Source organism: Pan troglodytes, chromosome 9 (genome assembly GCF_028858775.2).
Source record: "Pan troglodytes isolate AG18354 chromosome 9, NHGRI_mPanTro3-v2.0_pri, whole genome shotgun sequence".
In the NCBI taxonomy this organism is placed as follows: domain Eukaryota; kingdom Metazoa; phylum Chordata; class Mammalia; order Primates; family Hominidae; genus Pan; species Pan troglodytes.
The window spans coordinates 104,398,837-104,543,015 of NC_072407.2; the positions used below are offsets into that span (position 1 = coordinate 104,398,837).

The 144,179-nt window shown below is 40.4% G+C and overlaps 2 protein-coding genes and 1 long non-coding RNA gene across 13 annotated transcripts; 2 read left to right on the forward strand and 1 right to left on the reverse strand.

Moving 5' to 3' along the window:
• Positions 1 to 3,460: 3,460 nt before the first annotated feature.
• On the forward strand, positions 3,461 to 29,216 carry BIRC2 (baculoviral IAP repeat containing 2). 11 transcript variants are annotated; one of them, XM_063784454.1, is made up of 11 exons: positions 3,823 to 3,962; positions 5,190 to 5,356; positions 6,468 to 7,339; positions 7,434 to 7,533; positions 19,522 to 19,600; positions 20,294 to 20,342; positions 24,901 to 25,143; positions 26,030 to 26,101; positions 28,040 to 28,294; positions 28,401 to 28,442; positions 28,534 to 29,216. In XM_063784454.1, the coding sequence occupies exons 3-11, from the start codon at positions 6,508 to 6,510 to the stop codon at positions 28,725 to 28,727; spliced, it is 1,866 nt and encodes a 621-aa protein (XP_063640524.1). In that variant the 5' UTR covers positions 3,823 to 3,962; positions 5,190 to 5,356; positions 6,468 to 6,507; the 3' UTR covers positions 28,728 to 29,216. The 11 variants fall into 11 exon arrangements, with proteins under 11 accessions (XP_001152603.1, XP_001152534.1, XP_016777362.1 ...); XM_063784457.1 differs by having other exon boundaries at positions 6,591 to 7,339; XM_016921873.3 differs by having other exon boundaries at positions 3,803 to 3,962; positions 5,190 to 7,339.
• Positions 29,217 to 46,920: 17,704 nt separating this feature from the next.
• TMEM123 (transmembrane protein 123) lies at positions 46,921 to 103,684 on the reverse strand. The gene is given in 5 exon segments (NM_001243958.2): positions 46,921 to 49,484; positions 52,141 to 52,294; positions 52,514 to 52,804; positions 99,424 to 99,480; positions 103,148 to 103,684. Coding segments are annotated over 5 exon segments (627 nt in total). The 5' UTR covers positions 103,248 to 103,684; the 3' UTR covers positions 46,921 to 49,459.
• A 30,328-nt stretch (positions 103,685 to 134,012) lies between these two features.
• Positions 134,013 to 136,763, forward strand: LOC107967355 (uncharacterized). Its single transcript, XR_010147656.1, has 2 exons — positions 134,013 to 134,385; positions 136,584 to 136,763. It is a non-coding gene; the product is annotated as an uncharacterized LOC107967355 (long non-coding RNA).
• Positions 136,764 to 144,179: the final 7,416 nt, after the last annotated feature.

The following is a 144,179-nucleotide window of genomic DNA, read 5'->3' on the forward strand; positions in this document are numbered from 1 at the left end:
AATTGTTGGCCTACCTCAGTCTTAATAAGAATCCTGTCAGTTTAGTGAGGATCCCGCCACTCTGGGTATCTGATCAAGTTCCTCATTCTCCACTTCTGAAGTATAAGCCCTTAGCCTGCCTTCAGCAAGAATCCTACCACCCTTGATGTCTCCTTTTAGTACTTTTCTATCCACTGACCCTCCTTACTCTACCTGTTGGTTATAAATACCCCAGCTGTCCTTGCTGTATTCCCAGTTGAGCCCAATCTTGCTTCCCTATTACAATGTTTTGATTGCACAGTCCTGAATAAAGTCTTCCTTACCATTTTAACAAACGTCAGAATTTTTTTTTCTTTAACAATACCTCACAACCAATCCTAACATTCTTTTATACTCACCTAACTTAAAAAAATAAATAAAACATTACATATACAATTGATGCATAGGAAAAGTTTTTCAATCCCATTCATAATATAGCAATAAAAAATGGTAACTGAACTGAAATACTATATATTATTTAACAGGTTGGCAACAATCCAAATGTCTGACAACTTACTCCACTGATAAAGCTGTGGGAAAAACAGGCACTCACATACATTGCTGATTGGATTGCAAAATGCCAACATACTCATGGATGGGTATGTGGCCATATTAGGCAAATTTATGTATGGATTTACCATTTGAACTAACTTCTGGGAATATATCCTAAAATAAGATGTGTTCCCATGATTATTCATTACAGCACTATTTGTAATAGCAAAAGGCTGGAAACCACCCAGATGTCCATCCATAGGGAAGTAGCTGAATATATTATGGTACTAATTTTATCTATGGCTGGGGAGCTTATTCAGGCTGGCTCCTTAGTCTTTGACACAGCCCTAAAAGTTTTTGGCTGCTTTCTGAATTACATTGTTCAAGTTGAATATATTATGGCACATCTACACAATGGAGTACTATATAGAAATGAGGAATAGCTCTATATGTTAGTATTATACAATCTCTAGAATTTATTATAAAGTGAAAAAAGGTGGAGAAAAGTGTGCTACTACTGTTTATCTAAGAAAAGGGTAGGTATAAACATGCATAATTAAATTTTTAAAATGAAAAAATGAATCATAAAAAGTGTTTAAGTCATTACTTATAGGGCAAGAAGGAAAAAGTAGAGGGGAGACCAAGGATTTTCAAAATAAAGGGAGTTACAGATGTGTAATCAAAGAGGTTAAATAAAACCTTGACTTCCTGAATTTGAATTGGAAGTATCAATGAGTTCATAATACATTTGATTTAAAAGACAAAAACCAAACCAAAACAAACCCATGCTAACCAGCTCTGTCCATTGAACAGGTATAGAAACAATCAAACTCATTAACAACACGACAAACATTTTTTGTTTGTTTGTTTGTTGTTCCTTGCAGCGCCAGCTTAAAGGAGACAAACATTCAGATTATGCTCTTTAAATATCATTTCCCACTAAAGGATCCAGGGCACTTAGGAGTAATGGCTTATTATGGGTATGGAGTAAGAAATACACAAAATGAGCCTGGAAAGCAAAGACTACTAGGAAAGTATCAAAAAGACTCAGGAGCCAACCTGAGTAAACTCTCACCGGCCTAAAATAAACAACTTGAGCACTAATAATGGTAATAGCTACAATGGATTACAACTCACCAAACTTCTTTAAATCCCTGGATTCATAATGATGGCTGTTTACTTTTGAGGGTTTTTAAAAAAAATCCGGCAGAGATTTTTAAATAGTATATGGTAGTGATCTAATTTTATTTTCCATTAGAATAACCATTCATTCAGCATTACTTATTAATTAATCATTTTCTCATTAATACATAATGCCAGTATATCAAATTCCCAAATACATAGATATGGGTCTCTTCTTGGGGCTCTGTATCTCCTTCCTTTAATTGTCCATCTTAGGGCGTTTAATAATACAAGACTGTCTCAATTACTATGGCTTTATTGTAACTCATTACCTGGTAGGACAAGACCTTCCAATCTTACTTTTCTTCTTCAAAATTGTTTTAAATACTGTAAATATTTTTTTCTACATAAATGTGAAAAACGTTAGAATGGCAACTGCAGCAGACATACATAGCTTATTTTTTTAATATTAACAGCAACTTTATACTAGCAAAATGAAAAAAAATTAACTGAATAAACAGGTAACTGAATTAACTAGCTGTAACACTAGACTACAAAGTTATACAAGATTAAAAGTTATGAGGTACTATTTATTATATGTAAATATTACAAATATTTTTTGTTAAAAATATCTAAGGCTTTTGAGTTTTTGAAATGCAAGCTTTCCCCTATACTTAAGTATATTCATTATCTTACTGTTTTGGTCAGGACAAGAACTGAAAAAGAGAAATAATCTTGAGTTCAGAATGAACAATTCTTGCTATATATATTTTCCCACATGTGTTGGGAATGTTCTGTAACCTTCCGAGAAATAGTGACTTGAACTAAATACTAAACTACTACCAAGCCCCAGGTGCATTTTTGGAAGTTTTTAGTCATTGGGAGCCATGGCATTTCTTTTCTCTGTATTACAAACTGTTACACTCACTTTCTTTGACTATTAACATTGGAACAGTAGACCTCCTGTTCTGTGACTGACTGGCAGGCAGAAATGACACAGACAGGAAATGGGAAATGGTTCAGGGTCTTGGAATTCCCCCGGCTCCCTAATTAAGTGGCTTGCTATTTGGAAGTTTTTAAAATATTTGCCCCTTGGAGTTCCCCAGAGAGAAGCAAGCATCGGATTCAATGGGCAAAGAGCGTCAACTTCAAAAGTCGTTCGTTGGCTGTCATACCACAAACATTTACTGCACGATACTGTGTCTATGGCACTATTGGGGGAGTATGGCGGGGGGATACAAAAGGTCCATGACTAGCAAAAGCCAAGGGTTTTTATTTACAAATTTTCTATTACCTAAGCATTAAAAAAAATTGGGCTCCTCTGTGGTTTATGTAGAATTATATGTGCATGTACACCAATACACAGGCAGACGTATATATTTCATTTTATTGAAACATTCAGAAAATACTGGGAGTGAAGCCTGACTTGCAATACAGTTCTCTTTGCTGGCAATGAGCATCTGAAATAATGACACTTTTTTCTTTAGTGCATATGAACTGTTTGTCTCCAGAACAGAAAACCAAAAGTTTAAAAACAAGATACTCCCGTTGACATCAAGTATTCAGAATTATTCATCTGATGCTTCCTAGTTTCCAACGTTTCGCTTTTTTCGATTTGCACAGGCAGCAGTTGAACGCTGATGCTACACAAACGGTTACAATTGTTTACTTAAGCAAAAAATGCCACCAGACTGACTCCATCCTCAAAATGCAGTCATCTCGACGCAGGGAGGCATCACACTTGGGGAGCCTTGCCAGGGGCCAGATCATAACCCTGAGGTGACACAGGGTAGGACGCGCAAAACCACCGGCGCCAGGGCGTTTCCGCAGGGTTTCCCAAAAGTCAAACGCAGCGGCTCACGGTTTGCCACGTCCCCCAGGAGAATGGTAGGCACAGAGAGGAAATGTGGAGGGGGCACAAACCGCAAGGTGAAGAAAACGAACAAACACCGAGTTGATACGGATAGTCCCCGTTCCCCTGAGGGCCGACCCCGTGACTCCCGATGAGCGTCCAGTTGCGCCGGGCGTCCCTGGGCCTCCCAGCGTCTTTCCCGGAGGTTCATCGCCCCACGGCGGAAAGCGCTCTCGGTTCCGCTTTCCGGCCCCAGCCTCCCGGGCGCCCTCGCGCGGCGGCTAACGCTGGTCCTCGGCCGGGCGCGCTGACGTCATCGTGCGTCGGAGTGAGCCCGGATGGGGCGGCGGGCTTCGGGAGCGCCCGGGCTGATCCGAGCCGAGCGGGCCGTATCTCCTTGTCGGCTCCGCTGATTCCCGGCTCTGAGGAGGCCTCTAGGCAGCCGCGCAGCTTCCGTGTTTGCTGCGCCCGCACTGCGGTGAGTGCTGCTCCTTCCGGGCTCGGGCGGCGCGGGTCGGGTGGGGACGCGAGGGCCCGCGGGGGCCCACTTCCCTGATGTGGCGGCCGAACGAGGAAGGACGGGGCCTGAGGCCCTTCGGCCAAGGGTCGAGGGTCGCCGGGGGCTCTCTGCTTTCTACTCTCGCCAAGGTTTTATTGGATTCGGAAGCCCCAACTTCGAGACTTGCAGTCAAAGCGATTTTTAAAATGACTTGTTTTCAAGCCTCCTCTGGCCGCCGCCCACTCTTCTGGCCCTTGGACTTTGACCAAGATGTTCTCTCGCAGTTTTTGCAAGGTTTTAAACTTAGCCCTCGGCGTTCTTTTAATGTAATACATTGAAACGAAGATATTTCGGTGGCGGCGATATTTCATATTTCATAGTTGCCACTGCGCTCTGTCATTCCAGTAGTCGTCTGTTGTGTATTGTGAGAAGCAACTCTGGGAAATTATTGGGTAAATCCCATAGTTTCTATTCTTTTCCCTTCCATCCTATCCCCTGCCCAGCTGCAATTTGCGTAAAGAGAAAGCAGCAGTGCGGTGCACGTAGATAAAAATCTTTCATTTAAAGATAGGATATAAGACTGGGTGTAATTAAAGCAATCATGCCAGTGGTCGTAGTGCCGGAGCCACTGTTTCACAGGCCACTGTGTTAGGTTTTGTTTTCGAGTTGCTTTCTGTGGTCGTTGCTTTGAAATTGTAAGGGAATGGCAGAGTTTAAGAGTTTATATTAATGAACTCGTGGTGCATTTTACTGCAGTTTTCCTAGTCGTGGAGAGACTTGATATTACAAACTAACGTTGCTGTCTTAATTCCTGCTGTACTGCTGCTGACAGGGTGTAGTGGAGTGTATGTCTCTGTCTTTTTAACCAATGTGCCTTTGCCTCCAGCAGAGTGCCAGAGTTACCTTTAGGCCAGAAAAGGGGAGGAGAGCAAGGACAAAATGTTTCCTGTGTGAAAATTTCCATCTGTCTCTAAAGTTATGCGTTTTAAAGACACGTATAGTTAGTGCTATGGGGAGTATGTTGCATTTACTTATTTTAATTAATAGCTTTTTCATTTAGAAAGTTGTGACAAATTGCTGGAATTAAGATGTATTATCTAAAGTGTGAATTAGTCTTAGACTTTACTGAATAAATTGAGGAGTATGTAAGTTCTATTTGGCATGCAAATACAGTTTTCTAAAATACTTTTTGTTTTTTCTTTTCAGATTTACAACCCTGAAGAATCTCCCTATCCCTATTTTGTCCCCCTGCAGTAATAAATCCCATTATGGAGATCTCGAAACTTTATAAAGGGATATAGTTTGAATTCTATGGAGTGTAATTTTGTGTATGAATTATATTTTTAAAACATTGAAGAGTTTTCAGAAAGAAGGCTAGTAGAGTTGATTACTGATACTTTATGCTAAGCAGTACTTTTTTGGTAGTACAATATTTTGTTAGGCGTTTCTGATAACACTAGAAAGGACAAGTTTTATCTTGTGATAAATTGATTAATGTTTACAACATGACTGATAATTATAGCTGAATAGTCCTTAAATGATGAACAGGTTATTTAGTTTTTAAATGCAGTGTAAAAAGTGTGCTGTGGAAATTTTATGGCTAACTAAGTTTATGGAGAAAATACCTTCAGTTGATCAAGAATAATAGTGGTATACAAAGTTAGGAAGAAAGTCAACATGATGCTGCAGGAAATGGAAACAAATACAAATGATATTTAACAAAGATAGAGTTTACAGTTTGTGAACTTTAAGCCAAATTCATTTGACATCAAGCACTATAGCAGGCACAGGTTCAACAAAGCTTGTGGGTATTGACTTCCCCAAAAGTTGTCAGCTGAAGTAATTTAGCCCACTTAAGTAAATACTATGATGATCAGCTGTGTGAACTTAGCCTTTAAATAGTGTGACATATGAAGGTTTTAATTACTTTTGTTTATTGGAATAAAATGAGATTTTTTGGGTTGTCATGTTAAAGTGCTTATAGGGAAAGAAGCCTGCATATAATTTTTTACCTTGTGGCATAATCAGTAATTGGTCTGTTATTCAGGCTTCATAGCTTGTAACCAAATATAAATAAAAGGCATAATTTCGGTATTCTATAGTTGCTTAGAATTTTGTTAATATAAATCTCTGTGAAAAATCAAGGAGTTTTAACATTTTCAGAAGTGCATCCACCTTTCAGGGCTTTAAGTTAGTATTACTCAAGATTATGAACAAATAGCACTTAGGTTACCTAAAAGAGTTACTACAACCCCAAAGAGTTGTGTTATAAGTAGTATCTTGGTAATTCAGAGAGATACTCATCCTACCTGAATATAAACTGAGATAAATCCAGTAAAGAAAGTGTAGTAAATTCTACATAAGAGTCTATCATTGATTTCTTTTTGTGGTAAAAATCTTAGTTCATGTGAAGAAATTTCATGTGAATGTTTTAGCTATCAAACAGTACTGTCACCTACTCATGCACAAAACTGCCTCCCAAAGACTTTTCCCAGGTCCCTCGTATCAAAACATTAAGAGTATAATGGAAGATAGCACGATCTTGTCAGATTGGACAAACAGCAACAAACAAAAAATGAAGTATGACTTTTCCTGTGAACTCTACAGAATGTCTACATATTCAACTTTCCCCGCCGGGGTTCCTGTCTCAGAAAGGAGTCTTGCTCGTGCTGGTTTTTATTATACTGGTGTGAATGACAAGGTCAAATGCTTCTGTTGTGGCCTGATGCTGGATAACTGGAAACTAGGAGACAGTCCTATTCAAAAGCATAAACAGCTGTATCCTAGCTGTAGCTTTATTCAGAATCTGGTTTCAGCTAGTCTGGGATCCACCTCTAAGAATACGTCTCCAATGAGAAACAGTTTTGCACATTCATTATCTCCCACCTTGGAACATAGTAGCTTGTTCAGTGGTTCTTACTCCAGCCTTTCTCCAAACCCTCTTAATTCTAGAGCAGTTGAAGACATCTCTTCATCGAGGACTAACCCCTACAGTTATGCAATGAGTACTGAAGAAGCCAGATTTCTTACCTACCATATGTGGCCATTAACTTTTTTGTCACCATCAGAATTGGCAAGAGCTGGTTTTTATTATATAGGACCTGGAGATAGGGTAGCCTGCTTTGCCTGTGGTGGGAAGCTCAGTAACTGGGAACCAAAGGATGATGCTATGTCAGAACACCGGAGGCATTTTCCCAACTGTCCATTTTTGGAAAATTCTCTAGAAACTCTGAGGTTTAGCATTTCAAATCTGAGCATGCAGACACATGCAGCTCGAATGAGAACATTTATGTACTGGCCATCTAGTGTTCCAGTTCAGCCTGAGCAGCTTGCAAGTGCTGGTTTTTATTATGTGGGTAAGAAGCAAATAACTATACATTTTATCATTTTATTTTAATTTACATATTAGAACATACGTGTTTTCAATATTTAGTCTTTTTTTTCCTGAAGGTCGCAATGATGATGTCAAATGCTTTTGTTGTGATGGTGGCTTGAGGTGTTGGGAATCTGGAGATGATCCATGGGTAGAACATGCCAAGTGGTTTCCAAGGTAATTGTTTTGAAAAAGGTATTTGTACAAAAAACTCTGTGCTTAAAAGAAGTAGGCATGCCTACATGATTTTGTTTACCTTTAAATTATAACAAAGCCTCTTTTATGCCATTGGGGAATTATCCTTCTAAAAGATCACATTTTAACTTTAATTATTTTGTTGAAAAATATTCTGCAGTCTTCTGTGTACTTTTGTAAGTCAGTTACAAGTATGACCGTACATTTTATTTATTTCCCATCTTCTTTTAAAGAGTACTTAAGGATTACAAAGACATATAAAATAGATTAAAAAGACGTTAGAAAAAGGTAAGAACAGGAAAACAAGAAGGGACATAGAATGGATGCAGGAATAAGTCAAATGTAAAAGTCCATGTATTAAGAGCATATCTTAGATGGGCGTGGTGGCTCACACCTGTAATCCCAGCACTTTGGGAGGCCGAGATAGGTGGATCACCTGAGGTCAGGAGTTTGAGACCAGCCTGACCAACATGGTGAAACCCCGTATGTACTAAAAATACAAAAACTAGCTGGGCGTGGTGGCGCGTGGCCGTAGTCCCAGCTTCTTGGGAGGCTGAGACAGGAGAATCGCTTGAGCTCAGGAGGCAGAGGCTGCAGTGAGCCAGGATTGTGCCACTGCACTCCAGCCTGGGTAACAGAGCAAGACTCTGTCTCAAAAAAAAAAAAGAAAAAAAAAAAAAAGAAAAAAGCATATCTGACTGCCCATTTTAATTGTAATTGTAAATTATTTTTTCTGTACAATTTTTTTTTTATCTGTCATTTACCTCCTTTTAGCCACTTTGTCTCTAGCAGTGTCTTTTTTTATTATAGCCTAGAAATAATTTAGGGGCAGTGTTATTAGTAGAAATAGAATTAAATTGTCTTTGTAATTGAGTAGCTATGTGAACTTGGACGTTGTTTGTAAAATGAGGAGGGGTTGGCCTAGATGATTTTTTAAAATAGTGATAAAATAGGCATAACATTTACCATCTTAACCATTTTTTAAGTGTATAGTTCTGTGTCATTAAGTACATTCTTAACCGTTCTGCGATTATACCACTATCCATCTCCAGAACCTTTGCATCTTCCCAAACTGAAACTGTCTACCCATCAAGTACTAATTCACCATTATCCCATTCCCCAACATCCTGGCAACCACCATTCTCTTTCTCTTTTTTTTTTTTTTGTTTTTTTTGAGACGGAGTCTCACTCTGTCACCCAGGCTGGAGAGCAGTGGCGCGATCTCGGCTCACTGTAAGCTCCACCTCCCGGGTTCACGCCATTCTCCTGCCTCAGCCTCCCGAGTAGCTGGGACTACAGGCGCCCGCTGCCACGCCCGGCTAATTTTTTGTACTTTTTAGTAGAGACGGGATTTCACCATGTTAGACAGGATGGTCTCGATCTCCTGACCTCGTGATCCACCCACCTCAGCCTCCCAAAGTGCTGGGATTACAGGCGTGAGCCACCGCGTCCAGCCCTTGTTTGTTTTTTTGAGGTGGAGTCTCACTCTCTCATCCAGGCTGGAGTGCAGTGACACGATCTTGGCTCACTGCAACCTCCACCTCCCAGGTTCAAGCGATTCTCCTGCCTCAGCCTCCTGAGTAGCTGGGATTATAGGTGCCTGCCACCATGCCTGGTTAATTTTTTTGTGTTTTTAGTAGAGACAGGGTTTTTAGTAGAGACAGGGTTTCACCATGTTGGCCAGGCTGGTCTTGAACTCCTGAGCTCAAGTGATCTGCTCACCTTTGCCTCCGAAAGTGCTGGGATTACAGGCATGAGCCACTGCCCCCTGCCGCACCATTCTATTTCTGTCTCTATGAATTTGACTACTCTAGGCATCATATATAAGTGGAATCATACATCACAAATTATGTTTTTACCTGTGAGTGTCTTTCACAATAATGAAGAATCTCTTGAACCCCTTCAGGAAATTTAAAAAGTTTTCGTCATTTTGTATGATATATGATGAAAAAGAAACTTGAAGTAACAAATACTTTATTATGGATCAGTACATTGTTAAAAGTTGTATTTTAAAGTTATATCATTAATATTCATAATATATCAAGATAAATTTTGACTTTTTTACACTGAAAAATGACTAAATTATTAATTATGTTTAAAATTAAAAAGCATGTTTTATCAGACTTTTAAATGACTTAATTATGCTGGGCTCTATGGGATTATATACATTAATTTGAAATTTAATTCATGTTGTGGTATCAAAGACAAAAACAGCTTCCAAATTCCAGTGTTGGAACTGCTACATTTTGTACCTTATAAAACAAAATCAAAATCTTTATTTTTGTAACTTGTGTTTTGTTTTAAATGATTAAGGGAGAAGATGTAGGGGCGTGTTTTGTAAATGCTTCTCTGAAAACAACACATTTCTTTTTTCCTTTTTTTTATTTTTTGAGACAGTGTCTCATTCCATCACCTATCACTGCTGGAGTGCAGTGGCAAGATGGCAGTTCACTGCAACCTCCACCTCCTGGGTTCAAGCCTCAGCCCCCCGAGTAGCTGGAATTATAGGCACACGCCACCACACTCAGTAGTTTTTGTATTTTTAGTAGAGACGCAGTTTCGCTATGTTGGCCAGTCTAGTCTCAAACTTCTGACCTCAAGTGATCTGCCTGCCTTGGCCTCCCAAAGTGCTGGGCTTACAGGCATGAGCCACTGAGCCCAGCCCACATTTCAACTGGGAATAATCTTTAATCTCAGTAAATCCATCACCTTATGTAGTAACTTTCTTTTTTTTTTTTTTTTTTTTTTTGGTGAGAACTCTTAAAAGATGCTCTTTCGCAAATTTCAGGTATAAGGTCCAGTATTATTAGCTATAGTCACCATGTGCTGTACATTAGATCCTCAGAAAGTTTGTGTTCTTTAACCAACATCTTCCCATTTCACCTACCCCCTTATCCCTGGCAACCAGCATTCTACTCTCTGTTTCTGTGAGTTTGGATACCATACAGTATAGTTGTCCCTTGGTATGCTTGGAGGACTGGTTCTAGGACCCCCACGTATACCAAAATTTGCACATACTGAAGTCCAGAAGTTGACTCTGCAGAACCTGTGCATCCAAAATTCAGCCCTCCAAATATGTGGGTTTCACATCTGCAAATGTGATCTGCATTTGGTTGAGAAAAATCTGGGTGTAAATGGACACGTGCAGTTCAAACCTGTGTTGTTCAAGGGCCAGTTGTATTTGTCTTTCTCTGGCATATTTCACTTGGCATAATGCCTTCCAGATTCATTCATGTTGCAGATGGTAGGATTTTATTTTATTTTATTTATTTTGAGATGGAGTCTCACTCTGTCGTCCAGGTTGGAGTGCAGTGGCACCATCTAGGCTCACTGCAATCTCCACCTCCTGGCTTCAAGCGATTCTCCTGCCTCAGCCTCTTGAGTAGCTGACATTATAGGCACCTGCCATCATGCCCGGCTAATTACTCTGTTTTTGTAGAGGCGGGGTTTCACCATGTTGGCCAGGCTGGTCTCAAACTCCTGATCTCAAGTGATCCACCCGGAGTGGATGGGATTATAGGCGTGAACCACCACGCCCGGCCAGGCTCATCCCCCATTCATCCCTTAGTAGACACTTAAGTTGTTTCCATATAGCTGCTTGAACATGGGAGTAGAGATATCTCTGAGATACTGATTTCATTTCTTTCAGATATGTACACAGAAGTGGGATTGCTAGATCATATGCTAATTCTATTTTTAGTTTTTTGAGCAACCTCTATACTGTTTTCCATAATGACAGTAGTAAATTACCAACAATGGTCAAGGGTTCCCTTTTCTTCACATCTTTGCCAACTTTTGTTATTTCTTGTCTCCGATGATAATAAGGCATCATTACAGGTGGGAGGTGATATTTCATTTTGGTTTTAATTTGCATTTCCCTGATGATCAGTGACATTGAACACCTTTTCATGTACCTGTTGGCCATTTGTATATCTTTGGGAAAATTTCTGTTCAGGTCCTTTGCCCGTTTTCTAACCTGAATTATTTGGGTTTTTTTGTTTGTTTGTTTTTGTTTTTTTGCTATTGAGTTGTATAAGTTCCTTAAATATTTTAGATATTAACTCCTTATCAAATGTATAATTTGCAAATATTTTCTCCCATTCTGTAGGTTGCCTTTTTATTTTCTCGATTGTTTCCTTTGCTGAGCAGAAGCTTTTTAGCTTGTTGTAGTCGCAGTTTATTTTTGTTTTGGTTGCCTGTGCTTTTGGTGTCATACCCAAAACATTATTGCCAAGACCAGTGCCAAGGAGCTTTTTAGCCTACGTTTTCTTTAAGGAATTTTATGGTTTCTGGATTTATGTTTAGTCTTTAATCCATTTCTAGTTAATTTTTGTAGGTGGTATAAGATAGAGGTCTGGTTTTATTGTTTTACATAAAAACGGTGTTGGATATCCAGTTTTCCCAACACCGTTTGTTAAAGAGACTTATCATTTCAACATTGTGTGTTCTTTGTGCCCTTGTCAAAGATTAATTGATTGTATATGTGGCTTTATTTCTGGGCTCTCTGTTCTGTTGGTGTATGTCTTTGTTTTTATGCTAGTATCATATTGTTTTGATTACTGTAGCTTTGTAATATAGCTTGAAATTAGGAAGTATGATGCCTCCAGTTGTTTTTTTTGTTTGTTTTTTCTCAAGATTGCTTAGGCTATTCTGGGCCTTAAGTTCCGTACAAATTTTATGATTGGTTTTTCTATTTCTGTGATAAAAAAGTCATTGGAATTTTGGTAGGGATTATATTGAATCTGTAGAATGTTATGGGTAGTATGAACATTTTAACAATATTCTTATAATTTAAGAACACGAGATTGTTTAAAAATTTATTTCTGTCATTTTCAGTTTCCTTTATCAGTGTCATATGTTTTTCATTGTGTTTCTCTTTTACCTCCTTGGTTAAATTTATTCCTAAGTATTTTATTGTTTTGGTGCTGTTGTACATGGGATTACTTTCTTGAGTTCTCTTTCAGATAGTTCATTGTTAGTACTGACTTTTGTAAGTTGGTTTTGTATCTTACAACTTCTGGATGGTTTATTAGTTTTAACTGTTTTTGGTGGCATCTTTAGGGTTTTCTATATATATAAGATTATGTCATCTGCAAACAGAGAGTTTGACTTTTTCCAGTCTGATTTGGATGCCTTTTTCTTTTTCTTGCTTAATTGCTCTGGCTAACCCTTCCAGTATTATATTGAATAGACGTGGCAAGAGTAAGCACCCTTGTCTGGTTCCTCATGTTAGTGGAAAAGCTGAAAGCTTTTTTTTTTTTTTTTTTTTTGAGATGGAGTTTTGCTCTGTTGCCCAGGCTAGAATGCAGTGGCGCAATCTGAGCTCACTGCAACCTCCACCTCCCAGGTTCAAGTGATTCTCCTGCCCCAGCCTCCCGAGTAGCTGGGATTACAGGTGCGTGCCACTGCACCCAGCTAATTTTTGTAATTTCTTAGTAGAGATGGCGTTTCACCATGTTGGCCAGGCTGGTCTCCAACTCCTGACCTCGTGATCCACCGGCCTCAGCCTCCCAAATTGCTGGGATTAGAGGCGTGAGCCACTGCACCTGGCCAGCTTTCAGGTTTTCATTATCGAGTATGATGTTAACTGTGCACTTGCCATTTATGGTCCTTATGTTGAGGTATATTCCTTCTATAGCTAAATTGGTGAGAATTTTTATCCTGAAAGGGTGTTGAATTTTGTCAAATGCTTTTTCTGTGTCTGTTGAGATGTTTATATTATTATTATTATTATTAATTTTTTTTTTGTTTTGTTTTTGAGATGGAGTGTTGCTCTGTCACCCAGGCTGGAGTGCAGTGATGCAATCTCAGTTCACTGCAACCTCTGCCTCCTGGGTTCAAGTGATTCTCCTGCCTCAGCCTCCCGAGTAGGTGGGACTACAGGTGCATGCCACCACACCCAGCTAATTTTTGTATTTTTAGTAGAGATGGGGTTTCACCAGGCTGGTCTCAAACTCCTGACCTCAGGTGATCCACCCACCTTGGCCTCGCAAACTGCTGGGATTACAGGCGTGAGCCACTGCACCTGGCTGGTTATATGATTTTTATCCTTCATTTTGTCAATGTGTGGTATCACGTTTATTGATTTGCATATGTCATACCATCCTTGCATCTCAGGGATAAATCTCACTTGATATATGATTCTTCTAGTATGCTGCTGAATTCGGTTTGCTAGTATTTGTTGAGGATTTTTGCATCTGTGCTCATCAGGGCTATTGGCATGTAATTTTCTTTTCTTGTATTGTCCTGGTCTGGCTTTGGTATCAGAGTAATGCTTGGCTTCATAAAATGAGTTTGGAAGTATTCCTCCCTCTTCCCTCCCTCTTCTTCCTCCTCCTCCCTTTTCTTTCTTCTTCCTCCTTCTTTCCTCCTCCTCCTCCTCTTCCTTCTTCTCCTCCTCTTCCTTTCTTCTTCTTTCTTCTTCTTGATAGAACTCTGCTATGAGATCATCTGTTCCTGGGCCTTTTCTTTGTCAGAAGAGTTATGACTACTGATTCAATCTCCTTACTAGTTATAAGTCTTTTCAGATCTTCTATTTCTTCCTTATTTTAGTTTTGGTAAATTACAAGTTTCTAGGAATGCATCCATTTCTTCTAGGTTATACAGTTTTTTGGTGAATAATTGTTCATGTCTCTTATGAGTCTTATGAGTCTTATGAGTCTCTTATGGTCATTTGCGTTTCTGTGTTATCAATGGTAACATCTCTTGGTTTTGATTTTATTTATTTTCGTCTTCCTTTTTACTAGTCAAACTAAAGCTTTGTTGATTTTACTTATCTTTTCAAAATCCAGCTCTTAGTTTTAGTGATCTTTTCTATTGTTTTTGTAGTCTCTATTTCATGAGATTTTGTTATTTCCTTCTGCTAACTTTTTCTAGTTCCTTTAGATGTAAAATTACGGTGTTTATTTAAGATTTTTTTTAAATATAGGCGATTATTGCTATAAACTTTCCTTTTAGAACTGCATTTGTTCTATACATTTTGCTATGTCGCATTTCAATTTTAATATTTCTTGAGATTTTTTAAAATTTTCTTTTTGATTTCTTCTTTGACCCATTGATTATTCAGGAGTATTTTGTTCAATTTCCACATAGTTGTCAGCTTTCCAACTTTCATTCTGTTATTGATTTCTGGTTATATACCATTGTGGTCTGAAAAGATACTTGATAGGATTTCAGTCTTCCTCAGTTTGTTGAGTCTTGTTTTGTGACCTGCTGCATGATCTACCCTGGATAATTTTTCTTGTGTGCTTAAGAAGAATGTGTATTATCTGCTGTTTGATGGAATGTTCTGTATAAAGGTTGAGTATCCCTAATCCAAAAATCCAAAATCCAAAATGTTCCAAAATTGAAAACTTTTTGAGTACCAACGTGATGCTCAAAGGAAATGCTCTTTGGAACATTTTTGGTTTTGCATTTTTGGATTAGGGATGCTCAGCTGGTAAACATAAGGCAGGTATTCCCAAATCTAAAAAATGTAAAATTCAAAACACTTCTAGTCCCAAGCATTTCAGATAAGGAATATTCAACCTGTATGTTAGGTCCATTAGATCCAATGTATAGTTGAAGTCCAATATTTCCTTACTGATTTTCTGTCTGGATGACCCATCCATTATTGAAAGTAGGATTTTTGAAGTCTTCTACTATTATTGTGTTACTATCTATTAATGTCTTCAGATCTGTTAATATTTTCTCTATTTATTTAGGTGGTCTGATGTTGGGTACATATATATATTTACAGATACTATATCCTCTTGTGGAATTGGCCCCTTTCTCATTATATAATTACTTTCTCTGACTCTTTTTACAATTTTTGATGTAAAGTCTGCCCTATCTGATAAAACTTTAGCTTCCTCTGCTCTCTTTTGGTTTCCATTTGCATGGAATATCTTTTTTCCTATACCCATGCATGTGCTTAAAGGTGAATTGAGTCTCTTGTAGACAACCTGTAGCTGAATCTTGTTTTCTTTATCCATTCAGCTGCTCTTTATCTTTTGATAGGAGAATTTGGCCCATTTACATTCAAGGTAACTATTGATGGGTAAAGACTTCTGTCATTTTGTAATTGTTTTCTGATTGTTTGGCAGATTATTTGTTTCTTCCTCTCTTGCTGTCTTCCCTTGTGTTTAGATGATTTTCTGTGGTGGTATGCTTTGATTCCTTTATATCTTTTGTGCATCTACTATTGGTTTCTACTTTGTGGCTATCATGAGGTTTACATAGAACATCTTATAGTTATAGTAGTCTGTTTCAAGCACTAACAACTTAATTTCAATTGCATTAAAAAACTGTACTGTTACTCAGACCCTCCTGCACATATTTTATGTTTTTGATGTCATTATTTGCATTTTATATTGTGTATTCATGAAAAAATTATTGAAGCTATAGTTATTTTTAATACTTTTTTTAAAAACCTGTATTTTAGAATTAAGTAATTTACACATGACCATTACAAATTTAGAATATTCTTAATTTGATTATATATTTATCTTACCAGTGAGTTTCATACTTTCATATGTTTCCATGTTGCTAATTAGTGTCCTTTCATTTCAGCTTGGAGAACTCTTCAGCATTTCTTGTAAGGCACGTCCAGTGGTGATAAACTCCCTCAGCTTTTGTTTGTCTGGGACTGTTTATATCTCTTTCATTTCTGAAGGACAGCTTTGCTGGGATACATATGCTTGTCTGGTAGTTTTGTCTTTCAGCACTTTGAATATATCATCCAACTCTCTCCTGGCCTACAAGGTTTTTGCAGAGAAATCCACTTGTGGTCTTATAGGGATTCCCTTGTAGAAGATGAGTTTCTTTTCTGTTACAGTTTTAAAATTCTCTTTCATCTTCTATTTTTGCCAGTTCATTATAATGTGTGTCAGTGAAGTCTTCTTTGGGTTGAATCTTTATGGGGTCCTATGAACTTCCTGTACCTGGATATCTTTCCCTAGATTTATGAAGTTTTCAGCATTTTTTTTTTTTAATTTTTCTGTCCTTTCTCTCTTTTCCTTCTTGAATTCTCGGGTTTGTTTTTCATTTTCTTGGGTTTTTTTTTTGATGGTGTCTTGTTCTGTCACCCAGGCTGGAGTGCAGTGGCATGATCTCAGCTCACTGCAACCTCCACCTCCCAGGTTCAAGTGATTCTCCTGCCTCAGCCTCCCACATAGCTGGGACTACAGGTGTGCACCACCATGCCCAGCTAATTTTTGTATTTTTAGTAGAGACGGGGTTTTGCCATGTTGGCCAGGCTGGTCTTGAACCCCTGACTTCATGTGATCCACCCGCCTCAACCTCCCAAAGTGCTGGATTACAGGTGTGAGCCATCGTGCCTGGCCTTGAATTCTTAAAATGCAAATATTGTTTTGCTTGATGGTGTCCTATAATTCAGGTAGGCTTTCTCCACTATTCTTTTTTTTTTCTTTTTTTCTCCTCTGACTAGATAATTTCACATGATCTGCCTTTGAGTTCACAGGTTCTTCTGCTTGATCAGGTCTGCTATTGATGCTCTCTATTGCATTTTTTGTTGTTATGTTCTTCAGCTCCCGAATTTGTTTCTTTTTATTATTCCTATCTCTGTGTTGAATTTCTCATTTGTTTGTGTATATTTTTTTATTTCATTATCTGTGTTCTTTTGTAGCTCACTGAGTTTGCTTGAAACAATTATTTTGAATTCTTTATCTGTTAGTTCATAGATCTCCATTTCTTTGTGGGTGATTACTGGAAAATTACTGTGTTTCTTTGGTAATGTCACGTTTCTTTTTTTTTTTTCTTTCTGTTTCTTGTGGCCTTGTGTTATCTGTGTATTTGATGGACGAATTACTTGTAGACATTACAGATTAGTGTGTTTTTTTTGTTTGTTTTTTTGTTTTTTTTTTTGTGGGCAAAGATCTTTGCCTGTGGGTGAGGGTGAGGGTGAGGGCGCCAGCCAGTAGGTGTGGTGGTTCTGGCTCTGTGGAAGGCCCAGCATTGTGAACTCCATGCAGCTCCATTAGCCCAGATCATTGTCAGTGAGGATTGCAGGGGTCCTCAACATCCAAGGCTGCAGGTATCCATACCAGCAGCAAGGCTTTTTTTGGTCTATAGTGGCAGAGGCTGCTGGGGACCTCTTCATCACTTTTTCTCCCATGGGAGACATTGTGGCCAAGGGGATTCTTCGTGGCACAGGTTCTGGCTTTGGGCTTGTTGTGTTGGTGGAGGTGGCAGCACTGATGTCTCTGATGGCGTGGACACCTGTGGAGCAGCTACAGAGCCAAGGTTTGGAGTGCAAGTGTCTGCAGAAAGACAGCGGGTCTGGGGTTCAGGATGTTGACTAGCCTGCAGCAGTGGTGCTTCTAGTGCCTCAGATGTGGGTGCACATAGAGCAGCCTTTGAGTTGGGTGCGGAGTGCAGGTGTGCAGAGCAGCCAGAGAGCTGGGATCTGGAGAGTGTGTGATTAGAGCAGCCACAGAGCAAAGGTCTTACATGAAGGTACATGTGAAGCAGCTGTGGCTCTGGGGTCTGGGGCATATGTGGGGGTTAGGGGCTGCACTGTCTGGGCAGTGCAAGAGCTGCTTTTTTTCAGGGTGAGGAGTGCAGTAGTGTCTCCCTCTCCAGGGGGTTCACAGCAGCAATGGGTGCTGGTTACCTTAATGGTGAAAGCTGTCAGTGTCCTCTGCAAAGTAGGCTACTGGGGTCGGCATCAATGAACACTATAGGGTCCTTCACTGTGAAACCTGCAGGAAGTCTGTGGCTATCTTGAGGGTTATTGGAGGTCTCCAGGGACCTGCTCTGGGGAGGAGCCTAGCAGTCTTTGCCACTGAGGACTGTAATGGCACTCACCACATGACTGATACAGGTAGCCCTCACCCCTTGTTCTTAGCCATCTCCAGATGTCTCTGCTAAGCAGATCTCCCAGCAGTCCTTTCTGTGTGGTTATTCTCTTTTTTTTTTTTTTTTTTTTTTCACTTTATTGCTGTAGGCTGATTGGGCTAGTGAGTTCTTCCAGAGCTGTATTTGTGTATAGCTGTCTCTTTGTTGTTTTTTGTGGGTGGAAGAAGGCTGATGTCTCCTAGTCTGCTGTCTTGCTGATGTCACTCTTGCAAACTTTCAGTCTGCGGCTTTTCATTTCTTTAACGTTGTCTTTTGAAGAGCAGATGTTTTCAATTTTGATGATGTCAATTTATCAATTTTATCTTTTGTGGAATATGTTTTTGGTCTTTTGTCTAATAATTCTTTACCCAATGTAAAGACAAATAAAGACAAGGCTTTTTCCTAGAAGTTTTATTGTTTTTGGTTTTATATTTAGGTATATGATCCATTTTTACTATTTTTGCATATAATATGGGCATAGGTCAGTGTTCCTTTTTTTTAACATATGAATATTCTGTTGTATAGTATCATTTATTGAAGAAACAAAAGGAATAGAATAGATATAGATGGTATGTGAACTTCTTGGAACATCTTTGAGAAGCCCTATCAGTTTAAAAACAAATATTTGAGAAACACTGTCATATTATATATAGATAAAAATATTTGATTCCATATTTTTTGGAGGGAAGGTAGTGGATTCTGGCTCAAATGTAATGGAAGAGTGAACATTGAAGAAAAATGAGCAGTTATTGTATTGTGAAAGATCACATTTTAGGAATACTGAGTTAATAGTATCTGAAACTGTTAAGTAGTTCACTTTAAGCACAAAATAGATTGTGTATAATAGTGTTCTTCAGGAGTCAACTTGTTCCCCTTTGTAGGTGCAAACGCTTTTCTTTTTGTTGTTGTGTTAATGGATTGAATTAGAAAATACCGTGATATATAACACACAGAAAGATGTATATTGTTTTATGATAATTTTGTTCCTGTTAGATATGTATGTGTTCTGGGTTGTGAAGTAAAATGTTTTTACTATGGAGTACAATGAAAGATTTGAAAGCCATTTTCCTAGAATGATCAGGTTATATTTGATATGAAACAATTTTTAAAAATAATTTTCCTCATATGTTTTAGGTGTGAGTTCTTGATACGAATGAAAGGCCAAGAGTTTGTTGATGAGATTCAAGGTAGATATCCTCATCTTCTTGAACAGGTAAATACATTTTTAAAATTAACAACATTGAATTCTGCTTTATAATAACAAAAATATTATTAGGTTGGTATAAAAGTGATCATGATTTTTGCCATTGAAAGTCATGGCCAAAACCGTGATCACTTTTGTACCAACCTATATTAGAAGTTATGCTTATTTCTCTTTTATTAATTGTAGGTACATACTTTCATCCATGTTAATGACATCTTTGGTTTTTACTTTTGTAACCAACTTGATTTTTGAGGGCTTTTTAAAAAAGATTGTTTTTTTGTTTTTACTATTTTGAAAAATCATTTATGCTGCCACTGTACAAATTTGTGATGGGATTGGAGAAGGATCTTTAGTGTCTCTTTGCTGTTTTCCAGAAAAACAAACAAAAAATAACTTGTTAGGAGCTGAGACCCTTTGAGAGTAACCCAGTTAAAATCTTATTTTCCAAATGAAATGAGAAACCACTGATACATTTTTCTACTTTCCTGAAACTAGAGAAATACTTGATTTCTAATTTGGGATGACATGAAATTTAAGGAAATCTATGTGATTAGGGTAAAAGAAAGCAAAGCAAAGGTCCTAAATCACTCAGTTCTCAAAAGAACATATACATTTACTTAAAGTAAGCTTATTTTAGTGTTGTTCTTTTCAGATTGTTGGGGATATCTGCTTTTACCTATTAACTTTTCTCTTGTTTCATAGCTGTTGTCAACTTCAGATACCACTGGAGAAGAAAATGCTGACCCACCAAGTATGTATGAGATAATTTTAAGTATAGAGTGTAAATTTTTATAAGAATTTTAGGAATAGGCTGGGTGCAGTGGCTCATGCCTGTAATCCCAACACTTTGAGAGGCCGAGGTTGACAGATCACCTGAGGTCAGGAGTTCGAGACCAGCCTGGCCAACATAGTAAAACTCCATCTACTAAAAATACAAAAATTAGCCGGGTGTGATGTGCCTGTAGTCTCAGCTACTCGGGAGGCTGAGGCAGGAGAATTGCTTGAACCCAGGAGGTGGAGGTTGCAGTGAACTGAGATTATGCCATTGCACTCCATCCTGGGCAACAGAGCGAAACTCTGTCTCCAAAAAAAAAGGTAGGAATGAAAGTATGTATTTTTTAAAAGAGTTTCTGAAGCCATAGGGAAAAATACTGGGAAGTCAGCTAATAAATATATATATATAGAGAGAGAGAGAGAGAGAGTGTGTGTAATGACACTGTGGAGAACCCTAAAAGTGTACTAGTTTTTGTTCTAGTGCTATACTTATCACTTTTAGTGCTGACCTTCCAACTGGAGAAATGAGACATAAGCAAAAGAAAAACAAAAAATAGTTCAAAGCAATGCCAAATAAGCAGTGCAAATGATAAACCCTCCAGAAAAGAAAAGTTTGCTGTGAGTTAGCATGATTTGGAAAACGTCAATTCACATATGATTCAAGAATTGGACTAGATGTTAGGTATTTAAGTCAGGTATGTTGTATTTCAGTGCAAGCGCAGGAAATAGTACAGCTTTTGATTAGAGCTTAATGTTAGCCACATCTGTCAGTTTATGTAATATACATATGTTATTGTGTCTAAAATGGCTAAGGTAGTAATCCCCTGTTTTATGTGCCAATCACATCTACAAAGGGCCATTCTGTTTGTGGCACAGCATTTTAAGAAAGATTGGCAGATTTGTTAACTGGACCAGAGAAAGGTGACCAAGATGTATGAGTCTTAGAAACCATGGCTCAGGAGGATTGGATGAAGGATTTGGTAGTATTTGACTGGAAAATAGGAAGGAGAGTACTGGAAAATAGGAAGGAGAGTACCTGGGTACATGACAACTATCTCCCGTGTAATGGACCTAGAAAAGATAGATAGCAGTGTGGGCTGTTCTTAAAATTTATAACCACTGCTCTTAAGTAGGCTGCCCTGCAGTTCTACCATAGGTCCTAATAAAATCACTTTGTCAATCTTTAAAATGACTGTTTCTTGTTTTCTGTCTTGATAATTTTGTAACACTCTCTTCCCACCTTACTGTCAGTTTATAACCTTGCTTCCCTAAGAAAATAGAATCCAAAAGAGAGCTGCTTTATTGCCTCACCAGCAAAACCACTAGGCTACATAATTTATCCCTGTACTTTTCTTTCTGTTTGTTCATAAAAGATGAATTGTCCTTGCCCTTTTCTAAGGCCATTACTTCTACTTGTCCTCTGTATTCCATCCCCTACTGTCAACTTACGAAGGTTACTTTGGCAGTGACATACCCTTTCTCTCGAGTCTTCAATTTTTCCACCTCTCCTGAATCACTCATGTTAGCATATAAACATAATGTACTTTTGCTAATCCTAGGAAAATTTCCATGAATGAATGTCCCCATTCAGCTATTACCTTATTACTCTGCTTCCCTTTACAACAAAATACCTAGGAAGATTTATCTATGCTTAACTCTGTTTTACTTCCTCACCTTTCATTCTTTCACTTGTTCTGCTAGAAACTGTTCTTGTCATGGTAACCAGGGACTGCCGTGTTAGCAAATCCACTACTTGACCTGTTAATTAGCATTTGATAATCACTGGGTGCTTTGTCTTTGTTTTTTCTTTTTTTGAAACAAGGTCTCACTTTGTCACCCAGGCTGTAGTGTGGTTAGGTGCCATCATGGCTCACTGCAGCCTTAACTTCCCTGGCTCAGGTGATTCTCTCACCTCAGCCTCCCGAGTAGCTGGGACTACAGGCATGCACCATCACATTCAGCTAAGTGTGTGTGTATGTGTGTGTGTGTGTGTGTGTGTTTGTAGATACAGGGTTTCACCATGTTGCCCAGGCTGGTCTCAAACTCTTGAGCTTAAGCAATCTGCCTGCCTCGGCCTCCCATAGTGCTGGGATTACAGGCATGAGCCACTGCATTTGGCCTCATCTTTCTTAAGACACATTTTTTGCTTGACTTATCAGACCCCATACTCTTGGTTTTCTATTTCCCTGGTTGGTCCCGAACAATTTCCTTTGTTGGCTGCTCCTTTTTCAAACTTCAAAATGTTGGAGTACCCCTCATAGCTCAGCTTAAATTTATTTCTCCATTTCCTGAGCCCCAAGCTGGAATGTCCAGCTAACTGTTTAAATCTCTACTTGGCTGTAACAGACATTGTAGAGTTAATATGACCAAACCAGAAATTTTCTTCCCCATTCTTCATCCCTCAGATTTGTTCCTTCTTTGGTCTTCCCCATCTCAGTTAATGGTACTCATTTCCCAGCATTAAAAGTTGGCTCAAGTTAGGCATCATCTCTGATTCCTCTCCTTCCTTTAGTTTGTATATTTAATCTATCAGAAGTCTTTTCATTTCTGTCTTCATAACATATGCCAAATCTGACTACATCTCACCATCTCCACCACGGTTTTTTTTTTTTTTTTGAGTTGGAGTCTTGCTCTGTCGCCCAGGCTGGAGTGCAGTGGCACGATTTTGGCTCACTGGAAGCTCCACCTGCCGGGTTCACGCCATTCTCTTGCCTCAGCCTCCCAGGTAGCTGGGACTACAGGCGCCCACCACCACACCCGGCTAATTTTTTGTATTTTTTTTTAGTAGAGATGGGGTTTCACTGGATTAGCCAGGATGGTCTCGATCTCCTCACCTCATGATCCGCCCGCCTTGGCTCCCAAAGTGCTGGGATTACAGGCGTGAGCCACCACGCCCGACCCTCCACCACTATTAACCTAATCCAAACTACCGTCATCTGTGTCTAACATCCTAACAAGTTTTCCTGATTCTGGTTTACCCCATTAAAGTACATCTCCACCGAGCTGCCAGAGTCATCTTATGAAAACACAAGTCAAGTTTTATCAGTTGCATGCTTGAAACACTCCTATAATATTCTACCAAACTTAGAATAAAATATAAACTCTTAGGAAGCCTCTGCTTATCTGGGCATTGTCCTCCTTTTTTTACCTTCTACCACCTTCTTTCTGTTTCTTGATCATGTCAAGCTTTTCCCTCAATTTAAGGTTTTTACACTTGCTATTCTCTTTGCTTAGAAGACTTCTTTGAGTTATTTCCATAGCTCACTCCTTTTTCCCCCCAGTATTAATAATTTTACATGTAATAGATGTATACATTCTTCATAAGGGAAAGAAAACTAAATGCTGTAGGCAATGCCAAATTCCCCTCTGATGCTTACATACAGTTCTGTTTCTAACTTCTAATACCCAGAGCTCAGTAGCATGGGCTAGGTATATACCAGTTTAGTTTGTTTGTATATTTTTAAATTTTTTCACAGTAGTGCAGCGTATATTGCATTTTATTTATCCATTCCCTATTGAGAGCTATTCCTGTTATTTTCTGTTTTTTTTTCCTGCTGTAAATATTGCTGTAATGATCCTCTAATGTGTCTCTTATCTTGAACGTTAAGTATTTCCTCAAGGCATGTGCTTAAAAATGAAATAGAGCTCATTCCTTGTTATTTAAATCTTTGTTCTGGTGCCATTTCTTCGGACACGGATTCCACGCGTGTTTGAAGAAGAGGGGACATTGTTGACATTGTATATTTATTATAAGTTTCCAGAAGATGGCAGTAGTGTCTTGAAGAATTATGTCTTTTTGTATTTTTTCATAAAAGTATCATATGGGCTAGCATTGACTCTTAGCAGAAAATGCTTCCCTGACTACCCTATCTAAAATGACTTCCTGCTTCCTGGTTTCTTTTAATGACCTTACACTACTTTTTTCTTCAGAGCATCTGTCACTGTCTAAAATCATATTGCCTTAATTACTTCTGAAGCCATACTTTTTGACTACATCTTCTGGGTGAACTGATCTTCTATTTTACTATACTTCCCATTTTTGTTTATGTTATTCTCTCTACCTCAGCAATCCACTTGTCTAGACCCTGTCCATCCTTCAAGTCCAAACTCTAATGCGCCACTTTTCCATGAAGTCTTTGTGATTTCCCCCCACTTTCCTGGCTGGAGAAGATTATTTCTCACTTCTAAGTTCGTATAGCATATTGGTTTCCAGAAATGACTATACATCAGAATCATTTGGGAAATATTCAAAAGATACAGATTCCTAATTCTTATCCTTAGAGAATCTTTCATTAAGTAGGTCTAGGATGTAGCCAGAGAGGTGGGTTTTGTAAAAAGTATCGCATATTAATTGTATTCTCATTTGACCATTATGAAGTTCAAACTTTTATTGGAGTTATAGGTAATCGATGCATATAGCTCATCTCCTTTACCAGAATATGAGAGTAAAGGATGAATAAAGATTGTGCCATGATACTTTTTTCCATAGGTTTATGTTTGTGGAATTTAATATTAGCATGTTTCTTTTCAAATAGTTATTCATTTTGGACCTGGAGAAAGTTCTTCAGAAGATGCTGTCATGATGAATACACCTGTGGTTAAATCTGCCTTGGAAATGGGCTTTAATAGAGACCTGGTGAAACAAACAGTTCAAAGTAAAATCCTGACAACTGGAGAGAACTATAAAACAGTTAATGATATTGTGTCAGCACTTCTTAATGCTGAAGATGAAAAAAGAGAAGAGGAGAAGGAAAAACAAGCTGAAGAAATGGCATCAGGTATTTGGGGATGTTAGTCACCTGCATTATTTCTCAGTGGAGCTCTTAGGACTGTCTCACATGTTACAGGACAACATGCTTGTTTCACATCCACTAACTGCTGGTAGCAGTCCTCCAGTCATTTCGAAACCATCCCTCCTTTTCTACCCCTTTCAATTGCTTCTAGTTGAGAACCATTGACTGCAGCTTTTTTCTATACATTTATTTTCGGATGAGGTTCTCTGATTTATGCCAATCAGAGAATTTTAGCATAATAAGCTCTTTCTTGAGCTGTATTCCATTTCTTTCTCATACATAACAAATTTAAATTGTTTTGAAAAAGCAAGATGTTAAAGTTGGATGCAGGTCGTTTTTCAACCTGTTTTTTTTTTTAAGTTTCTGCAAATCATATTTTTAATAGGATACTTTACTCCCTAATCCTTGCTAAGTGATCCTCATACACAAAATAGAACTTACAATGAAATTCTGGGGCTTGATGAGAACCACCTGCCCAATCCAAGGATAACAGGAAAAGTGATTTTTGTATTCGTCCAGATAGTATTAAGTCTCAGCCTCTCAAAACAAGTATTTTGAGTAATCATTTATTCCTTCAATAAATATTTATTGAGCATGAGCACCAGTGCCAAATACTGTGCCTAATTACAGTGGTTGCTGTCAAGGAGTATATACACTAGCTGGCGAGACTAGTGTGCAAAAGACAGGGTTAAAGGGCCAGCAGAGAGGCGAAGGTTGCATATGTATTGGAGTATTGGGTTGGAAGATGTTTTCTTTTTAAGCTTGTAAGTAAAGACAGGAATAACTTAAGAGTACCTTATTGCATGACCATGTAGCAAAATATTTAAAGTCTAGATTTCTACATTGAAACAGATTTGTGTTTAAATTCTAGCTCCAGGCTGGGCGCGGTGGCACATGCCTGTAATCCCAGCACTTTGGGAGGCCAAGACGGGCGGATCACAAGGTCAGGAAATTGAGACCATCCTGGCTAACACGATGAAACCCCGTCTTGACTAAAAATACAAAAAATTAGCCGGGCGTGGTGGCGGATGCCTGTAGTCCCAGCTATTCGGGAGGCTGAGGCAGGAGAATGGCGTGAACCCGGGAGGCAGAGCTTGCAGTGAGCCGAGATCGTGCCCCTGCACTTCAGCCTGGGTGACAGAGCCAGACTCCATCTCAAAAAAAAAAAAAAAAAAAAAAAATTCCAGTTCTATCAGTTACTAGCTTGGCTATTTATTCAACCAGACATCGGCTTTCTCATCTGTAAAATGGGGATAATGATAGTATGACTCCCATAGGGTTGCTGTAGGAATTAAATGAGATATTGCAAATAAAACACTTTAACACAGCTCCTAGCACGTCAATTTTTTTTTTTTTTTAAGCATTAGGTAGATTGACTTGGGAAGTGGGAGGGACTTGGTGAAAGAAAGGGCCTAAGAAAAGTCAATTTAAGGATTGTTAAGTAGTAATGAAATCCAGCTAAGGTTATATGAAATCACTGTCACCTTAGATTTATGACTTTCTCATACTTTGTATGGGTTGGAAAATAGTATTGAATTACAGATTTGGCAGTGTTAATAGGGGAAAGGCCAAGTAAGGAATACGGAAGATGAGTTAAGGGTGCTAATATAGAGAACTTCATTGAAATACCTGACTGCTACCTAAATTAGAATAGGAGGTTTGAAGCAAAGCCAGGAGATAGCTCTTGTGCAAGTAGAATTGGGAATGACATGGAGATCTTGAAAAGGTGAAGAACAAATTTGTTAGCAGTGAGAGGAATTATTTAGGTAGAAGAAAAAGTTGTCACAGAATGGAATTTTATAGTTTTGAGATTAATAGAGCAGTTCACTTCTAGAGAGATGTAAAAGGGGAAAGAAGATAGACTTCTGTTTTTATAATTTATTTCTCATTAAACTGGTACTTTGTAGAGATGTACTTTTTAAATTTTTTTGAAAGTCTGAAAATAGACAATTAAATTTTATAATGATTCAGATCCCAAAAGAAGGAACTACCATATTCCATAAATATAAATTAACTATGGAGTTTTATGTGATGCGATATTAAAGGAAAAACATTGGCTTTTTAAAAAAAGGTCAGGCTTGATTCTTAGGTAGTTTTTTTTAATAGCTATAAACATAGACATTTATAAAATAATAATGGTAGTTAACTATGTACCACATATTGTGCCAGATGCTTTACATGTATTATTCAATCCTTACAACTTTGAGGAAGGTACCGTTATGTATATTTTACAGATGAGGAAACTGAGGTGTATGGGGAAGGATAAGGACACATAGCTAGTGAGTGGGCCTAGCCAACACTGGAACCTAGGTCTGTTTTGACTTGGCAACTCAAACCCTACAATACTACAATACCACGTCTTAAGTATGGGGTGTTGAAAAGAACACTGGTCTAGGATGCCTGGTTCTGCAGCTTATTCTTTCTTGTGATCTTAGGCCACTCATTCTTTTCTGAGTCTTTTTTCTCCCTATGTAAAAATGAGAGGCAGTAATACTCGCCTTGTTTAATTGACAGGATCACTGTATCAAATGAGACAAATTACTATGAAAGTGCTTACAAAAGTAAAATGATATAATGGAAATATAAGAGTAGTATTATATATGGTGGGGGGAATTTTTACTGTCTTCTACAAATCTCTTGCAACAAAATAAAGTAAAAGCGGAGTTCTAGGACATGTAAATATATAGACTTAAAAATTAAACAGAGACTTCCTCTGGAAGTTTTCCAAACAGCAGACTTACAAATGCAAACAAGTTACTTTGTTCTTTTTTGAACTTTATTTAGTGCCTAAATTGTTTGTAGGGTTGGTTATTAGTGACTATATGAGTATAGTTAAAGGAGTTTAAAATCTAATGGATTTCTTTTTCTTTTTTTAATGAAGATGATTTGTCATTAATTCGGAAGAACAGAATGGCTCTCTTTCAACAATTGACGTGTGTGCTTCCTATCCTGGATAATCTTTTAAAGGCCAATGTAATTAATAAACAGGAACATGATATTATTAAACAAAAAACACAGATACCTTTACAAGCGAGAGAACTGATTGATACCATTTTGGTTAAAGGAAATTCTGCGGCCAACATCTTCAAAAACTGTCTAAAAGAAATTGACTCTACATTGTATAAGAACTTATTTGGTGAGTTTGTTGGGAAAATTATTTTAGAAATTCTTAGGACTGGCCAGATGCGGTGGCTCAGTTTTGTATTTAGTAGAGTGATGGTTTTTATGTTTTCTTTCCTCAGTGGATAAGAATATGAAGTATATTCCAACAGAAGATGTTTCAGGTAAAACAAAGATTTAAAACCAACATGAACTATTACCCTTTTTTTTTAATGAAGTGGAAACAATTTCACTAAAGTTATTTTTTGTTATTAGGTCTGTCACTGGAAGAACAATTGAGGAGGTTGCAAGAAGAACGAACTTGTAAAGTGTGTATGGACAAAGAAGTTTCTGTTGTATTTATTCCTTGTGGTCATCTGGTAGTATGCCAGGAATGTGCCCCTTCTCTAAGAAAATGCCCTATTTGCAGGGGTATAATCAAGGGTACTGTTCGTACATTTCTCTCTTAAAGAAAAATAGTCTATATTTTAACCTGCATAAAAAGGTCTTTAAAATATTGTTGAACACTTGAAGCCATCTAAAGTAAAAAGGGAATTATGAGTTTTTCAATTAGTAACATTCATATTCTAGTCTGCTTTGGTACTAATAATCTTGTTTCTGAAAAGATGGTATCATATATTTAATCTTAATCTGTTTATTTACAAGGGAAGATTTATGTTTGGTGAACTATATTAGTATGTATGTGTGGACCTAAGGGAGTAGTGTCACTGCTTGTTATGCATCATTTCAGGAGTTACTGGATTTGTTGTTCTTTCAGAAAGCTTTGAATACTAAATTATAGTGTAGAAAAGAACTGGAAACCAGGAACTCTGGAGTTCATCAGAGTTATGGTGCCGAATTGTCTTTGGTGCTTTTCACTTGTGTTTTAAAATAAGGATTTTTCTCTTATTTCTCCCTCTAGTTTGTGAGAAACATCTCAATAAAGTGCTTTAAAAAGATTGTGTTACCAGAATATTTTTTCTTTCCTGATTTAAAAAGTAATTTTCATGTGTCTTCCTTGTACTCAAATGCCAGCTATTAAGTAAAAAATTGCATTCATGAGAAATTATTAAATGTTGTTAAAATAATGTTATCTGTGAAATTTCTTTAGATGACAGTCTCTTGTTGCTTTGTATGTTATAGATACAATGTTGGATGAAAAATGAATCCAACATTAATTTCAGAAAACTCTTAAATTAGATAAATAGGCATTATTTTCAGACAGTAGTGTAATTGCTTTGTTGCATAGGTGTTGATGGGGTGAGGAGGCATACAGGCAATGAATGGTTAGTACCTCCTTTCTGGGTCCAGTCATATTTGACCTTTCTTAGATCTCACTCTGTGGCAGACTTCTGAAGCCAGGTAGATAAGGAAGTCTAATAGTAAAAACTCTCCATTTTTCTTCTCACCTCACAACTCTTTTGGATTCCTTTAGAGAACACATGGGAAGAGTGAGTAAGAATTTCTGTGTCCCCCAGTCTCTTCTCTTGCCTTTGTTTCCATCCTGATATGCTGATACATGTATGTAAGTCCAAATGCATATACCTAGGTTCAAGACCTCATGAGAGAAACTCTCTCCGGCCATTATGGAGGGAATATAAAGAGGGAATTCTTTCCCCCCGTCAAATTCAGTAGACTCAGAACAATGTTAAAATGTTAACTTTTCTCTGCTTCTCATCCTGGACTTGTGATTGCTAAAGGGATAATTAGCTCCCTCAAGGAATCAAATTAGAAGTCCTTTAGTCAGAACAGCCCAATATGTCTTAAGTCATAAAACTAATCCGCCTTGTTGTCACAGGATACTATTACATCTTTTTAAAAGCTATTCTCTTTTTTCTTATTTTGCTTATAATAGCTACTCTATCAAGGATCCCATTTGCCAGATACAGTGCTAAATGCGTTAAACAATTGAGATGTGCTGTAGTTTCAGTTGTGTTCCCCGCAAATTTGTATGTTGAAGTCCTAATTGCCAGTACCGCAGAATGTACCTGTATTTGGAAATAGGGCTGTTAAAAGAGGCAAATAAGGTAAAATGAGATGATATAGTTGACTGCTAATCAACATGATTGGTGTTCTCTAAGAAGAGGGGATTAGGATACAGATGCACAGAGGAGTGACTATGTGAAGACACCCGAGGAAGAGGCCTCAGAAGAATCCAAACCTGCCAACACCTTGATCTTGGACTTCTAGCTTCCAGAACTGTAAGAAAATAAATTTCTGTTGTTTAAGCCACCCAGTCATTGGTAGTTTGTTGTGGCAGCCTTAGCCAAGTAATACAAACTGCCGTTAATAGATACTTTAAAGCACATCGGCTCTGATCCTTTCAGCAATTTTGCAAAGTAAGATTTGAACACAGATCTGCCTGGCTCCTTAGCTTGTGCTTTTTTAACAAACTGTCCTAATAAGCTATACTTACATTTTTAAAAGTTAACATGGGCTGCCATCTAGTATAACTGTAGCAACTTATGATTTTCATCTATTTATAAAAGGGTTATCTTATTTGGCTTTATTCAGCTAGTCAGTTTAAAGACTTCTGTGTTTTTCACATTCAGTAAAAATAATGCAAAAAATATAACTAAACATAGTGTAATTTATACTTTATCTGCTTGCAAAATTCTCACATGGACCTGGATTTGAGATTAGGGTTTTAGTCTCTTATCTTTTTTGCCCTCTTAATGATGATAATCAGTGTTCCCAGCAGGTGCTCATTATGTTGAGCAGACAGATGAATGTCAGATGCTTTGTTAGGTTTTTTATTGCCTTCCATAATCCTTAAAACCGTAGGAAACATGTTATCTCCTTTTTATAATACAAATGTGGAAATTGAGGCCCAGTGAAACCATGTAATTTGCTAGAGATAACAAGTGGTAGAGTGTGAATTGTATACAGTCCAGGTGGAAGTGGCTCCAGAACATTTACATTTTTTTTTTTAAATCTCTTGCTAAACCATACTTCGGTTTTTGTTTGTTTGTTTTTGAGATGGAGTCTCATTCTTGTTGCCCAGGCTGGAGTGCAATGATACAATCTCACCTCACTGCAACCTCCGCCTCCTGGGTACAAGTGATTCTCCTGCCTCAGCCTCCTGAGTAGCTGGGATTATAGGCACCCGTCACCACGCCTGGCTAATATTTTTAGTAGAGACGGGGTTTCACCATGTTGGCCAGACTGGTCTCAAACCCCTGACCTCAGGTGATCCACCCACCTCTGCCTCCCAAAGTGCTGGGATTACAGGTGTGAGCCACCGCATCCAGCCCATACTTTAGTTTTCTACATTCTTAACTTGTGTTTGGATCTCTTTCTTCCCTGTCTTAACCTAAATGGGAGGAATTGTATGATTATTAGTTAGGCTTCTCCTTTGTTTCCCACATCTTTTCTTAAAAGAGCTCAAGTACCAGAGCTGAATAGTTTGCTCTTCTCAACACTAGCAACCTAAGAGACTCATTGCTTGTTGACTGCCATTCCATAAGTCAAAGGACAACGAATGGTCAGCTTTAAAGACACACCTAAATTTTTTCTAGAGGTGTAACATTTCAATGAGTATCCCCTACTATATGTAAAAGAAACCTATCAGTAGATAGCAGTTCTTTCAACCCTTTTGGGTGCTCTGAAAAAATTAAAAGTAGAACTGAGATGCTGGCGGGACACAGTGGCTCACGCCTGTAATCCCAACACTTCGGGAGGTCGAGGCAGGCTGATCACTTGAGGTCAGGAGTTCAAGACCAGCCTGGCCAATGTGGTGAAACCCCATCTCTACTAAAAATACAAAAATTAGCCGGGCGTGGTGGCGGGCGCCTGTAATCCCAGCTACTCCGGAGGCTGAAGCAGGAGAATTGTTTGAACGTGGGAGGCAACAACAAAACAGAAGTAAGATGCTATTTGCTATTTTCACTGTGCTGACATTTGCAATGATTGGTGCAGACACAATGGTGGTCAGTGGACCAGCATTTAAGAACCACTGGTGTGTGGTAAAACCATTAGACTGATTAAAAGAACAAAAAATGAATCTAAGAAGCATTGTATTAAGGGAGAATACTTAGTCTTATCTGTTAGGTTTTCTTCAACATAGAAGGAACTCTTTTTTCCCTTGCGCTTATCATCTTGGTGCTTTTGGGAGAGAAGCATGGATATGCCCAGTAGCTCAATCCCTTCTTTCTTCTTTCTCTTTGGGAGGCAGCTTGTCTGAAGAGAGCATACTCTGTCCTTCTGTGATGTTGGCGTCACAGGGGCCTGTCTTAGTTGTTGAGTGTTGCCAGTGACTGGTAAAGTTTGTTTCCTTCTAGCATTCATATTAGGAAATCTACACGAAAGCATCATCCTTTAGATCTTTTATCAATGATAAACATGATGTTTTCATTGTCACGTGATGACTCCTTTTATTGGTTCTAAACTTGCCTAAAAGGGATGTTATTTATTGAGCCCCACAAGTCCATAATAGATTCTTTTGCCTACTTGGTCCATTGGGATATGCGTGATTATTCAGGGGAAGAAGATTTAGATAGCTTAGTAGAAATGGAAAGACTATGGTAATAATTGATTATTGTGTTAGGTCCTGTTATCTTTCTGGTATGGTGTCCAGATAGGCTTTAACCATCGAGTCCTTGGAGCTTTTAAGCCTTAGCAGCTCTGATAATGAAGGGTAATAGGTAAAGAGCCCTGAATTTCAAATCCAAAGACTTTGCCTCTAAGTCTAATTCTGCCGTTTAATGAGGTCTTCGGCAAGCCCTTTACAACTGTTTCTGGTCCTCAGCTTTTCTGTGAGGGTGAATTTCTGTCCTGCTTATTCCTCACAGGGCTGTAGTAGGGTCTAATGTAGAGCTGCACATGACTTCTGTGTTCTTCATTAGTGGGCTCTGCTAAAGACAGTGTCATAGGTCTGATTCCCAAGTAGCAAGCATCCTGTTTCATATCAGACCTGGATAGACTGAGTCATAGCATTGTGTTCCAATCAGTTTTTTTTTGTTTTGTTTTAAGGCAAGGTAAATACTTTAGAATAGATATTTGTTGTAAAAGTTTCAAACAATCAGTATATAAGGTAAAATGTTTGAATCCCCTTTAATTTCTCCCCACTAGTACTTTCAGTCCCCTCCCTGGTAGTAATCACTGTTAAATTTGGCATGTATTCAGTGTGTGGGGGTGTGTATATACACACATGCCTACGTACATATGGTTATAGAAATGTTCTTAAGGTTACTTTTTCACTCAGTAGTAGGTCTTGAATATCTTTATTTTTCCATGACAGTAAGCAAATACCGAATTATTTTTCTGTCAATATAGAAGTCATAATTTCAGCTTCAAAGCTACATGGACACTAAGATATTTTCTCTGTCCTATTTGATAATATAAAATCTCTTTATAGTATTTCTGACAAGTACATGTACAACCTCTGTTTCAGACAGAATTCATTACTTCTTAAAGAAAAGTATCCATTTTTGAGGCTATTTTGGTTGTTAGAGTAGTTCGTAGTATAGCACAATTCAGGATATTGGAAAATATTTTACACACACAGGTGAAAAAACAGGATCAGGTCTAGAGATTAGTGATAGGTTTGGCAAAGTAAAGGCACAGAGGTGCAAAAGAGCAAGCATTGTCAGAGAACAGGGAGTTGTCCTATGAATTAAAGCATACTACTCTTGTTTTACTGAGGCTTGGAGATATTTTAATCCAAAGTAGGAAATAAGTACCATAAGAGAGGTTCAGATAAAGTGCTATGGGGACTGTTTTAAAAAGAATTTCAGATGAAATAGCATCTCAATTGGGTATTGATTAAATAGGGTTAAAATATGCAAAGTTGGAGAATGGAGTTATAGGGAAGTATTTTCCAGGAAGAGGGAAAAACGAAGAAAGACAAAAATGCCTGAATCATTTTTGCAAAAAGTAGTTGTAGGGTCGATGAAGGTGAATAATGGGAAACAAGGTTGGGAAGATAGGATGGGGACCACGCTTAAGAGGACTACAAATTGTGGGTTTTGCTATCTAGACTTCTTTAGGTAAAGAAGAGCTGTAGGTTTTTAAGCAGAGGAGTTATATGATTTTAGGTATTATTCACAAAGAACAATGTAGTGGCAGAATTGGATTTCCATATAAAAGGGGTTTGGGAAGGCAAGTTGTTTAGGCTTGAAGCCACATTCATAAAGCACCATTAGTATTTTGTTGAAGATTTTTGCATCTGTATTTGTAACGGATATTGGTTTCTAGTTTTTTGTGGTATGTTTGTCTAGATTTGGTATCAGGGTAATACTGGTCTCATAGAATGAGTTAGGAAGTGTTCCTTATCAGCTGATTTTTTTCCTTTTATATACCCTTGGGTGCAGAGAACTGGAGGTTCCTGGAAATTCCATTCCTGATCCCACAGCAGAGCAACAGGATAGAACAACATGTCCTGAGAGACCTTTTGATACATGCCTTCCTCTCAACTTTTTGAAGCAGCAGCACTAGCAGCAGAGAGCAAGGAATAGAAGAAAAATAGAAAACGAACAGGTTTGAAGCATGGTAAAAGTTCTGTGTAAAAGAGGTGGCACTTTACCTGGTTCTTAAAAAAATTTTTTTAAAGTGATTATGATTAATGTTTTAATAGAAAGGGGAAAAGTCTTTGAGTAGCTGGGAGGTGATAAATCTAGATGTTTTTGCACAGAAAGGCCATCTTTTCCTGAGATGAGAAGGAAGAGGGTTAGGATGTGAAACAGGAAAAGTTCCCTTGTCCCCCTTGCAGAGCATGCGATGACGGTGACTCGCTTCTTCAGTGCCCCGCTGCTCAAACCTCTAGGGGAGCATACCAATGGGCAGGCTGTGGGGCTCTGACCCTATGGCAGTGTCTAGGGGTGAATTTTTACAGCTGAAGCCCCAGTGGGCATGTGTTACAGGGTGCTCTTTTAGTTTAGCTGTCCGTAGGTGGCTCGTGTTAGCTCAGACCCCTGCCTTATCTCAAGGACAGAGGGCTTTCTGTATCCCAAGGTTCTTGCCTTGGTGTACCAGAAGAACTGAATCACACATGGGCTTGGAGAATGAGTGCAAGCTTTTGAGTGGAAGTAACTCTCAGCAGATGAGGGAGCCAGAAGGGAGATGGTTTTCCCCTGGAGTCTGGCCGCTCGGCGGTCCGGGCTCTCCTTCAACTGCCCCAGCCAAACTCTCTGCCTCATTCCGCTGGTTGATGGCCTGCTGGTGTGCTGGCGTGCTCCCCTCAATGTCCTCTTGACGTCCAGCTGCTTGTGTGTTCCTCTGCTCATGTGCCCCCTCTCGACATCCAGCTGCCTGTTTGTCTGCCTGTGGCGGGATTGATAAGGAATCAGAGAGACCGATGGGGTTGAGGAGGATATTCATTATTTAGGTGCACTGGCCTAGTCGGATTAACATCCAAAGGACTGAGCCCTGAACAAAGAGTTAAGTTACCTTTTAAGCATTTCTTGGGGTGGGGGGAGATCTCTTCAGGGGGAAGCATATTACAGAAGCGAGAAACAAAGACAGTTATTTAATTAATTGAGACATACATTACATCATTTATTACTTTTCAAGGAAAAACATGTTTTATGACTTGAGTTTATCTGTCTATTGACCTTGCAGCTGCACAGCCAGAGAAACAGGGTCTTCACAATGCCTGGGAAAGGAGGAGAGATAAGGCTCACTAGCCACAGAAAAACAGGCTGTCAATTTTTAAAGGACTCCAGCTCTTTCTCTTTGTCTTTCTCGGGGGAACTGGGTTTTCTTACATACAACTGAGTTTCTGCTTACACATTCCTTAATTTCTTTTAATTCCTGTTCCATGCCTGCTAGGGTCTCAGGGTTTTTATAGGCACAGGATGGGGCCGTGGCAGGCCAGGGTGGTCTTGGGAAATGCAACATTTGGGGAGGAAAACAAAAATGCCTGTCCTCACCTAGGTCCGTGGGGTTGGAACCCTAGCCAGGGACTGCGCCCTCCTCTACCCAGCACTTCCCTTCCCCACTTCCATATCATTTGAAGGGACCAAGCCCTTCCCTTTCCAGCACTTCCCTGGCCCCCTTCCGTATCAGATGGATGGGTAAAGCTGCAGGAAAAGAGAAGGAAGCTGAGTTCTTTCTGTTCACAATAGAAATCTTCCAGGTCTTAATCTTAGATTTCCAACTCGTCTTCCTCTTTTTTGTGAGGTTGTCAGCTGCTTATATCAGGAGATGTCTGTTAAATTGGGTTCTAACCTCTACTACAAGCCCACTAATCTGTATGATCACACAATAGCAGAGGAGGCATAAAATGTTTGTATTTATCAAATGTTTCATTTTAGTATGCATTATTTCTTCGGAAGTTGTTGGTTTCTCTGCACTCTCATACACAACATTTGCAAGGATCAAAAATAAACATTTATTTGAAGCATTTTCAGAGGATATAATGAAAACTGGTTTTGGCTGTAAACATTTAATGAAAATGTAGATTGTATATACCATATATTGATTCCTTGCATAGAACAGAAATTTAGTTTTCCTATGAAATTAAATGCAATGAACCCATATGCAAAAGAAGCTTGATTCTGCTTTATAAAGTTCTAAATCAGGCAATACTAATCTATGGTGTTAAAAGTCAGTTGTTATCTAACAACTAGGGAAGAATGGTTGGGAATACCAGGGGCACTTCTGGAGTGCTGGTAATGTTCTAGTCTTTGACCTAAGCGGGAGTTAGATAGGTTTGTTCACTTTGTGATAATTAATTGTGCTATGTACTTTAAAAAAAAAAAAACTTTTAAAGTCGACAAAACTTTATTACATATTGTATAATATGTTTTGACATATGTATACCCTGTGGAATGGCTAAATGAAGAAAATTAACATATGCATTACCTCATTTTCTTTTGTGGTCAGAATACTTAAAATCTACTCTCAACAGTTTTCAAGTCTACATCATATTGTTGTTAACTATAGTCAGCATGATATTCAGTAGATCTCTTGAATGTAATCTTCCTGTCTAACTGAAACTTTATATCCTTTGACGAACTCCCAGTCCCCAGAGCCTCTGGTAACCACCATTATAGTCTCTGCTTCTATGAGTTCAACTTTTTTAGATTCCCATATTATAAGTGAGATCATGCAGTATTTGTCTTTCTGTGCCTGGCTTATTTCACTTAACATAATGCCCTCCAGGTTCATCCATGTTATCACAAATGACAGGGTTTCATTCTTTTCTAAGGCTAAATAGTATTACATAGTGTATGTATACCACATTTTCTTTATATATTCATGAACATGGGAGTAGAGATATCTCTTCAACATGCTGATTTCAGATCTTTTAGGTAAATACCCGTAAGTGGGACTGCTGAGTAATATGGTAGTTCTATTTTTAATTTTTTGAGGAATCTCCATACTATAGTGTTGTTCCATAGTGAGTAGGTATATGTAAACTGATCCCCAAAAGCTGAGGAGCTGTGAGGCCAAAGAAAGAGGCTGACAAATCCAGTTTCTCAGAAAGAAAATAGGAACTTACAAATAGAAGCCATGTCTCCAGTGACTGTAAGATGGTGGATCCCTGTACTGTTATCACCTAGACCCAGGGCTTTTCTATCATAAGGAATTTGCCTAAAGGCAAGATTTATGGTAAGTATGTGTTTATGAGAGCATCAAGATTGTTTTGACCTAAGGACAGGATTTACAGAAAGTATGTGAAAGTGGAAACCTTAGAGGCATTCCCGGAACTGGGGTTAATCAGAAGTCAACATGGCGGATTAGTATACAATATGGAGTTGTTTTAACCACCACAAGTTTCCCATAATGCCTGTACTAATTTACGTTCTCACCAACAGCATACAAGGGTTCCCTTTTGCCTGCGTATGCACCAACACTTGATATCTTTCGTCTGTTTGATGATAACCTTTTTTTTTTTTTTTTTTTTTTTTTTTTTTTTATGAGACAGAGTCTTGCTCTGTCACCCAGGCTGGTGTGCAGTGGCATGATGTCGGTTAACTGCAACCTCCACCTCCCAGGTTCAAGCGATTCTCGTGCCTCAGCCTCCCAAGTAGCTGGGATTACAGGTGTGCACCACCACACCCAGCTAATTTTTTTGTATTTTTTTAGTAGAGACAGGGTTTTGCCATGTTGTCCAGGCTGGTCTGGAACTCCTGAGCTCAGACAATCCACTCACCTCGGCCTCCCAAAGTGCTAGGATTACAGGCATGAGCCACCACACCTGGCTGATGATAGCCATTTTTAACAGTTGTGAGATATCATGATTTTAATTTGCATTTCCCTGATGATTCGTGATTTGCATATTTTCATGTATCTGTTGACCGTTTGTATGTCCTCTTTTGAAAAATGTCTATTCAGATCCTTTGCCTATATTTTTAATGGGTTGTTTTCTTACTGTTGCTTCAGATACTTATATATTTTTAAATATTAACCCCTCATCACATGTATGGTTTACATATATTATTTCCCATTCTGTAAGTTGTCTCATTACTCTGTTGATTGAGGTGATAGGTTAGGTTGTTTGTATCAGATTTTTCTTCTTTTTTCGACATAGGCATTTATTGCTGTAAACTTTCCTTTTGGATCTGCTTTTGCTGCATACTGTAATTTTTGGTATGTTGGGTTTCCACTTTTGTTTGTCTCAAGACATTTTTAAATATCCCCTTTAATTCTTTGACCCATTGGCTATTCAGGTGCATCTGTTTAATTTCCATATCTTTCTGAATTTTCTAGAATTCCTTTTAGGTTTCTATTTACATAACATTGTGGTTTGAAAGGTACTTGATGTTATTTCAGTCTTTTAAATTTATAAAGACTTGTTTTGTGGTCAAATATATGATCTCTCCTGCAGTATGTTCTGTGTGTGCTTGAGAAGAATTTGTATCCTGCTGCTGTTAGTTGGAATGTTCTGTATATGTCTTTTAGCGCCATTTGGTTTGATGTACGTAGTTCAAGTTTAATATATCCTTACTGATATTCTGTCTGGATGGTAAGTCCATTGTTGAAAGTGGGGTATTAACGTCCTCTTCAGCTGTGTTGCTATTTCTTCCTTCAGATCAGAAAGGAACGCGTTTTTCCTTTCTTTACATACAGTTTGACCCTTGAACGATACGGGTTTGAACTGCGTGGGTCTGCTTATATACAGATTTTTGCAGTAAATACAATTGGCCCCCTGTATCAGAAGGTTTCACATCTGCAACCAAACCTACATAAAGAATATGGTATTCGTAGGATGTAAAATCTGTATCTGCAGAGTTCTGCAGGGCCAATTATGGGACTTGAATATGTATGTCTTCTGGTATCTGCCAGGGGCCTGGAACCCGTCCTTCAAGATACTGAGGTATGACTGTATTTAGGAGGTCTGACATTGGGAGCATATGTATTTACAATTGTTACATCCTCTTGCAAATTCACCCCTTTGTCATATACTTACCTTGTCTCTTTTTGCAGTTTTTGAATTAAAGTCTATCCTATTTGATAAAACTATAGTGTCTTCTGCACTCTTGGTTTCTGTTTTCATGGAATATCTTTTTTCCATCCCTTCTCTTTCAAACCATGTGTGTCCTTGTAGGCAGCATGTAGTTGGGTCTTGTTTTCCTTTACCCATTCAGCTGCTCTGTCTTTTCATATGAGAATGTGTTCATCTATTTTGTGTTGCTATGAAGGAATACCTAAGACTGAGTAATTTATACAGGAAAGAGATTTAATTGGCTCACAGTTCTGCAGGCTGTACAGGAAGCATGGTGCTGGCATCTACTCAGCTTCTGGTGAGGGCCTCATGGAGCTTTTACTCTTGGCAGAAGGTGAAGTCAAATGTCACATGGTGAGAGGAAGCAAGAGAGGGGGGAAGTCCCACACTCTTTTAAATAACCAGATCTCTCGTGAACTCAGAACACGAACTCACTTGTCGCCAAGGGGATAATGCTAAGCCATCCATGAGGAATCCACCTCTGTGACTCAGACACCTCCCGTCAGGCCCTACCTTCAATAACAGAGGTCACATTTCAACATGACATTTGGAGGGAACAAATACACAAACCATATCAGAGAATTTAACCCATTTACATTCAAGATTATTATTGATAAATAAGGACTCATTACTGCAATTTTGTTAATTGTTTTCTAGTTGTTTGGCAGACCCTCTGTTTCTTCCTCTCTTGCTGTCTTCCTTTGTGATTAGATGATTTTCTCTAGTGGCAAGCTTTCATTCCTTACTGTTTACTTTTTGTGCATCTACTCTTGGCTTTTAGTTTGTGGTTACCGTGAGGCTTATATAAAACATCTTATAACAGGATATTTCAGACTAATAATTTTCATTGCATTAAAAAAAACTGTATACTTTTACTCCATGCTCCCCATTTTGTTTTTGATGTCACAATTTATATTTTTATATCATATATCCATTAACAAATTATTATAGCTATTATTATTTTTTAAAGTTGTGCCTTTTTTTTTTCTTTTTTTTGAGACGGAGTCTCGCTCAGTCGCCCAGGCTGGAGTTCAGTGGCGCAATCTCAGCTCACTGCAGCCTCCACCTCCCGGGTTCAAGCGATTCTCCCTGACTCAGCCTCCTGAGTAGCTGGGATTACAGGTGCCCGCCACCACACCCGGCTAATTTTTGTATTTTTAGTAGAGATGGGGTTTCGCGATGTTGACCAGGCTGGTCTCGAACTCCTGACCTCAGGTGATCTGCCTGCCTTGGCCTCCCAGAGTGCTGGGATTACAGGCGTGAGCCACCATGCCTGGCCTAAAGTTGTGTCTTTTAGCATTCATACTAATTGATATAAGTTGATTTGCAAACCACCATTATGGTATTAGAGTATTCTGGAGTTGACTGTGTACTTACTTTTTAACCAGTGAATTTCATATTCATGTTTTCCTGTTAATAATTAGCATCCTTTTCTTTCAGCTGGAAGAATTCCCTTAACATTTCTTATAAGGCAGGTTTCGCGGAGATGAACCCCCGCAGCTTTTGTCTGAGAGTCTTTATCTATCCTTCATTTCTGAAGTAGGGCATTGCAAGGTAAGTGCATATTCTGCTTCTCTTTGTTTCGAGGGGGCCAAAGCTCTGTATTAATAATAGCCTTAATGTAGTGGTTTTCTCAAATGCTGGTTGTTTTTTAGGTTGTAGTAATGGTGTACTGTGTGTGTGAGCGGGTTCACTTTATCCTACAGAGATGGGAAGGTGGAGGTGTTGGGAGGCTTATCTCGTTCTCCAGAGCTGTGTACTTCAGTCAGCAGGAATTACATTGGGTTGTGCAGTTCACTCTACGGGCCAGTAGGTGGAGCTTGCAGGAAAGAGGCGGCCAAGCACTGTCCAGTGGTGTCAGTAGAAGTGATGGGCCCTGGAGGTTGACCTCCCAGCCAGTAGCTGGCACTTGCAGGCGCCACGTAGTTGAGATGGTGTAAAATTTTTACTTCGCCTTTGTTAATCAGGAGAGGTATCAGAATTCTTGGGCAATGAGTGGGCCCGTGGGGTTCCCAGTGGTCCCCATCCCAGCTCTGCTGCCAAGGTGGCTGGCAAGGGTCTAGGGTCAGCTTCTAGGCCACTGGGGCAATCTTCCAGAGAGGCCGGGAGGTGCCTCTCCTGTGCTACAGAGCCCATTCAGGGGAACTGGGACAGCCCAGGGTTTTCACTGTACCACGTTGCAGTGGGACCCACCCAGCTCCCACACCCCTGAGCTGGTAGGTCTCCAGTATCTAGCTGTCAGCAGCAGAACAGAATGGTTATGCTAGTCCCAAGCCAACTGCATTCAAATTGCCTAGCCACAGGCCATGTGACTCCTTGGGGGCAGAAACCATTGTTATTAGGCCGTACCCTTTCTGTTTTAGTCTTATGGAGGGCGGGCCACCATGCTTCCCTGCCACTACATGAACCCACACCATGCTCTTTGTGGTTCTGACAGTGGGAGCTCCTACCCTGCTTGAGATCAGATCATAAATCTCCATGCTCCTGGATGGTGTGCTTGAGTCCTGGGGAACAAGTACCAAGTCAGCAGACTTGTCCACTGGCCCCTTGGGCTCAAGTACCAGCTGTGATAGGGAGGAGCAAATTGCCCCCAGGCTGCCAACAAAACACTCAGATGGGGTAATGGTGGCTACACTGTGGGGTCAGGTTCCCCCTGTCCCCTCCCTCCCCAACAAGCCATGGGAATGGCCAGGCAGGCAGTCTTGGGAGGGATGAGCAGGCATGGGGCATGCTCAGATGTAGCCTGTCTTTGTGGCATATAAGAGTGAGAGTGCCTGGGCCGTGCTCATTCCCTGGCCTGGCAGACAGCAGCAGCTGCTGCAGCAGCTTATGGCATGACATAGAGTCTTGGGGGTTGGTGCCCAGAGTCACGCTTTGCTTAAGTTGTCCAGCACATAGAAGCCTTTGGGGTTCTATATGAATTCAAGTGACCTGTGTGTGTGTGGTCACCAGGTAGTTCCCTAGCTCCCTCTGCCAGTCTAAAGGTCTGTGGGGTCATGGAACTCTTCTGTAGCTAAGATCTCAGAGGCCTATGGCAGGAATGTGGTACCCCACAGTTCCTTCACTTACCCTTTCCTTGGGTCCTGGTCTGGGGCCAGTCCTGGCACTTGGTGATGCCAAGCACGCAGTCCCATTACTTCCCTCTTTAACCAGTGTCTCCCATCTTCTATTGAATTTCAGTGTTCTCTTTTTTTTTTTGAGACGGAGTTTCACTCTTATTGCCCAGGCTGGAGTGCAATGGCGCGATCTCGGCTCACCGCAACCTCCGCCTTGCAGGTTCAAGTGATTCTCTTGCCTCAGCCTCCCAAGTAGCTGGGATTGCAGGCATGTGCCACCACGCCTGGCTAAGTTTGGTATTTTTAGTAGAGACAGGGTTTCTCCATGTTGATCAGGCTGGTCTCGAACTCCTGACCTCAGGTGATCCGCCTGCCTCGGCCTCCCAAAGTGTTGGGATTACAGGTGTGAGCCACTGCACCCAGCCTGTTCTCTCTTAAAAGATCTGTTCATGTGATTTACTCAATATTTTGGTTCCTCTTTGTGGAAGAGGCACATCCTAGCTGCATCTAGTCAGCCATGTTGAACCTGGTATCTTTATTGCATTTTTCATTTGTTGTACTCTGCAGCTATGGAACTTTTTTTATTTCAATCTATTTAATTTCTCATTTTGTTTTCCTGATTTCATTGAATTGTTCCTCTGTATTTCCTTGGTTTGCTGAGCTTCCTTAAAATGATTACTTTGAATTCTTTATGTAGTTTGTTGCTCTCCATTTCTCTGGCATTAGCTACTGGGAAATTATTGTGTTCTTTTGATATTGATGTTTTCTTGGCTTTTCATGTTTCTTTTTACCTTACGTTGATGTTTTAGCATTTGGTGCAGCAGTCACCTCTTCCAGACTTTTCAGACTGGTTTTGTTAAGGAAAGACTTCCCCTGTGAGAGGGGGATGTGAGGGCACTGGCTGGGTGAGGTGCAGTGATTCTGGCAGCTGTGAGGATGCAACAGTGTAGTCTCCTTGTAGCTCTTTCAGCTGAGATCACTGTTGAAAACTGCAGGGATCCTCAGCAACCAACACTGTCAGTGTTTGCAGCAGTGGTAAGGGCTGTTGGGGTGCTCGGTGATGATGACTGTAGGGTCCTCTTGATCTCTCTTTCCCCGACCAGGGAAGTTGTGGCTAAAGGGATCCTTCTTGACACTGGGTCTGGCATGCAAGCCCACTTGAGGTGGCAATGGAACTGGTGTCTGATGAGTGATGCCCACAGAGCAGCATGTGTAAAGGGACTATAGCTCTGGGGTGGTAATGGCACTGGTGCCCAGGGCACAGACACCCTGCTGACAGTTGATAATGGTATGTGAAGTATGGGAGCTTGTGAAACAGGCAGGGACAAGAGCACAAGTGTGCACACAGCTACAGCGGCTTCAGTGTGGAGGCAAGGCCTGGCCCTCTGTGATGACTGAGCTGGTCTCCAGGGTGTAAACACATAGAGAAACCTTGGCTCTGGGGCCCAGGGTGTAAACTCCCTTACTATGGCAGTGGCTTTACTGTTTGCAGTATAGGTGTGCACAGCCCAGCCTTGGAGTCAGGGCCTGGAGCATGGGCTCTCAATGGCAGCTGAGTTGGTGTTTGGAGTGTGGACATGCAGAGAGATCTTGGCTCTGGAGTGCAAACTAGCTTGCTATGGCCATGGCTGTTGGTTACCTTTGTGGCAAAAGAAGGTGGTATCCTCTGCAGAGCAGGCCACATGACTGATATCAATAGTGCCTGCCTTTCTTCTTAGCCATCTTCTGGTGTCTCAGGAATTCTGATCTCATAAGCAATTTTTTATGTGCATTTTTTCTTTTAATTCTCCACTAGGTTGTTGCACATTTTTTAATGGGCCCTTGAGGCCGGGTGCAGTAGCTCATGCCTGTAATTCTAGCAGTTTGGGAGGCTGAGGCAGTAGGATCGCTTGAGCTCAAGAGTTTGAGACCAGCATAGGCAACATAGTGAGGCCCTGTTTCTACTCAGAAACAAAAACAAAAAACAACCAAAAACTTAGTCAAGCATGGTGGCACCTGAGTCCCAGCTACTTGGGGAGTCTGAGGTGGGAGGATCACTTCAGCCCAGGAGTTTGAGACTGCAGTGTGCTATGATCACACCACTGCACTCCAGCATAGGCGACACAGTGAGAGATCCTGCCATTCATTAATTCATACAAACATACATACATATATTAAGACAATTGCCCTTGAGCCCTCCAGGGCTATTTTGGTTTGTGGATAGCAGTGTGTATTTGTTTCTTTTGACAGGGCATGAAGGCTGTTATCTCCTCCACCATTTTGGTGACATCACTTGCCAAAATTTCCATATACTTCTGATTTGTGCATTTTTTGGTAGGTATAATTTTTAAAAAGTGATTAGCTGAAAGTTAGGAGGGCCTTTTTACCCCCAGAACAGACATCATGTTTATTACATCCACTCTCATACCTATGGACTAAAAGCAAGACACATACCCACACCTAAAGTTGTTGGGGGAGTAAACTGTGGCCATTGTGAAGCCATAGCAAAGTGAGGAGGGAGGCGGAAATATCCAAAGAGGGTACTTTTTTTTCCCCCCTTGGGTATCAGAAAATTGGCTTTGTTGGGATTAATAAGACTTTTTAAAAGCACTTGTGCAAGACAGTATCCTAAATAATTTACATGAAGTATCCTATATAATCCTCATGCAATAACCCTGTGCAGTAAGTACTGTTACTTATCCCCATTTTACAGATGACATGGAGGATAAGAGGAGTAACTTACTCAAGGTCATACAGCTAGTATGTAGTAGAGGAAGCACTTAACCCCAAGCAATCTGACATCAGAGCTTGACTATAGGAGGGTACTTAAAATTTTTTTTGGCTGGGTGCAGTGGCTCACACCTGTAACCCCAGCACTTTGGGAGGCTGAGGTGGATGGATCACCTGAGGTCAGGAGTGCGAGACCAGCTTGGCCAACATGGTGAAACTCCATTTCTACTAAAAGTACAATAATTAGCTGGGCGTGGTGGCAGACACCTGTAATCCCAGCTACTAGGGAGGCTGGAGCAGGAGAATCGCTTGAACCTGGAAGGTGGAGGTTGCAGTGAGCCAAGGTCATGCCATTGCACTCCAGCCTGGGTGACAAGAGCAAAACTCAAAGAAAAAAATTTTTTTTTCTTAAGACAGCATCATTTTACCTTGGTTGTCTTATAACAAATATTTAAATCCATTCTCAGATATAAATTATATCTAGTTTTTTTTTTTTTTTTTTTTTTGAGGCGTAGTCTTGCTGTCACCCAGGCTGGAGGGCAGTGGTGTGATCTCGGCTCACTACAACCTCCACCTCCCGGGTTCAAGCGATTCTCCTTCCTTAGCCTCCCCAGTAGCTGGGATTACAAGCAAACACCACCACAGCTGGCTAATTTTTGTATTTTTGGTAGAGATGGGGTTTCGCATGTTGGCCAGGCTGGTCTCAAACTCCTGACCTCAGGTGATCCGCCTGCCTCAGCCTCCCAAAGTGCTGAGATTACAGGTGTGAGCCACTGCACCCAGCCTAAATTATATCTACTTTTAAAGAAGAAAAAGACTGTTGAAAATACCATACTGTACACTAATGGATGTGTAACTGATTTATCTAGAGAATGGTAGATTTTCTACCATTAGTATACCAATTTTTAAAATTCTGTCCAGCCGAATAAAGCAGCAGCTGCAAATAAAAATCCTTTGAGTAGTGGTTCTCAAATTTTGGTGCACATCAGAATCACATGGTAGAGTCATTAAAATAGATTGCTGGCCAGGTGCAGTGGGTGAGTCCTGTAATCCCAGCACTCTGGGAGGCCAAGGCAGGAGGATTGCTTGACGCTGTAAGTTTGAGACTAGCCTGGGCAACATGGCAAGACCCCGTCTCTACAAAAATGTTTTAAAAATAGCTGGGTGTGGTGGTGCATGCCTGTAGTCCTAGCTACTTAGGAGGCTGGGGCTGGAGGATAGCTTGAACTGAGCCAAGGGGTTCAAAGTTAGTTATAGTGAGCTATGATTGTGCCACTGCACTCCAGCCTCGGTGACAGAGCAAGACCCTGTCTCTAAAAACACAATCAGACCGCTGAGCTCTACCCCAGAATTTCCAACTCAACATGGTTGGGGCCAAAGAATTTGCATTTTCTAACACGTTCCCAGGTGGTGCTGCTGCTCCTTACCCAGACAACCACACTTGCAATCTGCCCTTTTGAGTGTTTTCTATTTATCTTGAGTTTAATGAAATGAAGCACAATCACACACTTAAAACTTTTAGAAGGAGAACAATTTTATTCTAAAAATAGATCTTGGTAACAATGAAATACCAAAAGCTGGTCATTATAATAAAAAGAAAAGAAGAGTTTAACTTTTTTGTGAAAATACAAAATTATCACTATAATATACTGCCAACTCTGTTTATCTGTATTTGAATTATTCTATTTGAATTATTCCTTTCATGGATTATTCAAGGAAATTTTAAAATTGGCTTCTGCCTAGTACTTATACATCTGGATTGTTTGTTTTGATCTTCAGATAAATACATTCGCAAGGAATGCAAGCAAAACTGAGCATTTTTTTAATGCTTAAGAAATATGGTCCAAAGCAAAATTTTTTTTGCATAACATCATTTCCCTCAATTTTTATAGATAACAACAACAAAAAAACCTGCATTCAAAGTACGGGTATTTGAAAGTAACAAATTATACTACTTACATACAGAGAAAAAGACATAACTAAACTACTTCAAACCCAATGCAGAGGAAACTTTCAAGGCAAATGATGACTTAGTACTTAAAAAGTGTTTTTTCTATCTTCAAAGTGCTAAAGAAACAAGTATTCAAAAAGAAACTTCAGGTCGGTCTACAAAGTTCTGACTGACTTGAAGTAGTGAAATACCAAGAATGCAGTGGACAAATTTAAAAGGCCTTCATTAGAATAAAGTATATCTTAACTACGTTTTGCAAAGAAATGAAGCAATGGTTGCACAACCAGTCAGGGCCAAGTTAGTAACATACAACTCAGCCATCAGCCCACCTCTCTTTCAAACTAATCTAAATGTATTTTTCAGAAGATTTCCTCCCTACTCTATGTGTTACATACATCCAATCATATCCATATTTTGGATCAATTTTTTCTATATTCATCAGATTATTGGTTAAAATGCGCAGCAAGTAGAAATGATCCATTTCAAAATTCTTAATATCTAGCGTTCTCTGTAAAACAAAAGCTGACAACAGTTTTATTGTATTCCTATTAAATGTAGGTGCATGTTCATTAGGACATCTGAGCTATTTTTAGGACCTTCAGAAACTGGTGTGATTCACTTTGGCCCTCTGAGATAGAAATGCCATCTTAGTATTTACTGTGACTACATACCTCTTTTGTTAAAACTTGACCCTGAGTTTTGAGTGCTGGAATATAAACTGTAAAATGGAAAACACTCCAAAATACATTAGCTAATATTGGTGTCTCTACAATACTGTGCTTTTTCTCTCCATTAACATAATGCATCTGAAAGTACTTCTCCTTCAGCATGGAGTAAGAGGAGGGATTTGAGGGAATATCCAAATCAGGAAGGAGGAAATGTCCTGTCTAAAAATTCCTCTCAAAACTTTCTAAGAATTTATTCTAAAATATTTTGGTGTTTTAGTATAAAAATGTCATTTCCCCAAATCTGAGTAATATCGACAGTGCATGAAAGAAAATACAGCATTTTCATCCTGCAGGTTTAAAACGTAGCCTGGGGGAAGTCCCACAATCCCTGGCTTAATAAACACAGCATTACGCTATAGTTTTGACTCTATAGAATTCTAAATGTTCTTTTGAAAATCATACAAGGGGTTCTTTTTCTTAAAGTTAGGTGTGTTTACACTCAATTAAAAATTTCTAGATATTGAAAGCAGCTCTACAGTTCTTATTCACAAAATATAAAATTAAAATTAAATGAACTAAAGTAACTTCCAGTGGTGACAATATTCTCACAGTAGCAAATAATCTAACTTCTAGGAGGTTTTTTCCCTATAATGCCAGGATTATTTAATACTGACAACTAAGTCTTTAAAACATTATTATGTTAAACACTGCAGTTTACCTAAATTACACAGAGAACAAAAATTACATCAACATTGAAAGCTCAAAAGAAGTTAATAAAAATATGTGCTCCTTAATGCTCCAATGGATCCCTAACAGGGCTAAGCAAAGCTATTATTTTGGGTTTTATTTGAAAATTTTCTTTTTCTTGGAGTATTTTGTTTCTAGACCAACTACTACAGTTTAAAGCACAAAAAATGTTGATGTTTTTCTTAAATTATGCTTCAGATCTAGTTTGATTGTATAACTTCTGTGTGGCATTAGTAATTAGGATATATCCAGCTCTGAAAAGCACTGAAGTTCTTTATGTGAGCTACAAAAGATACCCAAAATCCTGAGTGCTGTGACAAACTTCTTATTTGTATGCCCAGATGGCATTCTGTCTTTCAGTGATGACGTCTTTCAATTACTGGTCATATGTGACCAATGCCCCCACCCCAGCCAAAAAAAAAAAGATAGGACTTGTTTGTCTTACCATGAACTTGCTAAAACCATTGTATTAACAGTCTATAAGATCCAGATGTTTATCTCAAAACCCAAACCCTTGTTACCTTGAAGAATCTTTACATATTTACGTAATACACTGTACATTATATGCATGGCCTGTTTATACTATTTTCAAAAAGAGAATATTGTTTTAAACTATTAATAAACCAAAATTAATTGATAGGGCAGCATCAATCTGTCTTCCTTCCTTGGTCCATGGATTTCCTTAAATGATGGCATCATGTTCATCTCTGCAATATATTAAAAGTTACAATTACTTTGTTTTGTTTTTTCTGTCAAAACTAGTTATGTTCCTATTTGTTAGTAAAGTAGGATTAGAACAATTTCAAGCTGCACAATCAAAATGGTCACTGTTCTGTGTAAAGTTCCTTAAGTATCCAATATACTGTAGTGGTTAAAGATCTGGGGGTTAATGGCATGGGGATCCACCATCTTGTCTTGCTGCAATCATAGACACAGACATAGCTTCTATTTGTAAGTCCCTATTAAATATTTCTTTCTAGCTGGGCACAGTGGCTCATGCTTATAATCCCAGAACTCTAGGAGGTCAGAACGGAGGATCACTTGAGCCCAGGAGTTTGAGACCAGCCTGGGCAAAACAGTGAGACTACCATCTCTATAAAACATTTAAAAATTAGCCTGGTGTGGCATTGCATGCCTGTAGTCCCAGCTACTCAGCAGGCTGAGGTAAGAGGATCACTTAAGCTCAGGAGGCTGAGGTTGCAGTGACCCGTGATCGCACCACTGCACTCCAACCTGGGTGACATGGGTGACAGAGCCACTGCAAAGCACTCTGTTTAGTCATGGTTTCTTTTATGTATTCTTTCATGTATTGACCTTAAAAAAGAATGTTTCTGAATATGCCTTTAATCTGACAAACCACCACCTTAATATTCTTTTAAAATCAGTTTGAGCCTACAGCCACGCCACTGTGAATGTGTCTGATCTCATGTGATCATGGAAGCTAAAGTGAGTTTGATATGATAAATATATGCAACGTAACTTTAAATATAACTTTTAAAAATATGTTTTTAAGGCCAGATGTGGTGGCTCACGCCTGTAATCCCAGCACTTTGGGAGGCCAAGGTGGGAGGATCACCTAAGGTCAGGGGTTTGAGACCAGCCTGGCCAACATGGAGAAACCCCATCTCTACCAAAAATACAAAAATTAGCTGGGCGTGGTGGTAGGCACCTATAATCCCAGCTACTGGGGAGGCTGAGGCAGGAGAATAGCTTGAACCCAGGAGGCAGAGGTTGCAGTGAGCCGAGATCGTGCCATTGCACTCCAGCCTGGGCAACAAGAGGGAAACTCCATCTCAAAAAAAAAAAAAAAATCTGTTCTTAAATTATCATTTTTGTTTAAGTATTAGTAATATAACTGTTAGATCCAATTTTCATTTATGATGCAATGTTTATTTAGAGCTTATGTCAGTAACCTGAAAATCTGGGAAACTTCCATGTTCTTAAAATCTATCAAGAAGTTTGATTTACTTTTATGTGTACTGAATCATATGTAGTGTCAAAACTGGAAGATTCCAATGGCCTATTCCAACATTTCCCAAAATGTGTTCCACACAATACTAGTTCCAAGAGATAGACAGTGTTAGCTCCCATTGAAGAGGGGCAGGGGGAGGGATTTATTCATTCAACAAGTATTTTGGTTAAAAATTTGGGAAACAGTTCATACTGTATTCCATCCTGGAAAATCATAATGTATATCAATATTTTAAAGGCTTAGAGAAGTCTTATAGTAAACTGTCTTAGTTTACTTTAGTCAACTGAACATTTCCCACACTTTTTGATATAGGAACTGTGTGTGGGGGACACATGTATGTCAAATGTTAACCCACAGGGCAAATTTTGGAAAACAGTCATCTGTTCTATGGTATTTATATACATTAACACTAAAAAAAGTGAATTAGCTCTTACATTTGTGTCACCCAATATGAGTATGTTGAAACCCTAATCCCAGTGTGATGATATTTTGAAGTGGGGCCTTGGGGAGGTAGTTAGGTCGTGAGGGTGGACCCCTCATGAACAGAATTAATACCCTTACAATTAGAGGTCAGAGAACTAGCTCGCCTTCTTTCTGCCATGTGAAGAAGGCCCTTACTAGAACTCAACCATGGTGGCACCCTGATCTTGGACTTCCAAGCCTCCAGAAGTGTGAGAACTAAATGTCTGCTGTTTAAGGCACCCAGCTGTATGATACTTTGTTGTGTCAGCATGAACTAAGACAACATGTAAGACTCAAAAAACAAAAACAAAAAGGACTATTGGAGCAACAAAAGTTTGGATATATCCTCAAACCATCAGACCTATAGAGCTACATGTAGAGTAAACATGGATTAGGTCTTGTTGATAATGCACATCTAAAAAGAGAGTTTTGCTACAGGTAAAATGATAAATTATATTATTTATACTAACCACTCATTTAAATTTTCAGGGATAATGAGGCTGTCAGAGGAATTTTTTTTGTCTTTGTCGTGGAAAACAAAAGCCATGGTTTTACCAAGGATGCTATTTAGTACCACAACAGACACAGACATACTAAGTCAAAAGCCTGCTGGGAACTGGTATTTCTTACGATTATTGGTATGAGTAAGTGAAAATTTCAGGGTAGGTTAACTTTGGTCTCCTGTAAAGTGTGTTTGACACTAGTAAAATACATTTTTTAAGTACATACATCCATTTTCATTTGCAAATAATTATAATCACAAGCTTGTACATAAACAATTTACTTTGGGCCAAAAGGGTTAATGGGAATATAACTCATAAATCTATCAATTATTCATCCCTGAGATGAGCACTGGCTTGATATTCTATCATAATTAAAGATGTGCACCAACAATTTTTTTTAAAAAGTCCTGGCTATTCAAAACTTACATGGTTCTATACCGAATGCCTCTTCTTGAGTAATACATTTTGCATCCAATGTAAAGAATAGATAAAACTCCCAGCGTTAATACAATACCACCAACAAAGCTCCCAGTATCAAATTTTGATCCTTTCTTTGCTTCAGAATGCATAGTTGTTGTGACTAGAACAAAAGAAAACAAAAAAGGGCTTTAGCGTTATTTTTTTTTTAACATTGTAATTAAAGCTCTCTGATTTTCTGTGTTAAGAACATTTAATTAGGAATTAAGGGAAATCTAGGCATATAAAGTTTCTATATTATTTTTGCCAGACAGAATAATGACTTAAATGTGGCATTTAACTCCTTGCAGCATAGGAAAAAAAGGTCAGCTTTAATACATACTTGTTACTGATGAAGAAGCAGATGTCACTGAACTATTGTGGGTTACTGTCATCGTGGATGTTGATATCTGAGATGTGTTCTGTGAAACACTTGTTGTTTTGGGTGTAGACTTTAAGGTGGTAGAAGTCATATTTGTTGAGACCATCCCTGGTGTTGTTGTATTAGATGCTGCTGTAGGTTTCATGGTGGTGACCGTTGTATTGCTGGAGTCTGAGGCAACTGAAGTTGGTGGTTTCACAGTACTGTTGGAAGTTTCATTTGTATGGTCAGAAGGCACATGTTGGAGAGTCTCTGCAATAATATCAAGAAACATTAAAACCAGAGCTATGATTTAGGGAATAAGATCCCATTTCACTGAGACTTTCATGGTCACAGACAAAGCAAGAGATCTTACAAATACAGCAGCATTTAACATACTAATACTTTGCACTATACTGCAATAAAATGTCTCAAACTAGTAAAAGACTCAACAGAAACCAAGTCTAAATTTATATAAAGTTAGAAATTTTGGGGAAGATATGAAGAAAAAAAAAAAAAAAAACCCCAGAAGACAGAGTTCCCTCAGTGCAGGGACATGTCTTAATCATCTCTGTCTGAACATCTCAACGTATTTCATATCACATAATAGGCTTTCAACAAATATCTGTTGAATGGATGGATAAACTAATGAATATAAAAATGGTTTTTAAATTTCCAGTTCTCTGCTATACCTTCCAAGGGGCTTTGAGGACAATAAATCAGTAGCTGCATGTTTCTAACCCTCCTGGTAGAATGGGAAGTCCAAGTGAGTTATTTTTTGTAAAAGTAAAGCCAACTTCCCACTATGCATTAGGAAGTGAAATACCATCACAGAATGTGGCTAGCTGTCATACTGGTAATAATAATTTCCCATAGTTGGAAGGACAGTTCTAAAACTATCTGTGAAAGTTTTAAAAGTCCAAAAGCCAATTTTTTATGAAAAGAAAAATTAGTGATTTAAAATACACAACTCAAACAATACCTTTGCTCATACCTGCAACTGAGTTTTTCTTTTTTGGGGGGTATGATGTAAACAGAAACATATAGGTACAGATCTTGTTCATACTCCTTAACTTCTTTTTTGTTTTTTGAGATGGAGTTTCACTCTGTCACCCAGGCTGAAGTGCAGTGTCAAGATCTCGGCTCAATGCAACCTCCGCCTCCTGGGTCCAAGTGATTCTCCTGCCTTGGCCTCCTGAGTAGCTGGGATTACAGGTGCCTGCTACCATGCTGGCTAATTTTTGTATTTTTAGTAGAGACAAGGTTTTACCATGTTGGCCAGGCTGGTCTTGAACTCCTGACTTCAAGTGATCTGCTCGCCTCAGCTTCCCCAAGTGCTGGGATCACAGGCATGAGCCACCGTGCCCGGCCAATACTCCTTAAAATAAACTTCGATTACTTTTGTTTTCATCCAGCAAAGGTTTCCTTCTTTTTGCATAAAATATGGCCTATAACCAGAAGCAAACCTTTCTGTGTTAATTTTATTTCATACTGCATCTTCTCTTTAACACCACAATTTAACTAACGTTTACAACTATAGGTACCTATTAGGATACAATGTCTAGGGAATGAAAGCTTTTAATATGTCTTTGTCCATTTAATATGATGTAATATATTTCTGTATTCATTTCCTGTCTCATAGTTTATTTTCAGGTTTTTTGGTTTCCTATGTTGCCTACTGCTATGGTTTGGATTTGGTTTGTTTGTCCCTATCAAAACTCATATTGAAATTTGATCTCCAATGTGGCGGTCTTGGGAGGTGGGGCCTAGTGGGAGTTGTCTGGATCATGGGGGCAGATCCCTCATAAATGGCTTGATGCCCTTCACGTGGTAGTGAGTGAGTTCTCATTCTGGCAAAACTGGATCAGTTCCTGTGGAAATGAGTTCCCATGAAAGGGGGTTGTTATAAAGCCAGGATGCTCCTCGGGTTTTCTATCTTTGCAGTTATCCACTTCCCCTTTGACCTTCTCGGCTATGTTGTGGCACAGCTTTATAAAAGCCCTCCCCAGAAACCAGGGCTTGCAGAACTTTCCCAGCCTGCAGAACCTTGAGCTAAATAAACATTTTCTTTATCAATTACCTAGTCTCAGGTATTCCTTTATAGCAACACAAAATGTACTAAGACACCTTTATACTCCCATTTTATTATGTATGTCCACATACTTAAGGTACACAGAATTAACCACTGGACCTGCTTTCTCCTTTCCCCCAGTGAGAGCAGTACCAATGCCTTAGGTTCCTTGCCCCGCCACTGTTGTCAAGTACCAAAAGTGATACTTCATATATTATCCTATCTTCCACAACTATTTTGGCCTTATTCTTGAAAGACAGACAGATTGATATTTATTTATTTATTTAACTTAGAGACAAAGTCTTACTCTGTCACCCAGGCTGGAGTGCAGTGGCATGATCTCGGCTCAGGGCAACCTCCGCCTTCTGGGTTCAAGCGATTCTCATGCCTCAGCCTATTCAGTAGCTGGGATTACAGGCACATGCCACGACGCCTGGCTAATTTTTTGTATTTTTAGTAGAGACAGCGCTTCACCATGTTGGCCAGGCTCGTTTCAAACTCCTGACATCAGGTGATCCGCCCACCTCAGCCTCTCAAAGTGCTAGTACTACAGGTGTGAGCCACTGCACCTGGCCCCTGTATGTATTTATTATTGTTATTACTATTTTTGAAACAGTCTTGCTCTGTCCCCCAGGCTGGAGGGCCGGTGCCTGCGATCTCGGCTCACTGTAACCTCTGCCTCCCAGGTTCAAGCAATTCTCCTGCCTCAGCCTCCTTAGTAGCTGGGATTACAGGCATGCACCACCAAGCCCACCTAATTTTTGTATTTTTAGTAGAGACGGGGTTTTGCCATGTTGGCCTAGCTGGTCTTGAACTCCTGACCTCAGGTGATCTGCCTGCCTTGGCCTCCCAAAGTGCTGGGATTACAGGCTAAGCCACCGTGCTCGGCCCCAGCTATATTTATTTTTGACTTAACTGTCAAAACAAGTTGGTTTTAATAGTGCTGCTTACTTGCATATCGGGTTTTACTACTGGAATTTCTACTACTTTCTTCAACTTTGGGTCTCTGTGATCTCTTCTACTGAGTATGACCTATTTTCTTTTTTTTTTTTTTTTTGAGACAGAGTCTTGCTCTGTTGCCCAGGCTGGAGTGCAGTGGCGTGATCTCAGCTCACTGCAAGCTCCGCCTCCCAGGTTCACGCCATTCTCCTGCCTCAGCCTCCTGAGTAACTGGGACTACAGGCGCCCACCACCACGCCTGGCTAATTTTTTTATTTTTAGTATAGACGGGGTTTCACCTTGTTAGCCAGGATGGTCTCGATCTGATCTCCTGACCTTGTGATCTGCCCGCCTCAGCCTCCCAAAGTGCTGGGATTACAGGCGTGAGCCACCGTGCCCGGCCTGATCTATTTTCTTAATAAGCCCAAAGGAATTAATGCTTTTATACTACATAGGCAAATAAATAATAAATATCCAAGTAGGTAATACAAAAGCACTAAGTTCAAATGAACTTGAACTAATCTTTTCTTATTCAAGTCTGAATGTTCTATAGAGATATAAGTAATAGAATTTAACATTAAAATAATCACCTTTTATTTAAAAATGCTGAATGGATTCTATTGCAATGAAATTAAATACAGCAAAGAACCAACGTTTATATCCTATCTTTAGAACAGAATGATCCCGCAGAATAAAACAATGAACACAATGCTGCTTTCGGATTCAACACACACACCCCTTCCCCTGCCCTCTGGTATAATAAAACATTCTTCAAAGATACTGTACAAAGTCACATGGGCAAAAATAGGAAGCTATAATAGGTTAGTTCTCCGCTAAGTCAATCCAAATGTGCTAAAGAAACAAAAAATTTTGTCAATTTCTATGTCAATTTCTTTGTCGATTTCTATGAATTGACAAAACAGGCAAAAGGAAATTTTGCATTAAACTGTGTTTCCTGATGCTTTTAAGCATAAATGAAATGCAAGGATGCTCTCCAAATTCACACTGGATGACCCAATCTTCTTCTGTAATAAGTAAATAGTCACTTGTTTTCCTCTGCAAATGATACCATCCTAACTCTGGTCTTCTTCCCTCTCCCTTAACTGTTGAAATGCTGACTGGCACCTCTAGGAGTGGCACAGTTAACACCTGCAAAGAGATGTAGAATGGACCATCCATGTGGGACTTGCAAGGGGTGAAGCTTTATCTAAGTCTGCCCATCTTAGCCACTCAGCCTCCTCCAGCCTCCGATAAGCTAAGGTTGAAGAATCTGAGGCGCATATGTTGCTGGAGGGTGTCAGTGTGCAGGGTGTCCACTCCCTCCTCTGTCTATGGGGGTAAAGAGGAGAATGCCATCCTCCACCTCACACCAGCCTGGGAAGGCTTCTAGGGCACTACCTGAAGAGCTGGACAAGCATCTACTGGACTTGGATGGACACAGACAGTAGGATTTGATTCAAGCCTTAACAAACGTGAGACACTGTGACTGAGCTCTATCTACCCATCAGCTAAGTTTAAAAGGCTGCACTGGGAGTAGACCACACCTCCACTAACAGCAAAGGTTCTTGTTTCCCATGAACCAAATCAAACTCCATGGAAGATAACTGACATGAGATTGCCTTAAAAAAGATAGCTTCCTGGGGCCGAGTACAGTGGCTCACACCTGTAATCCCAGCACTTTGGGAGGCTGAGGTGGGTAGATCACGAGGTCAGGAGATCGATCACTGGCTAACACAGTGAAACCCCGTCTCTACCAAAAATATAAAAAATTAGCCGGGCATGGTGGCGGGCGCCTGTAGTCCCAGCTACTCGGGAAGCTGAGGCAGGAGAATGGCATGAACCTGGGAGGCAGAGCTTGCAGTGAGCTGAGATTGCGCCACTGCACTCCAGCCTGGGCAACAGAGCGAGGCTCAGTCAAAAAAAAAAAAAAAAAAAAAAGATAGCTTCCCAAGAGAGTACAGCTTAGAGAGGGGGAGGTCACCAGTAGGGGGTGGAGCATCAAAAGCAAGGGCCAGCTGGAGGGGAGGCCCACTGCACCAAGAGCTGAAGGGGGAGGCTTAGCAGGAGGATCTCCCAGGAACCTACCAATGAGAACCACACATCTGCCATCCAGAGGGCACCTGTGCCAAATGAAAACATCCCAGCCATCAACCAAACAGCTTTTGTCCCTTAAGCCTCTCTAGGCCTGATTCCATAAGGGTGGCAAACAGCAGAAGTGAGGAGAAGAGGTGGAACAAGGAAGTCAACAACATTAGCTTTGCCACTGCAAGGCTTCTAAGCCCGAAGTAGGCCTGGGCTGGCAGAAGGGACAAGTTTCAATTTTGAATCACTGTAGAGTTTTATTATTTTGGTATTATTCTGGACAGGAGCTGCACCCTACTAAATAGAACTTATTCAGTGAATTGGACATTCTATCTATAACACCTCAGCTAGTGCAGTTGGGAGGGTAGAGCCACCAGGGAAAGGCTGTGTGTGACATACAGTTGTCCATGCTCAGTGTTAAGGGTTGAATTGTTCCCCTCTCCACCCTGCCCAAATTCATACTTTGAAGTCCTAACTCACAGTACTTCAGAATGTGACCTTACTTGGAGAGAGAATCTTTACAAAGGTCATTAAGTCATTAGGTTAGGCTTATTTATCCATTATGGTTGGTGTCCTTATTAAAAGTGGAAAGTTGGAGACAGACACACAAACACACACAAAGAACACCCTGTGAAGATGAAGACAGGGATCATGGTGATGTCTCTACAAGCCAGGGAATGCCATGGATTGCCACAAACCGCCAGAAGCCAGAGGGGAGGCATGGAACAGATTCTCTCAAAGCCCCCAGAAGGAAGCAACCCTGTAAACACCTTCACCTCTGACTCCAGCCTCCCGAACTGTGAGACAATCAATTTCTGTTGTTTAAGCCACCCAGTTTCTGGTACTTTGTTTCTGCAGCCCAAGCAAATTAATACACTCAGCTTCAAAGGTTTTTTCATTTATAAAAAATACGTCTCTGTGCAACGGTACAACTGGCACTAGTGATTCTATTGAGCTGGTTCCTTTTGCAGACCTTTGAAACTAGTCACCATGATATGAAGTAAGTCCATAAATACTTGTCAAACCACTCACAAAACTTGTTTTAATGAAAGTTGAGATTATCTATAGATGTCAATCAGAGATATAAGAATTTCTCTATTTAACTCCTGGTTTCAACTAACATAATTACAGGAAAAATGAAGCAAAGGGCTGTAATAACACCATCCATGCACCTTCCTTCCCAGCAGCTGCAGTGTTCAGCCCACAGTGAAAGACGACAAAGAATGCACACGTGGCTATGAGTGATGTCTGGCACTGCTGTAAAAAATATATTCCAACAGCCCAATCAGTTCTTCATTCCTGTTTGGTGGTAAAATTATTACTCCTAATTTTTCTGTGATTAGAATTAGAGCTTCCATTTGCTGGCTCTTCTTTTTACCAAGCCTGGTAATGTTACCTAGGCATGGTGAGTATAAGCTCAAGCTCTGATTGCTGGATCAGCTCAGCAATTTACTTGCTTGGGTACCTTAGGCAAGTTACTTAATCTCGCTGAGATTCACTACCCTTTCTGGTCTATAAATCAGGGCTATCACAAGAGTCTGGGAGAATTCACTGATATAATCTGTGTTAAGTACTTCCCACAGTCCCTGAGAAGTGCTCAATTAATTCTTTATAACCATTAATTTCATTAAATGTAACTCCCCTACAGAGCTGCACTGTACAGTTCCCTATGGGAGGCTGAGGAGTAGGCACTGTGAGATATCCGAGCTCCCATGGTTACCATAACTACCATCCGAATAACATCTTATGGAAGAACACACTATTGGGATATTTTTGATTTATCAATGCAAACACCCAAAAAGAAGAAAGTGAGGCCCAGACCTTTTTCTGTTAATACCAGACAGCCACCATGTTGCAACAAGGCCAAGGACACTGTGAAGCAGTCCATTTTTCTAGTTTCAAGTAAAAGTACTCCTCAAAGTCTGGATTCATTCCGACTATCTCTGCTGTGTTGAAATAACTTAACCTTATTCCTATAACCTTGAGTCCAAAAATATTTATTAAATATTTAATAATATTGTTCTCCTTTAACCTAAATATCTCAAAGTTAAGGATGACAATTTGTTTTCATCAGGGGATCAAATACACACTTAAACCAGAGTTGAAAATACACATCCAATTTTTAAAAATCTCAGTTATTTTTAAATGGGACAGTAGCAGCTTTTCATTTCCTAGTATAGTTGTCAAAAATACTAAGCTATTCAAGACATAAACCATAAATTTCTGGTGCCATAGTTATTTTGAGGGGTCTGTGATTCTAAGAATGGTCTGCAGCTTGAATAAATTTAAGAACTACTCTTATATGGGGTTCTGGGAATTTTTTAAAACATGAAAACCTTGAGAATCTCTTTCCTATAGAATTTACAACCTTACCCCATCAACTAAATATCAGTGTAATTCCAGAAACATTCATTGCTTAGAAAGCAAAGAGGCCTTTCCTCATTGCACGGAGTCAACAGATTCATTCTAAACATTCTTCTGAATTCAAATTACCTGGAGATAAAAAATCCACACTATTGAAAATCTAGATTTAAAAAAAAAAAAAAGATCTTTAAAAAAACCTAGACAGGCTGGGTGTGGTGGCTCATACCTGTAATCCCAGCACTTTGGGAGGCCCAGGAGGGCAGGCAGGCAGATGACCCGAGTCAGGAATTCGAGACCAGCCTGGCCAACATGGTGAAACCTTGTCTCTACTCAAAATACAAAAATTAGCTGGGCATGGTGGGGGGCGCCTGTAATCCGGGAGGCTGAGGCAGGAGAATTGCTTGAACCTGGGAGGCAGAGGTTGCAGTGAGCCGAGATCACGCTACTGCTCCCCAGCCTGGGTGACAGAGCAAGACTCCGTCACAAACAAACAAACAAACAAACAAACAAACAAACAAACTAGATAAATCTAGATTCAAAAAAAAAAAAATCTAAGAGAAAACTGAGCTTTAAAAAAGTCACATCATGATAAAGAACTGTACATTTTCTAAAAATGTTTTATAAATTCCTAAATTTTTAAACTCAAAAACTAAAATTTCAAAAGGGAAAAACAATTGTATATGATCACAGACAAGTAACAACTAGGGATTCCAATAAGTTACAGTATATCTGCAGTAAATTTACTACCACATTTTAGTTAAACTATCATTCATTCCACTAATATCTATGAACATAAATAGGATGTTTGTTTCCTCTGGCAATAAATGAAAGAGGCACTTCCAGTTAAAGTGATAATGACCTGTCTTAAGGACAATGAGAACTAACAACTGAGACATAGTTCAGGTCTGTGTAAGGAAACATAGCCTGAAAGGTGATCCTGTTCATTCCCAGAACTGGAATTGAACTGCAAAGAAGCTGAGCAGAGAGGGTGAGAAAAGCAGCCTGGCTTCCTAGGGGATGAGACTACCAGATGGGCAAAGTTGACAGGGCACTGTAGACAGTGTCCAGGCTTCCTTACGCTTTTCCCATAGGTCTTGCCCATTCCATTCCGTTTCCACAGACTCAATCCACAATAACCCCTGTTAGTTACAAAAAAAAAAAAAAAAGCATGAATCACAGCCACAAGAGCATCAGGCTAGACTGATATTTTCCCCCTGTTCCTGCTCAAAACTCCCCAAGCCTCTCATCCTGGCATCCTTGCTCTCCAGGGAGCAGAATTCACTCTGCTATTCCTCCTTATCACACCCCTGTTAGGCTGGCAGCTTGCTCCTCCCTCATGTCTTTCCATAGGCTGGTTTAGTACCTTCTCTGTACCGAGAACTATGCTAGGAGGCTCTGCACACACAGAAGAGACGTGATCCTTGTCAGCATGGAGGGTGGTCTAGTAAGGACAAGAAGGAAACAACACAGTTACAATACGTATGCCAGGGGCCAGTTTGATTTTCACCTCCTCCTCAGGCAACTTCCTTTCTATCGAACACCTACTGTTCATTTTTCTGAACTTTTATTATTATTTTAAAAATTAATGTATCTTGTGTGTTACAATACAAAATATATTTGGTCTTTGTCCCTGGTTCCTGGCACAGAGTTTCTAAAATCCCTTGGGATTTTCCTGAATGATGGGAGCGTCTTTGGTTATTCATGAGAACCCCCCTTTTGCTCAAACCTGAGTTTTTGGCTAATCAACTGCCATAGCGTAGGGCCCATAGACAGCCTCAGGATGGGCTCCTCACCAGAAATACCAGGTGATTAGCGGGTTGGAAGTTTCAGCCCCATCCATCAACCTTTGGGAAAGCTAGAAATTAAGCTCTATAAAAGCTCCTGTACTGAGATCTGAGGGGCTTCTGAGTTGGTGAACACATGGAGGTGCTGAGACGGCGGTGTTCCCAGAGAGCGTATTGAAGCTCTGCACACCATTCCTCCACGCCCAGACCTTACCCTAACCATCTCTTCCATTTGGCTGCTCCTGAGATATCCTCTATAATAAACCAATAAATGTAAATAAAGTGTTTCCTTGAGTTCTGGGAGCCATTCTAGCAAATTATGTAACCCAAGGAGGGGGTTATGGGAAAGCCTGATTTATAGTTAATTAGGAGTACAAGAGCTGAACGTGCAATTAGCATCTGAACTGAGGGCAGTCTTGTGGGCTGAGACCTTAACTGGTGGGATCTGACACTAAATCCAGATAGGTAGTAGATAGAGTCAGAACTGAATTGGATTGTAGGACACTCAGCTGATGTCTGAGAACTGGCAGAGGTGGGGGAAAAAAAAAAACACACATCTGGTGTCGGAAGTGCCGTATGATTATAGAGAAACAGTATTTTTCCAGGTCTTGTTTATCTTTTCAAATGAATTAATTGTAAGAACGATGTCTTATATTTTCATTTCATTCTATCAAAGTGTCAGACACAGTTCTGGGAAAACGTGATAATTTCTAGTATATTCTCCAAACTGTGCAAGTGCCTAGCACCGTCTGGAGCATATACAGTTGGGGGGCACCCAAGGTATGTCTGAACTCTTCACCATTACAGACAAGGCCCCAGTTGCCCTCTGCTGCCTACCCTTCTGCCCCAGGAGGAAGATCTATCTACCACCTATCCCCTAGCAGGCAGTTCATTTTTATTTCTGTTGCTTTGTTATGTTACTTCAGGTGCCTGGGCTGCTTCCCACCCATTCTCAGCTCTGCGAAATTCTACTCATGTTCAAGAACCAGTCTATACATCATATTAAAGGTATATTAAAAGCAAATAGAGGCCAGGCACGGTGGCTCATGCCTGTAATCCCAGCACTTTGGGAGGCCCAAGGGAGGCGAATCATCTGAGGTCAAGAGTTCAAGACCAGCCTGACCCAACATGGTGAAACCCTGTCTCTACTAAAAATACAAAATTAGGGCATGGTGGCGCATGCCTGTAATCCCAGCTACTCAGGAAGCTGAGGCAGGAGAATCACTTGAACCCAGGAGGCGGAGGTTGCAGTGAGCCGAGATCGTGCCATTGCATTCCAGCCTGGGCAACAGTGCAAAACCCCGTTTCAAAAACAAAAGCAAACAGAATCAACACGCCATTTAAAAGACAGAGATTATGAGACTGGATTTAACTGTTTATAAGTAATACAACTTAAATATAAGATACAGAAATGCTAAAAAGTATTGAAAGTAAGAGTAAAGAAAAGAAATTTTACAATACAACTACTGGCCAGAAAAAAAAGATAACAACTCTATTAATATCATATGCAAGTCTTTAAGGTGAAAAGTATCACTAGAAATTTTTTAAAAAGAAAAGACATCTCATAAATGGATTAATCTAACAGGAAAATATATTTCATATACAAGATGAGAAATATATAAAATAAAATACGATAGACCTGATGGAGAGAAGTAGATACTTTTTATAGAGTTGGACTTTTGTCAACATCTCTGAGCAAAAGAACAGACCCCAAGAAATTCATAAGGAAATGACAGGTTCTCAACAATGTTAACAAATCTGACTTCTTCACATACCTTCAATGTACCTAAAAACTACAGAAATCTTCACACGCTAATTCCCAAAGGATGAGAAAATAAGTAACATATTTCCCAATTATTGATAAAGTAAAAAAATTAATTTAAAAATATTTTGATAAGGAACCTATGACCTAAAAACTTGTGGGATGCAACTCAAGTTATGCTTAGAGATTTATAGCAAAAATGCATATATTGGAAAGAAAGGTAAAATGAACTTTTGATGTGAGAATAAGCTTAAAAAATGCACACCATCTTCCAGCAACTCATACAAATGTTTCCATTTCAGAGAAATTTAAGAACTTTTGAAGGCTGTATTCCTCTTAAATGTGAGACTTATACTTCAGAAGTTTCTATTAAGGTATGTGTTAATCCACACCAAGAGAAAGAACTTGGAAAAACTTGCTCTGTCAAAACTGTTGGAAACCATCTCGAGATGGTTCCTCTAGCTAGGTAAGTTTAATTAAAAGTGCATGCACCACTGGTGTACATGTGCACAGACCCCACCACCCCATCACCACTGGCACATACACGTGGACCCTGCTGCCACCGTCCTGACAAAGTGCTTTTGCTGGCACCCCCACATTGGAATGTTATTGCCAGTGGACCAGGAACACCTAAGTCCCTCCAGCACGGCAGGTGCTTAACTTCGAGGGGCCAAAAAACAAAGCTGTAGGCCTGGTCCCAGACCTCCAGGGTTAGAGCACACAGCCCCCGAGTGCTGAGCTAAGCCTTGGCCCCCTGAAAGCATTCTGAAATAAAGCCAGTCAAATGAACCCAACTTATGCCACAGTCAAATCAAGGGCATCAAAGAATATAAAAGCAAAAGCCTCAAAGGACAGCAACTTCAAAGCCCACGCAGCTGGGAAAGAACCAGCGCAAGAACTCTGGCAACTCAAAAAGCTGCAGTGTCTTCTTACCTCCAAACAACCATACTGCCTCTCCAGCAATGGTTCTTAATGAGACTGAAATGGCTAAAACATCAGACATGGAATTAAGAATCTGGAGGGCAACAAAGATCAAGATTCAGGACAAAGTTGAAGCCCAATCCATGGAACCTAAGGAATCCAGTAAAATGACACAAGGGCTGAAACACAAAATAGCAATTTTAAGAAAGAACCAAACTGATCTGATAGAGTTGAAAAATTCATGACAAGGATTTCAAGTATTAACAACAGAAGAGACCAATCTGAGGAAAGAGACTCAGAGCTCAAAGACTAGTTCTTTCAATCAACTCAGTCAGACAAAGAAACAAAAAAGAATGAAAAGAAATGAAGATAACTTCCTAGAAATATGGGATTATGTAAAGAGACGAAAACCTACAACTCACTGGCATCCCTGAAAGAGAGGGAGAGAAAACAAGCAATCTGGAAAACATATTTGAGGATACTGTCCATGAAAATTTCCCCAAACTCACTAAAGAGGTCAACTTTCAAATTCAGGAAACTCAGAAAACTCCTGCAAGATACCATACAAGACAACCATCCCCAAGACATATAGTCATCAGATTCTCCAAGGCCAACACAAAAGACAGAAGGGGCAGGTAACTTACAGAGGGAACCCCATCAGGCTAACAGCAGACCTTTCTGCAGAAACCCTCTAAGCCAGAAGAGACTGGGGGCCTATATTCGGCATCCTTAAAGAAGAGAAATTTCAACCAAGAATGTCGTATCTAGCTAAGCTAAACTTCATGAGCAAAGGAAAAATAAAATTCATTTCAGACAAGCAAGCACTAAGGGAATCCATTACCACCAGACTTGCCTTACAAGAGGTCCTTAAGAGAGGGATAAACATGGAAATAAAGGGCTATTACAAGCCACCACAAGAACACACTTATGTACACAGACCAATGACACTACAAAGCAACTACACAACCAAGTTTACATAGAAACCAGTTAACAACACAGTAACAGGATCAAATCCACACATATCAATGTTAACCTTGAATGTAAACCAACTAGATGCTCCACTTAAAAGGTACAGAATGGCAAATTGGATAAAGAAGCAAAACCTAATCGTAAGCTAGCTTCAAGAGACCAGTCTCACCTGCAATGACACCCACGGGCTCAAAATAAAGGGATAAAGAAAAATCAAGCAAATGTAAATCAAAAAACAACAGAGGTTGCTATTCTTATTTCAGACAAACTTTAAACCAATAACAATCAAAAAGGACCAAGAAGGGCATTACATAATGATACAGGGTTACCTCAACAAGACAACTTAACTATCCCATATAAATATACACTCAACACTGGAGAACCCAGATTCATAAAACAAGTTCTCAGAGACCTATAGACTCTTAAGCCAATAGTGGCAGACTTCAAAACCCCACTGACAGTATTAGACAGATCACTGAAGCAGAAAACTAACAAAGATATTTGGGACCTGAACTCAACACTTGACCAAATGGATCTAACAGGTATCTACAGAGCACTCCACCCAACAACAGAATATACATTCTCCTCATCTGCACAAGGCACATACTCTAAAACTGCACATGGCACATACCAAATGCTCAGCCATAAAGCAATTCTCAACAAATTATGATTCTCAAAATCATACCAACCACACCCTCAGACCACAGCATAAAAATGTAAATCAGTACCAGGAAGATCTCTTAAAACCCATACAATTAAAGGGAAATTAAACAATCTGCTCATTACTAACTTTGGGGTAAACAATGAAATTAAGGCAGAAATAAAAAAATTCTTTGAAACTAATGAAAACAAAGCCACAACACATCAGAATCTGTGAGACATGGCTAAAGCAGTGTTAAGAGGAAAGTTTACAGCTCTAAATGCCCACATGAAAATGTTAGAAAGACCTCAAATTAACAACCTAACTTTACACCTAGGGGAACTAGAAAAACAAAAGTAAACCAACCCCAGTCCTAGCAGAAGAAAAGAAATAACCAAAAATCAGAGCTGAACTCAATGAAATTGAGATGTGGAAAAACATACAAAAGATCAATGAAACCAAAAGTTGGTGGTTGTTATTATTATTATTATTATCATTATTTTTGAGATGGAGTCTTGCTCTGTTGCCCAGGCTGGAGTGCAATGGTGCAGTCTCAGCTCACTGCAACTTCCACCTTCTGGGTTCCAGTGATTCTCCTGCCTCGGCCTCCCAAGTACCTGGGACTACAGGTATGTGCCACCACACCCAGCTAATTTTTGTATTTTTAGTAGAGACAGAGTTTTACCATGTTGGCCAGGCTGGTGTCAAACTCCCGACCTCAGGTGATCCACTCACCCTGGCCTCCCAAAGTGTTGGGATTACAAGGTGTGAGGCACCATGCCCAGCCCAAAAGTTGGTTATTTGAAAGAATAAATAAGATTGACAGACTCTAGCTAGACTAATAAAGAAAAAAGAGAGAAGAGCCAAATAAACACAATCAGAAATGATAAAAGGAAACATTACCACCAACCCTACAGAAATACAAAAAACCCTCTGAGACTATTATGAACACCACTACGTATACAAACTGGAAAGCCTGGAAGAAGAAATGGATAAATTCTCAGAAACACACAACCTCCCAAGACTGAACCAAGAAGAAACTGAAACCCTGAACAGATCAATAATGAGTTCTGACATAAAATCAGTAATAAAAAAAATCTACCAATCAGGAAAAGCCTTGGACCAGACTGATTCACAGTCAAGTTCTACCAGACATATATTAATAAAATATAAAATTATTCCAAAAAATTAAGAAGAGATTCTACTCTAGCTCATTCTATAAGGCTAGCAACATTCTGATACCAAAACCTGGCAGAGACACAACAAAAAAAGAAAACTTCAGGCCCATATCCCTGATAAACATAGATACAAAAATCCTCAAGAAAATACTAGCAAACTGATCCACCAGCACATCAAAAAGCTAATCCACCATGATCAAGTAGGCTTTATTCTTGTGATGCAAGGTTGGTTAAACATAGGCAAATCAATAAACGTGATTTATCACATAATGTGAACTAAAAAAACCACGATCATCTCAGTAAACAAAGAAAAGGCTTTTAATAAAATTCAAAATCCCTTTATGTTAAAAACCCTCAACAATCTAGGTATTAAAGAAACATACCTCAAAATAATAAGATCCATCTATGACAAACCTACAGCTAACATCATACTGAGTGGCCAAAAGCTGGAAGCACTCCCTTTGAGAACCAGAACAAGACAAAAATGCCCACTCTCACCACTCCTATTCAAGACAGTACTGGAAGTCCTAGGCAGTCAGACAAGAGAAAGAAATAACAGGAAACCAACAAAAAGTCATAACAGGTAACCAAGAGAAAGTCAAACTCTCTCTTTGCAGATGATATGATTCTCTAACTAGAAAACCCCAGTCTCTGCCCAAGGGCTCCTAGATCTGATTAACAATTTCAGCAAAGTTTCGGGATGCAAAATCAATGTACAGAAATCAGTAACATTTCCATATACTAATAATGCCCAAGCTGAGAGCCAAATCAAGAATGCAATCCCATTCACAGCAGCACTCCCTTCCCCCACCACAAACATACAAATACCTAGGAATACAGTTAACCAGGGAGGTGAAAGATCTCTACAACGAGAATTATGAAACACTGCTCAAAGAAATCAGATATAACACAAATAGAAAACCATTCCTTGCTCATGGAGAGAAAGAATCAATATTATTAAGATGGCCATACTGCCCAAAGCAATTTACAGATTCAGTGCTATTGATATCAAACCACTGTAAGTGGAAAAAAGCTCTTCTAAAATTCATATGGATCCAAAAAAGAGCCCAACTAGCCAAAGCAATCCTAAGCAAAAAGAACAAAGCTAGAGTCATCATGCTACCTGACTTTAAACTATACTACAAGACTACAGTAACCAAAACAGCATGGTATCGGTACAGAAACTGATACACAGAACAATGGAACAGGTTAGATAACCCAGAAATAAAGCCTCACAACTACAGCCATCTGATCTTTGATAAAGTTAAAAAAAAAAAAAAAGTGCAATGGGGAAGGGACTCCCTATTCAATAAATGGTACTGGGATAACTGGCTAGCCATAAGCAGAAGATTGAAACTGGACCCCTTCCTTTCACCATATATGAAAATCAACTCAAGATGAATTAAAAAGGCTTAAATGTAAAACCTAAAACTATAAAAACCCTAGAAGACAGGAAGGGAGGGAGGCAGAAAAAAAATAAATAAAACCCTAGAAGAAAACCTAGGAAACACCATTCTGGCCATTAGCCCTGTCAAAGCTTTCATGACAGAGACACCAAAGGCAACTGCAACAAAAACTAAAGTTGAAAAGTGCAACCTAATTAAAGAGCTTCTGTACTGCAAAAGAAACTATCAACAAAGTAAACAGAAAACCTATAGAATGGGAGAAAATATTTGCAAATTATGCATCTGACAAAGGTCTAATATCTAGAATCTATAAGAAACTTAAATGAACAGGCAAAAAACAACCCTTATTGAAAGGATATGAACAGACACTTCCCAAAAGAAAACATACACATGCAGCCAACAAGCATATAAAAAAAATGCTCAACATAACTAATTATTAGAGAAATGCAAATCAAACCACAGTGAGAAAGCATCTCACACCAGTCAGAATGGTAAAAAATAAAAAAATAACAGATACTGGCAAGGCCATGGAGAAAAAGGAATGCTTGTACACCACTGGTGGGAATGTAAATTAGTTCAGCCACTGTGGAAAGCAGTTTGAAGATTTCACAAAGAACTTACAATAGAACTACCATTTGACCTAGCAATCCCATTACTGGGTATATACCCAAAATATAAATCATTATAAAGACACATGCACACATACGTTAACTGCAGCACTATTCACAATAGCAAAGACATGGAATCAACCTAGATACCCAACAGTGGCGGACTGGATAAAGAAAATGTGGTATTAATAATATACACCATGGAATACTACACAGCCATAAAAAGGAATGAAATCACATCCTTTGCAGCAACACGGATGCAGCTGGAAGGCATTATCCTAAGCAAATTAACGCAGAAACAGAAAATCAAATACTGCATGTTCTCAATTATAAGTGAGAGCTAAACAGTGAGTACACAATGGACACTAAGAAGGGAAGAATAACACACCAACACCTGCCTGAGGGTAGGAGTAGGGAGGAGGGTGAGGATGGAAAAACTACCTATTGAGTACTACGCTCATTACCTGCGTGATGAAATAATCTGTACACCAAACCCGTCACACATTGATTTACCCATGTAACAAATCTGCACATGTACCCTCGAGCCTAAAATAAAAGTTAGAAAGAAAAACAAAAAGTGCATGCATTCAAGTTTATGGCTTTTCATGTTTACTATTCTAAAAATTAAGGTACACGTTGTACTAAAAACGTTCATTCATTCATTCATCCATATTTAATTTCAATCCTTGTTCATGTTGCCTCATATCCTGAATAAGTACTTTTAGCTACCAACTTCAATTGTCAAACCAGGGTTAGTCATGTACCTTGTATACCTGCCTGGACATGAAATTAATCCAATGGTGTGAGGCAAAAAAGGTTCCTTCACAAACCTCCAGAAGGAGTTTTAAATGGTACTCTAGCAAGAAATCACCAAGAGAACTAGAAAGTCTCCTCCTCCATCAGCTCTCAGCTACCTAAACTCCCCAGGGCAACTGCGTGTCCAGTCTGTTAGACAATGGCTTTTTAAAAGCATTTTTTAAACTACTTTTAAAATTCAGTATATTCCACACTAGCATTATACCCTTGAAGACATAAATAGTAAAGTGAGCTCAATAGGTCTCTATTAGAAGAATAATGAGACGGCTGAATAAGGAACAGATTTATTTAATCTAAAAGGAGAATTCAATTTTTCTATTTAGGAACACAAATTATTAGTGTGGATTAGAGGTATTAAGATGGGGTGGGTAGTTCTGCCTGCATTTCTAGCTGCAAGGCAGCATTATCAATTCTATCCATCAGCTCTTCGGCATTTCTCCCATGCTTGGAATGGCTTTTATGGATTAGGCAGAAAATGAACTGTTTCTCCCTTGTTTTAAGCCTTGAAATATTAATCCAGGAAATACACTGTAAGCAACTCAGAATTTTTATATTCCCTTCCAGTTACATGCTGAGGCCAAATTTCTTTCTGTAGAAACTTAGAAAGTATATTGGAAGGCAATGGGGAAGAATGGTTTTTATATAAAAATATGCACAAACATATGAATTATATAGGAATTAAGACACTCTGTCTTAGAAACTATTTGCATCTCCAGATCCCTTCCCCATCCTCATCCAGCCTGCTCTCTGCCCTGAGAGGTGACACTTACAGACTGCACTGACAGGCTCCCTTGGCCCCCAAGGCTTCTGGTTAGGTTTGGCCAAAGGGAAAGCATCATTGTTAATGTTTTATATTCCTCACTATTCTTATCAGTTTGTATTACTAACGTGACTAAGAGAACAGCAAATGTCTTTTACTGTCTAGGCATAGATCTGACCTGGAATGAGCTCACAAAAGCTGAGCCCTGTGTGCTCTATAGGTATCTGTCTGTCCCAGCAGTATTCAATGAATACTTCAACAGTGCTCATTCTGCACCGAACGCTGTTCTAAATATTTTATAAACATTTGTAATTTTCATAACCCTAGGAGGCAGATGTTATTGTCATCCCCATTTTACAGATGAAACTAAGGCACAAAGAGGTTGAGTAACTTGCCTAGGGTCACAAACTAGTAAGGGGAGGAGCCAAGATTTAGACTTCCTCAGGTTGGCTAAAGAGTCCCTGCACTTCATCACTATTAGGCTGCCAGTCACAAGGAGTAGTATCACAAAGTCAAGAAGCTTTGGTTAGGACAGATGAGTGAATGTGTCAATGTTCCACTGTTAACCTTTAACACATTGCTGACTAAGAATGATAAAACTAGGGGGCCACCGGGCCTGGTGGCTCACTTTGGGAGGCCAAGGCGGGTGGGTCACTTGAGGTCAGGAGTTCAAAACCAGCCTGGCCAACATGGTGAAACCCTGTCTCTGCAAAAATACAAAAGTTATCCAGGCGGGGTGGTGCATGCCTGTAATCCCAGCTACTCTGGAGGTTGAGGCACAAGAATTGCTTGAACTCAGGAGGCGGAGGTTGCAGTGAGTCAAGATGGTGCCACTGCACTCCGGCCTGGGTGACAGAGCGAGACTCCATCTCGAAAGAAAACAACAACAAAAAAACTAGGGGATAAACAGATTTTAGGCAGAAAAATAACAACATAAACAAGCTCAGAATTACTCCAAGTATTTTATAAACCTCCACTGGGTATGTACCAAATACTCTTGATATCCCATGTTCTATAAACCTGCATACAAGACATACTATCAGTCTGTCTCCATTATAAAATCCACATGAAATAATAACAACAACAACTTCTCATACTCTAAAATATCATTTTATTGTCACAGCGGGACTAAAATGTGTGAAAAAACACATCTGGAATATTTTGAAATAACATTATTAGAGCTGTATTTGCAACCCTGAAAGGCTGTGCAGGTGGTGCTGTCACTCAGTTACAGAAGATTTATGGTCTAAACACGGGGAATAAGCATGTGTAATGTGCAGCTGCCACATAAGAATTTGGTCATTAACAAGCTCAAAGCACCACAACAAAGAGATATTCAGTCAGCAAAAAAAAAAACTGTCTGCTCAAATGTCAGCACAAAAGAAATCCCTAGAGATGACAACTGTACAGTTTAGTATACTAGTAAATAATTTTAATTCATTGTGTAAAGGCACTAGAAAATTTAATATTTAATACTGAACATGTTTTCTTGCAAGACAAAGGAAAAATGGAAACTTCGCCAGTTACTAAAAACACATATTGTTTAATGTTAGTAATGGTATCAAACTGAAGATGGCAGTAATCTGGGGAAGTAGGAAGCAAATATTGAACATTTGCTGTGTGCAGTCACCATGCTAGATGCTTTTCATATTTTTAATTTTTAAAAAATTTCGCATGATCTGTAGAACAGCAATGGGAGATGGGTTTGCTCCTCCCAATTTGCAGATGAGAAAACTGACCCAGAAGGTTAAATAAATGCCCTGAAGTGCTGTTGGAGGTGGCAGTGAAGACACTTTAACTTAGGTCTTTGAGCTGCTCTGAGCCTGGTGCTCTTGTCATTAGTTTAGTGTTTCTGAACAAAAATCTACCTGAATTCTAGAGTCTGGCGTATTTGATATTAACTGTACATATTGATTAGGCATTAATTTTACCACTATCTTCACTGCACTAAAATCATCATCAATCAATCCAGTGTACACACTTCATCACTAATGTTGATGGTAAAGGTGGAAAGAATGGCCGAGTGTGGTGGCTCATGCCTGTAACCCCAACACAGTGGGAGGCCAAGGCAGGTGGATCACTTGAGGTCAGGAGTTTGAGATCAGCCTGGCCAACATGACGAAACCTTGTCTCTACTAAAGAATACAAAATTAGCCAGGTGTGGTGGCACACACCTGTAATCCCAGTTACTCGGGAGGCTGAGGCAGGAGAATCGCTTGAACCTGGCAGGGGGAGGTTGCAGTGAGCCGAGATTGTGCCACTGCACTCCAGCCTGGTTGACAGTGCAACACTCCATCTCCAAATAAAAGAAAAAAAAAGTGAAGAGAATAACACAAACATCTGTGTTCTCATCATTCTGCCAATTAGGAAATCCCCAAAAAGTGTGCCCCTCCTCAACTGCATCCCTTTCAGAATAACCACTATCTTGAATTCTGGGTTTATCATTCTCACACACTTCTCTTTATTTTTACTTCACACCAATCTATTTCTAAGCAACATAATACCGTGCTTTTCATACATTTAAATTTTATATAAATAGCATCATGCAAAATGTATTTGCTTTTTGCACTCAATATTATGTTTATGAATTTCACTCATGTTGACATCTTTAGCTCTATTTCATTCATTTCTCACAGTATTTAAAATTTTTATCCTAAGAGCTATGTTTTAAGATGTTTTATGTTTCCATGAGTCTGGCATCATGCAATGATTAACTCCAATACCTTTCTGAACAATCTACCCAGAACAGAGCTGAAAGATAAAACATGTTAGTACACATTCAGGTTTTTTAGTTACAGGAGAGCTACCTCTCAGGCCCTCAGAACCCAACACCTACTGACTCGACAATCCCACTTCTAAGAATCTAGCTAAATCCTAGCTCAAGCTGCTAAAGGTGTGTATTTATGTTCACTGCAGCACCGTTTAGAAGAGTAAAAATAACCACAAATGGGGGCATGGCTAAGGAAAAATTACGGTATATCCCTACTACGTAACACAGTGCAAACATGCAAATGAATGAGATACAGCTATACATACTGTGGTGGTTTTAAAATATGCCCATAAATTCTTTGATAAGCCCCCCTTCAAAAAGTGAAGCCTCATTCCACTTCTCTTGTGGGTGGACCTAACCAGACTCTCTTCTGAGAACAGGGCAGAATGAAATGATGCTATACGACTTCTGAGGCTAGGTCATAATAAGGATAGCTCCCTCCCAGCTCCCTTTAAAGTCCACTCCCTTTTAGGGAAGCCTGGCATGATGCTGTGAAGATACTCAGGCAGCCCTATGGGGAATCTCATATAGAGAACTGAGGCTGTCTGCCAATAGCCAGCCATGTGAGCAAGCCACACTGGAAGAAAATTCTCTATCCCCAGTTAAGCCTTCATGACTGCAACCTCAGATCTGACCCCAGCTAAGCTACTTCTAAACTCCTGACACATAGGAACCATGAGATAATAAGCGCAGTTTTAAACCACTTAGTTCTGGGGTTCTGCTATGTATCAATAGATAACCAATAATGTATTAACACAAAAAATCAGTAATTCATAGTTCAGTCAAAAAAGCAAGTTGTACAATATTATGTGTATGCCTTTTTTGTACAGTCACACCAGCTAACAGTGATTATTTCTAAGGAGGTATTGGGAAGACAAAGGGAGGGAGGAACACATACTTATTTTTTTATACACTTTTGCATTACTTAAAATATTAAGTGCGTGCATTATTAACTCCTACAATTTTTAAAAGGCTATCAAGATTTTTAAAAATATATAAAAGTTTTAAACAAATTCAGATTTTTTAAAAAAAATCATCTCCTGTAAAAGAAAAGAACAAAATGACTTTAATTTTAGACACACTGCTAACAAGTTCTATTATGTGGTTTCCTAGTTGACTGCTGATTAAAAGCAGCAAATTGAGGGAGGAGTGGGCTATTAGAGGGAGGCATAATGCCAATACAAAGACACAACAGTTACGTCTGTCACCAAAAAGGAGACAAAAGCTAATATAAGCCATCTGAAGCCACTCAAGTGTAGGAACAAAGACCCCTACGTATTTATAAAGAAACCTCTGAGGATGTAACTGTCTCACAAGACTATGATTATAAAAACAGTATTTATAAATCAGTGAATACTTTATCATGTATTTATAAAGCAGTGAATACTTTATCAAGTATTCCATATACTTTATAGAAGTACACTTACTGCCATTTTACAGATATGAAAATAAACTCAGGGCCAGGCACAGTGGCTCACGCCTATAATCCTAACACTTTGGGAGGCTAAGGCAGGTGGATCACTTGAGGCCAGGAGGTTCAAGACCAGCCTGGCCAACATGGCAAAACCCCACATCTACTAAAAAATACAAAAAATTAGCCAGGCGTGGTGGCGCACACCTGTAGTCCCAGCTAATTGGGATGCTGAGGTGGGAGAATCGCTTGAATCCAGGAGGCGGAGTCTGCAATGAGCAAAGACTGCACCACTGCACTCCAGCCTGGGTGACAGAGCAAGACCTTGTCTCAAAAAAAAAAGAAACTCAGTAAGCGAGGGGAGTCAGGGCACAGAAGACCCTGAGTTCCATTCTAAGAGTTCAAATTTGATTTATATAGATAAGACTATTTACCTGGCACAGAAAAGGGAGTGGGTCAAAGCTTGTAGATATGGGTCCTCAAGCCACTACAGCCAGAATGAATGTTCCCTCCAGACCACCCAATGCTGTACTGATTGCATGCTCACTGAGCAAGTTTTTCAGAAGCACACTCTTGGTCAAAGACAAAAATATGTTTTTATTTGGTGTTTCCAGGAAACACTAGAGGCAGAAAACCTGTTTGTTGAAAATACAGAAGAATGAAGAATATCCTAATTTGTATCCATTTCTATTCTCAAGATGATAGCATATGTGTCTAATATCTGTCAATCAAATACTTGTGATCTCCAAGCAGCACCCAGGAATATCAGAAAGAAACAGAGGCTTTTACACCAACCAGTTCTGTGCTGAAATTGTGGCACAGTCATCTTCTGTGTAGCTCTTTTTTCATCTCTAAAATAGCTAAAATAACACTTAACTCATATGGTTATTGTATGGAATGTAATAACAAGGATGAAACACCTTGAACAACAACGCTTGGCAACAGCATCATGCTCAACAGATGGTTACCACTGTTATGAACACCAGCAGTATCATTTTATAACAGGTTATGTGCAAATAATAAAGATGGTTGGCTTGGACCTTCTTTCGAGCATAGACCCATTTCCTTCCCCCTCACCACTGTTCATGTTGTGTCCTCCAATGATACTGATAAAAAGCATTGTCTGTTTTTCGTTTGTCCATCTATCAATGCCACATCCACTCAGACCTAGGTCAAGCACTATTTCCTCCAGGATTGTTTTTTTTTTTTTCTTTTTTCTTTTTTTTTTTTTTTTTTGAGGCAAGGTCTCACTCTGTTGCCCAGGCTAGAAGTGCAGTGGCATGGTTGCAGCTCACTGTAGCCTCAACCTCCCAGGCTCAGTTGATCCTCCCACTTCACCCACCCGAGAAGCTGAGGCTACAGGCATGCGCCACCACACCTAGCTAATTTTTGTATTTTTTGTGGAGACAGGTTTCCCCATGTTGTGCAGGCTGGTCTTAACTCCTGGAGTCAAGGAGCATGAGCCATTGTGCCCGGCCCTCGAGATTTTCCTAACTGAAAGTAAGCTCTCCCTCTTCTGAGTGCTCACTTACGTTATCTGCACCTTTATTATTGTACTTAGCATACTGGCCTTTTACTATAGTTATTTTTGTTCTTATTAACTTTCCAATTAAATTTTAAGCACCTCATGGTGATATTTATGTCATGTCTCTGTAGCTCCCCCAGTACCTGGCACAGTACCCAACACATAGAATGTACAAATGAACATTTGTTGAGTGGCTATAATGAAGTATCAGAGTCTTAGGTAACAGAATTTCCTCTAAATATCAAAAGGAAGGTCAGGTGGATTTTGGCAGCTTTGCTTTTGAGTCTAAATAACCATAGTATCCTATCAGAACTCTTAACTTTGCCATTCCTGACCACTGTGTTTAGATAGTTCCTAACAATAATAACAGTTAACACATCCATAGCACTTATGTGCCAGGCACTGTTCTGAATGCTTACCTACATTAACTCATTTAATCCTCACAACAACTTTAGGAAGCAGTAATAGAAGGGAGCCGATGCAGACAGCACTTTTATGCCCGCATCACAATTCATTTCCCTCTATATTTATTATCTTTTTTTTTTTTTTTAAGTGATGGGGTCTCGCTCTGTCTCCCAGCCTGGAGTAGATGTGGGTCCTCAAGGAAAACTGCTCTGAGCTAACTAGTAGACTTACAAAGTGTTCATCGTAAAAGATTTTACAAACAAAACAAAAAGCTTAAAACCCTTGAGTGGAAAGTTATCTAAGAGCAATTTCTTTACAATAATTTTCCCTGCTTAAAGAGGCTGTTATGTAAGTTTTAGCTACTGCAAAGAAGTTAGAAAAATTACCTTTGACTTCAAAAAGTTTACAACCAAGTAAGGTATGCAAAGATCTTTGGTGTCCCTTTGTTGCTGCTGTTTAACAATGAAAGCAAATTTACTTACTAGAAGACAAAGATACAGATTGAATAAACTCATGGCTTAATGTTTTTAAAGTAGTTCCCCCCCCCCCCATTTATTGCTCAAAATCCACAACTGGCTATTCAGTTGATAAAAAGTTTTGTGTCTGGGTATATATATCAGTTATTTGATGTTCTATAGTTGGGATATTGCCAAACCAAATTGAAGTTTTCTAACTATAAATGTATTACTGTCTATTACAGGAGAGAACTCTGAGATTAAGTTGCAGGGTTTTTTGTTTTGCGGGTGTTTTTTTTTTGCTGGTTCTCTTTTTCACAATCTAGTCTGTGGCTGGAACACACTATACATATCTTTATCCTCCATATCTAGCTAGCTCACTGACAAACACTGTTGTTCAAACACAGTTGGCTTTTGTTTAGTTTCTTAAACAATACATGCCTTTTAATATCAAATGGCACCATGCAATCCTACCACACTTACATGAACTCAATCAGTCTTCAGTCTTAACTTGTTCCTTGAGCTTTTTGTTGACTGAATTTCACAAAAGAGGACCCAGGTCTCTGCTGAAGTAGCACATGCCCAAGAACTATGAGGAACAAGGTTAGAAGGCAGAAGTGGAAGAGAAGGCAGAAGTGGGAGAGAAGAAATAGGGAGGGTATAAATTCTTTTTTTTTTTTTTTTGGAGACAGAGTCTCACTCTGTCGCCCAGGCTGGAGTGCAGTGGCACGATCTCGGCTCACTGCAACAGGGAGGCTATAAATTCTACGGAAATAGCTGGGTGCGGTGGCTGACGTCTGTAATCCCAGCACTTTGGGAGGCTGAGGCAGGTGGATCACAAGGTCAGCATTTCGAGACCAGCCTGGCCAATACGGTGAAACCCTGTCTCTATTAAAAAATACACAGATTAGCCAGGCGTGGTGGTACACACCTGTAGTCCCAGCTACTAGGGAGGCTGAGGCAGGAGAATCGCTGGAACCCGGGAGGCAGAGGTTGCAGTGAGCCGAGATCGCGCCACTGCACTCCAGCCTGGGCAACAGAGCAAGACTCTGTTTCAATTAAAAAAAAAAAAAATTCTACAGAAATAGAATGAAAATGTAAACATTCTACCAGTTCATTTAGGAAGACAAAGAATATTTACTCTGAGATTCAGAAAAGAATATACATATCTTATAAAAATTATCACAATAATCTTCTGGCAAGACACTCTTCCTCAACGAGGATATAAACTTGCTGGAAGGAAAAATGAGATGCTGATAAAAAAAGTGATTTAACCAGGCCATGCATGGAGTCTAGAGAGGTCTGAATTGTCCCTTCCTCACCCTTCCTGGGAGTGTGAGTCTATCGTTATTTACTATTAGCTAAGAAGAAAAAAACAAGAGTACATTAATTTAAAAGGTTTTTCTTAGTTTAGGATGTTGATATTTCAGATCTAACTTCAATTTTTTATCCTGAATACATTATTACATGTTACTACTGCAATATAATCTTAACCTATATTCTTCACAATTTAAAAAAAGTCATTTTATTTTATTTTTTTGAGACGGAGTCTCACTCTGTCACCCAGGCTGGAGTACAGTGGCACAATCTCAGCTCACTGCAACCTCCACCTCCAGGGTTTAAGCAATTCTCCTGCCTCAGCCTCCCAAGTAGCTGGGATTACAGGTGCCTGCCACCACACCCAGCTTTTTATTATTATTATTTTTTAGTAGAGATGGGGTTTTGCCATGTTGGCCAGGCTGCTCTCGAACTCCTGACCCCAGGTGATCCACCCAGCTTGGCCTCGCAAAGTGCTGGGATTACAGGTGTAAGCCAGTGTGCCCGGCCCAAAAAAAAAAAAAAAAAAGTCATTTTAAAGAAGTGTTTTTTCCCCTAGATTACTTTATCCCATATCATAAATTAAATGGCCATCTGGACAATTACTTTATAAAGCTAACTGAAAAAGATATTCTGAGATCCTCAGGAAATGATCCATCTCCAATTTAAGTGGTACATTTTTGCTGCAGCTCATCAAGAATAGGCTATAACTCTGACAAGAGCAGATGTTTCTGAAGAGAAAGGAGACTAGTAACTACTGGCCACCAAGTCTGGCCAGGCAAAATCATTACCACTGACTGTGGCTATGTGGCCAGTAGAATGAACATCTGTTCTTTTTCCCCTGCCCAGCTCCTGTTCCACTCTTCCTTCAGGCAAACACCCTTCGCTCACCCCCTGGGGTCTGGAGGGACTACGAGTGGGTAGGCACGAGATTCAAACCAGGTCAATCAGCCTCTCGCAGGAGTCTGAAATGTGAGTAGAATACACCAGGATGGACAACAGTTAACACAGTCATTTTGATGGCAGCCTCCTCAGGAGATTTGTTAATTCCTGTCCCTGAAATCCCTAGCCACACTAGATCTAGTTCAGTTTTCTTCTTTAGGTTTTGTGAATGTTGGACAGCAGGTGTCCAACAAGTCCTTGTTTATCTAAGTTAGTTATAGAAAATTTCTACTGCTTGCAACCAAATGATTTTAACAATATGAAATTTAAATCTGGGATGATGTCTACTTTCTTCCTGCTCTTTTCTCTTCTTCATAATCACGCTTACGGTTCCTCTTCAGTTTTTTTCCTCCTTTACAACAGAATGCACTTTTCAACTCGTGTCAGCAGAAACATTACATGAATACTGAAAGGCAAGTTTTGGCGTACAAAATTAAGTTTCTAAAATGAGACTTTCCTCTTTGAGAAGGTCTTTGGCACTCTGCTAACCTTTGACTCTTGCCTTGAGAAAACATTTCCTTACAATTAACAAACATAAAAGCATGAATGCCTGTGTGTGTGCTGCAATGTGACTCTACTTACACCAAACCAACAAGACTATTTTCAGTGCAAAAGTAAACTCCTGACAATCATAGCATTCTACCAAGCAAATGTTTGACATCTTATACATAGCATCTTGTACTGTAAACTATTATAGGCTTCAGATGTAGCCAGACTCACTGCAATCAAATCCAAACTCCCTGAGGGACTTCAGCAACACTGCTCCACCATCACTAAAGCCTCACAACACCGCTTTCCTGTGTCACTTTTATTACCCTCTTTTATGTCAGCAGAAGCACAGATGCTCCTGCCTTGCCAAAAGCCACAGGGCCTGAACAACCTGAGCATCTCCAGAAGCAGCCTGTGCGATGGGAGCACCACACAGCAGGAAGACTGGTGGCAAGCATGGCCCTGGGTAGGGGCAGAGGCCTCTCTGATCTTCCAAATTGCTCTGTCCATCCCCTTCCCCATGCCACCTCTCCCAGCCAGCATGAGTACCTTTTCTGGATGGGCTTCATCTTTATGAAAACAAAGAGGCAAAGAACAGAGTTGCCCGGGACCACAGAAGACAACTGTGGCAATTCTCCCCTGTTCTGTTAAGTGAGAAGACCAGAGTGCAGGTGGTGATTTGTTTTGACCAAGGGGCTCCATCTCACAACTAAGGCTGGTATAGCAAGCAAAAAACTCAAAAAACTGGTTTACTCCTCCCATAGCATTCGCATATCCTTTACTGTTTCAACAAAAACAGCACTGGGTGCTGGGAAGGTGGTGGTGAGTAAAATCAGCCTTCCCCCTGAAGGAGCTGACTTTCTAGTTGGGGAGGCAGAGTGAGATGAAGCATCACATTACATTACTATAAACCAGTAAACCACAAACTCCTCTGAAGGCTGGTATCCCAGTTATAAGCCTAGAGGTCTAGGACTGGACCTGAGGAAACAAGCTTGAGCAATCTAAAGGCTGAAAGGGTAACTGGTAGCCAGAAAAAGGCAAAGATGAAAGGAAGAGCTCTTCAGGTAGCGAGAACAGAACATGCAAAGGTCTCATGGCAGAGAGGGCAGAGAAAGGAGGAACCAAAAAGGTAAGTGTGGCCACAGAGCTAGGAAAAACACATTTATTTAGGTCCTGGTTTTGTGCCAGGTGCTTTACATGTTACCTCATTTAACCCATGAGATGGCTATACTCTCTTAGCCGCATGAGACAGCCATCTTTCTATAATCAGCTCTATTTCATAGCAGGAAGTGAGAAGGCAGAGATTAAGTAGCTTGCCCAAATTCAATTAACAGCAAAGCAGTTTTTCTCTTTGTATCTTCCCCAAAATACAACATAATACACATACTGGGTGGGGATGACATGGGGGAGGGACCACTAAACTAGTGAACCAAATTCAATGTGGGGTGAAAAAAGTAGTCAAACCAATTCTTACTGAACAGTCAGGTAATAGACTAAAAAAATCATCACTTTTCAACTAGATGTTTTCATGTTATGAAGATATAACCATAATGAAATGTTTTGTAGGAGAGGGTCAGTTCCCATTTTAGGAAACTGTGCTTATGTCGTTGGATTAAAAAAGAAAAACTAAAAATAGTCGGTGGGATACTTAAAAAAAAAACTGTATTTATGGCGTACAACATGATATTTTGATATATGTACACAATGTGGAATTGCTAAATAAATATATGCATTACCTCACATACTTATCTTTGTAAACTGACAAATTACAGCTGTATAAATTTATAGGTATAAAGTGATGTTATGATTTATGAATACATGTAGAATAATTTAATCATGCTAATTAACATATCCATCACCTCAAATACTTATTTTTGTGGTGAGAACATTGAAATTTTACTCAGCGATTTTGGAAGGTACCATACACGATAAACTATATTCACTATGCTGTGCAATAGAACTAGAAAAAAGAAAGTTTTCCTCTTCTCTGAGGCTCTGTATCCTTTAACCATCATCTCCCCTTTTTCCCCACCCTGCAGCTTCTGGGAACCACCATTCTACTCTCTGCAGTTCCATCCATGTTGTCTCAAATGACAGAATTTGCACATTTGCTTTTTTAAAGCTGAATAGTATTCCATTGTGTGTATATGTATCTCATGTGCTTTATCCATTCATCTGCTGATGAACAGTTAGGTTGATTCTACAACTTGGTGATATGGGCTGGCTGTGTCCCCACCCAAATCTCATCTTGAATTGTAATCCCCATGTGTCATGGCAGTGACCCGGTGGTAGGTAACTGAATCATGGGGGCAGTTTCCCCCATGCTGTTCCCATGATAGTGAGTTCTCAGGAGATCTGATGGTTTTTTAAGCGTCTGGCATCTCCCTGCTGGCACTTTCTCTCTCCTGCCACCCTGTGAAGAGGCGCCTTCTGCCATGATTGTGAGTTTCCTGAAGCCTTCCCTAGCCATGTGGAACTGAGTCAATTAAACCTCTTTTCTTTATAAATTAATCTGTCTTGGGTATTTCTTCATAGCAGTGTAAGAACAGATTAATCTAGTACATTGGTACTGGGAGTGGGGTGCTACTCTAAGGATAGCTGAAAATGTGGAAGCGACTTTGGCACTGGTTAACAGGCAGAGGTTTAAACAGTTTGGAGGACTTAGAAGAAGACAGGGAAATGTGGGAAAGTTTGGAACTTCCTAGAGACTTGGAGGGCTCAGAAGACAAAAAGATGTGGGAAAGTTTGGAACTTCCTAGAGACTTGTTGAACGGCTTTGACCAAAATGCTGATAGTGATATGGACAATGAAGTCCAGGCTGAGGTGGTCTCAGATGGAGATTTGAGGAACTTGTTGAGAACTGGAGTAAAGGTCACTCTTGCTATGCTTTAGCAAAGAGACTGGTGGCATTTTGCCCCTGCCCTAGAGATCTGTGGAACTAGAACTCGAGAGACACGATTTAGGGTACCTGGCAGAAGAAATTTCTAAGCAGCAAAGCATTCAAGAGGTAGCAGAGCATAAGAGTTTGGAAAATATGTAGCCTGATGATGTGACAGAAAAGAAAAACCCATTCTCTGAGGAGAAATTCAAGCCGGCTGCAGGAATTTGCATAAGTAACAAGGAGCCAAATGTTAACCACCAAAAGACAATGGGGAAAATGTCTCCAGGGCATGTCAGATACCTTCACAGCAGCCCCTCCCATCACAGGCCTGGAGGCCTAGGAGGGAAAAATGGTTTCCTGGGCCAGGCCCAGGGGCCCCCTGCTCTATGCAGCCTGGGGACAAAGTGCCCTGCATCTCAGCTGCTTCAGCTCCAGCCATGGCTAAAAGGGGTCAAGCTACAGCTCAGGCCATTGCTTCAGAGGGTGCAAGCCCCAGGCCTTGGTGGTTTCCATGTAGTGTTGAGCCTGTGGGTGCACAGAAGTCAAGAATTGAGATTTGGGAACCTCTGACTGGATTTCAGAGAATGTATGGAAATGCCTGGAAGTCCAGGCAGAAGTTTGCTGCAGGTGTGGAGGCCTCATGGAGAAACTCTGCTAGGGCAGTACAGAAGGGAAATGTGGGGCTGGAGCCCTCACACAGGGTCCCCACTGGGGCACTGCCTAGTGGAGCTGTGAGAAGAGGGCCACTGTCCTCCAGCCCCCAGAATGGTAGACCCATCAACAGCTTGCACTGTGTCTGGAAAAGCCACAGACACTCAACGCCAGCTAGTGACAGCATCTGGGAAGGGGGCTGTACTCTGCAAAGCCACAGGGGTGGAGCTGCTCAAGGACATGGGAGCCCACCTCTTGCATCAGCACGATCTGGATATGAGACAGAGTCATAGGAAATCATTTTGGAACTTTAAGGTTTAATGACTGCCCTACTGGATTTCAGACTTGCATGGGGCCTGCAGCTCCTTTGTTCTGGCCAATTTATCCCATTTGGAACAGGTGTATTTACCCAATGCCTGTACTCCCATTGTATCTAGGAAGTAACTAACTTGCTTTTGATTTTACAGGCTCATAGGTGGAAGGGACTTGCCTTATCTCAGTTGAGATTTTGGACTTTTGGGTTAATGCTGGAATGAGTTAAGACTTTGGAAGACTGTTGGGAAGGCATCAAGTCTGAGGGCATGAGATTTGGGAGGGGCCAGTGGTAAAATTATATGGTTTGGCTATGTCCCCACTCAAATTTCATCTTGAATTGTAATCTCCATAATCCCCAAGTGTCATGGCAGCGAGCTGGTGGGAGGTAACTGAATCATGGGGGTGGTTTCCCCTATGCTGTTCTCGTGACAGTTTTTCATGAGATCTGATGGTTTTATAAGTGTCTGGCATTTCCCCTGCTGGCACTCATTCTCTCTCCTGCCACCCTATGAAGAGGTGCCTTCTGCCATGATTATAAGTTTCCTGAGGCCTCCCTAGCCATGTGGAACTGTGACTCAATTAAACCTCTTTTCCTTATAAATTATCCAGTCTCCAATATTTCTTTATAGCAGCGAGAACAGATAAATACACTTGGCTATTGTGAATAGTGCTGTAATGAACATGGGAGTGCAGGCATCTTTTTGACATACTGATTTCCAGTCTTTTGTATAAATACCCAGAAGTGGGATTGCTGGATCACATGGTAATTCTATTTTTAATTTTTTGAGGAACTTCCATATTGTTTTCCATAATGGCTGTACTAATTTACATTCTCACCAACAGTGTACAAGCGTCCCCCTTGTCCACATCATCACCAACATTTGTTATCTTTTGTCTTTTTGAGAATAGCCATCCTCATAGGTGTGAGAAGACATTTCATTGTGGTTTTAATTTGCATTTCCCTAATGATTCTTAATATTCAGCAATTTCTCATGTAACTGTTGGCTATCTGTATGTCTTCTTTTGAGAAATGTCTGTCTATTCAGGTTCCTTGCCCATTTTTAAATTGGATTATTTATTTTCTTTCTATAGAGTTGAGTTCTTTATATATTTTTAATACTAACCCTTTAACAAATAAATGGCTTGCAAATATTTTCTCCCAATCTGTATGATGTCTCTTCATTCTGTTGTTTCCTTTTTATGCAGAAGCTTTTCAGTTTGATGTAATCTTGTCTATTTTTGTTTTTGTTGCCTGTGCTTTTGGGGCCAAATCTAAAATATCATTGCCCAGACCAATGTTGTGTAGTTTTTCCTATTTTTTTCTAGTAGTTTTACAACTTCAGGATTCATGTTAAATCTTTAACTCATTTTGAGTTGATTTTTCCATATGGAAATCATGTGGTCTGATATCAGGGTGCTATTTCATTCTTCTGCATGTGGATAACCAGTTTTCCAAACATAATTCATTAAAGAGACTGTCCTTTTCCCATTGTGTATTCTTGCACTTTTGTCTGAAATCAACTGGCCATCAATATGTGATGGGAACTCTTAAAATCTACTCTCTTAACAATTTTCAAGTATACAACATATTGTGAGCTATAGTCACCACAATATACAATAGCTTTGTGGTGGAAGTACATTGAATAATTATTTAAAAATATATACTTTGCTTCCAGAATTTCTACAACGGGCTGGGCACAGTGGCTCACACCTGTAATCCCAGCACATTGGGAGACCAAGGCAGAAGGATTGCTTGAGCCCAGAAGTTTGAGACCAGCTTGGGCAACAAAGCAAGATTCCATCTCTATAAAAATAAATAAATAATTTTCCACTAGAACCTGTATTATCTTTATAATCACAAAAAATGACACAGACAAGCTAACAAAAAGACAACCCAATTTAAAAAATGGCAAAGGACTTGGATAAACATTTCTTCACAGAAAATATACAAATGACCAATAATCACATGAAAAAATGTTCAACTCATCAGTTATCAAGGAAATGCAAATCAAAAACACATCACATGCCCATTAGGTTAGATACAACGAAAAAACCGTACAACAACAAGGACTGGTGAGGATATGAAGAAAATAAAACCCTTATACACTGCTGGTGTGTATCTAAAATGGTGTAGCTACTTTGGAAAACAGTTTGGCAGTTCATTAAACAAAGTTACCATATGACCTAGCAATTCTACTCCTAGGTATATTCCCAATAAAAATGAAAATATATGTCCACGCAAAAGTGTTTACACAAATATTCATAGAAGCACTATTCATAATATCAAAAGGTGGAACCAACTCCAATGTCCATCAACAAATGAATGGATAAACCATATGTGACATACCCATAGCGTGAATTGTGTGGCCATAAAAGAGAATCAAGTATGGAAATAAGACAGTCACAAAAGACTACATACTACATGATTCCATTCATATGAAAGTCCAGAACGGGAAAATGAAAGTAGATTTGTGGTTGCTTAGGGCTGGTGGGGGAACAGCAGGTAGGATAAGGGGGTGATAAATAAAGAGCACAGGGTTTCTTTTTGAGGTGATGAAACTGTTCGAAACTTGACTGTGGTGATGGTTAAACATACCTGTGAATATACTAAAAATCACTGGACTGTACACTTGAAATGGGGTGTGTGATTATATAAATTTAATTACATGGTATGTGAATTACATCTCAGAGAAGATATTAAAAAAAAAAAATGCATGAAGTTTCCTTAACAAAAAGACAAAACGAAGAAACCAAAAGCCATTATGAAAATATTCTTGGTTTAACTCCTTATTTTTAAATTTATTTTATTTTGAGATGGAGTTTCCCACTATTGCCCAGGCTGCAGTGCAGTGGAATGATCTCGGCTCACTGCAGCTTACACCTCCCAGGTTCAAGTGATTCTCCTGCCTCAGCCTTCAGAGTAGCTGGGACTACAGGCGTGCATCACCATGCCTGGCTAATTTTTACATTTTTAGTAGAGACAAGGTTTTGCCATGTTGGTCAGGCTGGTATCAAACTCCTGACCTCAAGTGATCCACCTGCCTCAGCCTCCCAAAGTGCTGGGATTACAGGCATGAGCCACCGCACCCAGCCTCAATTTAACTCCTTATAAATAAATGTAATTCAAAGCCAGGAAGACTGGTGCATGAATTACCTCACTAATAAGATTGTAAACAAAATTATGTATTTAAAAAACACAGACACGCAAAGAGATGAAGAGCCATGCAGTTAACGTTCAGTACCAATTATTGTTTAACTCTACTTACTGCTTAACTCAAAGTTTCTTCCTAAGAACTTCATATATCTGGGAAAAATTATTCGTGAGAAATCTTTGTGTTACTCAACATGATGGGGTAAGTCATCAATTTTAGTCTGAAAGAAGGAAGTCATGGGAATCCAGAGCAAGCCTGCCTGCTCTCTGTGAAAAAGGAGTATTTAATGCAAAAGAAAGACAATAAAAAAGAATGTCAAGTATTAAATGCCAATTGAGTTCATTCTCCTATTCACACTAGAATTTAGACTGAACCCACTGTGAGCCAGATGGCTGCATTATGGAAAAACAACAGGAACCCAGAGTTTGGTAGTTGATTTTTCTGGCCTAGGTCTACTTTTTTTGGCCTATGTTTTATGTTCTACACCATCTTTTGTTTTTCCTGTTTTTGAAAAGGAAAAAAACCAAATATTTTAAAAATGCCCCCAAGTTTTGTTTTCCTGTTAGTTTTGTTGCTGTTGTGCACTTCGTTTTTGGGATTTTTGTGTGCTTTTTCAGTTTGTGTACTTTCCCTCACTGTTTATCTCTTCTAATACCCATTCATCATGACTTCTTCTCCCTACTCCCACCATCCCACAGGCAAATTCAGTGTTTCCTGGGTTTTCCCAGAATTTACATGACAGGCTGGTTACTCAGCCCAGCCCCATCTCTTTAACCCTTAAAATACAAAAATTAGCTGGGTGTGGTGGCACACACCAGTAATCTCAACTACTTGGGAGGCTGAGGCAGGAGACTGCTTGAACCCAGAAGGCGGAGGTTTCAGTGAGTTGAGATCGAGCCACTGTACTCCAGCCTGGGTGACAGAATGAGACTCCATCTCAAAAAAAAAAAAAAATTTTTTTTACATTTAAAATGTTAAATGTTCCCTTTCATAGTTCACATCGCAATAAAGAATAGCAGTAGTCCTTAATCTGAATTGGAAGCATTTAATTTGGGTCCTATTTACAACTTTAAGAATGGAGGCATACTTCAGGAAAGAAAGCACCAGTGCAGTTCCAATTTATTATTGTATCTGCTGTCTTGAGAGTACAGGGTGTATGAGAGTGCACAGTGGTTTAGAATCACTATAGAATTTAAAAAGACCCAGAGACATTAACAAGAATCCACATTCCAAGTCATCAGAATCCACATTTCTGACCTTGTCTGCTGGGGCCTGCTCTGTTTTTGATGTCTCAAAATATAATTCTTTTATTGAAATACATGTTCCTCATCCTGTTTCAGGGCTTCTGCCTGGAATGTTCCTCCCCCTAGCATTTGTAGGGCTGGCTCCTTCCTGTCACGCAGGTCTCAGCTCAGATGACCCCATCTCAGAGAGGGCTTCCCTGACCAACCAATCTGCAGCCCTTCCTAGTCACTTTTTTCCACATCACCCTCTTTATGCATGGAGGCAGATAGGTGTTTTACCCTGTTTATTTATTATTATTATTTGTTGAGACAAAGTCTTGCTCTGTCACCCAGGCTGGAGTGCAGTGGCACAATCTCGGCTCACTGCAACCTCTGCCGCCCGGGATCATGCAATTCTCCTGCCTCAGCCTCCTAAGTAGCTGGGATCACATGCACACATCACCACACCCAGCTAATTTTTGTATTTTCAGTAGAGAGGGGGTTTCACCATGTTGGCCAGGTGGTCTCGCATTCCTGACCTCAAGTGATCTGCTCCCCTCAGCCTCCCAGAGTGCTGGGATTATAGCCATGAGCCACCGTGCCCAGTCAATTTATTTTTAATCACAACGCAAAATCATCTTTTTAGTTGTTTACTTCCTTATAGTCTATGTCTCTCCACCTGGATATTATCTTCATGAGAGCAGGAACTTATTCATCTTATTTACCACTTTATGCCTTGTGCCTAAAACAGTGACTAACGGAGTGGGCAGTCCAAACTAACAGCTGTTCACTGAGTAAGTGAGCATAATATTGCATTATTTTCCTACATTTCATTCGTTTAAACAAAATTGGATGATGTTAAAAATTACCAGCAACGGGTTCCAAGATGGCCGAATAGGAACAGCTCCAGTCTACAGCTCCCAGTGTGAGCAACGCAGAAGATAGGTGGATTTCTGCATTTCAACTGAGGTACCAGGTTCATCTCACTGGGGCTTGTCGGACAGTGGCTGCAGCCCACGGAGCGTAAGCCGAAGCAGGGCAGGGCACTGCATCACCCGCGAAGCACAAGGGGTTGGGGAATCCCCTTTCCTAGCAAAGGGAAGCCGTGACAGACGGTACCTAGAAAATCGGGACACTCCCACCCTAATACTGTGCTTTTCCAATGGTCTTAGCAAATGGCACACCAGGAGATTGTATCCCGTGCATAGCTCAGAGGGTCCCACACCCATGAAGCCTTGCTCACTGCTAGCACAGCAGTCTGAGATCAAACTGCAAGGCCGCAGCGAGGCTGGGGGAGGGGCGTCCGCCAGTGCTGAGGCTTGAGTAGGTAAACAAAGTGGCCGGGAAGCTCGAACTGGGTGGAGCCCACCACAGCTCAAGGAGGCCTGCCTGCCTCTGTAGATTCCACCTCTGGGAGCAGGGCATACATAGCTGAACAAAAGGCAGTAGAAACTTCTGCAGACTTAAACTTGCCTCTCTGACAGCTTTGAAGAGAGCAGTGGTTCTCCCAGCACAGAGTTTGAGATCTGAGAACGGACAGACTGCCTCCTCAAGTGGGTCCCTGACCCCTGAGAAGCCTAACTGGGAGACACCTCCCAGCTTCCAGAGGAAGGATTAGGCAGCAACATTTGCTGTTCTGCAATATTTTCTGTTCTGCAGCCTCTGCTGGTGATACCCAGGCAAACAGGGTCTGGAGTGGACCTCCAGCAAACTCCAACAGACCTGCAGCTGAGGGTCCTGACTGTTAGAAGGAAAACTAACAAACAGAAAGGACATCCACACCAAAACCCCATCTGTACGTCACCATCATCAAAGACCAAAGGTAGATAAAACCACAAAGATGGGGAGAAATCAGAGCAGAAAAGCTGAAAATTCTAAAAATCAGAGCGCCTCTTCTCCTCCAAAGGAATGCAGCTCCTCGCCAGCAACAGAACAAAGCTGGACAGAGAATGACTTTCACGAGTTGAGAGAAGAAGGCTTCAGACGACCGGTAATAACAAACTTCTCCCGAGCTAAAGGAGGATGTTCAAACCCATCACAAAGAAGCTAAAAACCTTGAAAAAAGATTAGACAAATGGCTAACTAGAATACATAGCATAGAGAAGACCTTAAATGACCTGATGGAGCTGAAAACCATGGTGCAAGAACTACGTGACACATGCACAAGCTTCAGTAGCTGATTCAATCAACTGGAAGAAAGTGTATCAGTGATTGAAGATCAAATGAATGAAATGAAGCAAGATTATAAGTTTAGAGAAAAAACAGTAAAAAGAAACGAACAAAGCCTTCAAGAAATACGGGACTATGTGATAAGACCAAATCTATGTCTGATTGATGTAACTGAAAGTGACGGGGAGCATGGAACCAAGTTGGAAAACACTCTTCAGGATATTATCCAGGAGAACTTCCCCAACCTAGCAAGGCAGGCCAACATTCAAATTCAGGAAATACAGAGAACGCCACAAAGATACTCCTCGAGAAGAACAACTCCAAGACACATAATTGTCAGATTCACCAAAGTTGAAATGAAGGAAAAAATACTAAGGGCAGCCAGAGAGAAAGGTTGGGTTATCTACAAAGCGAAGCCCATCAGACTAACAGCGGATCTCTCGGCAGAAACTCCACAAGCCAGAAGAGAGTGGGGGCCAATATTCAACATTCTTAAAGAAAAGAATTTTCAACCCAGAATTTCATATCCAGCCAAACTAAGTTTCATAAGTGAAGGAGAAATAAAATCCTTTACAGACCAGCAAATGCTGAGAGATTTTGTCACCACCAGGCCTGCCTTATAAGAGCTCCTGAAGGAAGCACTAAACATGGAAAGGAACAACCGTACCAGCCACTGCAAAAACATGTCAAATTGTAAAGACCATCGATGACAGGAAGAAACTGCATTAACTAACGAGCAAAATACCCAGCTAACATCATAATGACAGGATCAAATCACACATAACAATATTAACCTTGAATGTAAATGGGGTAAATGCTCCAATTAAAACACAGACTGGCAAATTGGATAGAGTCAAGACTCATCACTCTGCTGTATTCAGGAGACCCATCTCACGTGCAGACACACATAGGCTCAAAATAAAGGGATGGAGAAGATCTACCAAGCAAATGGAAAACAAAAAAAAGCAGGGGGTGCAATCCTAGTCTCTGATAAAACAGACTTTAAACCAACTAAGATCAAAAGAGACAAAGAAGGCCATTACATAATGGTAAAGGGATCCATTCAACAAGAAGAGCTAACTATCCTAAATATATATGCACCCAATACAGGAGCACCCAGATCCATAAAGCAAGTCCTTAGAGACCTACAAAGAGACTCAGACTCCCACACAATAATAATGGGAGACTTTAACACCCCACTGTCAACATTAGACAGATCAACCAGACAGAAAGGTAACAAGGATATCCAGGACTTGAACTCAGCTCTGCACCAAGCGGACCTAATAGACATCTACAGAACTCTCCACCCCAAATCAACAGAATATACATTCTTCTCAGCACCACATCGCACTTATTGAAAACTGACTACATAGTTGGAAAGCACTCCTCAGCAAATGTAAAAGAACAGAAATTATAACAAACTGTCTCTCGGACCACAGTGCAATCAAACTAGAACTCAGGATTAAGAAACTCACTCAAAACCGCTCAACTACATGGAAACTGAACAACCTGCTCCTGAATGACTACTGGGTACATAACAAAATGAAGGCAGAAATAAAGATGTTCTTTAAACCCAATGAGGACAAAGACACAACATACCAGAATCTCTGGGACACATTTAAAGCAGTGTGTAGAGGGAAATTTATAGCACTAAATGCCCACAAGAGAAAGCAGGAAAGATCTAAAATTGACACCCTAATATCACAATTAAAAGAACTAGAGAAGCAAGAGCAAACACATTCAAAAGCTAGCAGAAGGCAAGAAATAACTAAAATCGGAGGAGAACTGAAGGAGATAGACACACAAAAAACCCTTCAAAAAAAAAAAAAATCAATGAATCCAGGAGCTGGCTTTTTGAAAAGATCAACAAACTTGATAGACCACTAGCAAGACTAATAAAGAAGAAAAGAGAGAAGAATCAAATAGACGCAATAAAAAATGATAAAGGGGATATCACCACTGATCCCACAGAAATACAAACTACCATCAGAGAATACTATAAACACCTCTATGCAAATAAACTAGAAAATCTAGAAGAAATGGATAAATTCCTGGACACATACAGCCTCCCAAGACTAAACCAGGAAGAAGTTGAATCCCTCACTAGACCAATATCAGGCTCTGAAATTAAGGCAATAATAGCCTACCAACCAAAAAAAGTCCAGGACCAGACGGATTCATAGCCGAATTCTACCAGAGGTACAAAGAGGAGCTGGTAGCACTCCTTCTGAAACTATTCCAATCAACAGAAAAAGAGGGAATCCTCCCTAACTCATTTTATGAGGCCAGCATCATCCTGATACCAAAGCCTGGCAGAGACACAACAAAAGAATTTTAGACCAATATCCCTGATGAATATCGATGCAAAAATCCTCAATAAAATACTGGCAAACCAAATCCAGCAGCACATCAAAAAGCTTATCCACCACAATCAAGTTGGCTTCATCCCTGGGATGCAAGACTGGTTCAACACATGCAAATCAATAAATGTAATCCAGCATATAAACAGAACCAACGACAAAAACTACATGATAATCTGAATAGATGCAGAAAAGGCCTTCAACAAAATTCAACAGCCTTCATGCTAAAAACTCTCAATAAACAGGGTATTGATGGAACGTATCTCAAAATAATAAGAGCTATTTATGACAAACCCACAGCCAATATCATAGTGAATGGGCAAAAACTGGAAGCATTCCCTTTGAAAACTGGCACAAGACAGGGATGCCCTCTCTCACCACTCCCATTCAACACACTGTTGGAAGTTCTGGCCAGGGCAATCAGGCAGGAGAAGGAAATAAAGGGTATTCAATTAGGAAAAGAGGAAGTCAAATTGTCCCTGTTTGCAGATGACATGATTGTATATTTTGAAAACCCCATCATCTCAGCCCAAAATCTCCTTAAGCTGATAAGCAACTTCAGCAAAGTCTCAGGATACAAAATCAATGTGCAAAAATCACAAGCATTCCTATACACCAATAAAAGACAAACAGAGCCAAATCATGAGTGAACTCCCATTCTCAATTGTTTCAAAGAGAATAAAATACCTAGGAATCCAACTTATAAGGCATGTGAAGGACCTCTTCAAGGAGAACTACAAACCACTGCTCAACGAAATAAAAGAGGACACAAACAAATGGAAGAACATTCCATGCTCATGGACAGGAAGAATCAATATTGTGAAAATGGCCATACTGCCCAAGGTAATTCATAGATTCAATGCCATCCCCATCAAGCTACCAATGACTTTCTTCACAGAATTGGAAAAAACTACTTTCAAGTTCATATGGAACCAAAAAATAGCCCACATTGCCAAGACAATCCTAAGCCAAAACAACAAAGCTGGAGGCATCATGCTACGTGATTTCAAACTACACTACAAGGCTACAGTAACCAAAACAGCATTGTACTGGTACCAAACAGAGATATAGACCAATGGAACAGAACAGAGCCCTCAGAAATAATACCACACTTCTACAACCATCTGATCTTTGACAAACCTGACAAAAACAAGAAATGAGGAAAGGATTCCCTATTTAATAAATGGTGCTGGGAAAACTGGCTAGCCATATGTAGAAAGCTGAAACTGGATCCCTTCCTTATACCTTATACAAAATTTCATTCGAGATGGATTAAAGACTTAAATGTTAGACCTAAAACCATAAAACCCTAGAAGAAAACCTAAGCAATACCATTCAGGACACAGGCATGGGCAAGGACTTCATGACTAAAACACCAAAAGCAATGCCAACAAAAGCCAAAATAGACGAATGGGATCTAATTAAACTGAAGAGCTTTTGCATGGCAAAAGAAACTACCATCAGAGTGAACAGGCAACCTACAGAATGGGAGAAAATTTTTTACAATCTACCCATCTGACAAAGGGCTAATATCCAGAACCTACAAAGAACTTAAACAAATTTACAAGAAAAAAATCAAACAACCCCATGAAAAAGTAGGCAAAGGATATGAACAGACAATTCTCAAAAGACATTTAGGTAGCCAACAGACACATGAAAAAATGCTCATCATCACTGGTCATCAGAGAAATGCAAATCAAAACCACAACAAGATACCATCTCACAGCAGTTACAATGGCAATCATTTAAAAAGTCAGGAAACAACAGGTGCTGGAGAGGATGTGGAGAAATAGGAATACTTTTATGCTGTTGGTGGGAGGGTAAAGTAGTTCAAGCATTGTGGAAGACAGTGTGGCGATTCCTCAAGGATCCAGAACTAGAAACACCATTTGACCCGGCCATCCCATTACTGGGCATATACCCAAAGGATTATAAATCACACTACTATAAAGACACATGCACACGTGTGTTTATTGTGGCACTATTCACAATAGCAAAGACTTGGAAGCAACCCAAATGTCCATCAATGATAGAGTGGATTAAGAAAATGTGGCACAGATACATCATGGAATACTATGCAGCCATAAAAAAGGATGAGTTCATGTCCTTTGCAGGGACATGGATGAAGCTGGAAACCATCATTCTCAGCAAACTACGGCAAGGAAGAAACCAAATACCGTATGTTCTCACTCATAGGTGGGAACTGAACAATGAGAACACTTGAACACAGGGTGGGGAACATCACACACCAGGGCCTGTCGTGGGTGGGGGTGGGGTGGGACAGCATTAGGAGACACATCTAATGTAAATGACGAGTTGACGGGTGCAGCACACCAACATGGCATATGTATACATATGTAACAAACCTGCACATTGTGCACATGTACCATAGAACTTAAAGTATAACAATAATAAATAAATAAAAGATACATGCACACACATGTTTATTGCAGCACTATTCACAATAGCAAAGACTTGGAACCAACCCAAATGTCCATCAATGATAGACTGGATTAAGAAAATGTGGCACATATACACCATGGAATACTATGCAGCCATAAAAAAGGATGAGTTCATGTCCTTTGTAGGGACGTGGATGAAGCTGGAAACCATCATTCTCAGCAAACTATCCGAAGGACAGAAAACCAAACACCGCATGTTCTCACTCATAGGTGAGAACTGAACAAAGAGAACACCTGGACACAGGGCAGGGAACATCACACACCAGGGCCTGTCGTGGGGTGGGGGGGAAGGGGGGAGGGATAGCATGAGGAGATAATACCTAATGTAAATGATGCGTTAATGGGTGTAGCACACCAACATGGCACATGTATACATATGTAACAAATCTGCACGTTGTGCACATGTACCCTAGAACTTGAAGTATAAAAAAAAATTACCATCAATTTTCAGACGCAATCTCAAAAACATGAGTTGAACACAATTAACTTTCTGAGGAGTTGAAGCAGTTAAGTGTACTATGAATTCTTTAGTTAGAAAAATTCTTTTCTACATCCAATCTCTAGTTAAAAACTAGTATTGGTATCTCTATGTCTCTCTGTGTATCTATCACTGTTTGTATCTATCAACATTTGCATCTATCAGTGAATCAATCAATCAATCAATCGTTCATCTGTATCACCATTTGCAACTAAAGCAACCTGTCAGGCCAACTGGTTCCTGTCTTTGATTGACTTACAAACTCACAGAAAGCTTCCATCTAATATTCTTTTCACACATAAAACATTTTATCTAAAGTAAATAGAAGAAGGTAATGTGACATACAGGATTATATACCTGATAAATTCCTTCCACTTCAGTAAGACTTTCATTGTTGCAATCGGGGGTAAAAATTGGCATACAGAATAAGCTGTTCCCAAATTTCCACTGCCTTCTTCTGTAGAAACCTAAATGCAAGCCAGGTCCAAGTGCTCGAAATGGTGGTTAAAAGTTCAGTAGTGCAGAATTAGATCCAATAAAGAATAAAAGGAAAAGGTACCTAATAGTGTAATAAAACATTTTTAAAATAAGACCCTCTCACAACTACCCATCCCTGCCATGTCTATGGACAAAACTAACCCCACTAGAGTGGCCCAAATGACTAGGCCAAGGATGAGTAACCAAACTAATGGCAATCGTAATAAATGGAACATACATGATTAAGAGATAAACGGCTTTGGAAAGGAGTTGGTGCAAGTTATGTCCAAGAAAAGAGCTTCAGATTGGATGATGGTAACCCAATCCTCTCAGATCCCTCTGTTGGGAAGTATCAATGCTATGTGATCAAGGAGACGGCTGTATCCTGAATGATATTGAGCTGCTGTTCTAGTTACTGATGAGATGTGCACTCCAATCTAGACCATGCCACATTTCCTTACATCCTTGCCCAAACCCATTATGAAAAACAATCTGGGCATGTGTCTTCCTTGCACTATAAAGTGTAAATTCATCCATCCACAGAATCTACTCTGACTGCAAATGAAATAAGGGGAAATTATTTCCTATATAAGCTGAAAGTGTGTCAAACAAGTCCCTGCAGACAAGAATGTCAAAAGTACAGCTGTCTTCAAATAATGATTAGAGGACATAAAAAAATAGAACTGTTACATGTAACTCAGTGGTACATTGGAAAGCAACCTTTATTCCTATTGTTTGACTTCAAGTACCTATATTACTGTATAAACAGAAAAACAGCTGTAATAATGTATAGGATTGGAGCATAAACCAGTACACATCTGCAAAATGTATATATTAGTGTTTTGATAAGGCAAGTCAGCAATTACAAAATATCTATGTCGCTCCACAATTGAGTTCAACCAACCAAAAATATACATATTCTGCATACCTACTATGCACCAGGCATAGAGTGAGATGTTAGGATGAATAAATCATAGATTTCACTCTCAAGGAACTTGGAGACCAAAACAAGAGAAAAAAAGATTCTCTGAAATTCCAATGTGGTGAGTCCTATAAAAGTGATAGACACCCAACACTCTAAGTAGTATTGCAGGCAGTCTCCACTTTTTCCAACAGTACATTCCTGGAATACACATCATAATGGAATTTGCCAAAGATGCTATTTTCCTAGTGAGAGGAAATATGGCGCCACAGAAACTGCACTAAATAAATAGCACCAAATAAATTGGTAAACAGTATGTTCAAAGAAACAAAGCTTCAACAATGGTCTATGTAACTAAAAAGAAAAACAGTTAAGCATCCATCTTATAAAAATACACAAACTTAACATGTTTCAAAAGTGTTTTCAAGATACAAAGAGGAATGCGACAGTTATGAGACATAAAACACATTGTGCAAAAACATTTTTAATTGTTGTATTATCTGTTCTCCTTCTAGAAAAATTTGAGGCAATGCTTTTCTTCTTTCTCAAAAAATTTCCCTGTGCTAGAAGGGGCATTTGAAATCATCCCACTGACTCTGGAGCTGCCCTCAAAGTATTCAGTTTATTTTTAATAATCATTCACAGTGAAAAGCATGTTTTAAAAGTAAGGCCACACCACACTTCAGACAGTGTGATAAAGAGACATAGGTTTTAGAATACAACTGGGTTTCAAATCCTGAATGTGACACTTAGTGTCATGTGATCTTGGGCATTTCCTAACCACTCTTGAGTTTCAATTTCCCCATGTGTAAACCAGAAATGACACCTACTTCACCACTGTTAAATTAGTAAATGTATGAGGAGTATCTTATAAGTTGTAGGCATTCAAAAATGGTGTCTATTGCTAATATCACTGTCTTTATGTTTCTTCTACCTCCTTTGTCTACCCAAGGTTAAAAGTTCAGTAGTGCAGAATTAGATTCAATAAAGGACAAAAGGAAAAGGTATCTAATAGTGTAATAAAATATTTTTTAACTAAGACCCTCTCACAACTACCCAATGATAACCACTATTACATTTTGGAGTAATCCCTCTAGACTTTTTTTCCTCTCAATGAAAACGTTTTCTGTAGAATTACTAAAACTAGAATTAAAGTATGTCCTGACTACGTACCACCAGACACCAGTCGAAAACGCAGAGATAATGAAACAAAGAACAGCAGTAAACCAAGAACATAAACTAAGTGAAACACTGGGATGCCCCACAGGAATAAAAACTCCAGCAAGTTGCAACGCAGCATGAAGGTACTTACTGCCACTGACCTTTACACTTTAAAAAAATGGTTACTTATGTATTTTATGTCATGTATATTTTGCCACAAAATAAAAAACAAAAAAACAAAAACTCCTAGAAGTTAAGGCTTGGTCCATTTTGTATTCTTAGAACCTAGGATGTGCTAGCTCATTAGAGTCCATAAATATTTCCTGACTAACAGTAAACAAAACAAGTTAGTGATAGGATTGGTGTACCTTTTTCTAGTTTCCAACTCAGTCAACTGTGAAGATTAAGGGCAATGAGAAGATAACTTAAAAATTGTTTACAAGAAACGTACCTTGATGATTTACTACTGATACTGATGACATCAGCCTGGTTCTTGCATCTTTCCATGCTAGTGAACTCAGAGGCCCAAGGCTTTGTCCCAAACTAAAATCACAGGGTAAGGGCCTCACCAAGTGTTTGGGTTGAGTCTGCCTAATGGGTGAAATGTAAGTAGGGTCTCCTTAGAGTCAGCAGAGGTATATTAAGGCTGCCATAGCTGACTAGTTTAGAGTGACTTGTTTCATCAGTAGGACCTGCAGACTTCTGTGCTGACATTTCATATCTACAGGCAAACTACAAAACCCTCACATCTAAAAATGTGCTTCAAAAATTCATAACATGAAATTCCGATACACTTTTTGTTTTAGAATTTATTCACATCTTTACAAGACTGAGGAAGATTAATCCAGTGAACTATCACTTAGTGATGTCTACTACAGGGCACTAGGGCAGGTTATTGGGATTCATGGGTGAAGAACTCAGGGTTAAAACAGGTCAGTGAACCAGCTTATGCCTACTTCCCTGGCTGTTATTACTTCATGTACCCTAGACAAATGAAAATTTGTTTTTTTAATCTTTTAAAACTCACCTGTTGAGTTAGCACTGGAGTTGTGTGGAAGCCCAGAATTCTCTATGTTTGCAGATGCTGTAAAAATAAAGAAATATCCTGTTATGAAAGAACATTTAACTAAGAATACTGGCAGTATGTGGTTTTCTGCCTAGCGGGAGTAGGGGTAGTGGTGTCAGGAGGGTAGATTATTCCACAGGAAGTTCTACTTTGGCCCCTGTTGTTATGCAACATATCTTGAAGCTGTCAGTAAAAGGGACTGTATTACCAGGTTTTTCAAGATAAACATCTAGCTTATGTAACAAACACTTACATAGTACTTACTATATACCAGCCACCGAATGCAATAGCTTTGCCAAAATTCATTTACCCACACAATTGGGGACAGATGGGCCAATTTCTGCCACTGAGGGCTCTGCTCTTCTGAGTGGAGTGGACCATTTCAGGAGAGGCCGTTTCTACTCACAGGCATCTCTAGGTCTTGCACCACCCAACCAACACCCCTAATTTCATACAATGGAGGGATAAAATAGGATTTTCTTATTTAACTGCACCTTCTCAGTAGGGTTTTAATTTTTAAATTAGTACACCTTTAGATTTGGAAAAAATCTAAGAGATTTCTATGTCCCAATTAAGCAACTTTTCAGAGTGCTTTATTCGTTTTGAGTCTTTGTCTAATGAAGATTAAATATGTATAACACATAGGGAGAGAGCAAGTGTATTATTGTGTCCTTTTCACAAAGATGAACTCTCCCCCACTTAAAAAAAAATCCTCCAAGTACAAAGAAAAGCAGTAACTTTGAAGGATTTATCTTTACTTCTTGGGCAAATTTCTTCTTTGTGAGAATTTCTTCTTCTTGATGGGACTATCATCTATTTATCACAAAAGGATACAGTGTAAGATTAACTTGAAAAAGATCAAGGTCAACAGACTACGTAGATGTATTTAGCAGCAGATAGCAAACAACTGCCAACATTATTAGGTGCTTACCACAAGCCAGGGTTATGTGCATTAGCTCATCTAACCCTCTCAACAATTCTTAGGAGTATTGTTTTGCAGACAAGAACTGAGGCCCAGAGAAGGCCACCCAGATACAAAGTGGCAGAGACTGGAATTGGACCAGATAGTTTGATTCCTAAGCCTGCAGATATGAATGCCAAAATGGAACTACTGATTTTCTACTATAAACCGGCTCCTCCCCCAACCTTCCCAATTGTTGCATTACCAGCTGCTCAACCCCAAAACCAAGAGGTCATCCTTTGATTCTTCTCTCTTCCTCATCCCACCCTCCAATCCATCAGCAAGTGATTAGTCCCAACCCCCCATAGATCTAGAATCCACCCTTTTATCTCCATTGCCACTCACCATCATCTTTTGGCTGGGCTAACACAACAGCCTGTTTTTGTTTCCCTGCTATTGTCATTCTTAACGCGATGATTTCTTAATTTCTTGGCGACTTATTTGAACACTTGAATACAGCCATTTTCAAGCCACCTCAATCCTTGCACTTTTCAGTTACAAGTCAAAAAAGTCCCTTCTTTCCACAGTTGTTCAAGGTGGGTTTCTGTCACTTGCCACTAAGAGTAATGACTAACAGCCGCCCCTCCCATCCTGTTAATGTTAATGTCATTCATTGGAATACTACAATAAATCCTGTTTGCTGATTTGCAAACTTGCTCATAGTCTCCCTCCTCCTTCAACTGATATTTATAAAGCTATGCAGCAGACTGTGAAGAATATTTTAAAAGCAGAATTTCAATAATGTTTTTATCTTCTCCCACAATATTCTAGGCAATGGTAATACTGTGGAATAAAAGTATTATCTACTTCAAGAGCCATCATCATCTAACGTGGCTTAGTGGTGAAATGGTTAATTGAAAATTTGGATTCTGATCTGAAACCAAACATGTATTAATTGTTTTACTTGCCATAAATTAGCTTACTTATCTATAAAATGGGGACGATACTGTGAGGATTCAATGGGATGATTTTTGGACCTAAATTAGCATAGCGTGGGATGCACACAATATGTACCCAGTAAAAATCAGCTATTAAGAGTTTTAGTATGATGGCTAAAAATCACTATACTTCGTAATGACATTGTATACAGATTACACTATACATGAAGACAACGATTAACAGTTACTAGCTTTTTTGAGAAATCTTCTATTGTATACCTTTTAGTCTAGTTGCAAGGTGACATTATATAGTCTGTAGAAACAGATTCCACCTCTGGTTGGTTATACTAGTTTATGAATTCAGGGCTCGCCTACTGTAGAGCATTTTAAGTTTTCCAAATGGGACTAACCTCTAGTAAGACATTAAGTAATAAACAGAACAAACAGTGAGTGCTAAAATAGGGCAAAAAAAAAAAAAATCTGTGTTATCAGGGCAAAAGAAAGAAAAGCATGGTCACTCACAGTTTCTCTAATCGGTAATTCATTGGAGAAACAGTAAGGCTTATCTTCACAAACACAGCAACAAATTTTTAAAAATGGAGACCTCACCTCATGAGATAATTGGTATAAAATTAGGACCAAGATACAAGATGGACATGATTTTACCACTTTTTTCTTAAATGATCTCAAAATTAGGTCTGCGAAGCCAGTTTGTCACACGCACAATTAAGCAAACAAAAAAACTTCAGCAAAACAAAGAAAAATTGTTAATTCACCCAGGTTATTCCAGAAAAAGCAAGTGTTGTGCCTGAACCTTCCAGATTTACAAACTGCCTTTTTCTCTTGCTGGATAAAACGAACCTAAGGCTAACATATACAGTGGATGGATAGAACTTAAAACCATGAAAACTTTGGGTTACTTAACTTATCCTAGTTTACTGACCATTACCTAGGGACCTGACTTCTCTAACAGTTGACAAAGGAAAACAGTATTTACACAACAAATCCCAACTTCCTGGTTTCATCCAAAAAGGGCTGTTTGAAGTCTCCAAAGGGCCAAGGGCCTAAAACGAAACAAATTCCGCCCTACACAGAAAAGCAAAGTCAACATCATCCTGTTACGACCTTACTAGCGACGACATGGGCCACCGGCGACCGTGCAGCTGTGCCCTTAACGCTGCGCAGCTGCCGCGCGCCTCGGCCGGGTGTTTATGGCACACGAGGGGTGGAGAGCGCCCCGCCATGGGGGCGGCCGCCTCAACTACCGCGAGGGCGGGGCGCGCTCCCCAAAAGCTCCCAAGTAGCTCCAAGAGCCCCGAAGTCCAACTTCGAGCATCAGGGGGACCTTAAGATTGTAATTCATCTGGATAATACTGCATAATATTAGACGCTGAAATGCCTGGGGGACGCTTGAAAAGCTCCCCGACTAACTGCGAGACGTTTCCGCGGGCCTAGGTAGACATATTTTTCAACTCAGCTAATCTTGTTTACAAACGGAAGCCTTAGAAACTCTAACCTCGGCAAACATTAACTTCAGGGAAAGGCTGTAAAAACCAACTTGCGGTAACTCAACAGGTTATGCGCACCCGTCCCGGCCTGCGACCGCCGCTTCCAAAAAGCGAGAGGGGAAGCACCAGGCAATTTCCTCAGCAGGCGGCCCCGGGGCCAGCGGGTGACTGGTCCAAGCCTCAGTTTCCCCCACCCCGCCCGGTCACCTCTGGGTCCGCCCCGAGCGTTCGGCCAGAGACACGCGGAACTTTCTGTACCAGAGCCCAACTTGGGAACCCAAGCCTCGGCAGCGCGCTGCCTCCCACGAACGGGGCTGGCGACCCCCGCAGCCACTTACCCGCCATGGGTGCGCTTTCATGGGCGGCCCCCAGCAGCGCTAGCACCTGCAGCGTCCCCAGGAGCAGCGCGGCCCAAGCACCTCGCGCGCCGAGTCCCATTGTTCCGAGGGCAGGATGCGGCGGCCTCGTGGGTTCCCAGCCGAGGTGGCGGCGGCGAGAGCGGCTCCTCTGCGCAGCCGGCGCCGGCTCCGCTTCCCCTTCGGCCGCGCACGTTTCCCCTCCCGCCGCTTGCCCCCCGAATGACCAAATAGGGCGCAGGAGCGGGGCCTGGAGGGGGCGTCGCGTGCGCAGCCGGGGCGGCGGGGCCGGGCTGGGTGGCGCGGGGGCGGGCTCGGGGTTCTGGGCGTGGCGACTCGGCTCGCGGCCTCCCTCGCAGGCGCGCGCTTGGGAACCCCAGAAACCGCGAGCCGTTTCCTTTCTCTTCGGAAATGGCAGTTTTGTTGTCCTGGATGAAGGCGAGCGCCGCTGCCTCCCCGAATGCTGAGCACGCTGGCTTCGCGGTGCCCGGAAGGAAGCCTTTGAAGAGTAGTTTTGCGGGCAGGGAGGGGACAGGGGTGCGTGCGACTCAGAGTGAGAGGGAGGAGTTGCAGGGCAAAGGCGGGAGGAGGGGGAGATTCTGGAGAGGAACTTGAGGGGATGGGATTCACTCTAAGGAGTCCTGGGCGGTCGGAGCTTTCCCCTCGCGTGACCCAGCCTAAGGGGAAAGTGGAGAAAGACAGCTCGACAGATTTGTTGCTTAAATTCAAACGTAAAACACCTACGATCTTCTTATCCCAGTTGTACTTCATCTTCTCCACGGGTTCCCTGTATCTCTGATTAAGACAAGAGATTAGTGGAGTGGGCGGGTGGGGGCGCGCGCAGGAGTTGGTAGCAACTCTCAGTGAAATACAGTAGAGCCATGGAAAGCGGGGGCTGCATTAATCCAACCAGCCTTTTCTCTCCTTGCGCCCTGCTGTCCCAGTTCAGATGAAATGGCCAGTTTTGAACAGTTTTTGGCTGAGTTCCTTTTAAACCCTTGGAGCCAATGCTAATCACTTGTCTTGACTTGAAGTGCTTGTAAAGTCTGCATTTTCATCGTGCTCAGAACTCTGAAGTGACATAGCTACCTGTGGCTAATGCATGAGAATAACAAAGGCTGAGTCCTGGCTTGGGTGGGAACCCTCAGCTGAAGTAGAAGACTGAAGGATCCAAGGAACCTAAAATCACAGTGAATCCCCACCTGCAAAGGTCTTAATGTTGCAGATCTTTGGCACCTGAGCCAGATTTCATCACATAAAGGCCACATTGCAGTTAACTTCTCAAAACTGTGTTATGAGAGGTAAAACTTTCTCATGTCAGGCAAATCCATCATTACAGAGGTCTGACTGGTCCTAGAGATTAACTGAGACAATCTGTCCTAAATTTACAGAGACTTCCATCTGTGGATTCAGTCAGCCAACCTGCAAATGTTTCCCCTGCAGCTTATCATGGACAAAAAGCAAGCATTGCACATTTCGATTTTGGTTATTCTATTTAACTGGGGAATCTGGTTTAGGAATAAACCGTTCTGGTGACTACCCCATTATCCAAGCATTTCACAATCTAGGCCCAACCTGTCTTTCCAGCCTTGGTTCTGTTGCCCATGGAGAAGGGTGCTTTCTGGTTCCTGGCATTTGCATACGTTGTTCTTTCCTTCTGAAATGCTCTCCTCTATTCTCTTCACCAACCCACAGCTAATACTTCCTTTAAGGCTCAGTGTACTTATAGCCTGGGAATCTGGGGTGGAATAAGAGGTCTGGATGTTTATATCCCCACCACATTCATGTGTTGAAACCTAATCCTCAAGGTGATGATAATAAGATGTGGGACTTGGGTGGGCATAGTGGCTCATGCCTGTAATCCCAGCACTTTGGGAGGCTGAGAAGGGTAGATCGTTTGAGGTCAGGAGTTGAAGACCAGCCTGACCAACATGGTGAAACCCCGCCTCTACTAAAAATACAATTATCTGGGCGTGGTGGGACGTGCCTATAATCCCAGCTACTCGGGAGGCTGAGGCACGAGAATCGCTTGAACCTGGGAGGTGGAGGTTACAGTGAGTCGAGATCACGCCACTGCACTCCAGCCTGGGAGACGGAGTGAGACTTGTCTCAAGAGAAAAAAAAAAGATGTGAGGCTTTTGGGAGGTGATTTGGTTGCTAATGAATGGGATTAGTGCCCTTGTAAAGGAGGCCTGAGGGAACTTGTTTCACCCTTCTGTACTGTGAGGGCACAGCAGGAAGACGCCATCTATGAGGCAGAGGGCCCTCACCAGACACCAAATCTGTTGAGGCCTTGCTCTGTCAACTTCCCAGCCTCCAGAGCTGGGACAAATAGATTTCTATTGTTTATAAATTTGTTGATAAAGTATCCCATTTAAGGTATTTGTGTTATAGCAGCAGAAACGGACTAAGACAGTGTGGAGAACAAGATATTTATTTACTTGGACAGTTTTTCCCGGGTACTGACCTGTTGGAGACACCTTCAGATCTCTGCTATCTGATTGCCACACCACAGTGAGTGGGTGTGCCCATCTTTGATACTAACAGCTCAGTACTGTGGATTGCCCATGTTTTTTCTAGTCTGAGGAGAGGGGAAAGAGCAAGGAACTGTGTGGCCTTCCTGCTCTCTTGGAAACTCTATTGGGAGGACTAGCCTCCCAGAGAAGTTGTAGCCCCAGTTGTGCCTCAGGTTCAGCCCCCATCACTGTACCAACATTTTACTTTGGTGATGTGAAAAGTTAAAAGAACAGCATGGGCAGCCCTTGGCCATTTAGGTCTCTCCTCCTTTCCAGCCTCATGTCTGGATCCCTCTCTGTAACCTCACTAGAGCACTCAAAGTTTTCCAAATATGCTGGGGCCTGCCACGCCCCTGTGTTCTTGCTCCTGTTCTTCCCTTTGCCCAAGATGCCCTCTAACCTTTTCTCTTAGGCAGTTTCTACTCCTCTCTCAAGATTCCCTTCATATCCCATCTCCCCAACCATCTGGGCAGATTTTAGTGCTTGGATCCCTCTGCTTATACATTGATCAGCTGGGTCTCTAACCTTGTTCTCTATAAAATATTCTCCACATAGCAGCCAGTGTGATTCTTTTAAAACATGTCAGATTATGCCATTCCCTTGCCACTTAACAAAGTCTGAAACCATGGCCTGCAAGGCCTACGTGACATGGTCCATGGCTGCCCTTTCCACCTCATTTTCTACCCTCTCCTTCACTTCTCAGCTCCAGCCTCCTTGCGGCACTTTAGAAATGTCAAGTCAGTTTCCATCCCGGAGCCTCTGTACTTGCTGCTTCCTCACATCCTTCAACACTGCTCATCTGAGAAAAGCCCTTCTTGAATACCCTAGTTTACAGCTCTGTTTCTTTTTGTGGCATCTAGTGCTATCCATCATTATGTTCATTTATGTGTTTATTTTTTGTCTGTCCTACAAAAATACAAGTTCCATGAGAATAAAAAAGTGAATGCATATTTTGGCCAAGTGCCTATCGCATATTGCTACTGGATTCATGTCATACGAATCACTTCCTTTTTTTTTTTTTTTTTTGAGACAGAGTCTTGCTCTGTCGCCCGGGATGAAGTGCAGGGGCACAATGTCACCTCACTGCAACCTCCGCCTCCCAAGTTCACGCGATTCTCGTGCCTCAGCCTCCTGAGTAGCTGGGACTACAGGCATGTGCCACCATGCCTTGCTAACTTTTGTATTTTTAGTAGAGATGGGGTTTCCCCATGTTGGCCAGGCTGTTTTTGAACTCCTGAAGTAAAGTGATCCACCTGCCTTGGCCTCTCAAAGTGTTGGGATTACAGGCGTGAGCGACCGCACCCAGCCTACTTTCTTTTATTTACAACTCAGATTCCCAGCCTCCATTACAACTGGGTTCAAGAATATAACCTAGGCTTTGCCAGTCAGGCTCATCCATATCAAACTTAAATTGAGGTATGAGCAACCAGAGGAAAGTGGCTCATTATGGAGCTCCTTGCCTTGCTAGTATGAATTGCCCTAATAGCCAGGCGGCTGCCTTTGTTGGCAGCACTAGCAGTGACATTAGTTTCTCAGTGGTTGCAACATGGAGTTTCTGATGTAATAGTGGTATTGACAGAGAGCTGCAATGGTGATAGTTTTCTTGCTGGGCTAGTTCTGCAGTGGTTTTGTGCATTATTCCCAGAGGAATGGCCCCAGTTCTGAATCTCTACACCTTCCAACACACCTGAGAGCTACCCAATATCTTCAATATAATCCTTTTCTGCTATATCAGCAAGAGTCAGCAGCTTTTGTTTCGTACAGCTAAGGATCCTGACTTTGTATGATTGTGCGTCTTTTTCCCCACAGTGGGCTACAGTCTCCATTAGATGATTCGCCAACTATTTATTGAGAGCTTACTATATGATGGACAATGTCCTAGCCAGAGCTTACAGTATAGTGGCAGGGCAGGTACATACACGATTACACTAGAGTGTAATCAATGCTATGAAGTGATCGTGGGAAAGCACACATTGGAGGCACAGTCTATGTGTTCGTCTTTGTATTTGAGGCTCTAATGCACTTCCATCATATAGAAGCATTCAGTTTATATTTGTGGAATGAATTTTGGGTGGAGACAAATAGAGCAGCAAAATGCTGGTGTCCTTCTCCATCAATAATATTCTCTTTGCATCCAACCTGTATTTCCTGTATGTCTGAGTCTTTAACTTAGGGTCACTTGAGGGCGGACCAGGAGTTGGAACTATCATTCATTCACTTAGTCAGTGTGCAAACATTTATTGAACACATGACATGTACCAGACATTATACTAGGTGCTGGGAAACAATAGAGAATAACACAAGTCTATCTGCCTCACAAAATGATAGACACTAGTGAGTCCTTTACAAGTTAGTTGGTTTCTACCCATAGAGACGGAAAGTATTATAGGATGGTGGTTACCAAAGGCTGGGGAGAGAAGAATGGGGAGCTTTGTTTAATGGGTACAGAGTTTTCATTTAATTTTGCAAGACAAAAAGAGTTATGAAGATGGATGGGGGCCGATGGTTACACACAGTTTGAATGTACATAATACTACTGAGCTGTACATGTAAAAATGGCTAAGATGATACATTTTATGTATATATAACCACAATTGAAAAAAATTACACCCCCACCCCCAAAAATAGAACAATAAATTTACACATGTTGTTAAGGGAAAAAATGTGAGTTGGTTTCTAAAAATGAATGGTAAAAGCTGCTTTTGTTATGATTGTAAAAAGATAGAGAGATTTCATGTTTTCTCAGTGAGATTTACTTATATCCCACAGTAAATTTTGATTCATTTTTAAAAAGAAGCAGGTGATAGAGGATGGCTCATCTGGCTTAATGTGCACAGATAATTATCTTCTAGCTATGTATGAATTAGTCTGTTAATAATCAATATTTGCATAAGGAAGGAACCAGAATCTGCCTGGCTTTGAGACTGAAGTAGTTGCAAATAAGGCAAGGCACTGGAGAGATTTAACAAAAGAGAGTAAATTGGCCTGTGTCCATTTCTCTGTTTCTGCCAATTTCCTGTCAACTTCCATTTTAGCAGATTGACAACATGTTATAAACTGTGATTAAGTCTTCACAATGAAAGCTCATTTGCTGGGTATCTTCCCCATTCCTGTACCTCTGCTTCCTTTCCCTTGTATTCTAGAGCCCCTATTTTTCTTGCACTTTCTTCTTCCCTCACCTTTAGGTTTTTTCCTTCTTGTTTCCTCCTTTACAGTAGAAACTGCAGACAGAGTGTGAATCTATATAATTAATCAAAAAAATTTATTGAGTATTTTGTGTTCAACACTTACAGAATTCTTAGATTCAGATGAGCAAAAGTGAAAGTAAAACAAGTAAAAGCAAAGATAAAGCAAACAGGCCAGGCATGGTGGCTGACGCCTATAATCCTAGAACTTTGGGATTCTGAGTCAAGAGGATTACTTCAGAGGATTACAAGAGCCCAGGAGTTTAAGAGCAGCCTGGGCAACATAGCAAGATCTCATCTCTACAAAAAATAAAAAATTAGCCGGGCATGGTGGTGTGTGCCTGTGGTCCCAACTACTCAGGAGGCTGAGGTGGGAGGATCACTTGAGCCTGGGAGGTCAAGCCTGCAGTGAGCAGTATTGCGCCACTGTACTCCAGCCTGAGTGATGATTATATTCTGTCTCCAAAAGCAAGCAAACAAACAAACAAAACAAAAAAAATAAGCAGAGAACAATGAACTCTGATGCAATTGGATTTTCCTCTTGAAACGAGATCAGAAAGAGAGAGTTCTGTGTGGACTGAAGTTTGTAAGGGTGACTTCTCAGAAAGGGAGTGGGGGAGCTTTGTCTGAATCTGAAGGATTTGGCCAGATGAGAGGTGGTGATGTGAGTTTTCAGTGTCAGTTCTAGGCAGGATTATGTTGTGCTCTGAGGACAGCAGGAAGAGGAGAGATGTGAGTTCAGAGGTTTTGTAGGGAGCATGTAGGGAAGCCTCATGGGCCTTTCCAGTGTTAATTAAATCCCGTTATTTATCAGCTCCTACTTTGACTTTTTTTGTGTCTTCTCTGTAGGAGGCTATAGGAACTCAGCCTATTTTATTTCTCTGTTTAAAGCCACTGCTCTCCACCCCGATCCTTTGGTGTTCTTATTTCTTCAAGTCTACATATGGAGTGAGTTGCAAGTCTCCAGGCCATTCCTCTTTGCTGCCTCTGAACCTAACCACTTTCCATAGCGAAAGTTTCATTGCTAATCATGACAGAGAAATTGACAAAAGATAAAATTGCTGTTGTGGAGAAGGTTAAAAAAAAGATGAAAGTTGTTAGTCTTAACCCCTGCTCAATATTTTCTGTTGCTCATCTAAAAAATTGGAGAAGTAGGGCTTACCAGTCCATTCATTCAACAAAAATTGAGCAGTTGAACACACAAATACACACACATATACACACACAAGAAACAACTAGAAATAAGTGCTGAGAAAACACACCGATGTGATGAACAACTGGGTGGTGACTTCAGAATAAGCAGTCAGGGAAGTCCTCTGTAGTAGGTAACAGTTAAACTGAGTCCTTAGAAGGAGCCATGTGAAAACAAGGGGGAAGTACATTTCAACCAGCATAGTGTGTTGGGGGAATAAAAAGAAAGCCAATGTGCCTGAAGCTCAGTGAATAAGAACAGAGAGGTACAAGGGAAGATCTGGGCCTTTTCAGATGAGGAATTTAGATTTTATTTTATATATGATGTATGGAAAGAACAAGAACAACAAAACAAAATGTGATGAGAAGCCATTTGAGAGTTGGCAAGTCATCTTGTGCTTTATATATTTTTAAAAACATCACACCAGCTTCTATGGAGGAACAAGAGTAGAAACAGACCAGTTATGAGGCTATTGTTGGGGGCTTGAACTAGGGTAGAAGTGGTGACAATGGAAGAAGTGAATGGATTTAGGATGTGGATTGAGAGTAGAGTCAATTGGATATGATGGCTGAGGGAAAGAGAAATTAAGCCTCTTAGGTTTGTGGCTTGAGCAACTGGGTGAGTGGTAGCTTCACATCCCATATCCTGGAATACTAACCCACACTTTTTGAATTCTGTCCTACTGTCCTTCTGTCATTTCTGAATCTCTTATAGCAACCTTCATCAGGAATGCATACAGAGTTAGCCAAATTGAATACAATATTTCAGTGATCATCTGTTGGTATCTACATGGGTCAAGAGGTAAGTAAGCACTATTGGATGCTCCCTAAGTTTGCTCTCACCCAGGAATACTGCATTTTGAGTATTACTTGTGTTAGCAGTGGTGAATCCGTATGGGTCTGCGGCAGCCTCAACTCTTGCCTGCTCGGAAGAAAGAATTTGACCGAGGGGCATAAGACAGAGTGAGAGAATGAGGCAAATTTTGGAGCAGGAGTGAAAGTTTATTCAAAAGCTTTAGAGCAGGAATGAAAGAAAATAAAGTACACTTGGAAGATGGCCAAGTGGGCAACTTGAGAGATCAAGTGTACTGTTTGACCATTGATTTGGAGTTTTATATGTTGGCATTCTTTTGGGGTCTGCATTACTTCTCCCTTTATTCTTCCCTTGTGGGGGTTGTCTGCCTGTGCGGTGGCCTACTGGCTTTTGAGGGGGGCCGCATGTGCACTGTGTTTACTGGAGTTGTATGCACGCTCACTTGTGGCATTTTTCCCTTACCAGTCTAGTGGTCATATACCAGGTATACTTTGCCTTTTGCCTCTTTTTTTTTTTTTTTTTTTTTTTTTTTAATGCGGAGTCTCGCTCTGTCACCCAGGCTGGAGTGCAGTGGTGCAATCTTTGCTCACTGCAACCTCCGCCTCCCAGGTTCAAGCAATTCTCCTGCCTCAGCCTCCTGAGTAGCTGGGACTGCAGGCCCGCCACCATGCCCAGCTAATTTTTATATTTTTAGTAGAGACTGGTTTTCACCATGTTGACCAGGATGGTCTTGATCTCTTGACCTCATGATCTGCCCACCTCGGCCTCCCAAAGTGCTGGGATTACAGGTGTGAGCCACCACGCCTGGCCTAAAACCTCTTATTTCTATGAGAGACAAAAGGATGTACTGTGTGATGTCTCATTACACCCATCGTTGTACCGATGAGAAACCTCAGCAAAATCCCAGAGGTAAGTGTTGACAGTTTCAAAGGTCAGAAGGCCCATGACCTTGCATGTAAAATCAAAAGGTCAGAACTATTATGTTGTCAGGGTGACACCCTAAAGAGGGGAGGATGGGTAGGCAGTGTTCTCCCTCCTCAAAGAAAATTTTGTCATTTTACCCTTATAATTGCCACATATTTTTTCCAGATACCTTTCATGTAGCCCACCCCCAATAAGTAAATATATTAGAATTTCACTGTGTAATGAGAATAAAAGAAAGGACATTAGATGATAAGCTTTTGTGATCTTCTCCTCTCTCCTCCCTTCAGCCCTGACTCCAGTGTCTCCAGCTGAGAGGCTGAGCTTGCCAGCTCCATTTCTGACTGCTCATGGAGCAGAATCAGTGACCAAGGAGAAAAGGGCTGAGTGAAGAAACAAGTGTGAGTGCCAAGATGATGCCAAGGGCTGTGATTTCCTGGTGGGAAGAAAGAAGGAATAGAAGCCAAAGGAAGGGGGACGAAAAGCAAAACCAAGAATCACAAGGAATCAAGTTCGGAGAGAATTTTGGTAGAGATTTTGAGAGGGGGGCTTTAAGGCAGCCATGGACATACTGAAGCAAGAGGAATGAAGGGAAAAAAGAAAAGGGGGGAAAAAAAGAAGAAGAATGGGGCCAAGGAGGATTTAAGACTACCATTATGGGTTACAAGTTGAATTCTTTTTAATATTCTTCAAGCAATGACAGTAAAGATTCAAATAACTTTTAAATTACCTTTGATTTCTAAACCAAGTTTCTTGGAATGTGAAAGTCGCCAAGACTGGGCCCTGCAGGGCCTGGGTTGGGCTACTACTGCCTATGGAGATTCTGAGGGTATTAACCTTAATAATGGCATGAAATCAATAAAAATCATCCAAAAGCTTTTTTCTGAGCATCTATTGTATGTGCAGCATTGTATAAGGCATGGAAGAAAAAGCAAAATAGTATAATGTGTGGCCATGTCCCTGCAGGTGTTATATTTAAGTAAATGACCCATTTCCACGTGGGCAAGTAAGTAATAGCACTCCACCAAAACTGTCACCAGACTGTGAGGGCTGTAAGTTGGTAGGAAGGAGTACTAACTAAATGTAGAACTTAATATCTATTTTTCCTTATTTGATTTTTAAACTTCACCCCAAAATGTAATAATTGCCGTAAGCTTTAAGATTTTATAATTCCAATAATATATACCAAACAAAAATACCATTCCTAGAAGAAAAAGTCTGGAAAAAAGGTAAAGATTAATAGTCATATTTCTGGTTGACCATTCTCTGAGTGATCTTTTTTTTTTTCCTTTCTACTTTTCTGAGTTTTTCAGCTTTTCTGAAATAATATGTATGACATTTCAAGGAATTTTTTAAGCTGTTATTTTAGAATTATAGTTCTAATAATGATAAAAGACATTTTCTGACTATCCTACAATAAGATATGAGGCTAAAAACAAATATGATCTCATCTACTTTTAGAGCCTAGGCCTGAGGAAGAAAAGGGTAAAAGAAAACCATATTCCATGATGGAGAAAAAAGTCTAGAACTTACTCAAATTCTTTCTTCTAAACATATCAAGTGATCTATTTGTAGCGACCAGGTCTTTGTGTAAACATTCCAGCCATTTGCCTAATCATCTGGTTTAAATTTTAATGGATTTAACCTTGGAAAGAGGGCTGTGTCTACACTGAGAGTCGATACCTGGTTTCTGATGTCAGTTGTGCATTGTAGCTGACTTCCTGTGTCTATGATTGAGCTGTCACTGGCGTTGCCCATGGGTTCTTCATCTTAAAAATGAGCATTTTACATACATTGATGATGGGGATGTAAAATGTACAGTCACTGTGAAAACAGTTTGGTTGTTCCTCAAAAAGTTAAATATAGAATTACCCAGTATACATTACCCAGTAATACCCAGTATACCCAGTATACCCTGCCCAGTAATTCTCGTAGGTATAGAATCAAAAGCAGAGATTCAAACACATACTTGTACACAAATGTTTTAAGCGTGACCCACAATCTCCAAAAGGTAAAAAAACTCAATTGTCCATCAGAAGATGAATGGATAAAGAAAATGTGGGCCGGTCGCAGTGGCTCAAGTCTGTAATCCCAGCACTTTGGGAGGCTGAGGCGGGTGGATCATGAGGTCAGGAGATCGAGACCATCCTGTCTAACACAGTGAAACACCATCTCAACTAAAAATACAAAAAATTAGCTGGGTGTGATGGTGGCTGCCTATAGTCCCAGCTACTTGGGAGGCTGAGGCAGGAGAATGGCATGAACCCGGGAGGTGGAGCTTGCAGTGAGCTGAGATCGCGCCACTGCACTCCAGCCTGCGCAACAGAGCAAGACTCCGTCTCAAAAAAAAAAAAAAAAAAAAAGAAAGAAAATGTGATATTGTGGTATTCACATATAATGGGATATTAATGAGCCATGAAAAAATGATGTTCTGATACATGCTACAACATGGATGAACCTCGAAAACATTATGCTAAGTGAAATAAGCCAGACACAAAAGGCAATATATTGAATCATTCCATTTATGTTAGGTGCCTAGAATGAGCAAAGTCAGAAACAAAGTAGATTAGAAGTTGTCTGGGACTGGGGGAGGCAATAATTGAAGTTATTGTTTAATGGGTACAGAGCTTCTGTTTGGAGTGACAGAAAATTTTTGGAAATAGCTAGTGGTGGTGGTTGCACAACATTGCATCTGTAATTAATGCCACTAAATTGTGTACTTAAAATTGGTTAATATGGCAAATTTTATGTTATATATCTTACTACAACAAATGAGAGATTTAATAAGATATTTCTGAAATATCTTTGAACTCTAATATATATATATATATAATTATTGGTAGACATGGGGTTTCGCCATGTTGCCCAGGCTGATCTTGAACTCCTGAGCTCAGGCAATCCACCTGCCTTTGAATTCTAATAGTCTGTAATACCATAGGCAAAGGGCTACTGTAAGAAGAGGGAATTGATCTGAGTCTTGAAGGATGTGTTAAAATAGGGGTCCACAGTCCCTGGGCCGCAGACCATTACCTGTTCGTGGCCTGTCAGGAACCAGGCGGCGCAGCAGGAGGTGGCAGTGGGCGAGCCATTACCGCCTGAACTCTGCCGCCTGTCAGATCAGCTGCAGCATTAGCTTCTCATAGGAGCATGAACCCTATTGTGAACTGCACACATGAGGGATCTAGGTTGTGCACTCCTTATGAGCATCTAATGCCTGATTTGAGGTGGAACAGTTTCATCCTGAAACCATCCCCCACCTCTCCGTGGAAAAATTGTCTTCCACAAAACTGGTCCCTGGTGCCAAAAAGGTTGGGGACTTCTGTGTTAGAATTTGTCCACTAGAATGCTTCAAAGATGGGAAAACCTAAAAATGGCAAACAGGAGGCTGCAGGCCACATCCAGCCGGGAGTTAAGTTTTGTGTGGCTTTCACAGTGTTTATCAACACAGCATTTAGGATTTTAAAAAATTGGTTGCTAAAATTTAAAAGCCGAGAGTATTGATCTAAAAATTCTGATTCCTGGTTTCTCTGGAAATATTGAACAATCTGGTAATACCAGACCCATCCTCTCAACAGGAGTTATGAAATGGCTGCTCCCTTTATGCAGTATTTGAACTTTCTGTACTCTCCGTATTGTTTTATCCCCAGCTGGCTTCTTAATTTCTGATACTTGCATTTGAATTTCTGATCCCTAACATAAAACAAGAATCAGGTAAATTGTTTCTGAGGGCTCTGTCCCTGGGTTGTCAATTTATAAAGTATTAAATTTTGTTTTCTTTTTGTTTCTTTCTTGCCTCATCTGCAATATAGAAACAACTCTTCTAGGCTACCACATAGGGCTTCAGAGTTCTGTAACTGACACAAATATGTGTAAATAATTTTGCGAGCATAGAGTTATAAAGAATACTTAGACTACTCATGCATGCAGTTTCTGAAGTTGGGTCACTGTTGTCTAGAATAGTTAAAACATTTTATAACTACTTTTATGACTACAAATTTTATTGGTTTTATTTTTCATTTCAAAGAAAGTCAAAAGTATTACTTTAGTTTTGAACAAAAAATGCACAGAAGTACCTAAAAGAAAACGAAAAAATCCTTCCTGTTTTACTTCCCTAGGGGTAACCACAGTTAGCACTTGAGTGTTTTTCTTTCCAGACCTTTGTTTCCGTTTGTGTCTTTGTTTTAGTTTTAGGTTTTGCACCTACAATTACATAGATATTTGAATATGTATTTATATGAACATAGAAACATAGAACATATGGGTTTTTCCCGAAAATACATGCTTTGCAACTTGCTTTTAAAAAATTTGACAGTATGTCATAATCATTTTTCCATATGTATACACAAATGTATATGTTTCATTGTGATGGCTACGAAGTATTCAGAGCATGGATGTAATTTATTTTAGCATTTCACTTTTGACAGATATTTCAGTTATTTCTGATTTTTACTAACATAAATGCGATAATACTTTTTGGCAATGTGATGGGCAAATGACGGTGTCTCATTTTGTTTAATTTGAACTTCCCTTCTTAATCACTGAGATGGAACATCTTTGCCTATGTTTATTAGCCATTTTTATTTCCTCTCCGGGAATTATCTGCTTATATCCTGAGTTGCTTACCAAGTTGTGGACATGAAAATAATGTAACTAGAAAATACATGTATGTAGTTATATACTAAGGGATGTTTCAAAACCTCACTCCTGTCTTGGAGTGTATGTTCTTGTTCCTTCCTAACATGTCAGCTTCCTCTTATTACGGCTTGTAGATCACCAGATTAGCAACATTTGTTCTTCGTTCAGAACAACTAGCTAGGGGCAACGTGTAATTTACAAAGAAATGCAGAGGTTACAATCTGATGATGCAAAGAGAAGTAATAGATATAAAACATACATGGAGCAAATCTAACAAAAGATAATGAAAATTGCTTTCTTTTGAGCAGTGCTTTGCAGTGTTAAAGAAGATGTGTATATAAATAGCTAAAAGATTAAGCAAAAAGGTAAGTGCTATAGCATTGTAATAGGGATTCCAGGGAAACAGATATAAGTTGAGAGTGTGGGGACTGGTATTGTGGAACCAGAAAGAACTCCAAGAAGGATGGTAGAGAGAGAAAAGTTGGGATGGAAAGCCTTCTTCGAAGTGGAAGATAAACAATGTGAAGAGAAAGGACAAAAGAAGGACCAGCTCCCATTAGATTGAGCACAGCATTTAGAATGCCTGGGAAGTGACACAGGAGTGAAGACTCCCCTATTAACCTTCTTTCTTCTGAGCACCATACTCCTGTTAAGTCAATCTTAAGGCTGTGCCATTTTTATCAGCCATATCTCACTAGTGGTTTATCTGGGGTTTGAGATGAACTGAAATCTTCTAATGTTTCCACACAGACATTGTCTGTGACCACAGGAGGAATACGCTACATGTGAACCATTCTATCCCTGATTTTTAGTCACCATGACATCCATTAACTCATTGAGTCCTTTATTATCTAATGTGACAGCATTCCAAAGATAGGTATTGTCCTCCTAGTATGCATTAGGGCTGTGGTAGGTGGCAGCAAGACAAAGGTGAACATGGCAGGTTTCCTTCCTTGTGTAACCTCAAGTTTATCGCAGGTGGGTTAAGTGGAGTACTTAGATACTTAGCTAGAACATGTGAGTACCCGAGTCTTAGAGGTAGTGTGTCCGGATTCGAATCTGTTTCAAGGCCTGATCTTCACTCTTGTTAATAAGGGTTAGCCTGCAAAGGTTCTCTACCACTTGTATGAGTCTGGTGGGATAGAACACTCATACATACCAAGTTAGGCAAACAGATTTAATACTCACAGATAAGCAGCAAGGATAAACCAAAGCCTAGGATCCCTGACAAGCTGGTCCTCCAGAGCTCAGGAAAGCCGTCCAGAGTGGGGTGGAGTCTTATCTGCACAGACCCCATGTCACAATACAGCTAAGGACACCGAAAGCACACCACCCTGGGCTTTTATATCCTGGGTGCAATGGGGCTTGCTGAGCTCAAGTGTTGCAGAATATAGCCCAGTGGTTCCGGGCCTTTTTCCTTATGTCAGGATGTCATATTCTCAGTGCATTCTGTAAGAAATCTGGGTGGGTCAAGGTCATCCAGAGACCTGTCCTCCTGCATAGCCTTGTTGGGAAGGACCAACAGGTGGCTTGCTGGTGCCTGAGACACAAGAGACTGGTGAGATGAGCTGAGAATGGGAGGTGATAATTCACATTCTCATTCAGGGAAGCCTTGGCTTTTATTTATATTATATTTTATTGTACCTGTTTACAGAAGATCAGTATGCCTTAGCAGATGGAGGAAGTTTTACTTACACTTAAAACATTTTTTTTTTCTTGTAGAACCAGTTAGTTCACATGGCCCTCTGGCATACTAGAAAGCTGCAGTGGCTCTAATAACGGTGGCATTATAATAGAATCTAACTGGACATTTGTTACTTCGTTCAGGGTTCATATTGTTCAGATTATTTTGTTTTGTATTATCTTGTTTTATTGCTTGCTGTAAATTGTAAATGTTACAATAACAAACTGACCCAGGGTGAGAACAATTTTCAACTTGCTGGATTTCTATATAAATAATACAAGCTGTGTATCTCCCACATCGGTTTGCTCAGATAGTTTATAAAACACCATTAAAATGTCTGACTTCAGGATTAAGGAAGCTGTGTAGTACGGTGGATAGACACTTGATAAGTGTTGGAAGGTAAGGCTTCTGATCTTATTTCTGCCACTTCTAATTGTGGAGCACAAACCACAAATTTATTTCCTCTTAGGTAAAATAGGGAGAGTTCAATTGACAAGGGTGTCCTTAGTGTCCTATCCAGCTGCCAAAAACAACAGCCACCCTGGAACCAAACCCATGACTTCAAGAGACACAAGTGTGTGCTGACCCCAGAGATGCATGGCTGCATATCTTCCTGGTTATACATTTGCTGTGCCACCTGACAGCATGACCTTCAATCTGTCCTCTCCTCTATCTACAAGCCTAGGTCCCTTAGCTTCTTGGAACTTCCATTTCTTCAACTGTAATATAAGGAAAATAATAGTACTGTTACCGGAATGGGGTCCTGATCAAGACTCCAGAGATGGTTCTTGGATCTCACACAAGAAAGAATTCAAGGCAAATTCATATGGCAAAGTGAAAGTAAGTTTATTAAGAAAGTAAAGGAATAGCAAGCAGGCTCTGTGGTGCGATGGATAAGCGCATTGGACTTCTAGCCTAAATCGAAAGAGATTCAAAGAAAGTAAAGAAATAGAGAATGGCTACTCCATAGACAGAGCAGCCCTGAGGGCCTCTGGTTGCCCATTTTTATGGTTATTTCTTGATTATATGTTAAACAAGGGGTGGATTATTCATGCCTCCTGTTTTTAGACCGTGTAGGGTAACTTCCTGACATGCCCATGGCATTTGTAAAGTGTCATGGTGCTGGTGGGAGTGTAGCAGTGAGAACGACCAGAGGTCACTCTCATCACCATCTTGGTTTTGGTGGGATTTAGCAGGCTTCTTTACTGCATGCAACCTGTTTTATTAGCAAGGTCTTTATGACCTGAATCTTGTGCTGACCTCGTGTATCATCCTGTGACTAAGAATGCCTTAACTTACTGGGAATGTAGGCTAGCAGGTCTTAGCGTTATCTTATCAAGCCCCTATTTAAGATACAATTGCTCAGGTTCAAGCACCTCTGACAGTACCTCTGTCATAGGAGTGCCTCGCGGTCAGAACAAATTTATAGACAAAAATGTAATGTGATGTACAGAAATTGGAAGTGAGGTACAGAAACAGCTGGATTGGTTACAGCTCAGCATTTGCCTTATTTGAACACAGTTTGAACACTCAGCAGTAAACGACTGGTTGAGCCATGGCTGCTGGGATTGGCCAAGACTCAGCGATTGTTACAGGCACATACTCCTAAGTTAGGTTTTCAATCTTGCCTACCTATTAAGTTAGGTAGCAGTTCATCCACAAGGACTCAAATATAGAGGGATGGAGTCCTTCTCAGGCCACGTTTAGTTTGCTTTAACACACTAAATAAAGAAGACATTTTTGAAATGAAAACAGTGAAATTCCAGATGAACAGTAAATAGAACTACCAGTCAGTGAGTCATTTTTCTTGGCTGACCCACAGTGAAAATGCATAAAAACACTGGAGAAAGTATAATATAAAATGACATTTAATGAAGAAGACTTCAGTAAATCGATGAGGAAGTTAGAATTTTTCAGAGGCTGAAAAGTAAGTGAAAGCAGAAACACAAAAAGGTCAAAGAGGTTGGCTTTTACCATGGAGACATTTACCAAAGCAAATTCTGGTTTTCTTCCTTGAGAAGCACAAATGACCTGGAGCCAAGGCTTGTTACAGTAGGTAACTAGGCAGACATGAACAGGGCCGGAGAGGCCCCCCTTCATCAGGAATGTCTGGCAACCATCAGGTTGATGGTCAGGCGGTTGTTAAACTGCCTCTGCAAAATAACAATTTGTTGCAGCCAGCGCCAGGGAAAGGCAGTCTCCCAATAGGTAGAAACACCTGAAACTGGTGATCAGCATCTTCCCGATGGAGTTGGGCGGGCGGGTTCACGCATGTTCACCAAGCAGCAAAATGGCAGAGTTTAACTGGTGTAAGACCTTCTAGGAACACTCGACTGGTAAGGGAAGAATGCCTCAAGTGAGCATGCGTACAACTCCAGTAAACAGTGCACAAGCGGCCCCTCTCAAGTGCTGGCAGGTCACTGCGCATGCGGAATGCCAACCTATAAGACCCCAAGTTGAGGGTCAAACCACGCACTTGATCTCTCAAGTCACCTGCTTGGCCTCTTCCAAGTATACTTTACTTCCTTTTGTTCCTGCTCTAAAACTTTTAAATACACTTTCACATCTGCTTTAAAACTTGCCTTGATCTGTCCTTATGCCTTATGCCCCTCAGTCAAATTCTTTGTTCTGGGGAGGCAAGAATTGAGGTTGCTGCAGACCCAAACAGATTCAGATTCACTGCTGCTAACAGACTCGGCTGAATTGAGGGTGGAATAGCAGACCCCTGTCAAACCTAGAAGACATAAAAGGTGAAAGTGCTGATGTCTTCTTGGATTTCTTCTTCTCCCTTTTCTTTTGGAAGCGAATTATTCAGTAAGTCCTCTTCATTCTGTAATCCAGTCATTGCTCCTGATCTTCAACCCTTCAGGCATTGACACCCTCCACCAGAGAAAATCTCACTTACATGTGGAATCTTAAAAAAAAAAAAAAGTCAAATATATATAGAGAAAAAAAACTGTGGTTGTGGTTACCAGGGGAAGGGCAGGGGTTGGGAGGAGGGAGGAAATGGAGACAGGTAGGTTAGAGTTTACAAAGTAGCAGATGTGTAGGATGAGCAAATCTAGATATCTAATGAACAACATGAAGTCTATAGTTAATAAAATTGTACTTTATTTAGGAATTCTGCTAAATGAGTAGATTTTATCTCCTCGTGAACATACACACACACAAATGGGTAACTGCATGAGATGATGGATATGTTAATTTGCCTCACTATAGAAACCATATTACTATCTATATGTATCCCACAACATTATGTTGTATGCCTTAAATACACATACACGATAAAATTTATTTAACACAATTTTAAAAAATAAAGTCATGGGTATTGGAGTATATTTAGATTTGCACAATTTATAGCATGTGGTAGGTACTCAAAATATATTAGTTTTCTCCATCTTCAACTAGAAAACAGAGGAGATTGTAATGTTAAAGATGCTTGAGAAGAATGTTACACATTAAAAGCAGAATTTTAAGAATCTTAATGTAATAGCAGTGTTGGAAAGAAAAGCATTAGAGAATAGGATAGTGTTAGGACACGGTTTACGACATTGCTTTTCAAACTATTTCTGATGAGGAGCCTCTTTCTCTCTCTTTCTCTCTCCTTCCTTCCTTCCTTCCCTCTTTCTTTGTTTCTTGCTTGCTTGCTTGCTTGCTTTCCTTCCCTCTCTCTCTTTCTTTCTTTCTTTCTTGTTGCCCAGGCTGGAATGTAATGGCGCAATCTTGGCTCACCGCAACCTATGCCTCCCAGGTTCAAGTGATTCTCCTGCCTCAGCCTCCCGAGTAGCTGAGATTACAGGCATGTGCTACCATGCCTGGCTATTTTTGTATTTTTGGCAGAGACGAGGTTTCTGCATTTTGGTCAGGCTGGTCTCAAACTCCTGACCTCAGGTGATCCACCTGCCTCAGCCTCCCAAAGTCCTCAGGTGTGAGCCACCACGCCCCGCCTCTTTCTTTCTTTTTTAATCTACTGCAGGTCATCTGTAAGATACAATTAAAACTTACTAGCTAAATGAAATTTAAACTGGCATAGGGAAACACAAGCCCAGTGTTCTATTTTTGGATCCAACCAACAGACATAAAATTACTTTGTCAAATTGCTGTCAATTCTTCTGACAACTCCCAATTTCTGTACTTGCCTTGGACTGGGAACCAGCTGTTCATGGAAGGGCACTGCTCTAAAGTAGCACTGGCCAGGAGCTGCTGCAATAATCCTCTGTCAATGCCCTCCAGCCAAAGACCAACAGGAGCACACCTATTATTGATCAAGTTGGGTTTGTGAAATCACTTTGCAATAATTTTAAGTGAGAAAATGACAGTGAAAGAGATCTGATCTAACCAATCTTCATCTTGCCTTTAACCTTCAAACTGCCCTTAATCATTCCTGGGCTTAGGCCAAGATAACTTTGGGAGACATTTAGTTTACAGTTTAAATGATAATAGCCTTTGACCAAAACTAAACCACCTTGGTAAAGCTTATGAAAGGCCACTAGGTTAGGAGGCTGTGAGGAGCCTGAATTCGGCTAAGGGATAGACGCAAACATTACCAGCTGTTATTCCGGAGGTCACAGATTTGCAACTTTTCCAATTACTCCTGCAGATAACATCATCATTGTAGAATGTAAGAATGACCTTTTGAGATGTCTTTTCAGGTTTTTGCATTTCTGATGACCAATGGGTCTACCTGGACCCACCAACCCTCACCAACAAGGCCTGCCAAACTATACTTGAAAAGCCCTGGCCTTCAAATTTTCATGGCAATTGATTTGAGTAATAACTCTGTCTCCCATGTGTGGTGGCCAGCATCATGTCAAACTCTTTCTTTATTGCAATGTCATGGTCACAGTGAATTGGTTTTGTCTGTGCAGTGGGCGGGAAGAACCTGTTAGCAGCAGAATGTATCCTAGTGACACGGCACCAAAGTATGTTGGCTGCGGCAAATCCATATGGGTCTGCAGCAACCTCAATTCTTGCCTCCTCGGAAGAAAGAATTCCACGGAGGGGCATAAGGCAGAGTGAGAGACCAAGGAAGGTTTTAGAGCAGGGGTGAAAGTTTATTAAAAAGCTTAAGAGCAGGAAAGAAAGGAAATAAAGTACACTTGGAAGAGGGCCAAACAGGTGACTTGAGAGATTGTAACAGCCCAAGGAGTTCACCTTGCCCGCTGCCTAGACAGAGCTGATCCATCAAGACAGGGGAATTGCAATAGAGAAAGACTAATTCACACAGAGCTGCCTGTGCGGGAGACCAGAGTTTTGTTTTTTGTTTTTGTTTTTTTTTGAGACAGAGTTTCACTCTTGTTGCCCAGGCTGGAGTGCACTGGCGTGATCTCGGCTCACCACAACGTCTGCCTCCCGGGTTCAAGTGATTCTCCTGCCTCAGCCTCCCAAGTAGCTGGGATTACAGGCACGCGCCACTACGCCCGTCTAATTTTGTATTTTTAGTAGAGATGGAGTTTCTCCATGTTAGTCAGGCTGGTCTCGAAATCCTGACCTCAGATGATCTTCCTGCCTCGACCTCTCAAAGTGCTGGGATTACAGGCATGAGCCACCGCACCTGGCCAAGACCAGAGTTTTATTAATACTCAAATCAGTCCCTCAGAGCACTGGGGGAGCAGAGTTTTTAAGGATAATTTGGTGGATGGGGGTAAGCCAGTGAGCCAGGAGTGCTGATTGGTCAGAGATGGAAAATAATAGGGAGTCGAAGCCATCTTCTTGTACTAAGTCCATTCCTGGGTGGGACCACAAGATCAGATGAGCCAGTTTATTGATCTGGGTGGTGCCAGCTGATCCATCAAGTGCAGGGTCTGCAAAACATCTCAAGCACGGACCTTAGGAGCAGTTTAGGGAGGGTCAGAATGTTGTAGCCTCCAGCTGCATGACTCCTAAACCATAATTTATAATCTTGTGGCTAATATTAGTCCTACAAAGGCAGTCTAGTCCCCAGGCAAGAAGGAGGTCTGCTTTAGGAAAGGGCTGTTACTGTCTTTGTTTAAACCATAAACTATAAACTAAGTTTCTCTCAAAGTTAGTTCAGTCCATGCCCAGGAGTGAACAAGGACGGTTTGGAGGTTAGAAGCAAGATGGAGTCTGTTAAGTTAGATCTCTTTCACTGGCTCAGTCATAATTTTGCAAAGGCGGTTTCAAGATCAAGTGCAGGGTTTGACCTTTTGACTTGGTTTTATATGTTGGCATACTTCCAGGGCCTTGCATTACTTCTGCCCTGATTCTTACCTTGGGGCGTGCTCTCCACATGCGCAGTGCCCTGCCAGTGCTTGGGAGAGGCTGCATACACAGTGTGTTTACTGGAGTTGCACGCATGCTCACTTAAGTCGTTCTTCCCTTACCAGTAGAGTGTTCCTAGAGGAAGGTCCTATAGCAGTTAAGCTCCACCATTTTGCCTCTTAGTGCACATGCTTGGACCCATTTGCTCAGTTCCTAAGATCTTATTGGAGAGTTGCTGATCACCAGTTTCAGATTTTTTTCTACCTATTGGGGAACTGCCTTTCCCCTGGCACTGGCTGTGACCAATTATCATTTTAGAGAGACGGTTAACAACCACCTGACCATCACCTGATGGTTGCCTGATATTCCCGGTGGTGTTGGGGGTGGGGGGTCCTCTGCTGCCCTGCTCATGTCTGACTAGTTACCTACTGTAACAAGCCCATTAGGTGGTTACGTTTATAGCAAGGCAGACTGCACATCCTGGGACATCTTAGTAGAAGCGAGTGAGAAAGGCTTATTTTAGGATTTGGGCTTGTATTAGGTGATACTGAGAAGTGGAGCTTTGCCAGGATTGGTTGCTGTCAAGGGAGTAGAGGCAATTTTATGACTGGGTATTTTAACAAATCTTATTGAAGGGGGCAGGAATAAACTGAGTCTAAAACTTTAATTGGCAGAGGCAAGATCCTCTCATATTAGCTAGGATGGGGGATATTTTGGTTATTTTTGTGGTTTGGACATGTTTGTTTTTCTGTTCAGACATCGTGATGGAGTGCTCTTGTTTTTGTCATGATCACAGAGTGCTCTGGTCTGACGTTGATGTTCAGTGAAACTGTTTATGTTCCACACCAAGGCCTAAATATGAGTGCCAGGCCAACTTTCAGTTGTCAGGGGCTGCTTTTTCCTTTCTTACCTCTATGGGGTGATATAGTTCCTGTAAGGGTAAAAACTTGGGAAAGGATAAAGGAACAAAATGTGGTGGATTGCTATAGAGGACTAGCATTGATCCTCAAACTTTGACATGCATCAGAATCTCCTGGCAGACCTATGAAAATATGGGGGCTGCCCCCTCCGCCAGAGTTTCTGATTCAGTAGGTCTAATGTGAGACTTGAAAATTTGCATTTCTAACCAGTCCTCAGGTGTTGTCTATGCTACCAGACCACACTTTGAAAACCACTGAAGTAGATGGAAGTATCAAAAGTGAGGATGATTACAGTGTAAGAAAACTGACCCAATAGAGTTATCTGCAATTCTCAAGATAAAAATCTAGAGCGGGCCAGCTGCAGTGGCTCATGCCTGTAATCCTAACACACTGGGAGGCCGAAGCGGGTGGATCATCTGAGGTCAGGAGTTCGAGACCAGCCTGGCCAACATGGTGAAACCCTATCCCTACTAAAAACACAAAAATTAGCCGGGCATGGTGGCGCATGCCTGTAATCCCAGCTACTCGGGAGGCTGAGGCAGGAGAATTGCTTGAACCCAGGAGGCGGAGGTTGCAGTGAGCCGAGATTGCGCCACTGCACTCCAGCCTGGGCCACAAGAGTGAGACTCCATCTCAAAAAAAAAAAAAAAAAATCTAGAGTGGTCTCTATGTGACTCTCTAATGCAATTCTAACACTGTATGATTGTGCATTTTCCTATTTTAAATTACCAGTCTTTCAGAGGGAAGAGTATATAGGAAGATTCTTCCCAAAATAATTTGTGTAAATTGTTGACAGCCGAAGTTTGTAATGCACATAAAAGTAAAACTTTTATGTGTTTATTGTTCATTTTCCAGGAAGTTCTCAATTACAAATAGGCAGATTTATTTTAGGGAAACAGATTAGTAAAACCAGTTTTTCGCTAGATTATTTACAAATTGTCTCACTATACGTTATACATATTACATGCAAAGGAGGCCTTATGATCCTTTTTAAACTATTCTCTCATCAATATTAAGATAGAATTCTTTAAAAGGAATGTAACTGCTCACCCTTTTGAAGTGTTTAAATGTCTTCACTAAAAATTTGACATTTTCTACTTGATTTGGTTTACTTTTTCCTGAAAAAAGTGAACACAGTGAAAGGAAGTGATAAATAGGGATGCAAATGGGTTATCCTTTCTTGTTCTAAAAAATTAGTCTTAAGTTTATTTTTCTCTCTATAGGAGATAAAAGATGTATGACATGGACCACTTATGGTTTAAGCTGAATTGCCTCTGTCTTATAATTTTTACTGAGATTCAGTTTATGTTTGACCTAAAAAATTTAAGTATCATACAAAGAGTTTATATAAGAACTTAATATAATTTTCTATAGCTCTTTTAACAAGTTGTAAACTATTTTATTAACCCTTTCTTTAAAAGGCTACCAAGAAGCTGATAATTCATGAGAAACAGATAAAATGACTAAAAATTATTCCTCTCAAATAGGACATTTGCCCTCTTTCTAAAATAATTTCATCATCTCTTTAGAGAGAATAAATAGTCTTTGGCAGGGAGCTAGATCTTGCAGATCTAACAGGGGGTTTTCCGTGTTGCATCAGAATAAGAATTCAAATAGAATAAGATAATTAACTTGAAACTCCAGGCTTGGGTCCACTCCTGACTATCTACTGGACCAGGAACCTGTCTTGTGCCTTGCTCTGATGAGTAATTAACTTCAGTTTCTTCATTTGTGAAGTAAAGGGCTTAGACTAGATCATCTTTAGGGATTCCCTGAGCTCTGAAATGTTTACACTGTTAGAATAGGCCTAAGGCTATCAGTTTCAATTATTTTGTACTCATCTGTTTCACAGCTCTTCTTGAATATTTTGTTCAATATCAGAAGGATGTTGAGAACAGGGCATGTAAGGAGATGGTGAAAGGTCTAGGAACATGTTAGTAAGAATTGGAGGAACGGAGCTTGGAAAAGTGGTTCAGGGTGGGAGAAGTATGAGATCTTTTTCTCTGAAAAATATGGAATCTCTCATGTGAAGAAGGCAAACATGTATTCCAAGAACAATGGGTGAAACTTGCAAGGAGACGATTTCAGTTCCTATATACCCCTTTATCTCCAACTTCCAGTCCCTGATCCTCCAGAAGATCTTTTGATCTCTGGGCCACTGGCTTAAACTCTCCTCCTCAAAATCCAGTCCCACCTCCTCCACAAATTTTTATGTAAGTTCTAAAACTCCAGCTTCCCTAGAAAATCCTTTAAACATCAACTGCCTGCTTTATCTTTCCTTTCCTTGCAAAATTTTCAGAGAGCACTCCAGCCTGATCTCTAGGCTCAGAGTATACAGGTCACTTGTGTCAATGCCGACAGCCAGAAAATAAACCTGGCACAGGCCCTGGTACGTGCAGCTAGTCTTGCTTTGCTGTACCTTACAACTCCTCCTACTTCCTGGTGTTCTGTAATCAGACTCCTCAGCCACAGACCTTCCTATACAATGCCTCCTGTGAATATATCCTGGATCCCTACTGCAAAGAATTCATGTCCCTTGGACAGAAACAGATCTTCTAAATTACAAAGCCCTTTTGTCTCCACTTTTGAAAGAGCCTATCAAATTTAGAGAGGAGTTAGAAAGATTAGTGGCCATTTATAACTCCATTCATAGGAACCTCCACTGGCCACTAAGGGGTGTTCTTTACACCCATGATTATACTGTGGTTATCAGACATTCCAGAAAGCCCCCAAATGAATGTCTTACCTCTAGAGGGAATAAGTGGCCAGAACTTCTCCCAGGTCCTCCTACAATTGACCAGGAAATGGCTGAGTTATGGGGCCTGATAGGGACAATATTAGAGGCCTTTTCCTCTAAGGTGAAGTGGTCTAGGGTTGAATTATGTACTCAGAAGAAAGGGGAACATCTTAAGGCCTATATGGAATGATTTATACAAACTTTTGAAAGGTTCACTGCATTAAATTCTGAAGCCCTAGGACATAAAAAATTTTTAAATTCTGCCTTGGTTAGAAATCACCCTGATACAAAGAGGCAAATCCAAAATAGTGTCATTGGCTGGACAGGTCATTCTCTCAATGTTATTATAGAAGGAGCTATACAATTCTTTAAAAATAACTTGCAGGAAAATAAGAGGAAAAAGGGATTAAAGTCAATAGTACTTGCTTTGAAAATTGATTCTTTACAAAAACAAAATCATAACTCCAGGGAAAACTCAAAACCCACTCACCTTTCTCCCCAACCACAAAGCTTTGTCTTCAGATGTTTGCAGATATTATAAAAAACAAGGGCATTGGAAAAACAGCTGTCCTAGACTTATGAGAAAGGAAAGCTTAAATAACAATCTCCCTAGACCCCAGCACCTTCACAAGGTCAGCTTTCTCTCTTCTGTGGGACAATACCCCATCGATTGATGGGGTCAGCTGATTTTCAGTCACCCCCTAGATCCCACTATTAAACTTACAGTAGAGGATTGGGAACCGAAATTCTCTTTCTTTTTTTATAAGAGACAAACTCTAGCTATGTTGCACAGACTGGACTCCTGGGCTCAAGCAATCCTCCTGTCTCAGCCTCAGACTATAGACATGGGCCACAGGGCCAGCTGGGAACTGTAATACTTAATTGCCACTGGTGCAACTGTCCGTACCATCTGCTCAGAGGATCTCTCTCCCTGTCACCTCTGCTTCTATTCAAGCTATTGGAGTTTCTGGGCAACGTATTTCATTGCCCATGTATCAGGCCACTGCAATACCCTTAGGCCTTCTTAACACCCATCATGTAACTCTAATAGATTCATTGCCCAATGTATACAGCAAATCAATATGCGGAGATACATATTGGGGGCAGCAGAGAAAGAGGTTTAATTGTAGGGCCACCAAACGAGGAGATGAGAGGAAACCTCAAATCCACCTCCCTGAGGAATTTGGGGTTATGGTTTTTAAGGATTTTGGAGTAGGCCAAAGTGTGGAGATTGTTGATTGGTTGAAGGGTACAGGGTAAACTAATGACATGGGAGTTGAAGAAGCTGTATTTTCATGCTGATCCCATTCCTCTATGCTGGTCTTTAAAGTGGTTGCTGGAATTCAGGGTATGAAACAAAACGTATGATTCTTATGTCAGAGATCCTGTTTGTAGGAATAGTGGGGATGCAAATCAACTCTTAAACAGTCTTACAACCCTAATGTCAGCAATCCTATCCAGAGGAACAATGTGGTTACATCTGCAGATGCTCAGATTCTAGTGCTATGTGCCTTTCAGCAACAAGGAAGTGGGCCAAAGTGCAGCCTGATTAATGCTGAATTATAATTGTATTTCTCTAGAAACCAATATGCAATGCTTGTCAACCCTGTGGGAGTGTTTTCAGTCAAGGTTTTCTAGTTTCTGAGTCCTCACCAACAAACCTGTTAGGTGGAGATGTGTTATACAATGTAAAGAGAGAAGCATTTTTATTTCCCTGGCCTTAGACTTCCTCCTTTCCCTAATGGAAATTCATCTTGATTTTAAATCCTCTGAAGAGGAAGCAACCTTTAAAGATGTCTCAACTCATCTCCCAGCCTCACATGCCAATGAGGTTGAATTGCTACTGTGCGTGGAGCCTGTAGGTATTGCCTGGAAAAGAATAAATCTTTCCTGATAGTAGCTCAGTATGCCCTCTCATAAAATGCAGAGCAAGAAATTAAACCTGAGAAAGAAAGAAAAAAAACCCCTTTTTATCTAAGGAATGCAAACTCCTTTAAATTATCAGGCCCAGAGAGGTATTTATAATATAACAGCAGTCAGGTTTCATTCGCCCTTGAGCTAAAGAATTACCTCTTGAAGCTATATGTGCTATATGAGCTATAGACTAACTGATGCCATACAGCCATAAGATGTCATATACCCTATAGTTTAACAACATATAGACAATCACTAACCAATGTGTTTCTGTAAATCATCGAGAATTCTTGATGAACGTATTTTGTAATCACTCCCTCTCCTGATTCGTCCTTTTTCTTTAAATACTTGAGGCTTTCCTTTGTTCTCCCAAAGGCTTGCCAAGGCAATCTGGAATCAGGCTGCAATCCTCAGCCTTGGCACAGAAAAACTCTTTAATTTTGCCTCAGCTTCTTCCTTTTAGGTCAACAAACTTATAATAGACTGTCTTTTACAGAGGGTGTTCTTGTCTTTATTTCCTTCCTTACTCTGTAATACCTTAATCTTGCCAGTAAAGAAATAAGGAACATTTGATTCAGACAGGAATAAAATCTATTGATTTGTACAAGATCTAAGAGCCCATAAACTCCTTTGTGATTTTTCACCACCCCTTAGTCCCTAATCCAGCTGACATTTCTACTTCAATTTCTGCTGATACAGCCTGATTTACAATGATTGACATCTGCTCAATTTTCTTTTCAATTCCATTGCGCCCTGACTCAAAATTTCTCTTTACATTTACATTTAGAGGGAGAAAATGAACATGAACTCATATACCTCAGGGATACCGTGAGTCCTTTTCAGTGTTTTCCCGAGTCCTTAAAGTCAGCTTAGACTCTGTGTCCTTTACCCAAGGCTCCACTCTTGTTCATTATTCCGATATGATCCTTTAGCTTGTTACTGAACTAAGCAAGCCACTCTTCTAGACTCCCTCATTTTCCTAAAGGCACTAGCTCAACAGAGGCCATAAAGCCTTCCAACCTAAACTTCAGTGGGTGCAAATAACTGTTACTTATGTAGGATTGAATTGCTAGGCTGTCATATCTCAGAGCACTCAAAAGCTCGCCCCAAAATGCCTAGAGTCAATTTTGTGCATTCCCCTCCCAAAAAAAAATCTATGTAAATTTCTAGGAGCAGCTAGTTATTGCCACCAATATATTCCTAGTTTTGTTGCCTTTGCTAAGCTCCTTTATACCCTCCTCCCAGATACTAATTCTGAGCCCATTTTCTTGGCCTGCAGATCCATAAATCTCCTCCGGAGCCTTAAAATTAACATCCACATCCCCTGCTCTCAGCTAACCTGATTTTGACAGACCTTTTCGCCCATCTTGCCATGACACAATGGGATTGCTGCAGATATTCGGAACAATTTTTTTGCCTCTCTGATACACCCTGTGGCATATTTCTCATGTCAATTGGACCCCCATGCCGATGTGCAGTAGCCACAGCTACCACCCTAATAATTGACAAAGCCAGCATATTCTGATATTACACTCCTTCATTCATCCATATGTTCCCCATGCTGTCTGTTCTCTTACAAGTTCATAAGATACAGCACCTTTCCCCAGATGGCAGGCCACCTATGCACAGGCCCTGTTCACCAGCTCCTCCATCATGTTGCATTGTTGTAACACTTTAAATCCGGCTGCTCTCCTGCCCCTGCCTGATGATGGAGAGCCTCACTCCATTCAATATGATTGCCTTGCAGCTATAGAAAAGGTCTCAAAGCCACAAGAAGACCTCCTAGATACTCCTTTAGACAATCCGGACTTATTTCTATTTTGTAATGGCTTCTGTGGATGACATTTCCAGGAAACATAACTGTGAAGCCATAGTTTTCCCTTGTGAAACACTTCAGGCATCCTCTTTGTCCACTGTAAAGTCAGCCCAAGCTGCTGAATGTATAGATCTTGCTAGAGCTGGTGTAATGGCAAAAGGAAAAATTGCCGCTCTTTACCCTGACTCCAGATATGCCTTGGGTGTCTGCCACACTATTGGCAATCTGGAAGTCCAGCAGATTCTTAACTTCTGCTGGTAATCCTATTTCCAATTAGCATATAATTGCTGCTCTATTACAGGCTGTTCACTTCCCTATTCAAATTGCTATTGCTCATTGTTCAGCTCACCCTAAGAAGACTGATACTATATCTCTAGGGAACGAGAGGGTGGAGAAGGCCACTAAGAATGCAGCCCCAAAGAACCCTCCTATTCTTTTCCACCCTTTATTAACCTGCCTTTATTGCTTACTGGTGTTATTGATTACCAGAGAATGGCCACAGTGTGACAAACAAACAAACAAACAAACAAAAAAACCCCACAAATGAATACAAAAGAATGTCAGATAATTATCAGGTGTATTATACATGGGGCCAATGGAGTTCCTGTGGCCCCCCTTTTTTCAACTTCTTGGCTTGAAGCACTTATCTCCCTTCAGATGGGACATATATACAGACAGAGGATAGTTAAGGAATGAAAAGATAATTGGTTTTGCCTTGGTATTTACAAAATTTCTAACTGAATTATTCTCAGTGCACTTCTAATAAATCCCATCAGATTTTTGGAGGAGACCAACGTGCCTCAGCAAGTCCTCTAAGACATTAGGCTTTAGGCTCTTCTTACTGTTTGATTGTTGTCTGTATGTTTAGTGGATGGATTGAATGCTATCTGACTAGATGTGCTGACACCATGACAGTGGTAAAGAAATTAATAACAGGTCAGGTGTGGTGGCTCACGCCTATAATCCCAGCACTTTGGGAGGCTGAGGCAGGTGGATGATTTGGGGTCAGGAGTTCGATACCAGCCTGGCCAACATTGTAGAACCCCATCTGTACAAAAAATACAAAAATTACCCTGGTCTGGTGGTGCATGCCTTTAATCCCAACACTATGGGAGGCTGAGGCAGGTGGATCATCTGGGTCAGGAGTTCGATACCAGCCTGGCCAACATGGCAGAACCCCATCTCCACAAAAAATACAAAAATTGGCCTGGTGTGGTGGTGCATGCCTGTAGTCCTAGCTACTTGGGAGGGTGAGGCAGGAAACTTGAACCTGGGAGACGGAGGTTGCAGTGAGCTGAGATCGTGCCATTGCATTCCAGCCTGGGAGACAGAGCAAGACTCTGTCTCAAAAATAAATTAATCAATTAATAAATAATAAATAACAGATCATTCTTCATTTGGACATTCTATTATAGATTCAATCAGACCACTGGAACTTTTTTTTTTTTTTTTTTTTTTTTTGAGACGGAGTCTCGCTCTGTCGCCCAGGCTGGAGTGCAGTGGCGCGATCTCGGCTCACTGCAAGCTCCGCCTCCCGGGTTCACGCCATTCTCCTGCCTCAGCCTCCCGAGTAGCTGGGACTACAGGCGCCCGCTACCACGCCCGGCTAATTTTTTGTATTTTTAGTAGAGACGGGGTTTCACCGTGTTAGCCAGGATGGTCTCGATCTCCTGACCTCGTGATCCGCCCGCCTCGGCCTCCCAAAGTGCTGGGATTACAGGCGTGAGCCACCGCGCCCGGCCTGGAACTTATTTTACAGCAGAAATAAAAGAGTTGTTTGCAAAAATTCTAGGATATTCATTGAAATTTAATACCCTATATCATTCCCAATCCTCAGAGCAAGTGGAATGTAAATACTGAGACACAAAAGTAACTTTAGGACAAGTCTGTCAAGAAATTGGACTTAATTGGCTGAAAGCATTACACCTTGTAAAAAAAAAATGGGCAGGGTGCGGTGGCTCAGCACTGTAATCCCAGCACTTTGGGAGGCCGAGCTAGGCAGATCACTTGAGGTCAGTAGTTTGAGACCAGTCTGGCCAGCATGGTGAAACCCCGTCTCTGAAATCCCAGCTGCTTGGGAGGCTGAGGCAGGAGAATTGCTTGAACCCGGCAGGTGGAGGTTGCAGTGAGCTGAGATCGCGCCACTGCATTCCAGACAGGGCGAGACTCCATAAAAACAAACAAACAAACAAACAAACAAAAACAAAACCATTACCCCTTATAAAAATCTAGAATACTCCAAATAGAAGACATGGATTAACCTCTTTTGAAATAGTGTTTGGTTGCCCCATGCCTACTGGCAGCTCTAAACCTTCCATTTCTGGATTGAATGAACATTACAGGGACTTCAGTGAACAATTTGACACTATGACTAGCTATACACAGACCCTATTACATTTAGAGCATATCATCAACAGGTAAAAGGGGCATGGCTTCTGCTGACTGACAGACCTTACTATAAACCTTTTGATTGGGAAATCAGAGTACATCAAGGCTTTTAGAAGAAAACATATGCTGTCACCTAACTGGGAATGCCCTTGCAAAGTACCACTGACCACCTACACTGCTATCAAAATAAAAGAAAAATCCTCCTGGATTCGTGCAAGTCAAGCCAAACCAGACCCAGATTACCACTCCCAGGGCAACTGGAAGACCATCCCTACAGGTGACCTTTAAATAAGGATTTCCAGAGTCGAGACCCAGGCCCAGGAAGCAAACAATATCATGAAGTAGACAGTTTTTCCCAAGATCACAGATCAAGAAACTTTGCTTACACCTATTAATATTTTCTTCCTCTTTTCAGCCTCTCAAATTCCATAAATATAAAAACAACAAGAGATCAGAAAACAACAAACAAACCCTCTTCCTTCACCACAGACTACCTATGAACAGACCTGTTCACCAATCCCTCCATCGTGTTGACTTATTGGCCTTTTATTTAAGGGCTGACTGTGGAGATTATTGTCTCAGTCTCTTCGATTGGCCCTCCGATCCTCCACTATGACCTTTTTTTGAAACTGTGTCTCTCTTTTATTAACCCTGACAGTTTTCTCAACAGGTTAAGCGCAGACCTAACTCCCCTTACACCAGTTTTCCAAACTTGGCCACATTAACTAATCTGATTGCTGGTTATGCCAGTGCCATCCAGATTATGCAAAATAACCTAACTAATTTCTGCCAGTGCAAGTACCTGGTGGACCAACTTGGCAAATGGATGCATGACAGGGTATGGTATCCATGACCAAGAAAATAATATCACTGGGCACAGTGGCTCACACCTGTAATCCCAGCACTTTGGGAGGTTTAAGCGAGTGGAGTTCAAGACCAGCCTGGGCAACGTGGTGAGACCCCATCTCTACAAAAATATGCAAAAAGTTAGCTGGGTGTAGTGTTGTGTTCCTGTAGTCCCAGCTACTCGGGAGGCTGAGGTGGGAAGATTGCTTGAGCCCAGGAGGCTGAGGCTATCATGAGCTGTGATTATGCCACTGCACTCCAGCGTGGGTGACAGAGTGAGACCCTGTCTCAAAGAAAAAAAGAGAAAAGAAAATAATATCTTTCTACTTCTTTTGGTGAGTTAATTTGATAGAGAAAAATCTCTGTGAAGCTCGAAGGCTCTCCTTTGCTCAAGTAAGTCATTAAAGGGACATTTTTTCCTTTGTATGGAAAATAATCGTGGTGCCGGACCCTTCCTGGGTGACATACCAAGGGTATGCTGGAACCAAATCCTGTGGTTTGTTCTATAGGTGACATCTTCAACCTCTCATGAAGGTCACAGATGGTCCTGGCACTGACTCTTGTGATACAAGCACTTGTCAAATCACTGGATGTCATAGCTGGCCTACAAGCCAGCCCTGTGCAACCCAGGGTAGTTCAGCCCCTAACTGGGCTTCCAAAAACCAAAGATTATATATGAATAGACCAAAGATGTAGATTAACTTGGTCAGATGACAAAACCACACCTTATAGCTGCCAAAGCCAAACTGCAGGACTCCTATATCAGGTATTTTGCAGCAGTTCTGCTCCTACAGACTAACAGGGACATAGGAAGATGGGGATGTGCAGATGCCAACATGACATGTGTCAAAACATAACAAACCCCAGACTGGTGGGTCACAAGTTCCACTCTAACCTCATCCATGAACAACACTGGTCTTTTTATCTTATGTGGCAACAAAGTATATACGGTATTCCCATCTATATTGTCAGGATGATGCAGACTCGAATATCCGATGCCTCCCATTGCCAGATACTCCACTTTAAATGCCAGTCAGATTACAAGTGTGGGCTCAGCTGTTGACAAAGTAGTGCCACACAAATGTACCAGAAGTGACATTATGGAAAACTCATTTGTACATCACAATTCTAAGTTCTCTTCAGTATTGAGATCTTGTTCCTGGGCTTTGGAACTTACTTTTTGGAAAAGGCCATTCTAAGTCTTTCTATAGTAATGCACAAGAGTTCAGTATTACTATGCAAACATTGGAAGCACTCCAATCAGAAGTTAAATTTATGCTAGAGCCCAGGAGTTCAAGGCTGCAGTGAGCTGTGATCATGCTATTTCACTCCAAAATTGTCAGGGACTAGATTCACTAACAGTCAGACTAGGAGGAGCTTGCTTGATCATTGGTGAAGAAAGCTGCTTCTATGTAAAGAACTTAGGACAAATAGTGTTTAATTGGCACCATTTAAAGGGCAAGATAAATATTAATTCTCCCCATCAGATAAATGAGGCTCACGATTTTAATGGACTGACCTATTTCTAGGGATGGGAGACTGGCTTAATGGGATATGATGAAATGTCCTTAGATTTGTTCTTTCCTGATGATTCATACTTATAATCTATGTTCTTCTCTCCCTTTGCAGATCTCTTGCCACTCAGCTAGTAACCCAGTTTTTCTCTCCACCGCCACCTGCTCAGCTTTTAATGTATGAAACTTCTAGGGAAGTTTCAGATGGGAGAAATAAAGGAGTTAAAAACATGCTGCCTCAAAATATGCTCCTCTGGCATATTGACTATTATGAAATAAAGGTACTTGAAAAACAGCAGGTGCAAGATCACTCTTTCTTTCTATCTCTTGAAAGCAGGAGATGAAATTCCCATGTGAAAGGTGTTTTCCCTATACCAGAAGGAAACGTTATTCTTATCATTGAGGAAGGGAAGTTGAAGCAAAATATAGGGAGGGAAATCTGTACAATCAAACCTTGTTAAACTAACCCTTATCTTCCTAGTTTCTTTTCTACCCCGTTAACTACCCTAGATCAAGCCCTTTAACTTTGTCACATTTTCATAAGTTTTTGAATTTTTTTTGTTAAATTCAGAATATGTGTTCAACTCTAACTGTGACTTTGGGTGCTCATTTCCTCATGAAGACTCCGGTGCTACATAACACTTGTATTAAACAAATTTGCGTGCTTTTCTTCTGTTGATCTGTCTTATGTCAACTTAATTCTCAGACCCAGCTGAAAAACCCCAGGGAGTAGAGATAAAATTTTGCTCCCTTATAGTTCTATGACTCTAGTTTGATTCTAATTTAGTATGGATAAAAATGGGACCCCATGGTCACTTGGCGTATATAAGTATCTGTACACTTTAAGAAGGGATCCCAGGATGTGGTAAGGTTTACCGATCATACATATTCATTTATTCATACATTTTTTCAACAGTCATTGAGGATATATTATGCGTATACTCAACTACACTGACTAGGTTATAGAGACAAATTAGACCAAGGGTTTGTCCTCAATGAGAGTCTAGCCTAATGGAGGAAAACAGACACAATGAACTAGGTATAATAGTGTCATAGGTGCTATGATAGATATTTTCATAGGGGCATTGAGGCTACTAAGACTAAATGAGGAGAAAAGATGGGAGATTATGAGAGAAATGTAACCCATAACCCCTACTTTTCTAAGAGATAGTTAATTATTTTCTCTTTCTTCCTTTCCCCTGCTTCCTACTTAGCTCTTTAGAAATGCAATTATAGCCTCTCACCCACCAGGAGGCTGCCTTGAGAGATAACTGTTGAGTTATAATCCAAAGTCCTGCCAGGAAATGCTCTCCCACCTGGAGAGTTTTCAGCCACCTTTACAATCTATTTCTGCCTATGAAGATGCCAACTCAACTGCCTGATAGATCAGGTACCAAGCTATCACATGGACCCTCCCTGCCTGCTTGCTTCCTCCCCTGGCTTTTAAAGTGTCCGCTTTTTGCTCCAAAAGCAAAGCAATACCATTAAGACAGGAAGCCTATACTTCTTCCCCTAAACTAGCTTTGGAATAAAAGTTACTTTTTTTATACCAGACCTTGCTCTTGTTCATTGGACTCTGCGAGCAGTGAGCAACTGAACCTGCGTTTCAGTTATAAGAGAGTAGGAAAGGCTTCATGGAGAAGTTGACCCTTGAGTTGAGTCTTGAAGATGAGAAGATTCCACTAGGAGAATGGGCAATGAAAGGAAGGCCAGTACATGGGAGCTGATAAAACAGCATGGTGTATGAAGAGTCAGCCTGGTTCACACTTGTCTTGAGTGCAGTGTCCACAAGTACTATATCATGAAGAGCCTTAGCTACCATGCAAGGGAATTTTAAAGTATTGCATCCTAAGCAGGCTTGTCGTAACACTTGTGAGGTTCAGGGCTAGAGCAGAAGTACAGGTTTTTGGTTGTCTTCCTGTTTCCTCTCCTCCAACTTAAAGATCCTCACACACATCTGTGAATAGCCCAGCCTGCATGTCTAAGCTATGTCCTATCCTCATGAAAACATCTGCCTTTTGGCCTCCTCTAAGGCTTAAGAATGAGCCTTGGCAGCCTGGTGGCTTCATGGGTCTGGAAGCAGACTCAGATTCTTTGGGCTGGGTGTTCCAGGAGTGTTGTCTGTAAGTAGGGAGGACACAGACTCTGGGAAGAACAGCCCTTTGGACCCATAGAGACTCCTGTCCTGAGTGAGGGGGGAAGTGGTTATAGGAGGGCCACAGTGGGGCTATCTAAATTTTAGTGGGGTAGAAAACTTTTTCTGTGAAGGACTAGCTAGTAAATAATTTAGGCTTTGAAGGCCAGATATGGCCACCATTGGATGTTCCTGTTTTGTTTTGGTTGCAGGCATTTAAAAAATACAAAATCCATTCTTAGCTTGAGTACAATATTAGGCTGCAGGTTGGATTTGGCCAGGGGTCATAATTTGTATGTCATACAACAAGAGTAGTAGGGCATCTCTGAAGAGTGTGAAAAGGGGACTGACCGTCACTTTGTGTTTTAGAATGATCAGTTTGGCTTTGTGGAGTGTATATAGAAACTGGACAAACTGGTGGCTGTTGTAATAATTCAAACAGGAGATGATGAGGCCCTGACCTAACTCAGCAGCAATGGGACTGGAGAAGATAGTGAATTAAGAACATTTTAAAGGAATTAGTGACTTTGGGTTTTTGATTAAAGCAACTGGGTCGTGGTTCTAATCACTGAGATGGTGACATCAAAGGGCAGGGTAGCATGAGCTAATAGGTTCGTTTTTAGTATCTGGTTCTTGATTTTTATGTAGGAGACTCAAGGGGATGTCCAGTAGAATTCTCATACATACGAGTTGCTATTCTGTAGTGAGGGCAGGGCTGAAGATACAGATTTGAGAGTCACAGGGGGACACACAGCCACCCCAGAGCATCTGAAAGGTGAAACTGAAGAGGTGAAACTCCTTGCATCCTGCAAGTGTCTTGTTCTTGAGATGAACCAGATCAAGACAGGGCAAGAGAGGAGATACTGAAGCCCAACCCTGAAAACCTGGCCCAGCTTCTGGGGCTGACAATCAAGGCTGAGGCTGGTGAGCAGTGTGGTGTGAGAGGCTGAAGCATGGTTGGAGTGTGGCCAGAATAAATCTGGAACGGTAACCAAGGAATGGTCAGCAGAGAAATCTTTCCTCCGGGGGTAGTCTCTTGACTACTAGATCTACACCCTGAATTAGGAATCTCCTGTATTATAATGTTTGACTCTTAAGTGGGAAAGCTCAAGTGTGAGAGAAGTATAACGTTTATGACCTATGAATCCACCTAATTTTGACTCCAAGCTGCCACGCATTAGGCTGGTAGGAAGGTGAATGTAAATCACTCCAGTAGGTTGGGTCCCACCTCAGTCACACTCCCTTACTCTGCCAAGGCTCCGGAGGCCTTCCTTAGTCATTGGTCATCTCCCACATCAGTCAATGCTGACATGCCCATTGTCTGTGTCTGCACAATACTGGCAGGTCTGGCAGCAACTGGCAGTTTCCGTGACATATTTAGGACACTGGGCTATTCGGCAAAGCTCTGCAACCCATGGCCTAGGGCTTTGTTTTCCTAGATGAACTGAATACCTCCTGCCTGGAGTCTTGCTTCCCACAGTAATGACCCAAGCAGAGAATGGGTCCTCTTGCTTCTAGACCTACAGATCTCTTCTCTTCAGGACCTCTAAAGTAATCTCTAGTTTGGGTGGATATTTCTCCCTCTTGTTCTTTCACCATATGCTTTTATAATTCATCAGATTCATAACTTGAAAAACATGTTCCTCTTTCCTCCAGGAAAGGGAGGGATTACTAATCCAAAGTGAGGGAAAATATTTGCATTTCACTTTCTAGTCCATCAAAAAAAGGGAAGAAAAACAAAAGCAGCTTAAAATTTTGTACTGAAATAGTGAGCATTTACACCCTGCCACATATTTGTGGAGAGGAGGATAAACAAGTGCAAGGAAATACCCAGGAGAAGGACTTGATGAATGAGACAATTGGCAGGACATATGATGGGTCTGAGGAGTGGCTGAAGGTGATGTCTTTAAACTTGGACTTCCCTGATTTTCAGAATGGAGCATTGCAATGAGCCTACATTCAGGGTCCATAGATCAAACCTGAATATCCCCAGTTACCTAGTAGATAGGGCTGCAGGTGGCAGGGGTGGGGGCTGGGCATTTGTGGTCTAACCTCGTATGAACTTTCCTGCTTCTGGTCAAGAAGGCTTTGGAATTCTGTTGGGGGTTGAATCTGGGTGCTGAATTTTTGCTTTAATCTGTGAATTGTTGCGGATGCCCACGGCTGAAATTAACTAACTTTCAAAAATAATTAGTCAGTTTACTTGCTTTATTTCATTTGTTCTTCAAACTACCCAGGAAGGTAAATGTCACAGTTTCCATTCTGCTGATGGGAAACCTGAAACTCAGAGAGGCCAGGGGAATTTATCACAGTAATAGAGCTAGTATGTGACATCAAATCCATGTCAGTTATTGTAGGTTTACCCTAGTGGATAATTTATTGCCCAATAGTGATATTCTGAGAATGAAAGGGGCAACTATTAATGATTATCTCAGGACTATAAGTAAAACCGGAGTTTTCCTGTGTGGTCAGTCAACTTGGCTATTTTTTTTATTTGTATTAACTTTATAAAGAACAAATTGTAATCTTTGTAATCATTTCAACTTTTAAAAATTCCCCAGCATGGCCGACATGGCAAAACCCTGTCTCTACTAAAAATACAAAAATTAGCCGGGCGTTGTGGTGCATGCCAGTAGTCCCAGCTACTCAGGAGGCTGAGGCAGGAGGATTGCTTGAACCCAGGAGGTGGAGGTTGCAATGAACTGAGATCATGCCACTGCACTCCAGCCTGGGCAACAGAGCGAGACTCTGCCGAAAAAAAAAAAAAAAAAAGACTTCTAATTCCTTTTATGAAGCCAATATAACCCTAATATCAAAACTTGATAAGAGTAGTGCAATAAAGTAGATTACAGATAGTTCTCACTTCTGAACATAAATGCAAGAATACTAATATGCATTAGGTAACTGAATTTGGTAATTACTAAAATAATATATCATGATTTAAAAATATAGCATAACATGACCAGTTATAGTTAATTCTTAAGACTGCAAGGAGATAATTCTACATTTGAAAAATTTATTAATGTGATTTCCCATGTTAAGAAACCAAAGAAAGAAATACCTAGAACATTTCAACAGAGCATAAAAAGCATTCCATAAGGTGCTATATTTATTTACAGTTTAAATTAGCAGAAAACTAGAAACAAGAAAGAAATTTCCTTAATGTGATAAAAAGGTATTTACTGTTTACCTGGAAAATCTTGAAAAATGTTTGCTTTAAAATTAGGGATAATTCAAGAATACTGGCTATCATAATGTTCTGCCTCACACTGGAGGCTCAGGCCAATGTAATAACATAGCATAGAACACTAAGAAATATAACGATTGGATTGGAGGAAATAAAATTGTCATTTCCAAGTGTTATGACTGCTATGACTATTTACATAGAAATTTAAAGTAAATCAATAAACTCTTAGAAGTAATAAGAAGCTTGGGTATTGCAAGATCAATATACAAAAGTCAGTAACATTTTTCAGTACTAGAAATAATAAAATTAAAAAGATAATAGAAAAGAAGATACTGTCTAAAACAATCACAAATCCCGGTAAAATATGAAGGACTTAATAGACAAAAACTCAAAAGACTACCACAGAAGAACATTTTGAAACTCTACCAAAGGGCAAAAAGAAACCGGACTTAATAATCAGAAAAATCATCTTCATGAAAGAGGCAGCAGTATTTAAGGATAACCATTTTCCCTCAATTTAGGGCAATTCCAAGCAAAATTATAGCCACCTTTAGGGAGAATGTGCCTTCTCATATTTTGAATGAACCCTCCATTGAGTAAGTCTTCATAGAGGGCAGAGCCCTGCCTCTCTCTGTGGAAGTGGGAGAAGAATCAGAATCTTCTTTCTCTCTGGAGACTAGGTTATGAGTATGTAATCCTAACTTGGACATAACATTCTCCTTTCTGGAACTCTGAAGCTTGTGTGAGTGGTAGGGTGATGCAGGGACGGTTTGCAAGAACATTCTCTGTGGCAGCATCCTGGTGGTGTCCTAACCAGGCTCTCTGCAGCAGTATAGCCTTCTCTGTTGTCAGGCCTCCCATGGTTCCTGCCCATTTTCTGAACCTGTTTCTCTAACCTTCTTTCTGATTTTGTGAGCTCTCTGATATCTTTCCCAATAAAATTCATTTCTGTATTAATTTGGAATCAGTTTCTGTTCCTTACAATCAATAACTTGGAACTGGGAATGTTTACAAAATGATTCTGAAATTCATGTAAAAGTATACATGTCCATGAGTAAATTAAGACCAGGGATTGGTCAACTTTTTCTACAAAAGACCGGATATTAAACATTTTAATCTTTGGTGGCTGGATGCAACTACCCAATTTGGCTGTTGCAGTGTTCAAAAGAAGCAAATTAGAGTAGTTGTGTTTTAATAAAACTTACTAAAATAGTTAGTGAATAGGGTTGGGCCCATGAACCCTAATTCCCTAACCCCTGCCTAAGACAATCAGAAAAAAAAAAGAAAAAGAAAAAGAGGGGACAGCCCCTTTCCACCAGATATTTAACATATTACTCAGCCGTAGTAGGTAAACCAATGTGGTACTGGTACAGGAACATACGAATAGACCAGGGAACAGAATAGAACCCAGAAACAGGCACATGAGAATTTGGTGTATTTTGGAGAAAAAATTAGTTTTTATGGAAAAATAAAAATTAGATTCCTACCTAAGGGAGAAATATAAAAATAAGTAAGGATTTAAATATGAAAGATTGTAACTGCTAGAAAAAAATATATAGGTCAGGCATGGTGGCCCATGCCTGTAATCCTAGCACTTTGGGAGGCTAGGTGAGAGGATTGCTTGAGCCCAGGAGTTCAAGATCAACCTGGGCAACATAATAAGACCCTGTCTCTACAGAAAATACAAAAATTTGTTGGGTGTTGTGGCATGTGTCTGTGGTCCCAGCTACTCAGGAGGCTGAGGTGGGAAGATCACTTGAGCCTGGGAAGTTGAGGCAACAGTGAGCCTGCACTGCACTCCAGACTGGGTGACAGAGCAAGACCCTGTCTCAACAACTAAAAATAAAACATAGAATATCTTTAGGATTTTGGAGTAGAGAAGAATTATGATCATCAGGCCAGTATTAAAATATTTTGCATTTTCTGAGGACACATCAGAGAAAGTGATTGGGTTATAAGGACAAATTTGCCTAGAGCTCAATTCTATGTTGTTAATTCAGGTAAGCACAGTCTTTCTTCAAAGAACCAAGGACTAGACAAGCGTGGTTTCGTCTCTACTAAAAAAAAAAAAAAAAAAAAAGAACCAAGGACTGGTTATTTGTTGGTGGCTGAATGATTGGTTTGTGAAAAGACAGGAAACCCAGGCTGAATAGGGAATGGTGGTCTGGTCTTTGTGTTGACAACAATTAATAGGAAAACCCCAAGAGGCAGAATTTGGAGCCAAAAGGCAGTATGGGGCCCTGATGGATGATTCTATATGAAAATAGATTGTCCCTGAACATGGCTATCAGGGACAATCACGAGGCAAATGACTAAGTCCAGACACAAAGTCAGATATCCAGTAATTGTTGTTTGTTTTTGTTTTCTATATGTATATGTCCTTAAGATTA

Coding starts and splice junctions, on each gene's coding strand:
- BIRC2 (XM_016921873.3), top strand. CDS start 6,445: ATGCACAAAACTGCCTCCCAAAGACTTTTCCCAGGTCCCTCGTATCAA. Junction 7,340..7,433: donor TGCTGGTTTTTATTATGTGG/GTAAGAAGCAAA, acceptor TTTTTCCTGAAG/GTCGCAATGATGATGTCAAA. Junction 19,601..20,293: donor ATCCTCATCTTCTTGAACAG/GTAAATACATTT, acceptor CTTGTTTCATAG/CTGTTGTCAACTTCAGATAC.